We start from the raw sequence: 144,179 nt of genomic DNA on the forward strand, positions 1-144,179 counted from the left end.
GTTTTCTGTCAAAAAAATTACACGTAAAAGCAACAACTGAGTTATCGAGTTGACAGATAGCTAAGCGACTTTAAAATCACTAAAATCTCTTATAGTCTCGTTGATGATAGTAAAGGAATGCTGTAAGCTTTAGTGGATCTCCTATTTTACGATAAACCAGCAATGGGTTTCAGGACATAGTGATATTCTTGGCAGAGGAACTAGCCAGTAGAGGCACCACTCTACAAATTGATTCCGGAAAAAAGGGAGTTTATATGCCTCTGGCTTATTGTAGATACGAAATCGGTAAACATGTGTTAGATATAGCGGAGTCTAGCTAGAGACAATCCCTAGCTTGTTATACCAGCAAGCAAACGTGACATGAATGGAATATGGGCCTCACATGCTGACTATTAAAATTCAAAAGAAAGGACGTAATAACTTTAGGAGGAGTGTTAAGTGATCACTGCGTAATTGGAAGTCATTCCAAGAAAGTAGGAACACAATATAATAACAATTGTAGAAGCTTTCAGCAGATAGAAGAATAAGAGACTATAAACCACCTTCTAAACGAATGTAAGGCTCTAAATAGAAAAAAAAATCGTAACTAAGGACGAGGGTTTCTTAATGACATTTCGGAAGATGCACTTCATCAAAAGATGGGGTAGTTCAGAGAGGAGAGAATAGAGTGAGGGAATTTTAATCCCAGTTGTTTCACAATGGGCCTCTTAAAAGCCTAGGTGCGTCGTCAGAAAGCCACTTTATCTAAATACCTAGTAATGTAAATTGTTCAAATGACAAAAGAATATAAATTGTGACAAAATAGTATCCTGAAATTGTAAATAAAACGCAAATTGTTTAACTATTCATCAATATTTATTTTGTCACCTTCAAAGTAATCCCCAACAGATGTAATGCACTTATGCCAACGATTTTTCCAGTTGTCGAAACACTTTTCATAAGCACTTTTTGGGATGGCCTTTAGCTCCTTCAGCGATTTTTTTTTTCGTCTATCGACTGAAGACGGGTTCCATTGTGATGATGTTTGTTGATTTGTTTGCATGTCAAACTCATAGGCCCATGTCTTGTCGGCAGTTATAATGCTCTCCACGAATGTGGGAGCGAAATTCGCACGATAAGTCGTTTCCAAAAAGGGAGGGGTTTTTGTAACAAAAAAAAAACAAAGAAAGAGGCATGTCGTCAACGATCTCTCGATCATCTTTGAAGGCTTTGTACCACTCGTAGGCATTTGTTTTTGATAAAACTGAATCACTGTAAGCCTTTTCCAACATTCGCACACGAAATTTGGTTAGAAATACAAAACTTGAGACAAATTCTTTGTTCGATATTTTTACTCATTAAAAAATCGCAACGCACAACTGAGGTGTGCCGACTTATGTAAGCAGCTGCTGTAAACCATCTGTTTGACAGATCGGGCTCATATTTGGCACAGTAATTAAGGATAGTCCTACTAACTTAGCAAAATTTTTTTGCAATGTCATTTAGCCTGGGAATTTAATTAAAATTTCTGGGTGCTTTTTTGTTGCAATGTAAAAATTATTAATTTTTGAAATTTAAGCCCCAAAATCAATTCTAGTAAGAGTTAAATCAAATGATAGTCATATCAGCACTTTCTGTGGTTGGAGGCGCTGATAACCTTACTGCGTCATATACAAAATTTCTCCTAAAGGGCCATACTTGCAGCTGAGTTGTAGTTAACTGATAAACCATTTCGTTACTCAGCTGGGCCCTGATAAATACTATGTAAATATGAGTACTAAATTACTTTTCACAGGTCTTAGCTGAGCAAAATGATTGCTGCTCCATTGGCTTCAAGCAATGCGTTTTATTTTTTTCTCTCAACTGTAACTTTACACTTTGCTATCGCCGAAATACCAGATTGCGCTTTCGAGGACACAGTTAATATAACGGGGAATCAGATTTTACCCACAGGTTTCTACAACTATGAAGGTTTAGCGGTGCCGCCTCATTTGACTGGGTTTTACGAGCACATAGAGCTCTTCGGTGGTAAACGTGAGGTCGTGGCGAAGCATTTACGCGGTTGCGTGTGTCAACTCAAGCGTTGTGTGAAATTCTGCTGTCATCCCAGAGCCGATATGTATCGGTCGACGGAAACTTTGCGTGTGGAATGTGATGATCAGTTGAATGCAGAGCTTACATATTCGCCATATTTGAATATAACGTTGAATAACGGTAAACGCATTTCAATGCATGTGGTGGATGAGTTTGTGGTACAACAGGGGCTACCGTGTGATCTGGGATATATGCTAATGCCACATCTACGCAAAGAACATCAGTGGGAACTGTTTGAGGTAAGAAATAGAAAACCATATTTCTGAATAAAAAGTTGGTTGAAATTATTTGAAGGGGTATTGAAGAAGGATTAGTCGATTTTGAATAGGAATAAAACAAGCTGTGTGAGCTTAGACTCTAAAAACTCCAAGTGAGTAGTTGGCTCAAATTAAAAATACTTTCACTAATCTTTTGAGATCAAATGTCAAGTACCATGAAAAAGCTTCGTACGGTGGCCATCTTGTGTTTTGGGCTTGCGCCATATCTTTTATATTCAATCTCTTGAGTCACTTAGATATTGTAGGTGTGTAAGCTAAGCTTCGGAACACTGAAGAGTTGACTACTTCTGGAGTTTTAGTCCACTTTAATTCAAAGTTTCGAGTAGTCAACTATCTGAAGCTTCTTTGCCATTAAATCGAGGCGATCCAATTGAAGTTCCCTTTATGATCTATTGCTCTTCTTCTTCTTTACTTGCGTAAACAGAGCTTATGCGGTTATAGCCGAATTAACAACAGCGCGGAGACTGTTGTTTCTTTTTAATTCGGGTTTTTTTTACGCGGCAGGTACCAAATCTAGCGTGCAACCTTGTGGAGGGATGGTTCGCCTTCTCACTTTAGTTCGCCTTTAAACGGATGTTCTTTGGCCATCCAGGGGATACTTGTTCTAGGACCGGAAGTTTTGAGCTTCTGAAGCCATATTTAAACAAGCGTTTCTGGCCACTCCCAAGTAAATAGCGCTCAGAGAACTTTCTTCACTCGCGTGAAGTTCTACATATGACTCTAACCTCCATTATTACATTACTATAATCTCAACCAATGATATTAAGTTTGCCGGAATTTATAACACCCAGAAGGGAACTTCGGCAGCGATAAAACCCCTGGGCAAATTTTCTAGATTAGATCATTATCAAAATGAAGTTTTTCCATGGACACTTTTTTATTCGTGAAGTGTATTTTTGAATCAATGCAAACAAAGATAACGTTTTTTCTTGTTTTTCCAATGAAATATTACCCTTTGCTTACAGAATGGCTCGCTACTACGCTTTGGGGACCAACTGCTTATTTCTAGACGAGATTATTGCCTGACTGCATATCCTGTGGGCAATCATTTTGTACTAAATCCAATGAATTGTGATGCTGGACAGAAAAATTCTGCAAGCATAATGCTTAATACAATAAGTAAGATAGAGGACCAGAAAAAGAGAAGAAGAGAGAGAGAGAGAGAGAGTTCGAAAGAAAAAGAGAGAGAGAGTTCGAAAGAAAAAAACGACTTCTTGAAACTTCAAATAATTTTCTTAATTTCTTACTTTTTCAGTTATGTTGATTTCCCTGCCTTTTCTCTATGCTACCATTTTGATTTTTTGGCTGATTCCCGGACTACGGAACTTGCATACCAAATGCTTGATTTCTTATCTATTCTCGTTAGCTATTGGCAACACTATGATTATAGCCATTAATTTGAGAAAAACGGATTACGATAAAGCCATCTGTGCTGCTATGGGTGAGTCTGTTTCTTTTTTATTTGACGAATGGTTGAACTGTAACAAGATTGAACTTGGACTTGGACCAGATCGGAATGGACTTTTGGTAATGGTGGAAAATTTCCATCAAGTCACATGGAGTACACCGAGATACAATGCTGACCTTTAGAACGTGTTAAACAATTTCAAATCTCTCAGTTGTTCGGAGATGAGAGACCTTATACAATAACATTAAGATACATTCACTTGGATAAACCTTTAAATAGTGGGCGCATAATTTATTCATACAAGTAATATACATATATATTTGTGGTACTATGATGAAACTCCGCATCCAAGTGAAAGATCCGAAAACCCTCTACTTACCAAGCAAATCGGGCAACAAAGTGCATGTGCCTAAAAAATAAGTAGATCAGGACAACGGAAAATATGTATCACAAATGGGATACAGAAATAATGCTCAATTATTCTTCAATGGTCCTACATTGATATTTCTTTCTATATTAACAGGATTTATCACCTATTATTTCCTCTCGGCAGTCTTCTTCTGGCTTAATGTTATCTGTTTCGATATGTATCAGAATTTTCACGGCACCAAAGGGAGCATTCAGCATCTGTCTCAACGAAAACAGATTATCTACTACTCAGCCTACGCTTGGGGTATGCCGGCTGTGATGACCGCTATAACGGTTACTTTACAGTACTCCGACTTAACAGATGAGTTGAAGTCGGGCATTGGCGTTACACACTGTTGGTTGAAGAGTGAGTTGAAGCCATAATACAGATGTAGCTACGATACTTCATGGTTAATCAAGCTTTGATTTTCTGCAGGTAACGATTGGTCGGCGATGATGTATTTCCATGGACCTTGTCTCTTACTTATTGCCATCAATATTGTTATCTTTTCTGTGACTGTAAAGAAGATCTATTCCATACGCAAGGAAATAGACGTGTTAACTCAGAATGAAGATGGAATGAGTCGCTTGCGTTTACAACAGAACAAGTTCGTCTTCTACGGTTTATTGTTATCAAGATTTACTTTATATAATTTCCCAAATTGTATCACTTCTAGCGCTTGGCTCTTCTTTCGCTTATTCATTATAATGGGTATTAGTTGGCTGTTAGAGATAATCGCTTATATGGTCGATAACAAGAGTGATTATGCTATTATATTCAAAATAACGAATATCTATAACGGTTTTCAAGGATTAATCATATTTGTGTTATTGGTTATGAAGAAGAGGGGGCTCCTGCTCATAAAGAATGGTAAGTCAATTACAAAATTTTCTTTGCATTTTTTTATATACTCTGACGGGGTATGACAGAGTTGCATTGGATTCAGAAATTTTATTTAATCTCTATTTGTTGATATTTTGCAGCTGTTGTGGAAACCGCTTGGAAAGTGCAACGATGAGAGATTACAGATTATATAGATACTATAAAATTTTAATGACGTCGTTAATATAATTACTTATATACATATATAGACCTATATTAAAAAAATGTATTATACTTAAACTGCCTTTATTATTCTCAAAAATTACTTAAAGACAATTTTGCGAAAACAGGTTTATATAGTTTTCGAATTATTTTTTAAAAGGAGCAAGGTTGTTTATTATTTTTATTTTAAACATAAAGCTGGTATTGATCCAATTTTTCGGTGTACAACAAGTCGATTAAAAAGTTCTCGGACTACCATAATAATACAAATTTTTTTGTCGAAATTTGTTTTTTATTCAACATATGAAGTTCTCTTCATAGGTAATGATATAATGTGATAATAGCGGCCCTTCAACTTTTCGATACCATTTTTGTAGTACGATTTGTCCCTCGCTTGAAAAGAGGCCTTAGTTTAGACGATTCTCTTTTCATTCGACGAAAACTTCTTCATAGAGAGCATTCTTTTAAGATCTGAGAAGATGAAATTGTCTGGAGAATACGGTGGATGCGAAAGCAATTTGAAGACCAATTCATAGACTTTTGCAATCGTTTTCACTGACTTCAGGGTGAAATGATGGATACATGTTTCATTCGCTGTCACATGTCGTTGAAAAATTCGGGTTTATTACGATTAAATATCTCCAAACGCTGTTCCGAATCATCAACTCGACGTTGTTTTTGCACATAGCTTTCTTTTTTTCTTCTTTATTGGCGTAGACACCGCTTACAGGGATATAGTTGAGTTTACAACACACCTGGTCTTTCCAACGGAGTGCAGGTCTTCGTCTACTTTTCCAGGTGAATACTGCATCGAATACTCTCAGAACTAGAGTGTTTTCATTCATTCGGACGACATAACCTAGCCTGCGTAGCCGCTATGTCTTAATTCACTGAATTATGTCAATGTCGTTGTATAACTCATACAGCTCATCGTTTCATTGACTACGGTATACTCCCTTGCCAATGTGTCAAGCGATCAGAATCTTTCTCTCGAAAACTCGTAACGCCGACTCATCAAATCGTCTACACCTCTGCACCATGTAGCAGGACGGGAATGATGAGTGACTTTTAGAATTTGATCGTTGTTCGCCGAGAGAGGACTGTACTTCTCAATTGTCTACTCAGTCCGAAGTAGCGCCTGTTGCCAAAATTTATACTGCGTTGGATTTCGAGGCTGATCAAATTAATCTACGACTTCAAAGTGACAGCTGTCAGCTGTGGAGTCTCGCTTTTTGTAGATTGGGCAGAGCACATTTACCGTCTTTGGTGCTCATTTCATCATGTCTAAGCTTAGGATGCCAATACTTGATGACTGATTTTTCTAGGGCAGTGTCTGGAAACTCGTCAACAAGCCAAGCTTTTGCTTCAACTGTATTTTAGCTCCTCAAAAAGCAATATTCCATCAACATGCGAAATTCCTTTTGTTCCATTTGCTTTGCATCACTCAAAGTGATATAATTCACAAACTTATTAACGGGTTGGAGCTAGCTAAAAATCATATGGCGTCATCTACATACTATGTGTGGGGTGATCTGGTATATCTGCGGTATTTCGAACGGGAAGACATCTCAAATTTACCAAAAAGACAATTGATAACACTAACGTGTACCAAAGCTAATTAAGAGGCTGTGTTACGTAAAGTAAGAAGTAAGTAGAATGACCGAATACAGCAGTAGCGCCCAAAGCATAAGCAGAGGGTCTAAACAATACCATATTCAAGAAAACTTGTGTTAGGAAATATAGTATTAGCTGTGAAAACAAGGGATCTTATTATAAGGGTGGAGATTTTAAGATCTTATAAAGAGCATAGGTTTCATGTTTTTGGTGGCCAAGGCTCATGTGTTCCGGCATTGGCTACCACGAAGGATAGCATGAAAAAAAGTCCACTTTCTCTTATTGGCAGACCTGTAATGAAACTGTGAGAGCTAGCTGATGTGATGACCATCTCTTCTGATTTTCGCAAAGTAAAATCTACATAGGCCAAATACCTAAAAAGAAAGTACTTGTTGATTCGATGACAAAGAAAATTTAACCTGTTTCACGAAAAAAAATTCTCTAACATCTTGATTTGAACCTGGTTCAGGTCTTCGCCGTCCCACAGTCATATATGCAGATCGATTTGGGGCGTAATCTTTTTTCAAGCTGAAAACAGTTATTCGCCGGACAGATAGTGGAGTCATGAGGAGGTTATCACCGCCACGGAGACTTACTTTGCTGACCCCCAGAAGATGTACTGTGCAGAATGGAAGGAGAGTATCTTGATAAATAAATTACCTTTGATTTCGTTTTAGTGGAGATTTGTCATTTTTGAATATTATAATGAACTAAACTGATTAGAACTTTCATAAAACTGTGAATTTTTGTATAAAAAATTTAGTAGAGAGTTGCCATATTTTTCAAATCGGAAAGTATTCGAAACTTATATTGTAATTAAAGAATTTTTTTTTAATAACACTTCATTGAATTTGTGATATAATCTAATTACAATATTTATTGCAATTAGTTGGAATTAATTACATACATATATTGTGACAAAAAAGTACCCGGATATTGTAAATAAAGCGCAAAATATTTAATTTTTTGACAATATATATATTCAAAGTCAAAGCCTTCAAAGTAATCCCCTCCAAATATGATACAGTTATGTCAATGATTTTGACTGTACTCGAAACACTTTTCATAAGCACATGAGCCGAATCTGGTGAATACGGTGGTTGATCGATGCTATTCATTGCGTTTTTGGCTTTAAATTCGATCACAATCGTGGCTCGATGCGATGGTGCACTAACATCGAGTAAAATCCATGAATGGATCTTGCACAATTCCGGCCGTTTTTGACGGATGTTCGCATGCAAACGCCTCAATATGGCCAAATAAGACTGTTTACTGACCGTCCGTCCCTCCAGAAGAAATTCTTGATGCATCAAACCTCGAATATCGAAAAAAACAACAAACATCTCCTCGATTTTTGATCGACTTTGACGTGTTTTTTTGGTTTCGGTACGTTTTTTTCTCTTTATTCCGATGATTGTTGTTTTGGTTGCATGTTAAACTTATAAACCCATGTCTCGTCGGCAGTTATATTGCTCTGCATGAATGTGGGATCGGAATTCGCACAATCAAGCATGTTCAAAGAGACCTGTATACGTTACTGTTTTTGAAGAAAATTCAGTTTTATCGGAACGAGTCGAGCAAGGACGCATTTCATAGCCAAAATATCCAGCAATCTCTTGCCAGCACAAGGCATGTTTTCAACGTTTTATCGACCGTCTTGGAATGCTTTGTACCACTCATAGGCTTGTGGTTTTGATAAAATTGAATCACCGTAAGCCTTTGGCAACAATCGCAACAATTCTGCACACGAAATTTGGTTGGCAATGCAAAATTTGAGTCAAGTTCTTTGTTCGATATTTTTACTCATTATAAAAATCGCAACGCACTACTGAGGTGTGCCGACTTAAGCAACTGCTGTAAAAAAACTGGTTGACAGATCTCGCTCATATTTGACATAGTAATTAAGAACAGTCCTAGCAACTTAGCAAAAACATTTTTTCGAAATATCATTTACCCGTGGAATTTTATTAAAATTTTCGGGTGCTTTTTTGTCACAATGTGTGCACATAAACAAATTTGAGTTTTTCGATGTTATAAGAGCCTGTAAATAAACGAGTAATTTTAGTTTACTATAATACTCGTGCGGTTCAACAACAATACAATAGGAGCTCCAACGAAATTCTGCGGTTAAAAGTTGTTATTGCTGATTAATGTTTGTAAAAATAGTACTTAGTATTCATGTTGAAGTGACTAGTCAACAACTATTTCATAAAAAAGAAAATAAAAAACCAAAAAAAATATGTGTTATACAATAAAATCATAATACAAACTAGTATCATTCATTGATCTGGGAAGGAAAGACGAATCGATTTTCGGTGCAAGCAATCGCCTTAAGCTGGTTGTAATACTTATATGAACATTTCTTTGCTAGCCTCTGTATTTTTAGCTGATTTTATGCCGGAAATATCAGTCAATTTGTGAAACGTACTAAGGAAGTCAAGTGATATTGAATACGAATATTTTCCTGGCAAAAGTGTGATCTCCTTTGAAAATGGATAAAATCGGTTGAGTACTTTCCCTAACCAAATTTATCTAATATAATTGTGTCGTATACATCGATCAATATGTGAGAGAGGTGCCATAATATTCTGGATATAATGAGATGGTGAAAACTGTCTAATTATATATTCTTCTAACCCTCCATATAAAACAACATTTGTTTGGCATTCCGTCTCTACATTGTGTATCCAATACACTAAAACACATCATTGTCATGCCTGTGGTGTATAACGATCATGAAATTTTTAGACTTTAAAGCTTTGAACGCAATTTTCTTTTAAATATTAAGAAGTCCGATAGTCCGAAAGACCTATCAAAGTCTCTTAATAAGAACCTACTAAATTTCTGAGTGATTTCTGAGTACCTACATATCACCTGGTATTCTCATTATAATATTGCCAGACCGACTTTGTTACGACTTTGCTTTCGCCAATAATCCGATATTAGTAGATGAACTTATTTTTTCTGGTACGTGTCGCTTCAGCTGTGAGAAGTAGAATTCTCAAATATTGCATGATTTTTTGGAAAGTTTTGGAGCGCCAAAGTGAATACAGAGAAGTACCCTAGTCATCTCAATATTCAGAGGTGTGTTAATTTGTTTTCTCATACATTTTCGGAAGTACTACTGACCGTCAGAAGTCAACGGCTGAAGAAACCATAGATAATTTAATTAGAGCACTCTGCAAATGAGTGAGAAAACTTGTCAATAAGCAACAGCTTCGCAAAATATTTTTTTTTTTACTTTTCGTTCAGAGATCTGTAAGAAGAAAGTACTACAGAATTACTCATGGTCGTTCATTTCTTCGAAATATTCGCAGAGTTTCGAAGATTTTTATATAAAATAGTGATTAAGACAAGCCGAAGTTATTTGCTTTCACCTTATTATATATTTTTTAGAAATGAGAATCTGTTTCAGTTGGATAGCTTTGAATTCATTAGATTTTCGCTTCTTTCAGCTGATTTTTTTGATTTGATCTCTGAGCTGTAGGTTCTTTAGTTTCTTTTTATTTTTGGCCTCAACTCTTTTGCAATTTCAATCTGGAATATTTTTCTTCGTCGTTATGCTTTATTTTGCTCTTATTCTGCGAGGTCAGGCTCAGTATCGAGCGAGACTTTTTGAAACATCTGAGCTCCTAAGCTTGAACGAATTGCCTGGTCAAGGAGCTCGTGAAAGTTGGAGAGATATACATACATATGTATGTATCAACTATTATGATAAGAAAAATCGTAAAAAATTATTTATCGACAAATTATCTTTTCTCTCGTATCTTAAAGTGCAAAGCTATTTATATGTATTACTAGAAAAATAAACATATTTTAAGGTTTTAACTTTAACTGGCTAATTTGAGTGGACCTAATAACGCTACTTATGTATAAAGTTAATAAAATATATAACAACGAATTTCAGTGTGAAAATGCGATTTCGGCACTTCATCGTGTGTTTCGTAATATATTTATTGAATTGCCACGGAGCTTTATCGAATATACCGAATTGTGCCTTTGAAGATACTGTTAACATAACTGCTAGTCAAAAATTCCCAAATGGTACCTACTCCTACGGAGGTTTGTTAGTACCGCCGCATTTGATTGGTTACTATGAATACATAGAACTGTTCGGTGGTGAGCGCAAGCCCATGGAGCAGCATTTACGCGGCTGTGTATGCCAACTCAAGCGATGTATCAAATACTGTTGTGATCCACGCGCCAAGATGCGTCGTTTAGACGAAACCTCTCCAGCAAAATGTGAACCGACACTCATAAAGGGTATTAACTATTCACCATATTTAAATATAACGCTGCACAACGGTACTCAATGCGCAATGAATTGGCTGACTGAATTTGTGGTGCAAAGAGGGTTACCGTGCGAAAGTGGAGGAATGCTAGTTCCACATCTAAGTGATCTGGACCGATGGGAATTGTTTGAGGTAAATAAGTACATGAGTAAAATAAAATAAAAATATTATGTCTGAACTTTTGTATATTCCACAGAATGGCTCACAGTTGATTCCTGATCGCCCGTTAATTTCTCGACGAGATTATTGCCTGTATGCGTATCCAGTAAATGGTATAAATGTACTGAATCCAATGGATTGTTTTCCTGATACTGAAGAGAAACCACTAACAATAATAGCCAACACGATAAGTAAGTACCGTGTGAGTAAGATAGAGAGAATCTCTTCATGTAGGAGAGAGACAAAGAGAATCAAAGAAAAGCAGGAGATAAGTCTATAACTATATTCGTGCGGTTTTTATCAAAATTTGTACGTTTATTTTAAAAAAGTGTGTACAATTGTAACATTCAAGAATTGCCCGCCGGAGAGCTATAATCGTATACATATTTCCTATTTCCCAAAGAACCGCAGTATCTTGGCGGCTGAGTATGATTTAGCGATACCCGATCTGTCATGTGCCATACCGCAACTAGAGAGGGTATTCTCCACCGATATCGTTTTGAAATGGTAATCAGAAGGGCTAAGGTCTGGGCTATAAAATGGGTCATTTGGCAAAACTTTCCAGCCGCTGTTTTTTCTGAATAGTTTTAAATCCTTAAACTGAACGATCGGAATCTAGTGCTGGTATGGAAAACTTTTGCATTTGACAAGATATATTCAAGAAATTTGGTATAGATTATTTTTTAAGGCAACAACGTAATATCCGAAGAAATTGTTCAGATCGGTTAACTATAGCATAAAGCTGCCATACAATCTAAATGATCGGAATCAAATGCTGCATGGGAAACTTCCTCATTTGACGATATATCTTTAAAAAGCGAATTTGGTATGATTGTATTGTTCATTAGAAGGCTTGTAGATATCGGAAGAATGATTGTGAGATCTGAATTATTATCTTTGCATATAGTTACCATTCAGACCGATAGGACCGGATAAATTTCAGGGCTTGTATGGATAACTTTCAACATTTGACATTGTATCTTCACGAAATTTGACATTATATTACTGCACCAAGGTAACAGATAAAATCTCCGAAAAAAATGGTTACCAGATCGGATTACTACGGGCCATATAGATGGCATACAAACTGGACACATGCAGTTACTGGCGCTGCTTAGGCTGAAGGTATCAATTAGCTTCGCATGCATCCTGCTGCTTTTAAACGTTTTGAAATGGCTACTTAAGTGGCTCTCGAAGATTCTGAGATCTCTTCTTGTATTTGGCCACAATCTCCATCGTACAATGCTGTCAATTAATCAACTTCCAACTTTTTCGGTCGCTCAAGACGTACTTCGTCTTCCAAGCCAAAATCACCACTTTTAAATCGTGCAAACCACTTTCGGCAGCTGCACTCAACTAGAATATGTTCACCATAAACTTCCACAAAAAAAAAGATGACTTTGAACTGAGGCTTTCTTCGTATAAAAATAATGAAGAAGAACTCCCCATAAAAAAATCTACTCCACCACTAACAGTTTTGAAAAGAGAAAGTCTCTTCCTTGGTGGAACAGTGAACTCCAGAATTTGAGAACACAACTAAGGAAGGCTTTCAATGAGAGTTTAGAACCAAAATCTGGCAGCCATATAAAGACAGTATGAAAGAATACAAAAAGCAGTCAGGAAAGCTAAAAAAGGACTCATGGCGATCTTTCTTTCAGTACATCGATAGAAAGTTGCACTGAAGCTGCCAGGCTGAGTAAAATGTTATATCAAAGATCATAATTAATACTGCCTACATTAGGGGCGGAGAGGAAGTGATTGGACCTCCGCGGCAAAAAGAGTCTCTGGAGGTACTAATCACAACGCACTTCCCGGGAGTCAGCAAACACCTTCAACAAGGGTTCAACCAGAACCACCGCTGAACGCAGCTGACTATCGAAACCAAATAGTAGACAAAAGAAAAATCAAATACGCCATAAATAGCTTTGCGCCATATAAAGCGGCAGGTCCTGACGGGATTATGCCCATAATGCTGCAAAAACTGGTAGAACCAATAGTTCTAAGGCTAGAAAATATATACAAAGCTAGCATACAACTATCTTACATCCCAAGAAGTTGGAAAAGAAGCAAAGTTGTGTTCCTCCCAAAACTAGGCAGAAGAACACACGAGAATGCCAAGGATTTTAGACCTATAAGCCTTACCTCCTTTATGCTGAAGGTACTAGAAAGGCTAATAGATCTACACGTAAGAACAATAATGGCGGAGAAGTTATCGAAGTCCCAACATGCGTACATGAAGGGCCGATCAACCGAAACCGCCCTTCACGAGGTGATAAGTGTAATTGAAAAATCACTACATCACAAACAATACACCATGGCTGCATTTCTAGACATAGAGGGCGCCTTCAACAACAAAGAAGTAAATGCGATAATTAATTCTCTGGCACATGGTTGTATAGACGACACTGTGTGCAGATGGATACTATCGATGCTTGAGAATAGGAAGATTATAGCTTCAAACGGCGCGCAACACAAACAAGCTATGTGAGTAGAGGAACGCCTCAAAGGGGGTCCTCATTTCTATGGGTTGCAGCGCTGAACGAAATACTACTCCAACTAAACTGTGGAGGAGTGAAAGCAGTAGCGTATGCAGACGATATAGTGTTGTTGGTTTCAGGCATGTTTCCTTCAACAGTCAGCGAGATTATGGAAAGAGCACTTCGTAGGTTAAACCTATGGGCTAAAAACAATGGTCTAGGAGTTAACCCGAACAAAACAGAACTGATGCTATTCACTAGCAGAACCAAAATACCTCAGTTTCAACTTCCGGTACTAAACGGTACAACACTCACTCTATCCCCCACAGCTAAATACTTGGGGGTGGAGATTGACACCAAACTGTCCTGGAAAATAAATATAGAAAAAAGAATAAACAAAGCATACATGGCCTACTATACTTGTAAGAAAATCGTCAACAAATATTGGGGCCTCAAACCAAGTATAATCATGTGGATGTCTACTGCTGTCATAAGACCTATACTTACATATGGAGCTCTGGTATGGTGGCCAGCGCTAAACAAACAATACAATATTAGAAAATTAAATGGAATACAAAGAGCAGCATGTGCGGGTGTTACGGGTGCAATCAGGTCATGTCCGACTGATGCGCTCAATGTGATCCTGCATCAACTACCAATGGACATTTTTATTCACAAAACAGCAGCTATTGCGGCGATAAGAATAAAAGAATTGGGAGGTTGGAAACAGCAGAACTACGGACATAGTGTAATTTTAAAGAAGTTCACTATTAACAAATCAGACTACATTCTCCCAAAGCTGGATTTCAATAGACACTTCCAGGTGAGGATACCATCTAGACGAGAATGGAGAAGCGGTTCAATGGTAGAGGAAGATACCACCTCAATCTATACCGACGGGTCCAAAAAGGACTGTGGGTAGGCACGGGGTATTCTCCGCTGATCTAGGCATATCTCTCTCTATACGTCTACCGAACTCGGCTAGCATCTTCCAAGCAGAAGTACGAGGCATAGAAAAGCCTGCGAAGTTCGATTAGAAAACCAGCGGGAATATTCATAAAGCAACTATATTTACGGACAGCCAGGCGGCCCTCCTGGCATTGTCTTCACCATGACAAATTCCAGTACAGTTCTCAACTGCAAGAGCACGCAAAGCTCAATAAAGACAAGCTCCAGCTAAACTTGATCTGGGTTCCCGGCCACAGGAACATTTTCGGTAACGAAAAAGCGAAGACGAGGTGCCAAAGGCAGGAAGAGCTTTCCTCCAATGAATCAAGCGGAGGAGCTAATACCAAGCCCTAGGATCGATAAAAGGAGAGATCAATAGACAATTTCAGCAAATTGCAAACAACAGGTGGAAAAACATTACAAAATGCGTCATAACTAAACAATTATGGCCAACATATGACAGGAAAAGAACAAATGATTTATTAAATAGGTCAAGAAAAAGTATTTACAGAATAACAGCTACCACAACAGGGCACTGGCCATTTGGGGAACATGCGTCCAAGGACAAGGAAACAATCTTCCACTTTCTCTGCGAATGCCCAGCTCTAGCACAGATCCGACACAAAACACTCGGAATCCACCAAGCACCAAATCTTGAATGGATTTCCACCAAAAGCATATCGGACATAAGTAGTTTCATCGAAACCTCAAAATGGTTTGAGAGAGAAGGTGAAACGTAAGAGCAGATACAGGAGGTTCTACGAATCCATCTGATCCAAAAATGTATAATTACTTTAATCTGAGAAAATAACAGAATTCCAGAAATACTCTCTATGTCTACTTTCGTGCTTTCACAAAGTTTAATCTTTTTTGTCTGTTAATGTTGCTTATGAATGGCTTTTTACGGACATTACGACCATGGGAACCTGTATCATACAGCACTTGACGATTAGTTTGGGGATGGCAGGTTTTACTGGTCTCATTTTTAATTTCAGTACGCACTTTTGGAGCACTTTTCTTCAGATTAGCCTGTATCTTGTGTGTGATAATGTACCGATCCTTGGAATCAAATGTTTCTTGTCGTCCAGATCTTTCCTTATTTTTTGTATTGACCTCTTTTTTTTGTATTTTTTCTACTATTTTTTGGAATATTAGAATTACTTTTATTTATTAGTTTTCCAATTTGCCTCTGACTTTTGTTTTCTTTATATAGTTTTATAATAGCACCTTTCAAATTTTGTGATAGTTCCTTTGACGGGCGGCTCCATGATCAAAATGTAATTGCAATTAACGATGAAATTTAATGAAAACTTCGGAAAATTATTATTTTATAAAAAAAACAATACTTATTGCTTCAAAACGTATAAACACTGTGTATCAATCGAAACAATACTGAAATGGTAAACTGCATACTTATTTATGTGACATGATTTTCGCTTTTTACAGAGAAAATCTAACGGTTTTTAATAACGGAATATGTCAATGATATCAATTTGTCATATTCGTGAAGGCAATATTATAAGTAGTTGTTTTTGCAAAAAAAACACAAAATATATACTTTTATTTTGCAAATAATTTGACTTTTTACGCCAATATATAGTGCATACTATTTCTGTGGATACACTGTATGTATACATATATGTGTATATACGATTCTTTGTGGCTTCAATCAAGCTTGCAACGATTCCTATGCACCTGATAACTGGTCTGCGATGATTTATTTTGTGGAACTTGTCTCTGCCTTATCGTTTTCAACATTGTCCTCTTCTCGATTAATCCCGAAAAATGCAATTAATCTGGTTTAACGCTGCCGTCTGTCAATGCTATTACTTATCGTTTTCAACATTGTCCTCTTATCGTCTGCATTCGCAACAAAATAAGTTAGTCGATTTCGTTAATTTTGTTCCAGTTATGGTGAACTAAACTTTTTTATTTCGATTCTTTTAGTGTTTGGCTCTTCTTTCGCATGTTCACTATAATGGGTATTAGTTGGCTACTGGAGATCTTCGCCTATTTGGCAGGCGATAGAAAGGAGTACATCGTTATTTGTGCGATTATAAATGCATTCAACTCCGCCCAAGGATTAATTATATTTATAATATTGATTTTGACGAAGAAGAATATATCGGTCATGAAGAAAGGTAAGATAATATTGCAGAAATACTAGTCCAGTCACTATATACCCATATGTAGGCATGTTTAATACTCGTATAAGGTCTGGTAAAAATAAATCCTTTATTTCTCCAATAGATGGCTTTGGTATTTAGTAGCTCGTTGCCCGTTCTATAAGAATGATCAAGTTACGCTAAATGACTTTAGAAATATAAGATAAGATATGTAAGTGAGTTCAAAATTAGATTAGTGGTTATGGTCCTTATTACGTTTGATGTGGTCGTCATCAAAAGTAGAGTTTTTATACGAGGTAGTTTTTTTTCATTGATTCATGTATTCGCAATTTGGCTCCCACGCAATGCCGAATCACTCGTGCTCAGGGGCTACTTTTGATTGAATAAGCAATTGAAAAGTAAAAATGCTTTCTCAACAAACAAAGACCAAACAGTTCTACAAGTTCGTCATTATTCCAACCCTGCAATATGGTGCGGAGGCATGAGCAATGACGTCATCTGGATGATGATTTCAGTAGTGTTCGAGAGAAAGGTTTTACGGAACATTTGCACATTGAAAACGGCGAGTACCGTAGTCGATGGAACAATGAGCTGTACGAGATATACGACGATATTTACGAATCAAGAGTCAGCGCGGCTGCGCTTAAGCTTTAGATCATGTTGTCCGGATGGAAGAGAACACTTCAACTTTGAAGGTTTTCAATTCAGAAACCGCCGGTGGAAGCAGAGGAAAATGAAAACCTCCACTGCGTTGGAGTGATTAGGTAGAGAAAGACCTGGCTGCACTTGGTATCTCATACTGGCGCCACGAAAAGAAGAAACGATTGGCGGGCTTTTGTTAACTCAGTTTTAACTGCGTAAGCGGTAAAGAAGAATAAGAAGAGGACTTTTTTTGGATTAGAAATAATATTTCGAAATATGAAGACAAAGATTCACCACGCTCTATTGTCAAAAATTTCGAACTAAACATTACAAAAAAACCTAAAAAAAAATTTTGGTGTTTTAAATAAGACAGAGTCAAAAAGGAGCTCAATATATGAGGCTCACACGAGTTGACGAAAAAAATCTCAAGAACCGGACTTTGCAGCTGAATCGAAACAAAATCGATCAACTTCTCCTGGTGACGGTTATTGGTGATCAAAAGTAATCACAACTTCAGGTGAAAACGGTCGAGATCAAATCTCGGCGGGTTCGCACAAACAGTGGCCAAGCCATAATTGACGATCAGGAAGGTTTTTCTAAGTGTTTGGTAGGATTGTTAGGGAAACATCTACTATGAGCTGATCTCCTATGACCTCCTCCTACTCTTATTTCGGACCTGTACTGACAACAATTGGGTTGTCTAAAGGAAGCAATCGCCCATAAGTGGACAGTTTGGGTAAATAAGAGAAAAACGGTGTTTGAACAACACAACTCCAGCCTATACTCATCGAAATTGACTCGCCACAGGCTCTGGTACCTATTTATGTATCCGCGAATGTTTTCATGCATCCACCTTATACATAGTTCGTATCTGGTTCTAAGTGACTACCATCTTATTTTTCTATGGGTGAGGATTTTGCCGGTGCAAAATTCGCCGAAAGAAAAGCTTGTATAAATCGACTGTCACAGTTTTTTGCAAATAGTGAAGAGGGTCATTATGAACGCAAATATGCAAAACGGTGCATATTTGATCTAAATCGGATCATTCTAACTAGACTATACTAAATTTTCCAAGTAAAGCAAAAATTATGGATATTGTACTTTTGCGAATTTTTGGTTTGAATTCAAAAGTTTCAAACTAATGAGAATTTTTTTTTTTTAATTTATTGAAGTTTTATACATTCATGACATAATTTTTCGTTGTGGCTTTTTAATTTGACTTCAAAAAAGCCCATAAAATTCTTCTAGGTGGCATGCCAAGGGTTAAGTTTTGTTAAGAGTAAACTTCTGAAATAATATAGAAACTGCACTAGAAAAAATTCATTAATAAATGTATGTACTTTTGCTCAGAGAATTGCAATTGTCAGCTACGAAAGTAATAAATATCTTAATTTTTTATTTGTTGCATAGTGTCACTTCGAAAACCACTCTATTTGAAGTATTAATAAGTATTTATCTTTATTTTTCTTAGCCATAATTGCCAACTTTTCGAAACTGCGGTGCTGTCGACCAGTGTCTCCTAAGTAATACGGTATAATTATAATATTTGTTCGCTTGACGAAAAAACAACATAAGTTAAGAGAAACAAATAACGCAAATAAATATCGCAAGCTTAGTTTAGTAGTCAGTTACTGTGTTTTACTTATCAGGGCATTGTTCTTGGGTGGGCATATATGTATATATGTAGGTCAGTTCTGCCAATTTGTTGAGTAAAAACTGAGCATTTTGTATTCACGGAATGTTTGAGGAAAGCTACCAAGGTGACAGTACTTGATCGGCTGGTAGGGGTTATGTAACTTACATTGCATGAACGATTCATTTTATTAATACATATTAGATGTTCTCTACTGGGTCTCATTCACGTTTTCGCCAAACATTTACATTCACACTGTTTTCAAATCAAACTGTTTTAGAAGGCGTGGCAGTGAAGAAATGTTCGTTTTAATGTAGATAATTAGACCTTCCAGTTTAGCAAAAACAAACCAGCAGTGGCTTAAAACCAATAATCATCTTTAATAATTGGCCTCCTGAAAGCCCAGATTTAGTGAACATAACCTGTTGAGTTTCAATAAATCTTTTGTTCCGAATGATGAAGACTTTTGTAAAACAAAAAATAAATCATTCTGTAACAAAATTCTGTAGGTCGCCTATTTTATATAATGTACAGAGTGATCCAAGTAGAGGTACTTTTCTTATCAATAGCCCCTTTTTCGACAGGTCACACGTGAGTCTTGTCAAGATGACATGTTTGTTTTATTCAGTTTTGTTTGGCATTTCATCATGGAAAGTCTTACGCCTGAACAACATTTACAAATCGTTCAACTTTATTACGAAAATTCACTCAACGTATGGTTAACATAATTGACCTACTGAGCGTACTATTCGCAAGACCATCACCCATCTTGAGACGTATCCGCAGCCAACATTTGAAAGAGATAATCTTCAAAACATAAATACCAAAGAATGTTCTTTCGAATGATAATAAAAATTCGTCATTCAAATTTGAAGTTTCTGTAGGAAATGGATCACTCTTTACACTGTGAAACGAAAGTAGCTTTAATAAAAAGTTTTTTAAAATTTTATTTATAGAACGGTGTGATCTTGTAACAGAACTTATGGCAGAACTAAGTGGACGGAGCTCAATGATCTCGAAATCTATAGGATGTATATACGCACTGATTAACATATTTTCCTCTTACTTAAAAGTGTGGGTAAGCGTAGGGTTTGTCAAACTTGTAAGTGTAACAAGCCTAAGCTTTTAAATTTTTGTAATTACATAGGTGAAAACCCTGCCTGAAACCATTTAAGCCGAAGCTTTCTCCAGTGCCTGCAGTTTGGTGCTCAATTTCTAGTGTTTGGCCTCAGACATATTCTTAGTTTGCTGAGTTTGATTTTTAATAAGGTGGCAACTCTTGTCTTGTTTTTAATCAAATTTTCCTCAAAAATATTTCATAAATATCTGCTTTCTGAGTAATACCCCCTTTCATATGGTATATTGCTTCCAACAGTAAAACATTGTTGTTGCTTTCTTCGTATTTTTTTGATCAGAAAGCAGAGCTTGTATAAAAACAGTTGAGTGGTGATTTCGGCATGATATTGTATACAGAGAGCATTGAATGATATTTTATCGAAAATTAGAAAAGACGTGGCGTGAGATGAAGTTGCAGTTGAGGCACTATCAAATTTGACAGAATTTCTCTGAAAATAAATGTTTGAAACAAATCTTTCAAGTTCAGTGATTCATCTTTCTGCTGCTTAGCTGTCGCTGGGGAGTTTAGCCCAATGCTGCTTAAAGGGCGAGCGGACTTCAGTAAATCAAATTTTCGGTCATTTTTTACAATTAATCACCAATTGCGCCTATCTTAAGCTCTTGTAATCTCTGCATATTTTTTATGTCGTGATAAAGACTTTTTTTTTTATAACAAAAAATAAGATACCCTAAGCCGATCTAAACAATATATTCAGAGTAGTATTCCAATCAATTACAGGATTAGGCTTTAAGATTTCCATACATATGTACATATGTTTACTGGGTCTTACGTTGGTTGCATTAAACATCGACAACGAATGGACTTGCGAATAAAAGCTTCGGTGGTAGGTACTTACATATATGGACTTATATAAATATAATGCAGAGTAATTGAAAACCCCTAATCTGAGTCATTCTTGGGTGTGTAAACCAAAACAAATCCGTATAATATGTGTGGGAATAGCCGTTTTTGGAAATACGCCACTAACGCAAGAGACCATAGATTCATATTTTCCAAAGAGAAATTGCGCAGTGAAATCCAAAACCGATTAAATAGAAACTGTATTCGTTAACTCCTTTCCAAGTGGACGCATGTTGATTCTGAATTAGCTACGCCATTCTCAAAATCTTACATGGAATATTTTGCATGTGAAAGTGGTCGGATGCCGAGTTTTCTCATTCCGGACAAAAAGTGCAACTATGAGTCCACTTTACAGCATTCGTTGAAACTGTTGAAACGCCATCCGACCAGCAGTTTCAGCGGCTTTTCGAAAAAGTGGATCCATTGGTGGCTACCATAATCATAACAGGTGGAATTTCGTCTGCAAACCTAGCTCTGAAAAAGGTAAAAGACCGCCCTCATCGGCTGGAAAAGTATGGTAGGCTCACTGCTTCTGGATGATCGGTGTGATCTAATTAACGGTTACAGGGCGCTTCGTTGGTAAATGATTGGGTCGGTTCGACGCCAATTGCAAAAAATATGACTTAAATTTATGAAGAAAAAGCGTTTTTCTATTATGTCAACGCACCACTTACAACTTCCGCCGTCGTCAGGGTGAAATAGTTCGAAACAGATTTCGAACTGGAATCCAATCCCCCGTATGCTTCATATTTGGCTCGGTGAAATTTCGTTTCGTATCCAAGCTTAAAAAAGTTACTCACCAGGTAGAAATTTTATTCAAACCAGGGGGTTATCACTGTCACGAAAGTTGTTTTGCAGATCTTCTGTTGGAGTATCGCTAAGGCAAGTGTATCGAGCTATAGAATATTATGTTGGCAAATATATTATTAATCTTTATATACATACATATATAAATCTTCTGACCGTGTGTTTGTAGGTGAACTGCTCCTAAGCGGCTGGACCGATTTTGATGAAATTTTTTGTGTGTGTTTAAGGAGATTTGAGAATGGCTTAGATTCAAAATTTGGTCCACTGGAAAATGTTTTTTAAATTAATTTTTCATTTTTAATCAATTGATAATTTTGGACTGTTTGACGATAGATTGCGCTACCATCGCAGTATCCAATATTCAAACCTTAAATTGGCGTAAACGTGCAATAAACAAAACGATGCCAAAGTAAAAGGCGACATCTGTAGACAAGTTTTCATAACGTGGACAGAGTTGTTCGTTCTTAAGTAATAAATTGGGTGATTCAATACATCTATGGGTAGCTATAATATTTTTTTTCATACCTGCTAACTATTGGAGGGGGTATCTCGACAGGCAATTTAAAATTGCCAGAGAACTGGCATAACGGAAGTGTTGATAAAAAGGTGTATTAAAATTTGAGATATACAGAAATCTTTTCGAAGCATTGCAAGACTGATGCCATAACGTTGCCAGCCGATTTTTTGTCTTTCCACGCTTGAGAACCGTTTCTTAATATGCAGTCCACCAGGCTGACAATCGATTGGACTCGATTGATTTCACTGATGCGCAGCCCAAATTCAACAGTATTTCTACCCCAAAAACCAATTCTTTCTTAACGCACGAAATGCTTTTTGATTCAGTTTTGTTGCTTCACCAATAATGCGATTATTTCTTAACTAATACTTATAATCTAACTAATAGAAATCATATACGAGTAGATGGTATTAGTAGTACTACCTATGTATCAGCCACAGTAAGACATGGGCGGGTCCTCTAGTTATACTATAAGCTAATTGCTTATGTATGTAATGACCCGCCATAGTATATAATTATGTCACCGAAAAATAATTCTGAGAGAAAATAAAATTTCTAAAATTTTCTTAATAACCGAGTACAAAAAATTCTGCGGTTTTATGAGTATAATCTGGCAAAATATAAGTAGCTTAAGCGTAAAACAAAAGTCAGTACATATTTAGATTTGAGCTCATCAATAACAGCGATCGCACTAAAAGCACGGCGGTGTTACTTTAAACAAATTTATAAAATTATTTTCACGGTTAGTAAATGCAAATATTAAAAATTTTAATAGAAATTTTTAAAAATTGTAGTAGAAATAGAGGGTGTGTAGAAAATAATATAATCACAGAATTATTGGAGAAATTTTATCAAATAACAGTAAATTAATATAACTTTATGATAAAAGCATATACATACATATGTGTAAGTATGTAATACATGTATGTATATAACAGATATATAGTTATTATACTTTTCTGTACATAACATTGCTGGTTCCAGGAAACCACAAAATAAACAAGTAAGAAAGGCAAAAGCTCGAGTTTAACCGAACATTTTATACTCTTGCAACTTTCCATAGAAATACCTTAAGGCGTTAAACGTCAACCCGATTTAAGGATCGCAATCTAAGCATTTTTATGCAAGGGGTCTTCTATTTCGAAGTTCTTTACTTAAAAAAAACAAAAAAAAAAACACAGATACTTCGAATTTAACAACTTTTCTCCAAAAATGCATGAATTTGAGCGAAAACGTGGCCTAGTCCCAATATAACTAATAACAGGATTTTCGAATATCCGACTGACTTTACTATAAGATTGGTTTTACACCTTAAAGTATTTCCCTGGCTTTGATTCTTGCAAGTTGCAAGAGTATAAAATGTTCGGTTGCACCCGAACTTAGCCCTTTCTTACTTGTTAACTATATATTTTTCTGAACAGGGTTGCCATCTATATAAAAATATGAAGTTGATTTCATATAATATTAAAAATTTATTTTACTTTGTTATATTTATTGTACCAAAAAATTTAAATTTTTTTATGTATCATATCCTAGGATTGCCCTACAAACAGAAATTCTGCAATGGGTCCCAACTTTAATGTCCACATATGCCTTGCTTTATGCTTTGTGATTTATTTAATGGACTCACTCGATGCTTCATCGATTATTCCGAATTGCGCTTTTGAAGACACCGTTGACTTAACCGATAGCGAAAGATTTAGCAACGGTTCTTACCTCTATGAAGGTGTATTGGTGCCACCGCATTTGGTCGGCTCCTACGACTACATTGAACTGCACGACGGAGAACATCAAAAAGTGCCGAAACATCTGCGTGGTTGTGCGTGCCAAATTCAAAATTGCTTAAAGCTCTGCTGCAAGCGTGGGAAGACGTTGCAGAGGAATAGTGCTAAGGATCCATGGAAATGTGCGGAATCGTCTGAAGAATACGGATATACGCCTTATGTAAATATTACCTCGTCTAATGGTAGTGTGGTTTTAAAGAATGCGTTGAAAGACTTTTTGGTGCAGTCGGGATTACCATGTGATAATGGGTATATGCTTAACCCGTATAAGGATTCACGCGACGAATGGACCTTATATGAGGTAAAATAATATTATATTATTATCTATTTATGTAAACTATGGATTTAAGAAATTTGTGGAATTTTGTAGAATGGTATTTTGTTGCGCGAATACGATAATAAGAAGTTAACACGAGGAGAATATTGCATGTCTGGCCTTGAAATAGATGGTGTATCCCAGTTACAACCATATAACTGTCCCGTACCGTACTTGGAATCGTCGGAGACTCAAGCAAACACTATAGGTAAATAAATTGTAAACACACATTCTACTTATGTATAAATGATCAACGTGACGAGCTCAGTCGATTTAGCCTGTACCGGCCTGTTTCAACATAAGTTAAATGAAACAAAATGCAAATAAATATTGTAAGCTTAGTTATGGTGTTTTACTTGGCAGGGCATTGTTCTTTGGGTGGGCATATAGGTCAATTCTGCCTATTTGTTGACGACGATCACATGTCGAGTTTGTCGCATCCAACACGGCAACGCTGCCCAAGCCGCTCAGCAGCCATTCGCAGCAGTCGTGAAGTGCCTGGTTAGCGCAGCGATTCCGTATGGCCATTGCTTCTTCATTATCAGCGCGGAAAAATTCATGTGACTTGTAGGCTGTGGTTGCACAACGACGGTATTCGCCCAAATTGAAGACGCGCGTCGAAATGCCTATCCAATTCAAGTAACGCGCCAGTTTTTTCGAGATAAAAGTTTTACCACGAGCTGGTAAACCGACCATGGCAATGACATGCGGCGTAGTAACGTCGGTAATGGCGCGTTCACCTCGCACCGGAAATGGCTTAGTTAGTAAGGATGCTGAGGTGGTTGATGAGCAAGGTGATGTGGAGGCGGATGATGAATATGAATCGATAATAGATGGAGGCGGCGTGGGCGGCGGTGTTGGTGATGCAACCAAAAGTGGTTGTTTCGTCGTCTGCGTTTGGTCGTGTATATGTGCTTGAGTGTTAGTGCTAGGTGCGCTAGACTGAGCTTGTCTGTAAGAAGATGATGAAAATGTTGTCAATGTATCTGCTGTCAATGATAACGCAGTGGGGGACTGCGATGGTGCCGTCGCAGTCTTCGTCGTTGTTGACGAATTGTTGGTGTTTAATGAATCCAGTTCGTTTAATGATGATGATATAACTGGCGTTGATAATGACAATGAAGATGGTGATGGAGATGATGATGATGATGATGATGATATTGATGATTCTGATGATTCTGATGATACGATTACATTGATACGTTCAATAGTATTCATAAATAGTCCTTTTAAAATTCAAACTTAGACAATATTAATCAAAAAATATATTAAGTTCTCTATAAACCACTAGCTAACTTTTGCGGTCTACCACGTTGCGACAGTTACAATTATGGAATTTTAAGTATATAAATGTTGCCTAAAAAATTGATATTATTTTAAAATTTTCTTATTTTATCAATGTAGTCTGTATTTCGTTTCTAACGAAATTTGGTGGGTGGACGTTGTGAATATTTAAAGATGCTTTGGCCGGCCAGTGCGTAAAACACAAAATTTAACTACACCCTGTATTCTGTCTTTTTGCCTGCCTGCAGGCCGCTTGGCCAAGCCTATTGTATGTAGAGCAGTCTCGTCGTTCTTTTGTGTTGGCAGAAAGTCTGAAACAGTTTTCTCTATAAGTTTCACTGCTTTCGTTTCGTATTGAGTTCGGTTTGGTTCGACTTTTTACTTGTGCGATTTGCTTTTTTGTTACCACAGCATCACAGACGAATAAATCCAGTCACTGGCGCATCTTTGTCGGCACCACTGGTGGCGATACGCTGTACGACACGGCGTCAACAGAAGCATAAAGAGAAAAATGTTTACTTGAAATGTTGAGTAAAAACTGAGCATTTTCTATTCACGGAATGTTTAAGGAAAGCTGCTAAGGTGACAGTACGTGATCGGCTGGTAGGGGTTATGTAACTTACATTGCATGAACGATTCATTTTATTAATATTAGATGTTCTCTACTGGGTCTCATTCACGTCCTCACCAAACATTTATATTCACACTGTTTTCAAACCAGACTGCTTTAGAAGGCGTGGCAGTGAAGCAATGATCGTTTTAATGTAGATAATTAGACCTTCCAGCAAGGTAAAAACCAAGCAGCAGTGGCTTAAAAGCAATAATCCTATTTTTTTCCTAAGTGCGGATGATTGGCCGGTGAACAAAACCTGTTGAGTTTCAAAAAATCTTTGTTTCGAGCAACGTCGTCGATGGCCGGATCGTTTAAGGCCTTTTGTGAAAACAAAAGTAGATCTTGTAACAGAACTTATGGCAGAACTAAGTGGACGGAGCGCAATGAGCTCGAAATCTATAGGACTGTGCCCAAAAATAAATTGACATTTGAATAACTGCGCGCGTCGCAGGATTTAGAGAATTTTTTTTTTTTAGGTTGGTAGTACTGTCAGTCACATTTATGTAAAATTTCATGTCAAAATATTCATTAGTGTTTGAGATACGTGTCGTTTTGTGAGCTGCTAAAAGTGAGTTTTTCGTTTTTTGCGATTTCGAAATTTGTTGAGCAAAGAATTTGCATTAAATTTTGTTTACGGAATCAATTTTCTGCTGCGGATACGTTGAGGATGGTACAGAAAACCTTTGGTGATGAAACTATGTCTAAAAAAAATGTTTACAAGTGGTATAGTGAGTTCCAAGCCGGCCGTGAATGTGTCGAAGACGAAGAGCGTCCAGGGCGACCATCAACTTCAACCGACGAAGCTCACGTTCAACAAATCAAAGATTTGGTGTTGAAAAACCGTCGATTAACAATTAGAGACCTTGCTGATGAAGTTGGCATATCGAAAGGCTCAGTCAATACCATTTTGAAGGATGTTTTGAGGCACGTTAAATCTCGACTGGTACGGAAAATATTGAATTTTTTGGAAAAAAGGCGTCGCGTTGAAGTATGTGAAACGATGCTTTCCGACTACCAGGGTGTCATGAAACGCATTATAACTGGCGATGAGACTTGGATATATACTTACGACCCCGAAACAATCGATCAGTCCGGCGAATATCGTGACAAAAGAGAGCCGATACCAAAAAAATTGCGTCAAAGTCGCTCAAAAATCAAGGTCATGTTGACTGTTTTCTTCGATTATCGTGGTGTTGTGCATTATGAATTCCTTCCAACCGGTCAAACAGTCAACAGGGAATATTTTTTGAACGTTATGCGTCGTTTGCGTAACGCTATCCGCCTAAAAAGGCCGGAATTTTGAAAAGACAATTCTTGGTTTTTACACCACGATAATGCACCATCCCATAGTGCCCTCGTAATTCGTGATCATTTCGCCAAAAACTCAACCCATATCGTTCCGCAACCACCGTATTCACCTGATCTGGCGCCGTGCGACTTCTGGCTGTTCACCAAGCTCAAAAGACCGATCCGGGGACACCGTTTTTATACGATAGAAGAGATTCAAGCCGCAGCGAAGACGGAACTGAAGGCCATCCCGGAAAGTGACTACAACCAGTGTTTCGAAGATTGGAAAATCCGTTGGCATAAGTGCATTGCATCGGGAGGGGATTACTTAAGATTACTTAAGTACAATGTCACCTTATTTTTTGGGCACAGAGTATATACGCACTCATTAACATATATGAATTCCTCTTACTAAAAAGTGTGAGTAAGCGTAGGGTTTGTCAAACTTGCAAGTATAACAAGCCTAAGCTTTTAAATTTTTGTACTTAGGTGAAAACCCTGCCTGAAACCATTTAAGCCGAAGCTTTCTCCAGTGCCTGCAGTTTGGTGCTCAATTTCTAATATTTGGCCCCAGACATATTCTTAGTTTGCTGAGTTTGATTTTTAATAAGGTGGCAACTCTTGTCTTGTTTTTAATCAAATTTTCCTCAAAAATATTTCATAAATATCTGCCTTCTGAGTAATACCCCCTTTCATATGGTATATTGCTTCCAACAGTAAAACATTGTTGTTGCTTTCTTCGTATTTTTTTGATCAGAAAGCAGAGCTTGTACGAGTATAAGAACAGTTGAGTGGTGATTTGGTATGGTATTGTATACAGAGAGCATTGAATGATATGTTATCGAAAATTAGAAAAGACGTGGCGTGAGATGAAGTTGCAGTTGAGGCACTATCAAATTTGACAGAATTTCTCTGAAAATAAATGTGTGTTTGAAACAAATCTTTCAAGTTCAGTGATTCATCTTTCTGTTGCTGTAGCTGTTGCTGGGGAGTTTAACTCAATGCTGCTTCATATAAAACAAGGAAAAATGTTAAATTCTGTTGTACTGAAGCTATAATACACTTCACTGGTGCAATTTTTATACTCTTGCGGTATGTGGTCTGGTCTGATCAGTACATACCAAGCCAAATTTCGTGGGGATATTTTGTGAAATAAAAAGGTGTTCACTACAAAAAAAGAATTTGGAACGGCCAGTTTGTATGACAGTTATATTTTATAGCGATCCGATCTAAACAATATATTCAGAGATTGTAGCACCATATTGAAAAAATTCATGACAAATTTCGTAAAAATATCTTGCCAAAGGAAAAAGTTTTCCATACTATGTCTTGCCTTCGACCGATCAGTTTGTATGGCACCTTTATCCTGAAACAGTTCGATATCGGTGGTTCCGATATAAGAGCAGATTGTTAGATATCTCAAAAACTGAGGGACTTGTGCGCGTATCCATACTGTATGAATTAAAAGACAGGTATACATGGCTAAATAGACTCAGTGCCGCAAGCTGATCATTTATGCATACCTACAAAAAATGTATGGCTCTTCGAAGTCTTCTTTAAAATACCCTGTTAAAGTATAAATATTATGTACCTATTAAGGTATAGAGCCGATTCGTATGTGTCTTTTTTGATAAGTTTATTAGGTAGTTCGGACGAATGCTGCTCAGTCGACCGTTTTTAACTCGATCCATAACATTTACAATCGATATGACTGTTGTGGTAATGGAATTTGGATGCTACAAGATACTGGTTGCAAGGGGTCTTAAAGGTCGCTCTTTTAATTTTAACCACTCATGTTCCAAAGAGCACACTTTAAGGATTGTTAGTTGTCTTACAGCTTGTAAATTTTGCGCCAGTTAATATACAGGATTAGGTTAAGTTGGTATTGTAGGTCAGTGAACTACGCATAGACCAGTTTTGCTCCTTGGCGATACCAGGTGGAGTTCAGTTACTAGATCCATGAGGAGTTAGTCCTCCCTTAGGATGCGTGCACTTGAGACGAATTACAACAGACTCGTTGTCCTCACTATCGATACCTCTAAGAGTGTATACGGTGGGGAATCCAGATGCCTACAGCGTAGTCTTTTACCAATGGGGGACAAGTGCACAAGAGGTGATCCATTATTTTCCTGGTGCCTTGCTCCAGACATTTTCTTCAGTCTTCTCGATATGTCAGCCCCATTCTGTGGGCACTAGATAGTGATCAGATGGTATTCCGATCATATATATGTATACAGTATTAGGCTTTAGAATTTCCATACAGATGCTTCAAATGAACTTCGCAAATTGATAAAAATATGTACCTTAAAAAAATATATTTTTCCGAGATAAGCTTTTTAAACTAACATGCCAATATGCAAGTCGCTGCGCCAAGGTTTTATGAGTAATTTGAGGAAAGTCAATTCGGTTTACAGCCAGCCGACATACGGATTGAATAGAAACTATTTGAAAGATGTCTCGGTCGTACGTTGGACGATCTATACGTTGTAGATATAAAACATGATCAACGAATGGACTTGCGGATAAAAAATGCTGTGGTAGGTACTTATGTATATGTACTATATATAAATACATATATGTAGAGTAGTTGGAAACCCCTAAGTTGAGTCATTCTTGGGTTTGTAAACCAAAAAAAAAAATCGTGTATATGTGGCAATAACCGTTTTTGGAAACTGTTTTTTACGATATGTATACACACAAACGAGGACGGACTAACTCGTATTTGGTTTCACTGCTCGATGGCGCCACTTGTATACTCGTAGTACATTCTCTTAGAAACGGTTATGTCCATGGTTTTTAGAAAAATGAAAATATGACTAGATTCTTAAGTAAAGTCGATGCTGTAGCCTTAACTCTTTTTCGATGGCGGGGGTGGGGGGGGCTATCACTGTCACGAAAGTTGTTTTGCTGATCTTCTGCTGGAGTGTCGCTAAGGCAAGTGTATCGAGCTATGGAAGATTATGTTGGCAAATGAATCTCTAGTATATTATACGCTAATTACTTATTGAACCGCCATAGTATATAATTATGTCACCGAAAAATAATTCTGAGAGGGAAAATAAAATTTTTAAAATTTTCTTAATAACCGAGTGCAAAAAATTCTGCGGTTTTATGAGTATAATCTGGCAAAATATAGCTTAAGCGTAAAAACATAAGTCAGTAGATATTTAGATTTCAGCTCGTCAACAACGGCAATCGCACTAAAAGCGCGGCGGTGTGACTTTAATTAAATTTATAAAAATTATTTTCACGGTTAGTAAATGCAATTAAAAATATAAAGAAAAAAATTAAATTTAAAATTAAAATAAATAAAGAAAAATTTAGAAAATTATGCTAGAAACAGTGGGTGTGTTGAACATAAAAATAACTGAATTTTCTGATTAATGTTAGCATGTATGTACATATGTATATTACAGAAACCTAGTTATTATGTGTGGTAAGAAAGCAATTCTTTAGAATACATACAGCTCATTTCTTCTGAATAATTATAATCATACTCTTCTGTACATAACATTGCTGTTTCCAGGAAACCACAAAATAAACAAGTAAGAAAGGCATAAGTTCGGGTGTAACCGAACATTTTATACTCTTGCAACTTGCCAGGTAAATACCTTACGGCGCTAAACGTTAACCCGAATTTAGGATCGTAATCTAGGCATTTTTATGCAAAGGACGATCTGTTTCGAGGTTCCTTACTTAAAAAAAAAACATAGAATCTTCGAATTTAATAAGGAATGTTTATTAACATTCGAAACAACATTCTTTGGCATTTATTATTATGGAAGATGGTCCCTTTCAAAAGTTGGTTGCGGCCCCGTCTCAGATAGTCCATCAGTTGAGTCCAATTTTCGATGACTCGTTCGAGCATTTCGACTGGTAACTGGTGTATGACACACATGATGTCTTGCTCCAATGGCTGAATCGAAGCGGGATTGTCCGCATAGACTTTAGACTTCACATATCCCCACAAGAAAAAGTTTGACGGTGTGATATCACACGATCTTGGTGGTCAATAAACCGGTGCAAACGTGAGATTATCTGCTCACTGAAGTGTTCTCTCAATAAATCGATTGATTGATGCGATGTGTGTGAGGTGGCGCCGTCTTGTGGAAACCAAATGTCATTGAGATCACGAGCTTCAATTTCAGGCATTAAAATATCGGTTATAATGCCGCGATAGCAGTCGCCATTGACGGTTACGTTCTCACCGGCAATATTTTTGAAGAACTATGGAAGGATGATTCAACCGGCTGACAAACCCCACCAAACCGTTGTTTTTCTGGATTAAACGGCAGCTCTTGAAGCTCTTCAGAGTGCTCTTCGTCCCAAATACGGCAATTTTGCTTGTTTACATACCCCTTGAGACAGAAATGAGCTTCATCGCTGAACAAAATTTGGCTCGAAAAGGTCAGATCTTCTTGGAACTTTCATAGAGCGAAGCGATGTCACTTCTTGCACAAGCTGAATTGGTCCGCTTTCAATTTAAAATATCAATGTAAAATGCGCCAAGTCGTTCCATACGTCAGTTCGACTTGCTGCAAACGGCGCCGAATCGACTCTAAACGGTCTTCGCTGCGGCTTCTACATTTTCTTAACTGCTCGCTAGACGTGGTTCATTCGGTCGAATATAATAGAATAATGAATGCTGGGTCTCAAGTTGGGTGATGGTGCTGTGAATAGTATACTCACATCGTTATATCTCATACATCGGCCGCCATATTTGGCATAAGTTTGTTTAGCGTAACGAAATAATTATATGAAACACTACGATATATAGGGATATGAGTCATATAACATATTTTCGGCATTAAGCCATAGTATATCCAATATTGTACGTACAGATAATTTTAACGAAAGCTTGAAGATCTTATATTGGGTGTATAGGAGATAGTGGTAACTCGATTTTATTTATTTTTTGCCAAAAATAAAATGCTCCCAAGGTTTCATCAGAATTCCTCACATACAATCATCAATAAATGGAGTGAAGTCAGATAAATGTTTGAAAATTCTGATATTAGTTATGTAGAGGCTAGGAAAAGTTTTCGCCCAATTTTATCCATTTCAGGCACAAAGGAACAGCGCTATGAGTAAAACACGCTCTCTCATTTTAATTCAGATAACTCACATATTGGCCGATATATCCGGTGCGGCCTTATACCAGGTATAAAGGGGCTCAGGGAAGTATTAACCGTTTCAAACCATTATTGATATACAGTATTGCTGTTGTCAGGAAAGGACTCTGTCTGAATTTCAATTGTATATCTCACACATTAATTATATATTTTTCTGTAAAGGGTTGCCATCTATACAAAAATATGAAGTTGATTTCACATAATATTAAGAATTTATTTTACTTTGTTATATTTATTGTTCCAAAAAATTTTAATTTTTTTTATGTATCATATCCTAGGATTGCCCTACAAACAGAAATTCTGCAATGGGTACCAACTTTAATGTCCACATATGCCTTGCTTTATGCTTTGTGATTTATTTAATGAACTCACTCGATGCTACATCGATTAATCCGAATTGCGCTTTTGAAGACACCGTTAACTTAACCGAAAGCGAAAGATTAAGCAACGGTTCTTACCTCTATGAAGGTGTACTGGTGCCACCGCATTTGGTCGGCTCCTACGACTACATTGAACTGCACGACGGAGAACATCAAAAAGTGCCGAGACATCCACGTGGTTGTGCGTGCCAAATTAAAAATTGCTTAAAGCTCTGCTGCAAGCGTGGGAAGACGTTGCAGAAGATTAGTGCTAAGGATCCATGGGAATGTGCGGAATCGTCTGAATATACGCCTTATGTAAATATTACCTCGTCTAATGGTAGTGTGGTTTTAAAGAATGCGTTGAAAGACTTTTTGGTGCAGTCGGGATTACCATGTCAAGGGTATGTGCTAAACTCGTATAAAGATTCAGACGACAATTGGACCTTATACGAGGTAAAATAATATTATATAATTATCTATTTATGTAAACTATGGATTTAAAAAAATTGTGGAATTTTGTAGAATGGTATTTTGTGGCGTGAAATCGATAAAAAGAAGTTAACCCGAAGAGAATATTGCATGTATGCCCTGAATATAGATGGTGTATCTCAGTTACAGCCATATAACTGTCCCATACCGATCGAGGGAACGTCGGAGATTAAAGTAAACACTACAGGTAAATAAATTCTAAACACACATACTACTTATGTATAAATGATCAGCGTGACGAGCTCAGTCGATTTAGTCACATCGGCCTATTCGTCCGTCTGTATCTATATGAATTAGTCCATCAGTTTTTGCGACATCGATCTGATCTGTGTTTCTCATTAAGGATCTGCTCATTTGTATGATCGGATAAAAAGAGTAAAGAGCCGCACTACAAATAGATCGATCGGACTTAAGTCCTTGTATAAAAAACTTGAGGAAGTTTCAGCGGAACCACTCCGACATATTCGGTTTAAGGGTTCGCTGAAGTCTAATGCAGCGTCTGTTTACCAGAGGTGCGGCTGCAAGCGGCCGTCGGTTTTGAAACAAATAGCGAGCCACTTGTATGTGTGTGTGCAAATGTGTCGAAAAGTTTATTAACACTCGTTTAGCGTGGTTGTGCGGTTTGGGACCGGTCAAGTAGAAACCACTCTCAATGAAAAAGAAACAACAGCCTCAGCTGGTTGATGTCCTTGTAAAAGTAAAGACTGACATCACCGCCGTCCAAGAAATATGATGGACGGTCTGCATATAAAGGAGCGCAAATTTGGTGTGGGATTTGTAACACTGATTTACCCACGCGCGACGGAAGAGAAGGATGATATGACCAAAGATACCTTCTATGAGCGCTTGGAGCGCAACTATGAGAGATTCCATTGTCCGACTATGTTGAGTTTCGAATTGCAATTACCCGTATGAAGAGCAACAAAGCGGCAGGGGCCGACGGATTACCGGCTGAGCTTTTCAAATATGGCGGCGAAAAACTAGCAAGGTGCATGCAACAGCTTCTTTGCAAGATTTGGGCCGGATGATCTGCGCTAATTATCGCCTCCCTAATATCGCATATAAGGACTTATCGAGCATAGTATCGACCAGGTTTTCGCTATGCGCCAAATCTTGGAAAACACTCGTGAAAGAAAAATTAACACACACTACCTCTTCGTTGATTCTAAAGAACCTTTCGACAGCACGAAAATCAACCAGAGAACTTAAAACTGTTTTAAGTTCTCTGATTAAGATAGTTTTAAAAAACGAAATTTCCTGAAAACTCTGTAACGAAAATCAAGCTTTTAAAATCCACAAAATACATGAGTCAAATGATAATTTTTTGTCGGCACCCAAAAGACCTTGTCTAGAGTTATTTAGTTCGAGCTCCAAAAGAATTTGAAGTCTCATCTATTTCTGAGCTAAAGGTTGGAACATTTTAGTGCGGTGCGCTATTTATTCAATGTTTTAAAAAACACGACTCTTACTGAGATAGAATGAAAGTACTCAAAGTACTTGAGAGCAATCCATTTCCAACAGTCTTTATTTAGAGAGATCAATATGTATGAAAGTAGTAAACCCACTACTTGAAATAAAGGCGAATTTCAGTGCCCAGATCATGGAGATAACTTGAGCACAAATCGGGTAGCACAGTCTATTACATTATTATTATTTTTTTCTTTCATTTTTCTTATAATTATTTTATTAAATTTCTTCCACACAGTGATGTTTGTTTCCTTGCCATTTTTATTGCTAACCATACTGATCTATTGCGCCATACCGGAACTATATAAAAATCTATACAGCAAATGCTTGATTTGCTATCTATTGGCGCTGGCAATTGCGAGTACGATGATTATTGTGGTCAATTTGGGAACGAAGTATTACAGTACCCCTGCATGTACTGTAATTGGTGAGTGTGTTTGAATAAATTTGATTTAATTTTTCAATTTACTTCCATTCCAACATATTTATATACATACGTTGCTTGTGTAATAGGTGCAGTCGCTTATTACTTTTACCTGGGCGCTTTCTTCTGGCTCAATACCATTTGTTACGATATTTGGGCCACATTTTCTGGACGCCTCACCGTTGCGTCACAGCAAGCGACACGTACACATTTTCGCAACTACTCACTCTACGCTTGGGGAGTGCCATTGTTGATGACTATTGTGACCATGACATTACAGTATTCCAAGATAGATAAAAGTTACAAATCTGGTATCGGTGATACCCATTGTTGGCTGAAAAGTAAGACAATTCATATTGAAATAATGGATTTCATTTAAATCAATATTTCATTTTTTCTTACTTCCAGCCAATGATTGGTCAGCTATGATGTACTTTCATGGACCCTGTTTATTGCTCATCGCCGTTAATACAGTGATGTTTTGTTTAACTGTATACAAGATCTATAGCGATAGCCAAGAAATTAAGGGCGTCTCACGGAGCATGAACTGCACAACGCACAGGAAATCACATGAGCATAGGTGAGTTGTTTGGTCCGATATACTATAAATGAGAAAATACACTATTATACGCTATTATACGCTATTCTCTCTTCTAGTGCTTGGCTATTCTTGCGTTTGTTTATTGCAATGGGTGTCAGTTGGATTTTGGAAATGTTGGGTTATATAATAGGACCAAATCCGTTTTTCCAGGTGGCCGATTTCTTCAACGCATCCCAAGGCTTGCTTATATTCACGCTCTTTATTTTGAAGAAATCCACACTGGTGCTAATTAAAAAAAGGTAATGTTATATTGTGCATCGTTTTTTTTAATTTTTGGTTTGCAAAGTAACAGGATGCGACTCTGATTCCGACAACTTCAATTGACGGTTCTAATTCAATTCTATCATTCGCACGTCGAGTCGAAGTAGCCGAAATGAAACCGAGCTTTTTATTCGGCCATGAACTGCCCACTCGGCAGCACATTTCAAATGTTTTTATACTCTCGCAACAATGTTGCTAACGAGAGTATTATAGTTTTGTTCACATAACGGTTGTTTGTAAGTCCTAAAACTAAAAGAGTCAGATATAGGGTTATAGATATATACCAAAGTGATCAGGGCGACGAGTAGAGTCGAAATCCGGATGTCTGTCTGTCCGTCCGTCTGTCCGTCCGTCCGTGCAAGCTGTAACTTGAGTAAAAATTGAGATATCATGATGAAACTTGGTACACGTATTCCTTGGCTCCATAAGAAGGTTAAGTTCGAAGATGGGCCAAATCGACCCACTGCCACGCCCACAAAATGGCGGAAACCGAAAACCTATAAAGTGTCATAACTAAGCCATAAATAAAGATATTAAAGTGAAATTTGGCACAAGGGATCGCATTAGGGAGGGGCATATTTGGACCCAATTGTTTTGGAAAAGTGGGCGTGGCCCCGCCCCTACTAAGTTTTTTGTACGTATCTCGGAAACTACTATAGCTATGTCAACCAAACTCTACAGAGTGCCGTTTTTTAAGGCATTTCCATATACAGTTCAAAAATGCAGAAGAAATCGGATAATAACCACGCCCACCTCCCATACAAAGCAGTTATGTTGAAAATCACTAAAAGTGCGTTAACCGACTAACAAAAAAACGCCGAAACACTAAATTTTACGGAAGAAGTGGCAGAAGGAAGCTGCATCCAGGCTTTTTTTAAAATTGAAAATGGGCGTGGCGTCGCCCACTTATGGACCAAGAACCATATCTCACGAGCTACTAGACTGATTTCAATGAAATTCAGTATGTAATATTTCCCTAATATATTGATGACATGTACGAAATATGGGTGAAATCGGTTCACAACCACGCCTTCTTCCAATATAAAGCTATTTTGAATTCCATCTGATGCCTTCTCTGTATAATAGGAGTATAAACATTAGGAACCAATGATGATAGCGGAATAAAACTTTACAAAAATACGGTATTTGAAAAATATTTAAATGACGAATAATGAAATCTCGATTATCACTTTACCATGCGAGAGTATAAAATGTTCGGTGACACCCGAACTTAGCCCTTCCTTACTTGTTTTTTTTGCGTTCCTAAAACAACAGTATTTTAGTGTTTTCGACGAACGACGCTAGATGAGGCATAGCGCATGAAATTCACTAATCTTGCGCCTGTAAGATTTTAAGCTAGTTTAAATTTATCTCTCTAATATCGGTCGGGTTGATAGCAATATCCATCTGTTTGTTTCGTTAAAGTAAGATCACGTTATGCCAATAACCAACTCTGCATACATGTATCTTTCTCTCAAGCTAGGTTTCTATCTACTCGTATATTTTCGGAATCTCTCACAATAGAGATCAGCCCATTTTCTATCTTTATCTTAATCTACGGCTATATTTCTTTCTCTTATCTTACTATACTATTCTCAATTTTTATCTCAATTATTATCGTTATTCCTGTCCTTTATCACTATTTGTATTTCCATAATATCTATATCCTTCTCTTTATCCATTTCTACTTCTTTTTCTATCTGTTATATTATCTATAGATTTAAATCTGCCGTTAAATATATTATATATCCATTCAAATTTTAATCCTTTAAACACATTTCTGTTTTTTTACACATCTCTAAATGCCCTCTCCAGCTATCCGCTATCATTCCTGACCAGTATTAATCATATTAAACTTGCGGACCTGAATTTTAGATTTTCAATAAATTAATAAAGTTTTATAACATTTTTGCAAACCCTGCTAGATAAACATTTTAAAACCCTCATCCTAGTCAATATTGGGTTGCTAAAATTTTGCAAATGATTTGAAAAAATTCTCAAAGTAATATCTGTCGAGGCCTCAAAGATCATTAGAGTCGGTTTCGCAAGATTATAACTTACTATACTTTCATCTGATGGATAATATATAGACTTTTCTTGTATTTAATTTTATAATATTTATTTGTTGAAACATTTTAACATTTCTCTTTATTAGCATAACAACATCGGAATGCAAGATGATCATGTGCCTAAGACGAAAATTCAACCAATCGCCCGGTCTCAATTAGAAAAAATCAAACACATTTTTTAAATATACATATGCCATAAAGTATTCGTAATAATTATTGTCTCAAAACGATATTTGTTTTTGAAATAAATGAAGCTTTAAAACATTTTACCATATTTGTATAGAGTTGGTTTCTGCGTTAAGTAATATGATCTTTACCTGTTACGAGGAAGTCGTCACGAATGTACTAAAGACGATCGAACTCGAAAGATTGTAGTATTTACTTCGAAGGATATATAAGATTATCACCAGCTCATACGACAAATTACAATCCAGCAACTATGCTGAAGAAACCCTTATGTTTAAAGGAAAAATATTAAGGTTCGTTTTACTGGAATTTACATGAGTCTTTCCGATAAAGATCAAAACCTAACAGAGTACATATCTTTATGTTGTCTTGAAGTCGACAATAATTTTAGGCTACATATCTAGGGTAAAATCATTCTTAACAGTCACACAAAAAGTAACGGGTAATCCAAGTAATTTTTCTTTCCATGAAGACTTACGTTCACCAGTCGTTCATCTTTATTACGAAAATTCACGTTCTGTAAAGAATGTGTTTCGCGTGCTTCGCTCAACTTACGGTCAACATAATCGGCCTACTTGAGACCAAGCATTCATTTCATTCAGAACTCAAGCTGCTCGACCTACCCAAGCGACATAGTTTCGCTATAGGGGCTCTTGAAAAGTTCCAAGAAGATCCAAATTTTGTTCAGTGAGGTCCATTTCTGGCTCAATAGGTATGTAAACAAGCAAAATTGCACACTTGGGATGAAGAGCAACCTGAATAGATTCAAGATCTGTCATTGCATCCAGAAAAAATAACGGTTTGGTATGGTTTGTGGATCTATAACCGTAAATGGCGGTCATTATCGCGTCATCACAATCGACTATGAAATTGAAGCTCATGATCTCGGCGACATTTGGATTCAACATGACGGCGCCACTTCCTACACACCGCATTAGTCAATGGATTTATTGAGTGAACCCTTTGATGAGCAGACGATTTCACGTTTTGGGCCGACCGATTGGCCATAAAGATCGTGCGATATCACACCGTTAGACTTTTTTCCTGTGGGTTGTGTAAAGTCTAAAGTCTATGCGGACAATCCCGCTTCGATTCAAGACTTGGGGCAAAGCATCATGCGTGTTATTCGTCAGTTACCTGTCGAAATGCTCGAATGAGTCGTCGAAAATTGGACTCATCTGAGACGTAGGCGCGGCCAACAATTGAATGAGATAATCTTCAAAAAATAAAGGCCAAATAATATTCATTCGAATAATAATAAATATATGTATAATAGATTACTCTTTAGTTGAAAGATAAGTTTTCGTTAAAATAATATCAGTGATTTTGACAAAGTATTGCTAAGAAATCATGAACGGTACGAATTAAAACATCACACTGGTCTGATGGTCCAATTACAATCCCGATAAATGGATTCATTCAAGTGCCGAAGAGTTGAAGACCATTTTTTGCCAACTGATAAGTATCTTGGACTAAAGGCTAGTAATGCGTTAGAAAAGGAAGTAACTTTTACGTCTCTATCGCTATGGATAATAGGTTCGGTTGTTCTCAGTTCGGAGCTTTATCTACCTAGAAATACACCAATATTAAGAACGACTAAGAATTAGGTGTTGTTTTTACAGACCACCTTTTAGATAGTGAAATGCTCAAAACTTGCAGAATTACTGCATATAGACAAAGCTTCAATTCCTATTGATCAGTTAGAGTCTACTTTTGCCAAGACAGAAATTGCCAATTCAAGGTTAAAGAGATTTCTTTAGCTGGCCTCCGACCTCCAAGCACTGTATTCAATGGTTCAAACGTCAAAAAACGTTTGGACCGTGTTTACATGTTCTTCACCACAGTACGAAATATTGCTGCACTTCGAAAGTGCTGGTTGCCTCTCTTCCTGGATAACAGGATTTTCATCATTAAACAAAGCGAAAGGATCTGAACTTGGCAGAAATGCCCATACAAATGGCGGATGTTGAAGAACTCTTAGCACAAATACAAGTTTTTTTGACCATTCAGATGTTGAATTAATGGATCAAAGCCCAAATAGTGACTTTGGCAATGAATTTGAACTGATCCTGGAAATCCAAAAATAAATAGAGAGAACAAATAATGGTCATAGGCTCTTATATTTTAGGATCTAGAACATTTTCCTTTTCAATTAATTGTTTGTGATTTCAAATCTCTAAACACAAGTGGTCTCAATAGCTGTGTCACCGTGATACTCTTGAATATTTAATTCAATTTTATTGCAGTTCCCGAATAAAACAAAAACCAAACACTGCTGCGCCTCAAACGCTGCTTCGCCGCTTTTGCTTTGCTTTTCACCACTACACAACTGTAACTCACCACAAACGCGGCGAATGATTTGCAATCACACAATTAACCCAGCAACCGCCAACTCTGCACAAAAGCAATATTGCCAAGCATGATAACGACTTAGGGCAATTCATAGCACATAGTTAGCGTTGACCAGCAGCGAGCGTTGATGAGCGCACGGAAGCACTAGGCAATGACACGATGTCGCTCCATCACAATGGGCACTCATCGTTGGGAATTTTAGTGGCCTCCAATTGATAGTGACTTTGTTGGACGCTTCAGTTCACTACGAAACGTTGATGTGCGCGGTTGTTGGCGCGATTGACAAGCAAGAACAAAAGCAAAGCGGTGAAATTATAATAACAAAACGTAAAGACGTTCAAATTGCGCGAGAAACCGGTTGAATAAACGCCTATCATTTGCACTAAAATACCGGCTGCTTATTTGCAAGTGTGTAATTAGTGAAGACGAGTGATAAAAGTGGAAAAATAAAGAAATAAAAAACAACAAAAATAAAGGTAGTCAGAGTGGAGCACATATTTGTAAATCTTAAATTTCATTTCGGGATTTTTTAATTGCTCAATGGTGACATTTTTTGAATACAACTTTGAATGTTGCAAGGAGAAAATTATAAAAAAAAAAAGTAAATAAACATTATGTGATATAAAAATATAATTAAAAACCAAAATAAATTAAATATTTCGAAAAGCAAATTATTACCTTTACAATTAAAAATTAAAAAAATAAAATGTGTAATCAAAATTTATAAAAAAATATTAAATTTAAAAATTATTTAAAAAACATTAAATTGAATTAATAATTTTTTTTAATTTTAAAATCTAATCAGAATTAAATTAAACTCATATTTATGATAAACATACTTAAATAATTTAAATAAAGTTTTAATAAATTTTTAAAATTATTTGAAAAGAAATTAAATTCAAATTTATTAATAAAAATCATGTAAAAATCTTAAAAAAAAACATAGAACAGTTTCGAAAATAATTAAAAGGAAAATTAAATTAAAATGTTGAAAAAAATGTATTATTTAAAATTAATTTGAAAACATTAATTAAATTAAAAAGTGTCATTAAAAACATGAAATAATTTTGTAAATTTTATTAAAAAAGATCTTAAATAAATTTATTAATAAGAATTTGTAATTTTTCCTTTTCCGATCTTTAAAAATTAATTAGAAAAAAAAATAAATTTATATTTATTGATAAAAAATGTTTACAAACTTTAACAAATTTAAAAAAATTTAAAAATATTAATTGAAAAAAAATTAAATCTAAAAATTTTTGATAAAAGATAAAAAGATATAAAAAAATTAAAAACAAAAATTGAGTATAAATTAAAAAAATGATTTTAAAAGAAAATATTAAACTTGATTATTAAAAATAAATTAAAAAAAACATTTTGAAATAAATAATAATTTTTTTAAAATTAATTTAAAATGTATTATTCAAAACATATAAAAAATTCTATATTTTAAAATAGAATTATAAAAAAATAAACAAATAATTTAAAAACAAAAATAAAAAAAAATAAAATAAATATAAAAAAATAATATTTTATTTTTTTTGACAAAAATTCTATATACATACATATGTATGTATTAAAACAAAAATACAAAAAAATTAAATTTTTTGAAAATAAATTAAAGTAAAATAAATTATAATAAATACATATGTACTTGAAAAAAATTAATTAATTTTAATAACAAAAAAAAATAAAATGTATATATGTATGTATATAAAAAATTCAAATAAAACGTTTATTGATGTAAAATAAATTTAAAATAAATAAAAAAATTGTTAATTAAAAAAATTTATTAAGTAGAAATTAAAATTAATTTTAAAAAACTTTGTTTTTAAATTTTGTTAATTCTAGAAACTGATAAAAATAAAATTATAAATTAATGAGAGATTTATAAAAGACGTACATATGCATAATTCACATAAATTTAAACAATTAAATGTAAAAATTAATTTAAAATACATTCTTATAATATATAAAAAAACTAAAAAAATTAATAATTAATATTATTGAAAAGAAAATTAAATTTAAATGTGTAAAAAAAAATTGATTAATGGATTTAAAATCGTAACTACAAAAAAATAACTAAAGTGAAAAGAAATTAAAATTTATTGAGAAGAATACAAAAAATAAAAATATTAATTATATAATAAAAATTACTTGAAAACAAAATTAAATTAATATCTATTAATAAAAAATTAAAAATATATACATATATTAAAAATTTATAAATAGACACAATAAAAAATTAAATATATTTTTTTAAATTATTTTTTCTGAATAAATAATCCAAATTTTAATTTGCTATGCACAAAAAACATTTTTATCAATTGTGCCCCATTCGTATATACATTATGTAAGCAAATCAAAATAATTGGCACATTCAATGCTTGTGGGTTAAAATAATTCGATTTCTTTCACTTGTTATAACAATAACAACAACAAACAAGTATAAATAACAAACAGCGCGGAAGTTAGGCAAATAAAAATTAATAATTTGATCCGCAGCACAAGCAATGGCAAAGCCAAACCATATATACATACATACAAACACACATACATACCTACATACCTACATATATGTATGTATATACCTTATGTACCGACGCACAGCCACACAAAATTTTGTTTGACAAATAGTGACCACACACGCTCCGCGCACACCTCCGCCTAAACGTCAATGATTGTTAAGTACTTACAAACGTGCATATGTACATATGTATGTACAATATTTGCAATACATATGCATTTACTTAAGGCAAATACGTGCACATTTTATATACAAAACACTGCTTAAGCACATACCGACATCCAAAAAAACCTAAAGACAAAAACAAAAAAAATCGTGTTTGCACCTGGATGACACATACTTGGCTTGGCTTAATTGTATAATTGTTGTTTTCATTGTATTTGTTGTTTTTGAGTAGTGTTTTCACGGTTGTTATTAAAGGCCTGATCGCTCCGTTCGAAGTTGAAGTAAACAAAATAAAGTTGTCGCATTCAAAAGCACAAAAAAAGAAGGTGAAGAAGTTTACTAAAGCGAAAGATAAAGAAAAGCACATAAACATACATACATATATACGAAAATAAATATATTTAAGATAACGATCGAGTGCTGCAAAATAGAAATAATGAAAAGTTAAAAGGCTAAACGAAGATAACACCAAGTACAGCGAGCGGAAAAAGTTTGTGTACGCAAACAAACCGGGAGAGAGACAGGGCTGAAGGGTACTACAGGTAAGTGCAAAATTGAACTTCGCAAGAAAATTTCACAAAGCAACAGCAACAGCCATGCTGATAACAATAAGGTCAGTGAATGCATAGTAAATAAACGTGGTAGCCAGTTCTGGAAGGCGTGAGAAAGGCGCTACGGTAGCTTTGAAAAACTATTTTGGGATATGAAAAAAGTTGTTGAAAGTTTGAGATATGTATTTGTATGGAAATAATAATAATTTCTGTCAATAACATTCTATTTTTGCTTCATTTTTTTTAATGGAATTTAAACTCAATTACTACCATCATATTGGCTCTCTATATTGAATTCGATCATCAGTCAGCTTGAATTGCAGCTACCTGTATGTACATATATGTCATAGTGATTCAATCTGAAACATTTTTTTGGATAGTAATCTATAGTATATCAAATTTTGTGAAGATATCTTCTAAAACAAAACGTTTTCCGTACAAAAATTGGATCTTCAACGGTTAGCTACATATGTATGCTATAGTAGTCCGATATAAACAATACATTGGTACATGGTAAAATTACTTTGAACAATAATCCATGCCGTATTTCGTGAAATAAAATAGTTCCATACAGGCACCTGAGTTTGATCCATAAGTTTGTATGGAAGCTATATCCTATAGTGGTAAGAAAAGGACTTGTCCCAAATTTCAGATCGACATCTCCATCCATTGTGTCTAATTTTCGATGACTCGTTCGCGTATTTCGACTGGTAACTGGCGAATGGTACGCGTGATGTTTCGCTTCTAGGTCTGAATCGAAGCGGGATTGTCGGCATAGAGTTTAGACTTTACATATCCCCACAGGAAAAAGTCTAACGGTGTGATTTCATACGATCTTGGTGGCTAATTGACTGGGCCAAAACATGAAATTATCTCCACACCGATGAATTCTCTCAATAAACCCATTGATTGATGCGATGTGTTGGAAGTGGCGCCGTTTTGTTGAAACCAAATGTCGCCGAGATCACGATTTCACATTAGAAGGTGCTAAATTTTCGAAAATCAATGACATACGATATTCGAAAAACGTCTTCTTGAAGTCGCTTTCACAAGGTTAAAGATTAAGCAGGGATGATACGAAAGAACTTTTTAGGTCAAGATTGGATGATGGCACCGCTGAAATTTCGATGAAAACTCGAGTTCTTCTTCTGCAAGGTTGTGGTGGTTTGAGAGAGTGTTTTTCTAATAACGGTTCATCTTTGTGACAGGCTTTGTGCCTAAAATTGTAATAATCGGGCTAAACTGCCATCAACCCCATATACGAACATAGCACTATATGAACATGAAGGTATTTTCCTGTTTTTGATCCTTGGAAGTTGCAAGAATATGAAATGTACAGTTGCGATATACTCGAACTTAGCTCTTTCATACTGGTTTTGCTTTGAAGTGGTTCCTTGTTTCTTATACTAATTAAAATTAATTAAGTCTAAAGTCTATGCGGACAATTTCGCGATTCAGGTCTTGAAGCAAAACACGCGTTGTCATTCGGCTGTTACCAGTCGAAATGCTCGAACGAGTCATCGAAAATTGGACTCAACTCATGGACTATCTGAGACGTAGACGCGGCCAACATTTCAGATTAAAATTTGAAGAGACAATCTTCAAAGAATAAGTGCCAAAGAATGTTCCTTCGAATGATAAGAAACATTCCCCATTGAATTCGGAGTTTTTTCTTTAGAAAAGTAGGAAACCTCGAAATTGATCACCCTATAACATGATAACTGAATGTGTTTAAAAATTTCCGAAATAATTTTTTTTTTCTAAAATATTTCAGTTTCAAAATCTGCTAATGCTTTTATTTACTTTTCCGAATTATTTAATTTTTTTGCAGCAAATAAGTTCTCTCATTTTATTAGTTTTATTAGTTAATGTTTATCCGGCGTAATGGAAACAAAACTTTTTACTTAATTTATTTGTTGTTGTTGATGTTAAGTAATAGAATAAAAAATCAGCGGTGAACGTGAACAGACCGTACGTGTTTCTAATTGAAATTTCGCTACTCTTTGCAATAAGGAACTGCGGTGTTTCTATTTTACAGTGACTTGGCATTAAAATGTGAACAATAAACAATGGAAGAAGAGAGAAATAAATACAGTTTTAGACAATATAAATAACAAATATTTATTTCTTAGTGAAAATAGTTTAAAAATATATTTATATAGCGCTGAGTCAAAGAATAATACACTAAATGGACTTTAGTAAAAGTATAAACATAATTTTTTTTGTTTACGAATTTAGAATTAATTTCTGGTATAATATTTGAACACTTGAAAATATCTTATACAACTTAGAAGCTAATAAAAATGCATGAAATTATTCTCCAGAAAAACTACGCCTTAAATTTAATTAAAGAATCAAAGAAATTTAATTTTATATTCCAATTTTATGCCAACATACTGCAGCTATTCGTGCATCAAGTTCACTTATCGGAATACTATATAGTCACGCAAATAATAAAAATGCAACCCTACTATACATATGTTTGCGTTGATTTGCCTGTATCATGTCTGTTGGTTTTCGTTTCATTTAATTAAATTAATTCACGTTCTTCCCCTGGATTCTACTTTGTGAGGCAAAAGCGCAACCGGTGGGTCCACTTTTTACAAACCGTAATTATTACTTTTGATTGCAGTTCGATTGCATTTTTTCCTAACCGATTAAATAAGGTATTTGTATGCAAAATTATGCATTTCACGCGAAGTTCATTGGAAAAGAGAGAAAAATTATTGCAAGCATCAATAAATTCTATTTTTAAATTTTACTTTATGAGCATTGTGGCACCTTTATTTCAAATAATTAGAATAATCACCTACCAAATGAAACCTGTTGAGTGAGGAGAGGCGATAAATTCACTGATAATTCATTTCGTAGAACAAGATTACATCATTTCCATGAAATTGGAATATATTATAAATAAAATAACAATGATTTTATGCTTAAAATACTCCTTTTTGTTAAATTTTTTCACTTATAATTTTTAGCAAATATTCTCCGAAGATTCTATGTCATTCGAGATTTATCATGAAAACAAAACGAGTCTCTTTAATGACTGATTTAGTGCTTTGGAAATAATTATGTTATATAAACTAAACTATCATTTTACAACTAATCAAACTAAATATAACTTTGCTAAAGCTTCCAGAGAAAGTCTCTGGAAACATTTACTTATCTCGACTTTACTTTTAAAATTGTGAAAGTGTGGTTTGTAATATACGAGCATCTTGAAGTCCTGAAAAATATTTTAACCCACTAGTAACTTTTACTTCAAAAATTGTTTAAAAATAAGTTTAACAAGTAAATAAGGACTAAATTGCAAATCAAGAAATCTCACAGATTGGCCACTATATCAGGTATAAAATAAAACGGATGTTTGAAAATCGGAATTTTAGGTATATGATGACTAAGGAAAGTATTGCCTTATTTTATACGTTTTAGATAAGAGAGATTCGAAAGAGATTTATTTTTGAATTTCATTATTTACCGATAAATGCGGTATAAATTTGACCAGAAGTTCCATAATATTGATAGATATGTGGGGACTGTGAAAATGACTATCCAATTTTGGTGCAAGCGTATGCTGTTATCAGAAAAACATTCTCATCATATTTTAATATTGACCGATATTTTCGGTAAAAAAAACAGGCATATGCACTGAGTTCCACATATTTGGTGTCTGGTTGCTTAAAAACTTATACTCCGATTCGACAGTTTTTGGGCATAAGAAGAAGTGCCTTCAAAGCTTTTTTTTTTGCTTAGTTTCATTTTGATAGCTTCAGTCATGTCTGATTTATATACTGTAAAGAGAAAGAATCAAATGAATTTTAAAATTGAGTTGTACGGGATGTAGGCGTGGTAGTAGCCCGATTTCACTCATTTTCACACTATAACATAGGAATGTCAGAAGAATATCACCAAGTTTGGTGGAAATCGCTTAAGTAGTTTCTAAGATAAGCATGTGTAGGAGTTAGCGTTGCCCCGAAATTTAAATGTTTGGGGCGTCAGAGAGTTATCGCATTTTTAGTAAGTTTAGGGGTTACGTGGGTTTTGAAATTTCAAAAAATCGTTGTTTTTTAAAAACTATGATATGCTTAGGATATGTTCCCAAAATTCAATGGAATCGCAATAGGAATAAAGAAGGTATAATCTTTGGAAGAGCGTCCCGTCAGGCTAAATCGGTCAGCTACTTCAATTGATTGTAATTTTCTCGAAACATCATTTCTAAGCGCAGCGATCTTATTGAAATTTCTCCCAGTTCTTCTAAGTAGGATTACGAGGTCATCATTGATAGAAGGATATTTTTTTCGATTACAACTAATTTTTTCAAAACAATTTGTGGTAAAAATGAGACATTTTGTTTTTCTTTTATCAAATTCTTTGATTTATCAGGATCTATGCTCGTCTATTAACCAATGAAATGTTGATTTCACTTTCAAAGTGTATATGTATATACATTCGAAACACGTTTAAGTAGAACAAAAATAAGTTTTTTGAAAGTAACTATTGGATATAACTTCTTATGATCATTCAAAATGGAGAACTTGTGTGAATTATCTGATGCCTCTAGGATACAAGACTAGTTTTTCAGCTTACTTTCTCAGACCATTTGGCAAATTTTATTGTTACCGGAAGTTTATCACTCAGCAATTGGCATGCCTACCCTTGATGTAGATTACGATATAGTGAAGGTGCTATACATACCTTGACAAAATCTAGATTTTCTCAGCGCAGTATCGAGAAATAAATTCAGACACTTAGAAAATTCAGTTAGTCGGCTCGGTTCGTTTAGTTCAGATTAAAAACCTTTAAAGATCTTTTAAAGGTTGAATTTAGGTTAAAAATCTTTAAAGACTTTTTTATAGTTTTATATTCTTCAATTAGAGAATATCGATTAGTTAAAATCTATATTGGCAGGAACTCTCTTATTTCGTCACCTTAAGGGCGTTACGATGAGTATAACGATTGCTTTAACTACAAAAAAAATATTCTAGCTGTTAAGGACTCTCTAGGAGCTAATCTAGACAAAAAGAGTGCACTCTGAAGTTCTAACACGATGCCTCAAACAATACGATTCGAAATAATATACCATAATAGGGTTTGTAACCGGCAATGACCAAAATAATTTTAGGAAGACAGCAATTTTATATAGATAGCAACTTACTTAAATTTGAGAAGGAATTATAGGTGGACTGTTGGAAACAGAAATTACAAAAATTTACTGTTTTCTGACTTAGTGTTTGATCTGAGGCTTTTTGTATCAATATAGTTTAGGAACACTTAACAGTGACTGTTATCTGACCACTTTAACAATATACTTGTATTAATTTGATCCGAAATGTAGGCAACGTTTATTAACATTCACTTATGAGAGAAGTTTTCAGATCTAAAATATATGCCACCTAAAATTCTGTTAATACATATTCAGAAAAATTTTATTAATTTCTCTTCGAGATCTACATAAATATGTTGTGACAAAAAGTACCCGGAAACTCCAAATAAAACGCAAGATATTTAATTTTTCATCAATATTTACTATTTTGTCGTCTTCAAAGTAATCCTCACCAGATGTAATAACTTATGCCAACGATTTTTCTAGTCCTCGAAACTCTTTTCATAAGCACTTTTTGGGTGGCCTTCAGCTTCTTCAGCGAATTTTGTTTTATCTCTTCGATCGACTGAAAACGGGTTCCACAGAGCGACAATTTCGGTTTGAAGAACAAGAAAAAAATCACACAGAGCCAAATCTGGTGAATCACGCGTTTTTGGCTTTAAATTCAGTCACAATCGGAACAAGTCGAGCAAGAACGCGTTCCATACCGAAAATACCCACCAAAATCATTCGATCGGACTTGCGAGATATCGAGCTCTCTTGCGATCTCTTTAACACTTGCTTGACAATTTTCAAGCGCCATATCCTTTACTTTTTTTAATATTTTCAACAGTTGAAGAGGTCGTAGGTTGTCCATAACGATGCATGTCTTCAACGATCTCTCGACCGTCTTTCAATGCTTTCTACCACTCGTAGGCTTGTGTTTTTGATAAAACTGAATTACCGTAGGTCTTTTTCGACATTCGCAACGATTCCGCACACGAAATTTTGTTAGAAATACAAAATTTGAGACAAATTCTTTGTCCCATATTTTTATCAATTTTAAAAATCGATACACACTACTGCGGTGTACCGACTTAAGCAGATGCTGTAAACAAACTGGTTGACTGATCGTCCTTATATTTGGCATAGTAATTAGAAGAGTTCTACCAACTTAGAAAAATATGAAAAATATTAAAAAAAATGTTAGGAAAATATTTTTTGGAATATTAGTTACCCTGAAAATTTAATTATAATTTTCGGGTGCTTTTTGTCACACTATATAATGGTTTATTTAAAAAAATGAGCAACGTGGTATTGTTTTGTAACATACATATATATTTTCGCTCCCACTGATTCCTCCCCGTAACACATTCCACCAACCTAGTTTTCAAAGGCCTTGTTGAAGTTTTCTGATGTCATCTCTCGCGTGGCTTGCTCGATATTCGCCTTAAGACACTGAATCATTAACAGATGTTTCGCAGTCTACAAAAACAAACAACAAACTGAGCTAACGAATTTTATATTAATAATTTGTAACCAAATTTTTTGAACACTTCTTCGAAATGTTTGAAATAATTACAATTAAAATGAAACATTATTCATCATTTATTTGCACTACAAATACCATATACATGCATATGTATAAGTGCTTATATACATATGTATGTATGTATATATTATACATATGGAAAAACATTCCAGATAAACAATAGCATTCCAGCCGATCTTCGTAAATATTGTTGAAAAGTAGCAAAATCAGCGAAATTATAAATAAAATCCAACGCACGTTGGCTCACCGTTTCGGTGGATTTCGGTGGAGGCAAATCGAATGCTATCGCTTTAAATTAGACCTTTTCTATTTACTAATTGCAGCTAAACTGAGTGTCAAAAGTTAAATTGCGAGTTTGCACCACGCGGATTTGTGCGTGTGTGGGTGTGTGTACCTGCTGATTTACCGTACATTTTGCCATGAATCTCTCAATAAGCAATTAGCCCATACACAACCGTTTAGTTGGGTGCACATCTGCATGTTTGTATGTATGCTTGAATGCGTGTGTTTGTATGTATTGTAGATTTCAAGGTGAAAGCACAAATGAGCAGTCACAGTGGAGTGCAAATATTTCGGGGAAAACAATGCAGCTGTGATTGCTTATAATAGTGTGGGATTTAAATTTGTGTAAAATGTGAGTACGTACATATGTATGTATGTATGTGTTTGAGTGGGCAAAATATCGTATACCACTAACAATGGCAATTTGGAGCAATTGTACTGTATTTAAAACTGTTTATTGAAAAAGAGATGTAAAATTTTGTTTATTTGTGTTTTTTTTTAATTTTTTATTACAAAAAACATTGTTCTTTTAAATTGTTGTAAAAATTCAAAAAAAAAGAAAAAAATTTATTCTTTGCATGTTTCAACTCCATACAAAAAGTTTAAATGAATATTTTACATACATTTTTTTGGAGCTACAACTTTCTAGTTTTCAAACTGGCTGCACTTGTAACTCGAAGACAAATCAACCGATCGTTTTGATTTTTTTCCACATATTTCGTATATCGTGCGAAAAGACACTTCTCCAGCCTGATGAATGGCAGTGAAAGCATAACACCCGGAGATGGTGAACCCGCTTCCCGAATCGATGACGATGGAATAGATGTTCCATTGCCTGACTATGGTGAGTTTCGAACAGCAATTACCCGCCTGCAGAACAACAAAGTGGCAGGGACCGATGGATTGCCGGTCGAGGTATTCAAATACGGCGGCGAAGAACTGACAAGATCCATCTAACAGCTCCTCTGATCGGATGAAAGCATATTCGACGATTGGAACCTAAATGTGCTCAGCTCAATCCATAAAAAGGGAGACACCACAATCTGTGCCAATTACTGTGGGATAAGCTTCATTAATATCGCAGATTATGTCTTATTGAGCGTAGTGTGTGGAAGACTAAGGTCCACCAAAACTGACTTGACCTTATCAGTGTGGCTTTACACTTGGAAAATCAACAACCGACCAGATATTCTTCATGAGCCAAATCTTCCAAAAGACTCTTGAAAGAAAGATCGACACACAGCACCTTCACGTCCACTTTGAAACCGCCTTCGAGAGCATGCAAAATAATTGCATCTATGACGGTATGGCTGAACTTGGTATCCCTGCAAAGCTAATACGGCTTTGTAAGCTGACGTTGAGTAACACCAAAAGCTCCATCAGCATTTGGAAGGACCTCTTCGAGTCGTTCGATACCAAGCGAGGCTTCAAACAAGGAAGCTTCTATCGTGAAATTTCTTTAATCTATTGATGAGAGAAATAATACGAGCTGCCGAGTTAAATAGAGGAGTTACAATCTTCTATAACAGTATGTAGTTGTTGGCGTACGCCGATGATATTATTTTCACTGGCCATAGTAATCGCGCCGTTGGTGCTGCTTTCTCCAGACTGGATAAGGAAGCAAAGCAAATGTGGTAGTGAACGAGGGTAAGACGAAATATGTCCTGTCATCAAACTAACAGTCCTCGCATGCGCGACTTGGCTCGCAGATCACTGTTAATAGTCATAACTTCGAAGTCGTAGATAATTTCGTCTAACTTAAAACCTGTTGATGCTGGATGCCAACAATAATATCAGTTTAGAAATCCAACGCAGAATGACTCTTGTCAACAGTTGCTACTTTGGGCTAAGTAGGCAATTGAAAAGTTAAGTTCTCTCTCGTCGAACAAAGACCAAACTCTACAAGCTCCTCATCCTTCCCGTCATGATATATGTTCGAACTTCAGATATGTCAATTTAGCTTATCCGCTAAGAAGTTGAAGATGGTGTGAAAGTAAAACCAGTATAAATGACACAATATGTGAATTGCCAGGTAAATTTCGCTGGGTAATTTGCGAAAGTATAATGATTTGACAACTACACCTCCACACCTCCTGGCAGTGACATCATTAAGAGTTTCATTTTAATAATTTCAGCAAATCACTTCCAACTGTTACGTCTTTAAACCAAAATAAATCAACTAATTCGCCATATAATGTATACCCCTCTTCCAAACGGGGCTTTTATATGAACAAAAATATAAAAAAATGCGCGAAACAACATTAAAGAAAACACAATAGTAAAATCAAAGAAACAGCGAACAAACAAAAAGCATTACAAGTCTCATTATTAGTCTAACATACACCCATAAGTGCTTGAAGTGGCAGCCGCAAACGCCTGGTCCACGAGCTATTCGCACTGATCACGAGAGCTGCCGTTGGCTAACGCAAATTGTGTGCGGCCACCTGTGATCACACTGCACTGAGCACTTCAACACCTTCACCCTCGCACACTTGTGCATAATGGCGCGCCGAAATGCCCGCGGTATTGATCACTGATGATCGATCAACGCTGAGGTTGGTGCTTTGTGATATCACCCATTTGGCCGAAGTGATTTAGCTATTTCGCATGCACAAGAGACGCAGTAGTCTGACAACCCGTCCGATCGATCGGCAGACTCTTCAGCCAACTACTGTGAACTGAAGAGAGTGTATAGTTCATGTGGGTATGGTTATGGGTATGGGTGTGTCTGTTCGAGATCGCGCTGTTCATGCAGCATAATTGATTTGTTTATACTTCGCAATTCGCTCAAATTCTTCGAAGGCAATGCAATGTGTTGAAAAATTAAACAAAAACATATAAAAACGTAATGAGCTTCTAATTGTAGGTACTGAATGGACCGATAAATAATATTGCTGGTTTAGTAATTCAACAATTTTGTTGAATTGGCTTTGAAATATATTTTTCCAGTGAATTTATTTTATTAGTTTTGGAGAATGAATTTTCAGAAAAATATTTTTTTAAGAGATTTACTATAAAAAAATCCTTTGTCCAAAGTTTGTGCAAACTGTCTGAATCAGCGAGCATTCGGTATTAGAAAATTTAGTATTTTCTCTATGGTAGATGTATTTATGGTGTACACCCACCAAACGATTTATATGAGTCCCAATAAAACTAAGAACGAACCGTAACCAAAACAATCGAAAGCTGTGGTTTGAGCAACACAGTTACCGACTTCCATCCCTAATATGCCATTTTTCCTTAAATTGTTTAATATCATAGCTGTAAGTTTACCTATTACTCGGTTTTTCTGTGAGCTTTGTGAGGGAGTGTATATTGCACTTATTTATTAAGCACGCCCTTTATTCGTTTTGGCGTTGAAAACTGTAACGTTTTCAGGTAGTTTGGGCTAATGCTATTCTTTTACACATACTCAATAACTTTTCTTAAGGGGTCCGTCCCGGTGGTCTAGAATTTTCAAAAAATCGACTTTTTTTGTTTGTTAGTTCGAAAGTATAGTCCTTTAAGAATATACTGTAAAGGATATATTTGGAAGGATATTCACATTATTTTAGCTTCTACAGCCGTTTTAGCAGGTAGCGCGCGGTCGAGAGGTTCAATGAATGGATGCTTTGTACGTCATTTATGTATCTCAAAACTACTTTTTTCGACGTGCCGTTGATGAAAAAAAAAATATCCATCCGAATCACTTGAAATTTTAATATGGTGTTTATAAGATCAATATCTATCGCTGGGACTACGATCAAATTTTAATTTTATGAACTTCGATTTTTTTCGATCTAAAACTGGTCAAAAAATAGCAGTTTTCAGAATCTGAACTTCAAAAGCGCGAAATTTTTTTAATTTTCAATTTTTTTGGTTATAGTCCCAGCGATAGCTGTACTCTTACTGATTAATAATTTATTTGGTTTTTATGTTTCAGATGTTCGGAAGAGTCAAAATCAACAACAGCACCGCGAGTCATTTTTTAAGATAGCTTTTTTTGGACGCCATTTTTAATAGCTATTGTTAAAAAAATTTTTTATTTAACAAAAAAAATATTTTTGTCGTTTTCATACATAAGTGTATAAATAAACTGCAAAAATTTTAAATTGATTACTCTTTTTTTAACCCTTAAAAAAATCCAGAAAACACCCTTAATTTGAGGGTTCTAGACCACCGGGGCCCCTTAAGTCATTCAGTGTTTTAAGGTATTTTTCCCTGACTTTGCGCTTTACGCTAGACCACACATTTTCAGTAATGTTCAGGTCTGAGCTGTTTGCTGACCAATCCAAGGACTTCATCCACATTTCATTTTTAAATTTGATTATCTGAAATATCAAACACAATATAAATATCAATAAAAATCATTTGAAAATGCTTAGAATCATCTAAAGGTCTTGAAAACATGTGTCTAACTTACACAAGTTGCTCGATGGCAAAGCGCGGAATCGTTTTGAAATTATACTTACATCCTGTTTGACTGCCCATAACTCCCCTTTTGTGGGAATAACTCCTTTCAAAATATTTTTTTTGTATTTTTTCCGCATTCAAAGAACTCTCTTATAACCGTTGCCCAGATCATTATGCATGGAGAAGGCTTTACTGTGCTTAACACACATTCATCTGAAAAGCGCTCTCTATTTCTCCGTCCTACCCTCTGGGCACCATCAGCTCTGATTGATTAGAGGGAAAATTTTCACTTATTCTAAATCTATCTTAACATTTGAGCTTTTGTTGGAATAACACCATAGCATATTAAACAGAGTCATAGGGAAAAAATCGAGGCATCATAAATATACCGAACAAAGCTAGAGAAGAAATTAAATTTTGTCACAAAACTTTTCTAAAGAAAAATATCTAGAAAGGGCCTGATATGCATTAAAAGAGCGGTTGTGCGAATACACTGCAGCGTGATGTGCGAATACACTTACCTAATTGCACATATTCAGTCGGGCTTTCATATACTTATACTATGTAAGTATAGATGTGTATGAAAGAATATATATGTATGTCCTTACGTACATATGTATATCGATCTGATATATGTACATATATACGAACTTTTTACGTCACCATAAGGTTTAAAAAAGAGCTCATTTAGCGTTCTTTGTTTGTCTTGTACTACATTTGAAGCTAGTGTTAAATAAAAAATATATTCGACAAACACACACACACTCAAAAACTCACAAATATAACAAACGGAAAGAAATGATGACTACGGTTGCACCGAGGCTAGAATACCCTTCACAATTAAAACAGTTTCCACGAAAGAATTGATTTTTGATTATTCAGTTTGTAAGGTAGCTTGTATATGTATACTAAAGTGGTCTGATATCGCGGGTATCGACACGAATGAGTTGCTTGTTGGGTAGAAAAGGACATTTACTACATTTTTTAACTATATCTCAAAAACTAAGAGACTAGTTCGCTTATATTCAGACACACGTACATGCCAAAATCGATCATTTATACATAGTCACGCTGATCATTTATATATATATTTTTATATGATCTCATACGTTTCCTTCTTACAAACTTCGTGGCATACTTAATTTACACTGTGCAGGGTATAAAAATTGTTAAATTGTCCATTTTCTACCCCCAACATAAGTGCACAACAGCTGTACGGCGTATATTGGCTAATAAGTATTATTGGGTCGTGCCACATTAGTGAAGTGCTAAGTTATCACACATTATATTAGACGCCTGGGATTGGCAACAATCAAACACATCATAATTTTATGGTTGTGTGTGTGTAAATATTGACACCGCCACTAAGCGTAAATTACCTAATCAGTCTAATGTGGCTAGTATTTCCCGTTATCAGTGTCCATTTGGCACCAATTAATGTATGAAGTACTTCACAGACACCCTGTGGTACTTAAGTATGATTTTGTATTTATATTGAATTGATATCTATAAATACACTTATATTACACAAACTGTATGTATATAATATTTGACCATTATAGTTAGTACTAGAGAATAAGCATGGCGGGAAAAATGTCGAGCTATACACAAATATATATATAAATACTATATATGTATATAATAACATATAAGTACTTATACTTAGAAATATTAACGGATTTTTATTTTCGATTAGATACTAGCGATATGGATGTCAGAAGGAACTATTCAGCGCAAATCAGGGTTTATATTTAGCTACTCTTACTGAGAAAATATCGCTCAAATCCTAATTATCATACTTATGTTAAGAAGTAAACCCTGTGGATTTTTTTCTCATATGTTGTTTTTATTATGTCAAATTCAATGTCATTTAATTGAGAATTGTTTATCAACGACTGTCATTAAATTTGACATATTGAAAATCGCTTGTGATAAGCTACATAAATGTGGATGCTTAAAGTTTTTCTTCTTGAATTTAAAGTATGACTTTATTTTATACTTCCCGAAAATGTATAAAAACCATTGAAATCGTAGCGGAATTTAGGTTTACATCAGTGGTCGGCATGAGAGGATCAGTCACTGTGTTGGTGAGCACGAAAAAAAGTAGCCCAGTGAGAAATTGGAATTAAAATTAAGCAAATTTTATAATTAATTAAGAGTATAATGAAAATTAACAAAACGTCTTTTAAAGATATATTCCCTATTATCTTTAAAAGACTTGGAACATAAAAGGCATTGCATGGCTTCAAAGCCATTTAGAATCATAAAATATTTCTCGCAGGGCATATTTGGTTTTGCGCTATAGTCTTGCGTGATGTTAATTCGTTGCTGGCTCGACAACGACTGAACGATAGAGCGTAAGCGTACGTGTGAAGTTAGTTTGCAAAATTTTGCTATGAAATGCCGACCACTGGTTTACATGTAGACGTTTGTTAAACCGAGGGAAATTTGACAACAATTTTGACAATCCAGCGAAACATAGCCATATTCTTTATATTTGATTCTAATATCGGTTCTAGTTTCTTAAAAATTGTTTCTTGGTGAATTTGATATATGGGTACTATGAAATGACCAAAAACTGACATTTTATGCCAAAAAACTATTGTTTCATAATAATTTTTTTTTTACCCAAAACGAAATAGTCATTGGCTATCGACTCAGACCAGATTTTATCTATTTATTTCTACCATAAAAAAAAAGAGTTTCATTGATTACTGGTTCTAAGCAGGCGGCGTCACATGTCTGAAGTTTGATACCAAAAAGCAGTATTATTTCATATAAATCTTAAAATTTTACTCTCCTTGACTTTTAGTGGAGTTATTTGAAAAGCAATCCAAGCCTCAGGCTAATGACGTGCTCAAAAAACATTTGTGTGGAACTCATAGCTATGTCAAACGGATGTTCAAAAAATTTATGTAAACGTAATAAAAAGGAGAAAACTTTTCTGTGATCAAGAATGTTGGCCACTCGGTCATTATTTTGTTAACAAAATCTACTAAGTATTTTACGAAGATATAATTCAAGCAATCTGAAATCTCACAAAACCGTGAAATAGAGTAAATTACACTATACGACAAACACATTTTTTTCTGGCTACAGGACCAAATCGATGTTTTTCCATTTTTCGAAGTGAGGCGCTGAAACCAAAATATTTGCTTCCGGGTTTGAAATTAGCGCTAGTTAGTCAGTTCTTTGGAAATATGTAAATATTATTTTTGTCGTTGAACTCAATTTTATCGCGGTCACCGCTTAAGCGTTTATATCCGTTTAGTAGGTTACGTCCAATAATTAATAATAAAGCTTCCAATAAGTTCAGTTAATAACTTCCAATCTCATTTTTATCTCAATTTAGGAGACTAAGTTCGAAAAACGGTGAAATTACTCTTTTACTTGCGACTGAATTAGTCGTAAAAAATGAGTTCGTCCACTATGCAGCCCACTGCTGCACAATCCTATCAAAAAAATTTGCAGAAAAAATAGATTCCCTTGCAAAAAAATTATAATAAAAAACCCTAAAAATTAAAATTTGATAACAGCGCCTCCTAGCGCAATTTATCAATAACAAATATAAAAAAAAACAAGTAGTGAAGGCTAAATTCGGGTACAACAGAACATTTTATACTCTTGCAGGAATTAAAGCCATGGAAATAACTTAAGATGTAAAATTTCAAAAAGAGGATCGGAATCAAAGCAGTTTTTTATATACATATTAGGGTATTTTTTTTTTGTTTTTTTTTGAACTATTAATTATTTTCAATCCCATCACGAAATTTCCTTGGAAATACCCTAAAAAAATTCCCTGAAAATTGTATCCCTTAATATTAACATTAAAAACTGGACCAAGGCATGTAAAAATTGTCCATGATGGTATGTAATAAAAAATCTATGAAAATTCCATGCAGCCTTACTTAAAAAGCTGAATATCTCGAGAAGTATTAATGATAGCGATTTTGACCTCGAACCTTTTTTGTAGCAAATAAAATTTCCTACAAGTTTGTCCTGAACATTTTTTCTGTAGCTCTTGTCATTTACGAGATACATATATACAAAAAAAACGGGAATTTCGTGGAAAAATCAGGTTTAGAGCCCCGTACTGCCTCGACGGTGTGAGTTACGACTTTGTTGCACTGGGCACTTTTGTAGAGTGAACAAATTTGAAAAATATGCGTCTAAAGTCAAAGCGATGCCATAAAACACTTCTGATCTGTAGGAATTTAAAGATAAACAAGTAAGGAATGGCTAAGTTCGGGTGTCACCGACCATTTTATACTCTCGCACGATAAAGTGATAATAGAAATTTCATTATCCGTCATTTACATATTTTTCAAATACCGTATTTGTGCAAAGTTTTATTCCGCTATCATCATTGGTTCCTAATGTGTATATTATACAGAGAAGGCATCAGATGGAATTCAAAATAGCGTTATATTGGAAGAAGGCGTGGTTGTGAACCGATTTCACCCATATTTTGTACATGTCATCAGGGTGTTAAGAAAATATTATATACCGAATTTCATTGAAATCGGTCTAGTAGTTCCTGAGATATGGTTTTTAGTCCATAAGTGGGCGACGCCACGCCCATTTTCAATTTTTAAAAAAAGCCTGGGTGCAGCTTCCTTCTGCCATTTCTTCCGTAAAATTTAGTGTTTCTGACGTTTTTTGTTAGTCCGTTAACGCACTTTTAGTGATTTTCAACATAACCTTTGTATGGGAGGTGGGCGTGGTTATTATCCGATTTCTTCCATTTTTTAAATGTATATGGAAATGCCTGAATGAAACGACTCTATAGAGTTTGGTTGACAGAGCTATAGTAGTTTTCGAGATATGTACAAAAAACTTAGTAGGGGGCGGGGCCACGCCCACTTTTTCAAAACAAATTACGTCCAAATATGTCCCTCCCTAATGCGATCCTTTGTGCCAAATTTCACTTTAATATCTTTATTTATGGCTTAGTTATGACACTTTATAGGTTTTCGGTTTTCGCCATATTGTGGGCGTGGCAGTGGGCCGATTTTGCCCATCTTCGAACTTAACCTTCTTATGGAGCGAAGAAATACGTGTACCAAGTTTCATAATGATATCTCAATTTTTACTCATGTTACAGCTTGTACGGACGAACGGACGGACGGACGGACAGACAGACATCCGGATTTCAACTCTACTCGTCACCCTGATCACTTTGGTATACATAACCCTATATCTGACTTTTTTTAGTTTTAGGACTTACAAACAACCGTTATGTGAACAAAACTATAATACTCTCCTTAGCAACTTTGCTGCGAGAGTATAAAAATCACGATTGTAGTGTATTTTCTATGGAAAATGTTTACATACCTTGGTCCAGTTCTTAATGTTAATATTAAGGGCAAAGTGAGCCGGATGTTCGAAAATCCTGATATTAGTTATAGTAGTTTTCGCCCAATTATATTTATTTTAGGCACAAAGAAACATGAGTAAAAGACGCTTTGTAAGTGACACAACTCAAATATTGGCCGATGTTAACATTTTTGATACACAGATACTCGGATACTATTGTCAGGAAAAGATTCTCTCTGAATTTCATATTTTCGATCAAAACTCAACTGTAGATACTGGAGCCCACGTTTCCGCTATTTGGGGGCTTGAACAGTTTTGGTTGGACTTGGAAAATTTTTAGTAAAAAGGAATTATTAGTGCAAATTTTTATCCCATTATATTAATTATTTCTTGATTTGAACACTGGAAAGTGAAAGAAAGAAATTTAAATCTGTGTTATATGGGAAATAGGCGCGGTTGCAGTCCGATTTCATTCATTTTCACAGTTGCTTAGGAATATGAGAAGAGTATCACGTACTAAATTTAATCGAAATCGGTCTGTCGAGTTCCAAGATATGTGATTTCACTAAAAAGTGGGCAGTGCCACGCCCATCGTTCAATTTTTATCCCGCTTCCCATAAAGCCTTCTTTACCGAAGGTAAATTTTAACGTCTCTGGCGTACTTCGTTCTTGGTTTATCACGCATTTAGTAGTTTTTAACCGCACCGTTATATGGAGAGTGAGCGTGATCACCTTCCGATTTCATACATTTTCACACTGCTGATTAGAGTTCTTATAAATTTTGTTGTTGTAGCGTTAGTGGTTTAGGATGATAGTTACATATGTACATTAAACTTATTAGAGGGCGAAGCTACTCCCACTTTTTATCTATTAACTATTAATTTTGTACCAATAGGTTGCAAGAGTATAACAATATTAGTTCTATATTATCATCTTCAGGAAGACTGACATAATTTTGGAAGATTATAATTCAAGTATATATGATTAGCACCCCTTAATTTCAAAGAAAACTACCAGATCTATGGACAAATATTATTTCTGGATTTTTTTTTTGTTATCCCGATGATTTGACGTAAGCTTTCATTTATTTTTGGTTTTATAGATCCGAACCCTTGAACTTCAAGTTTTTCCACATTTCAGTTGTAGAATCAAAAATTATATATAGAGTCGTAAATAATCATAGCAAATCAAAAATAACAACAAAAATCGAAGCATCTGCTTCCACTGGGCCTCTATAGCTATTTGCCTGAAAGCAGTTCAGCTACGATGTTGTTGTTGTTATTGTACAATAGCATCATCAGCTACCGTAAACACTCCAGCCACACTTTGAACTTGAGTGTGCTATTTTAGCAGCCAATTTGTGGCTAAAAAAACAACAAAAGCAAACATTCTTCACCTCCGAAACGTAAACAAAACCTATCTATGTACATATGTATGTATATTGGAGCATTGTTCTGTTGCTTAAAAAAATATTTGAGGCGAGTTATTGCTTCGCTTGAGTGTTTTGTATTTATATTTCATTTTTTTAGTTTTATTGCTTTTAATTTTTTGCGATTTCAATTTCTCGTGTTAAGCATTTAATTGGCAATTTGTTGATCGTTGATCGTTTGAATGGCCATTCGTGCCAACAGCCAGCCAGCACGCCTAGAAATAGGCCAAACACTTGAAGTACGCTTGGCCATTGGCCGCTTTCAAACAGCTAAAACTACAACAAAAACTACAGCAAGACAACAACAAGAACAAAACAACAATAATAAGGTGGGAAGATTTATCGTGAAATCGCTAAAAAACAAAACGCCAACGCGAAGAGCTAACGGCAATGCCAAATACTGTGAGCGGCTAATAAAGCTGCTGGCGCATAACGTGTGAATGTGTGTACATGTGCAGGTACAAATGTTTATAGATACATATGTGTGTGCGTGCTTATTTGTACGCATTTAAATTTTATTTGCCAAATCAACAGAGATGAAGCGGCTTGTTTGTATTATTTCGAGATTTATGTGTTTATATGTTTGTGCGTATGAAGTGTACATACTCACACATAAACACACATGCAAGTGTATATTTATGTATAAATAAAAAGCCTCTCATACTCACATTAACGGCAATTTAATTGTTTAATCGTTGGGGTTTCCCCAAGTGTGCAATAAATATGCTTGAGTGAGCTGTAAAAGAAGGTGACATAATTGCAGAGTCGCATATGGATGTGTGTATGTATGTACTCATAAATAAAATATACATACATATGTATCCGCAATTAAAATGTGAATATTATCAGCTCTCAATGGAGAAGCAGTGGGACTTTTCTCCCGAAGTTACTTCTAGCAAAAATTAATTGGTCATTAACATCTATTTTTGGAAGACACATCTACACACCACACTTTCTTATGTAACGTACTCTTATACATGACACACATACCCAAATAAACCACACACATATATTTATATTTATTGTTTGTATACCCTATCCAAATACATACTATGTAAGTATGTACTTATGTCAATCGAATTTCCAAATTTACACAGTCTATAAATAGCCCATTTATTTTTTCCGAGCAGAGCATGTGTGGTTCTGACTTCACTCGAGGCATGAGCGACCATATTTATTTAGCAACAACAGTTCGTTGCAAAATTATTTTACAACAAACAATGAATGTTATAACAACACATAATATACAAACATATTTATATACGAAACAAATATCAATATTGACGCTCTTTCACTCTCATTTCATATTTACTTACATACATATGTACATAAAAGTATTGCTAACACTTTCCAGTGAAAATGTCATCAGAGTTCGAAAGAAATACACATAAGAAATAAAATACTAAACAGCCGAAAACGCTCTACTTGCAACGTGGCGGGTGAAGCCTCCGTTCTAAGCCAGTTAAAGACGAACGGTTTGAGTAGCGGAGCTGGCTAGAGATTCATAGACCGTAGTGCACCAATGATTTTATGTTGTTGTTGTTGTTTTAACGGTTATCAATCCCCGCTAGGGGAATGGCGGTCAGTATTTGTCGGAAGTCAGTTGCGTTCGAAGTCCGGTGGGCATACTGTACGACGTCGTCGACGTAGTCAAGGAAGGACCATTTGATGTTCCTAGGAAGCGGTTCCGCTCCAAGCAGATGCCTGCAAGGGTGATTTCTACGAAAACATCCCAGCAGGAACTGCTTGGAGAACAGTTCACTATGCTCCTTAACTGAGAGCATAAGCGTCTCACTGTGTAAGTGTTCGATAGCAGACATCAAAAGGCATCCCATCGTGTTCCGGAGTGCAGTATTTTGGCAGGTCTGGAGTTTCCTCATCTGCGTACCACTATATCCAGGCAACCATATAGGTGTTGCGTAGTCGAGGACCGGCCGACCGATTGCCTTATATGTATGTTGCCAACAAGGTTTCTTTGTCTTTTACCCATGTGCTGCCGGCTAGCGACTTGAGGAATTTGTTGCGGCTCTCTACCCTGGCGATAATCGCGGTCGTATGGGGAGTGAAGGAGTATAGACTATCGAAGGTTACACCTAAAATCTTAGGGTTATTGGTCATCGCCATCGACTGCAATATTAACTTCAAGTCCATACTCCTTTGTCCAGTTCGTAAAAATGGTCGCTGGAAAGATTTCGCCATGTCCGTTTGTCAGTATATAGGCGAACTGTACTTCAGTTTGTGATCTGGGTATTTTTAAAGATTTCAATTCAATTTCGGCCGACATTTGCATATACCTCTTCCAATCCAACCCATAATTCGATCAAACCTTCTGATAAGATGTCCACTGTCTGGACCCTTATTATTAACCCACGATCCAAATATCACATAGTGTTAACCAAGGTCAAGAGAACGATCTGTTTAGTTTCCATAATTAAGTTATTTTATATTTGACAGTATGATTATCTAGAATTTAGAAAATGGATGATTTTGACTACTACGAAATCGTTTTTGAATTTTCATTCAATTTCGTTATCATAAGTATATTTTAAAGATTATCATTATATTCCTTGAGGTAGTCCAAAAGTTGGATAATTTCTGAAAAGTCTTTACATTTGTTATTTGTATTGACAGTTAGTTTCCAATAACAATATACATATTTATATACACGGAGATCCCAGCGGGATTGGCTCCGTACAGAAAAAGCGTAACTATCGGACGAGGCCTTCTTGATCACATTTCACAAGTAGCACAGATAAAGCTTTTTGCACAGATGAACTTCTTGGGTGGTTCAAAGAGGAGACAACAAAGTGAGGGGATTTTAGTCCCGGTGGTATTACAATGGGCTTCCTAAGGGCCTAGCTGCGTCGCCATACAGACCCTGTATTTACCTTCCTTCCTCTTCCATGGCTTTCAAAGGCAATAATTTATAGTCATAAAAAGATAAGCGGCGGATTATTAGAAAGCAAAACGAATTTATGAAAAAGAGGTCCACCATTGATGCACTAAACAATATCATTGATACTGTGAAAGGCGCAATAAGTGGCAAGTTATGGAGAGACAGAACAAAAAAAAATTATCAACCTTGGTGTGATGACTGCCTCCAACTCAGCAAAGTGGGCAAAAGTAATCAAGGCTCTGTATGCCTTTCGCTTTCGTCAATATGTTATGAAAATTATAATGAGTTATTTTGAAAACAGGCGACTATTATTCGATACTCATCAAGACACCAGGAGCTACTCTATTTCGAGTGGAGTACAACAAGGCTTGGTTCTAGGCCTTCTTCTATGGAACATAATGTGTGATGGAGTGCTGACGAAACACCAAACCCAAGCTGTTAAATTAATTGCAAATGCAGACGACCTTTATGTGGTAGCAGTGGCTAAACCCCTAGATGAATCGCAGTGCACAGGCTGTCGGCACCAAAAGTTATCAGTGCTTTTCGAACAATATCAAGCGATACTACTGGAGCCATGGTGATGAATACGAGCGGGTATACAAGTCATCACAGTGGTCTACAGGAGCCAAAAGAGAAGAGTTAGTCTAAAGCTTAACGATATGGTAGCAGCGGTGGCAAACCTCACTCAAAGTAAGTTGGACCCACCGACTGATACCTGACATCCATTCGTGAATAGACAGGCGGTGTGGGGACCTTTTTGGGGGGATTTGCGCTTAACCCATTTACTAATTGAACATGAGTGCTTTAGAAGCTACCTGTACAGACGCACGACATTAGTCGGAATTGACCGATGTGTTCGGAGTACTTTGAAGACTCTGAGCATGTATTCTTTAACACCATCGCTTTTAAGTAAAATAACTTAAAACTACACTCGGTTGTACTTTTACGGTGGAAAATCGGACGGCACTCATGTGTCAGTCCACTGAGAACTGGAAAGCTATTAGCGAAGTGGGAGCCTTAATCATGACAAAACTGAGACATTTAGCGCCCGTGCCACGAGTTCCGTGGGAGAACCTGCAGTTGGGAGTAGATTAGGTTTATCGGATTGAAGTTCCGCACTCCCGGCACTGGAGGCTTTCATACTTAAAGCACAACAACCTACATATAAACAGCAACTTTACAAAACAATTGCATCTTTTACATCAAGTAATTCCCTTTGATTCAGTTGAAGAAAACCTTCTAACAAAAAGCTTGGAGGTTCGACTATTTCCCGAAATTGTGAATGAACTGAATGTCCTCCAAGAACTTCTTTTTTTAATACCATTAGAATACTTCTCGTGGGAATATATGAGATCACAGGTCTTTAGCAATAAACCAAACGCTCTTGAAGCTTTAGAAGTCAATATTCATGACTTACGATTTGATTTAGTGGAAAGGATACTCGAAAATTGGCTTCATCGAATTCGTTCCTGTCGAGGCTAATGATATCATATCATCGATTTGTAAGCACGATTTCAATTTGCTTACCGGAAATCTTACAATATTATAAATAATCCTTTTCTTTTTAGACTTTTCGAAGTGATTTTCCACGAAGTGGAATAATAAGTATACTTTCTTCAATTTGACATTTACGGCGGAAAAGGTTATGTAAACCCAGAATGATCTGTTCTTGGCATTCATTAGAATCAAACGACTATATTCATATAAATATATATAAATTTTATTGCACTCATAACACTCTGTGCGCCTTCGCCCATTTTGTATTTGCTATTCTAACGCTTCAATAAATAATTGTTAAATATATGATTTGAAATTGCTTTCCAATGACAGATTAACGATCATCTCTTCACACAAAGTTGCGAATTTGATTATTTACGTCGGCGTTCTTCACGATTTCAATTGCGATTTCTAAATTGTTTCTAACTTTTCGATCATTTAAAGGCGGACTGCTGCCAATCAAGCACCAAGTATTGTTTAATTTCAGCCATCTATCATTAGTATTCTTGGTGTTTGTTGCTGTGGAACAATAGCAATTGTGATGGGCGACTAGTAATGAATGTTTTTCACGAACATTTATACACATTTTGAGAAGGTAAATATTTTTTTCTTTTTTTTTTGGAGTAAAAAGCGCATGCGACCGGTGGGTCTTTGGTGATAAAAAAACAAATAACAAAAAAGGGAAACGAAAAACATTTCATAAAAATACATAAAACTTTAATGCTTTTTAATAAATACCTAGGACGTGTGCGAAGTGAGTTTCAGTGCAGAATTTTGATAAGGCTATAAACAATAATAATAATAACAACAGTCTCTGGCGAAGCTGAAGTGTGCGTAATGGGTGCGGAAGTTTAGAAATAGCCAAAACACTGATAAATTAAATGTTGTTGTCAGTTGAATGAATGACGCGTGCAAATGGAGCGAAACACGCTTCGAAAGTAATAAAAATAACAAAATTGCAAATCAATAAACAAAATTTAAGAAATACATAAATAAATTTAAACACTGAAAGAATTAATTATAAAAATAAATAAACTACAAAAAAAGACTAAAGAATGAAAAAAATAGTAAAATATTATAAAAAAATTAAATTAAAAAAAGGAAATAATATAAATTGAAACAGAAATTAAAAAAAAACGAGCTAAAAAACTAAAAATAAAATTATAAAAATTATAAAAATTAAACTTAAAAATATAAATTAAAAAAATTAAAAATATAAAAAATAATTAAAAAAATTAAAAAAAATTTAAAAATTAAAAAAAAATTTAAAAAAGTATAAAATCAAAAAAGGCACATCGGGACATGAAAGGAAGAACTAATTTCGAGTATAACCGAGCATTTCATACTCTTGCAACTTGTAAGGATTAAAATGAGGGAAGTACCTTCAGGTACCTAAGGTCTAATTACAAATATGCAGCGTTATAAGAAAAACACGCTCTCTCAATTTTATTAAGATAACTCAGATATTGATACCCATTTATGCGGTATTCCCGGAAGTTCGGTAACCTTAATACAATATAAGGTATATGGGAGCTATTGATTTGATCCAATCCATTTGTAGCACACGGACATACCACTATCAGAAAAGAATTCTCTCTGAATTTCCATTATAAATCTGACACATTGATCAATATTTTCGGTAAAAGTCAACATAGGTACCGGGGTCCACATATCAAGGTATCAAGAGGCTTGAACAGTTTTTGCTGGATTTGGACAATTTTCGGTCATAAGGAGGCATAGTCTAATGACATTATTCGAGAAAAGTTTTATACCGTTATATTAGTTATTTCTTGATGTGTACACTAGAATGGAAAAATTGATGGATGGAAGAGAAGAAAATGGAATTTAAAATTGTGCTACATGGGAAGTAGGCATGGTTGCAGTCCGACTTCTTCCATTTTCACACAGTAAAAATTACAGGAAAATGTCACCTACCATTAAATCGGTAGGGCGGGTCTCGAGATATGTATGTGTTTTCAACTAAAAGTGTTGCATCATCATTTTTTCACACCGGCTACCATAAAGCCCTCTCACACCATCTCGGATATCTCTGGCGTATTTAATTAATAATTTATTGCGCTTTTACTCGTCATTAATAGTACCGTTATATGGGGAGGAAACGGGGTTCTCATCCGATTTCATTTTAACACTGTCGATAGGGGTTCTCATAATATTTGTGCAAGGGAAATTTGGCTGTTGTAGCTTTAGTGGTTTAGGCAATATGCACATTAAACATATTAGAGGGAGGGACCACGACCACTTTTTCAAAATTTTTTATCCACAGATGCCCCTGGCTACTGCGATCCCCTGTGCCAAATTACAGTTTTATATCTTAATTTAGTGCTTAGTTATGACACTTTATAGGTTGTCGGTTAATGGTGATTTGTGGGCGTGGCAGTGATCTGATTTTTCTCATCTACGAACCCACAATTTTTTTTGCCAGAGAACGCGTTTACAAAGTATTATCAAGATATCTCAGTTTTTACTCAAGTTACAGCTTGCATGGACGGACGGAAAGTCACCCGGATTGGAACTCACCTCGTCATCCTTATCATTTATATAACACTATATCTATCTCCTTTCGTTTAGTTTTAGGTAATAAATACACATTGTGTGTTTTTTTTAAGAAATCAGTCACTCTTATTGGAATACCATGTATGAGGCGCTTATTTGCATACTTACTCAAACATATACAAACACGCCAATTTTACACACCCACTTTTACCGGCAACGCCATTTATTGCGTACATTCAGTCTCAGAATGCTTGGTGCGGCATAAGTGACAACATTGTTGTTGTTGCTGTGATCGCTGATGACACTTCGCAATTGTTTGTGAAAATGTCATTTGACTTTTAATGTGACATATGGAAATCAGTGAATCAGCCAATCCAAATAATTAATATGTAACGACGTGCGCGCAGTACTCGTTTCTTGTTTAACACATACATACATACATTCATACACATACATATACTTGTATTATAATACAATACGATATATATGTACATATATATAAATATTCAAATTCGCTAATACACTGTTTAGCGTTTCCGAAGCTCAATGCTCGCACTTCAAAGTCTAAATTTGCAAACTAACAACTTTTAGCGAGTGATTTTATGTGTTTGTTGTTGTGGGCAAAGCGTGAAAAAATTGACTTTAGTTGTAAAATTATTTTGCGCAAATATTTTAGACAATTGTTTGTCAACGAAGCTAAGCAAATGAATTCTTCAAGTAAATACTCGCTTAATTTACATGCAAATTGCTTGGGAAGAACACTTAAATAATGCCTGAACAGGTTGTTAATGACTTGTTCGCATGAAAGGGTGGTTCTATGCTGCAATTTACTTGTCGAGCTTGTGTTAATTAGCTGAAAATATGAGCTTTTTTGTGATATTTATGGTTTCTCTATGTGTTTTTAATAGATATTTCAAAAAGGTATACAGCCTTCCTTTTCCTTTCCTACATTAACTGCAAGCCTTTCCAAGCCTGTTTAGTTTGGACTCCATATTGCTCAATAAAATTGCACTTTTTAATGTAATTGAATAAGGTGGCAGCCCAACTCAAAAATATTTTAAAATGTAAAACTTTTTTTCAAATTGAATAAGGTGGCAACCCCACTCAAAAATACTTTCCAACGCAAGACTTTTTATTTTAATTTTACTAGATGTAAATATTGCAAAACTTTTTTTCAAATTGAATAATGTGGCAACCCCACTCAAAAATATTTTCCAACGCAAGACTTTTTATTTTAATTTTACTAGATGTAAATATTGCAACAATTTCTAAAATTGAAAAATACGTGATTTTTTGTGATATTTATAGTTTTCTCTTTGCGTTTTAATAAATATTGCAAATAGGTGGAAGCCTTCCCTTTTTCTACATTAACTGCAAGCCTTTCCAAATCTGTTTAATTTGATGTCCATATATGTAGTTAATAAAATTGCATTTTTTTATTTAATTGAATATGGTGGCAGCACTAATAAAAAAAAAATTTAAGTAAGACTTTTATTTTTATTAATTGAATAAGGTACGCTTAAAAATATTTTTAAGTGTAAGACTTTTTATTTTATTTATTTATAATAAGGTGGCAACCCTACTAAAAATATTTGATTCTATTTTTATTTGATGTAAATATTGCAAAAATGTCTTTACTTTATGATTTTTATTGACGTACAATTTTATCCAGGTGGCATTACGAAAATATTTGCAAAATATGATATTCTCTGACTTTCATTAAAATACTCACATATTGACCGATAATGGACTTAACTTATTTCATCGAAATATTATTACATACTTTGGAGAAATTATAATTTGTAAGAAAACGAATTAAAATAAAAAGAAAGGAATTAATAAAAAAAAATTAATTGAAATAACATTTGGAGGTTACAAATTTTTTAATAAAAAATATTTACTTTTGTTGGTAAAACAATATAATTTCATCAAATTAAATGACTTTAATGTTATTTAATTATTATTTGTTCGAAAAATTACTTTATTTTGCTTTAAATAATTTTTTGTAAATAAAATTTTAGGTGGCAACATTCTTAGTAACAATTTTATCTGCAATCCTCTTCAAAGATCTTAGTTTAATACCTATATTGTGTTATGACATTTATTAGAAAAAAAAATTTGTTATAAAAAACATTAGGTGGCAACTCTGCTCAAATACTTTTCTTTCATAAGCTTTTGCTTTACTTTATTTTAATAAAATATAGCAATGATTTGCTTATTTCATTAATTTTTATTTGCTTTATATTTTAAAACAGGTGGTAACATTGTTACAAAACATTTTCAAACGTAATTTTTCGAAAATTTCTATTTAATAATCGTATGGCAGAAAGATATGTATTCTTCGTGCTGACTTGTTTTTACTTGATATTTTCATACAGGTGGTTTAAAAAAGGTCTAAACGTCGATGTTTCATAAACCCGCTTAATTAAAACCCACACTTTAACACTAAAAAAATCACAAAACTGTTATTTATACTCGATTTAATATTTAACACAAAATATCATAATTAACTAAATAAACGTGTTAACGTACCACATCTAGTACTACTTCTAATCAGTTGAAGCATGTAATTTTGCGGCGGCCATAAAAATTGGGCGATTGGCTAATATAGAGATATATCATACCCACTTTGTCTATAATTACGGACGAGCCTACAAAAATATTTATGTATGAACGGGGGCAAGACAAAATATCTGCTGTCATCAAACAGTCAGTCATCACATGACTTAACTTTGAAGTCGTAGATAATTTCGTCTATCTTGGAACCAGCATTAACACCCACCAATCCAACGCTGAATCACTCTTGCCCACATGTACTACTTTGGACTGAGTAGGCAAATGATAAGTAAAGTTCTTTCCCGGCGAACCCTACTAGTCCCTCATCGATCCCGTCCTGCTATATTATGCTACGGCATGGACAATGACATCATCTAATGTGTCGTCCTTAGGAGTGTTCCAGAAAAAGGTTCTGCGGAAGATTTACGGTCCTTTGGGCAATGGCAACGGCGAATACCGCATTCGATGGAACGATGAGCTGTACGAGATATTCGACAACATCGACATAGTTCAGCGAATTAAAAAACAGCGGCTACGCTGGCTAGGTCATGTTGTCCAGATGGAAGAGAATACTCCATCTTTCAAGGTTCTCGATGCGGCACCCGCCGGTCAAAGCAGAGGAATATGATGATCTGCACTCCGTTGGAGAGGTCAGGCGGAGAAAAACCTGGCTGAACTTAGTATCTCGAATTGCCGCCAAATAACGAAAAGAAGAAACGATTGGCGCGCTGTTGTTAACTCGGTTATAACCGCGTAAGCGATGTCTACGCCAGTAAAGAAGAAAAGAAGATGTGGTCTATAGCATGCCTTAAACTGAATTTTTTAACCGAACGCTTTTAAAATCTATTATCGCTTATATTCGCTGGAGTTATATTCTGGAGAGTTTACTTATTTTTGATTCATTTGAAAAGTATCCCTTAGTGCAGGTGTCTTTTTATCACCCAATTATAGCACTTTATATGTGCCGTTCGGATACTATTGTTAGTACATGCGAACTTGGTAATGAGCCGATCCGAGAATAAAAATCACTTGTGATCATTTGTTTAGGGAGAGATGAGTTTGAGTGTATGCCTGAACTTGTTTTGTGAGGAAATATTACAAAATTCGATTTGTTAAAAGATTTTAAGCGTGTGTTTATTTTAAGTAATACAATAATAAAATTTTGGAAATTCTTGGGGGCGTACGGACAATGTGTCTGCAGTCAAGCAGTCAGCCACTCACACAACCATAAAATAGCCACATTTCAACAGAGCGCCTGTAAAATGTTTACATGAAATTATATAAATTTCCACAAATAGTTTATTTAAACGGCGCATTGGCGAAAAGATTATTAAATAAAAATCGATTTTCGCTATAAAATGATTTTCATGAAAGCGAACGTCCGGGAAATTTATATGCATTCATATATACATACACACACATAAATATAAACACAAGTGATTTTAAGTACTTTTTATGCAAAAATATTGTTTATGAATTTTTTAATCGCCTACCGATAGCGAAAAATGCTCGATTAAGCGCCTCGTTCTTTTCCGGCATTAATTTCGGGTGCATGCAAATATATACATATGCATGTGTTAGTATATAGTCATTTAACACAGTGGCATCTTTTGTTTGAATTTCGTTTTTGAATATTCAAATTTTGATAGCAACTCAGCACATAAAATAGCTGATGCTATTGCTGATAAAAAAAAAACGAAGTGAAATGCGTCAGCGCTTCCCAAACGCGCAAATGCAAACACACGCGCGAGTTCACGCCTACGCTTGACATGCGGAGTACGCGCTCACAATTAACGCAGTTACATAATTGAATGAATTATCAATATTATTGCAAACAAATTAATCACAAACAGCAGGCGGGCAAATAATTTTTTTCTATTTGTTTGTTATTCTGTGGGCAAATCCCATAAAATATGAGCGGGCGTTGACGATTTAAGCGTCAAAAGAAAGGCATATAATATATAGCCAAATGTAGCTTGCATACATAATTATAATATATGTATGTATACTATTTACTTATGTTGGTTATTACAGGCATTTCAAGTGAATTCGGAAATAACTGGTCGTATAAGAACTAGTTTTGGAACTACTTTGTAACTAGTGGAAAAAATTAGTTTTAGGAAAAAATATTTTTAAAATTGTAAAAAAAAAAATTTTTTTAAATTGTAGAAAAAAATATTTTTAAAAAATTTTAAGAAAAAAATATTTTTTAACAATTTAGGATTCAAAAAAAAAATTAAAATTTTATGAAAAATATTTTTAAAATATTTTACGAAAAAATATTTTAAAATATTTTACGAAAAATATTTTGAAAAATTTTAAGAAAAAAATATTTTTTAAAAATTTTAAGAAAAAAATTTTAAATATTATGAAAAATACTTTTAAATAATATTTAATATTTTTAAATATTTTTATAGAAAAATATACATTTTTGAAAAATATTTTTAAAAGTTAAAAAAAAATTTTAAGAAAAAAATACAAAAATTAATAAAATATGTTTTGAAAAATGTTTTTAAAATATTTAATGAAAAATATTTAAAAAAATTAAAATAAAAATATTTCTAAAAAATTTGAAGAAAAATATTTTCAAGAAGTTTTACGCTGAAAATTAAAAAAAAAAATCACATAATACGTAATAACGTAACCTCCAAAAATGATTGCTTTTGCTCAAAGTAAACCTTAAGGGGTTATTTTCAACTGCGTTTCGAAGAAATTTTTAAAAAGTGCGCTTGTTGTGACTTTTTTATTTTATTTTAAAGAGCCATTTTTTTGAAAAAAAAAAAATTTTTTAAATGTGGATTTCCAAAATATTATGTATAACATAAGGTAGTATTTGTTTTTGAAAATTTTGAATTTGCTTTTTCTCGTAGCCGATCTGGGGACCTCGAAAAAGGTGTGTGTGGCAGAAAGCAAGATTTTCAGCTTAAAATTATTATTATTATCATATATAGTATACTATGTATTGTGTACCGGGTTTTTCAATAGCGATGATGTGATTTTTAAGTGTCGTTTTGTCCACTTTATAATATCTCACGATCCATAATTTTTTTTTTCATTGTATTCGGTAAAGTCGAGCGTACATTTTCTTTACATAATGTTCAAGTACCAATATAATGAAAATATTGCTGTCGTTCAGGCAATTGTTGCTGAATTCCGCGTAGATTCCCTGTAGATTCCAAGACGTTCTTAAGAATTGGTACGGTCTCAAGCCAAAACCTGGCCGATTCTGAGAAAGGGTTTGAGCTTGCATCCGTATTAAATAATTCTCACTCAAGAACTGAAGCCATGGAACACGTCGTGAATTTGCTGATTTTTCTTTAGAATAATTTGAAAACGATCGAGATTTTTTAAGCTTTTCTACGATGAGGCTCGCCTGACTGCTGCGGCAAATAAACAAAACTGTCGATTCTGTTGCGAAGAAAAATTATTAATGAACAACCCTTACATTGACCTAAATTGACAATTTGGTGTGGTTTTTGATCTGCTGGAATAATCAGTTTGTACTTCTTTCGAGATGAAGCTTGTGCCATCGTTACTGTCAATGGAGAGAGATATAGATCAGTGGTAACCATCTTTTTATAGCGGCAATTACATAGAAGAAGTTGATCTTGACGATATCTGGTTTCAACAAGAAGAGGCTACGTGCCACGCAGCACGTCCCACAATATTAATATTCGATTATATCAAAGAATTGTGACATTGAATGGCCTCCAAAAAGCTGTGTTTTAACACCATTAGACTATTTCTTTTGCGGTTATTTGAAGTCATTGGTGTTTAGCAATAAAGCATATTATCTGATTGTCAATATTGAAAGCGCTATTCATAACATACTACTGGATTTAGTGGGGAACAGTACTCGAAAATTGGGTTCATCGAATACGTTCCTTTAAAAGAAGTCGCGCAGGCTACTTTAATAATGTTATATTCAGAACATAGTTGTATCGGTTGTACTTCACATTAAATCCAAAAACATTTGAGTTCCTTTAACAAGTAGTGAAAAGAAATCATATCACTCTTATTGGAAAACTTTGTATATGCCTGACTAACTAACATAAACGGTATGAAGATGACTGATGATCATCACCATACCATATAGAGAGCTAGAAGAAGGTGCAGACCGAATTTTGAATAAAAGTTATCACATGTGTCCTATTTAAGTTTCATATCCTTATTCAAGAGGCACAACTACATCTTGATTTTTTGACCGTACGTTATTACAAGGACAATATTTTGTGGTCGAAAATGTTGATCAAACTGACATTATATTGACAATAGACGAGGTTTTGACCCTATGAAGCGTTCCTTATAAGATCACTACAAACTTGTCGACAAGTTTTGAAGAGTGTCACCTAAAATAAGACATTGTTATATGTATAAACTCTCATGTGCTATAATACGATTTTTGCCGATTCATGCCAAATATAAGTAAAGCTAAGCAAATTACTCTTCCAAATATGCCTGGTAATGAACCTACGTAAATAAAACCCGTTACTATACATAAATATAGCAACAATTTGTATCTGTATATATAAATGCGATTATCAATTATCTTATCAGTAATTAGTGCCAAGCGGTGAGCTAATGATTCGTGGGCTTCAAAGCTAATCAAAGCATTTAGTCAAGCTAATAAACGGCTAATAAGTATTTTCGCACCACGCAGTAACTATGCTAGAGTATATACTTATGTGTGTACCTATATATTCATATGTATGTATATATAGATCGACATTCTAAGCACTTACTTTTACATATGAATTGTGAAAATTTAGCGCTAACTTTCATAGCTTTCTGAGTTGGTTATTTTAAGGAAATATTATAATTAAAGCTGTATTAAACAAATGTATGGCATATGAATTAAATAAATATCGTTTTCTGGCAATTTTTCAAGGAATTTTTTAATCAGTTATTATTATTATTTTTAATGTGTGATATTAGAAACATTGCACTTAAATTCGTAGAAATTGTTTGCCTCACAAGTCTTATGCCAAAATATGCAACCATTCGTTCTTATATAACTCTTTAAAAAATATTATTACGTTGACACTAGTTTTAAAAAAATAATTTCAAAAAACTTGTTCAAATATCACTTTCTTTGGAATTTTCATCAATTGGTATGTTATGCTATAAAATCGGTGAAGGGTAACCTTTTGACACTTCCAAAGCCAGAAATTAATGATTCAAGAAGCTGAATTGATCAAGTTATTATGTAAATACTCTCCATTAATTAAAAAATAATAATTATAAAAAAATTTCTAAAAAAATATATATATATGTATGTATATATGTAAATAAATAAATATAAATTTTTTTATAATTTATTCTGGCATATACAACTTTATAATTTTTTATTTTTTATAAATATATAGTTGTATTACACCGTGAAAAGTGAATTTGTTGAATTTCCTCCAATGAAGTGTCTCCAATTTATTATCAAGTAATCAATCGCCGCGCCAAAATGTAGGCAACATTTATGGCATCAATTTTAGGTATACAGATTTTATGTATAATAAGCTAGTATTGACAATTAGCATACATTTTGGGTTAGCCTACGAGTGTTTACCAAAAAACAAAATGATACTTAAAAAATAGTTATTGAATTACATACATATTAGACTAGTGCAGAAGCCTTTGAAAATGATATAAAAAAGAAAGAAATTCATAAGTTGAAACCCATCGGAATCGAAAGATAAATTAACACTAAGGACAAAATACTTTTACGGGAGATCCGTTAAGATTAAAACTATTTGAAAAAAATGTTGCGAAATTTTAATTTTTAGTAAAAATTTCTGCCAAAATCCAATTTTTAGTTTTTTTTCCTTCGTCCAAGTTCTAAATTACGGTTTAGACTAAAACACGCATTTTTTCAACTTTAGATGATCCTGCAAGTAGTTGTCCTGCCAACGCGGTCGCATGTTTTTTATGAGGGGTCACCGGAAATGGCGTCGCAATGGTCGAGTTAAAAATATTTTTTAACAAAAATTTCAGAATTTTTTTGTTAATAGTGTTATTTTGTAACAATAAAAATTTTTAATAAAATAACACTATTAACAAAGATATTCTGAAATTTTTGTTAAAAAATATTTTTAACTCGGCCATTGCGACGTCATTTCCGGAGACCCCGAAAAAAGAAAAAAATATTGAAAAAAAAACAGCTTATTACGATTTTCGGTAAAACTAAGCGTCCCTTAAAAAACGGCTTACTATTACGATTTTCGGTAAAACTAAGCGTCCTATAGAAGAAAAGTTATGTGGCAATGGTGTAGGTAAGGAATCGATTTACAACTTTTTTATGTGGACACTTTTTACATAACCTCAATATCAATATGAATCTTCAAATAACCTTGTGTTTGAGTTTTTTATATAAATATGGATACAGTGTATTCGGAACATAAGTCTGCAAGTTTACTCCAAATTACATGAAATGATAACAATTGTTGCACAAAATAAAAATAAATCTAATTTTGATTTTGAAAAATCGATTGCACGGACTTACATACATACATATATCAAGTTCTGAATATAACATCATTCAAATTATTTTTTTTTATTGGAACGAATTCGATGAACCCAATTTTCGAGTACTTTTTCCACTAAATCAAATCGTATGTCATGAATAGCACGCTCAATATTGACTTCTAAAACTTGAAGAAAGTATGGTTTATTTCCAAAGACCAATGACTTTAAATAACCCCACAAGAAGTAGTCAAATCTCCAAACGTTGCTCGCAATAATTGAGTTGTTGCACGTACCGTGTGGCACGTAGCCCCATCTTTTTGGAACCAGATGTTGTTAAGATCAACGTCTTTCAATTACGGCCATAAAAAGTTTGTTATCATCGTTCAATGTCGCTCTCTATTGACAGGCTTTTCGGAAGAAGTACGGACCGATGATTCCAGCAGACCAAAACCCACACCAAACTATCAATTTATGTGAATGTAAAGGTTGTTCGTGAAAAACTTGTAAATTTTCTTCGCATCAGAATCAATAGTTTTGTTTATTTATCGCATCGCTAAGATGAAAGAGATGGTTCATGGAATTATCCCTATAAGTTCGGAGAGCTTCCTTTTGTGACCTCTTTCCTAAAATTTTTCTACACTTTTTCATCTCGCTTTTAGCCCTCCCTTACTTGTTTCAAGGATTCTTCTCAGTCACTGCATTCATTTCTTTGAGGATAATTTTTCTGTTTGTTTTACGTTGCCACCTATTTCTTAATAATTATACGTTTATCCTATTTTAACAGAATTTATTTGTATTTTGATTCCTCAGAGTAATAAGCCCACTGAGAAATAAAAACGAATGAACAGTATTTTTACCCATTTGTTGCGCCTTACAATTCATCTTGATAACAGTTTAAGATTAATTTCAAAAGCACTTTTGGGAATGAACTTAATTCTTCGTTATGAAGCGTCGGTGTTATGACCCTGACAATATGCGGAGAAATTTATTTTACGTGTGGGCAAATACGCAATGACAAATTACATTGAAATTGCATACCTACTTATATATGTAAGCATACCCAGTAGGAAAAAAATAGGCTCTTGGTATTTTCTAAATTTTTTCACTTTTTTTACGGTGTTGCCATATTATGATTATTTTTTAATATCAAAATAATAACACTGTATTTTTTTAAAATTGAAAATTAAAATTAATCATCTTACTGTGGCGTTCGTTGTCTTCCGCTAGGTGGTGCTGTTATCTAAATATTACTAAAATTGTATTTATGTTATTGGTAGCATTGAAGTTACGTAGGTAGTCTTATATATTTTGGGGTTTAGGAACCCTAGTGTTGCAATCTGGAAACTCACAATTTTGTAGTAAAGTTTGACATTTTTGATGGTATGCATACTCAGAACGTTTTGACATACGAGAGCTATTTGTGTTGTTTACAGTTACTTAAGATATTCTTCTGAAACAAAAAATGGAATTAAATCGCGAACATATTCACGCGATTACTCTACTATCTACTACTCTATGTCTACTATTTTATAACTTTCGGCGTAAATAAACGCATCAAGATAGATCTATACTACGTTCTGGACAGAAACATGGTAAAGAAAACCCGATTGTACATAAGATTCCTATTGGCACTCGATTGAAGAGACAGTAGAAACAACTACCAACTAGTCCATGTCTGGTGGCGGCATATGCCCACAGGACAAGGCTGAGGCCACAGAGTCTGTTGAAATTCCCGTTTAGCGCAGGCAGCCTAAAGGATGACTATTCCTCATGGACCTAGTAAGTGAACTCCATCTGCTATCGCAAAAGATGAAAACTGGTCGATGCGTGTCTCATTAGCCTACCAGACTAACCTAACCAAACCTAACTCATTAAGAGACTCCAAGGCGCATTTCGGGAAGGTCGTCCAAAATCAGTAGTTGTTCCGGAAACTATTGATGTTGTGCGCAAACTGAAATTGCAAGATTGTCATGTGACCTATCGTGAGATTGAAACAACTAAGGGCATTTATGAGACTAACATATATTCAATATTGTATAGATATTTGACAATACAAATATTTGTTCCAGAAATGTTAACAAAATATTATGCGGTGCTTCGAAACACGTCTATGGCATCGTGACATTACGCGTCACATGGATTTGCACGTATGAGCCCTCAAGTGAAGCGTCGACCGAGTGCTGTATGGGTGTTTTCTGATAAGTCGAATCCAACAAAAGTAGTTCACGCACGAACCACTTGCAAGCAAATGGTTGTAGTCCTGACTTGGCACCGAAAGACTTCGTTTTTGTTTTGGAGCTACCTCAAACAGAGTGACAAACTCTCAAGCGTGAACTAAACTCTATAGATCTCCCTACAGATTACGAGGATTAAATGCACAGTTCTATGAAAATAAAATCAAGTTTATCAGTGTGCCTCCCTGATATAATGGAACCATTAACTTACAGCTAATGATAATCAAATGTTCGTACTCAAAATCTGTGTAAAGAAACACTTCAAAAGATTGAAGAAATATTTCTGACTCTTTTGACACATATATATTCTTCTAATGTTTCCCCGAATTATTCTCTAACATTTAAAATTTAGATAATTAGATCTTCATCTTATCAGTCCATACATATATTTAGCAATGAACGTCATAAAAGAATCTCATCAAATTTGACCATTCAAATTACCTGCGAAATACGTTCCTGATCAAAGACAAGGTTGCCAACACTTATTCAAACTTTCCACAGTTTTTATAAGCCTCAGGTGGGCCTTCAGCACCTTCAGTGAATTTTGGTTGTACGATTTCGACTTATTTTTGGAACGCCAATCGCTAAATTGTTGAATTGTTTCGACGTTATATTCATAAACCCACGTCTCATCACCTGTAGTACCTAATGTGCCTGACGATGCCGTTTTTCAAAAGATTCAGATGTTTTGTTACGAATTTAACATAGACACGCTTCAAACCCAAAACATTAGCCAAACATTCACCAAAACATTCACCAAAACATTAGCCAAAACATTGACTAAAATATTAACCAAAATATGTTGAGTCGATACATTAGAGTTGTGGAGTTCCTCTGCTATCTCTCTGTTGCCAATAGGACGGTTTTCAAACACTGTTTCCTAAACTTGTTAGATGTTTCCATTATCGTTTATAACAGATGAGGATGGATGACGCGCATGAGGCAAATTTTCAGTAACTTCATGACCTTCGCTGAATGTTTTATACTCAATTGCTTGTCATCGTGATAAAGTAGACTGCCCAAAACACTTCTGTAGCAATTTTGACTATTTCATAATTATAATATCATTGGAAATGCAAAATGTCTAACAAACTCGTTGTTGTTTACATTTCCCCAAGCACAACAGAATGACCCGAAAAACCAACACTGCATTACTTATAACAAGTTCAAGCGCCAACAATTTCCAACAAGGTAGTCAGTAGAACTCTATGTCTGCCGGCTTTCCTGTGTTTGCCACTAAGTATTTAGGTAAGTGCGGCGCCCTACCATACGACCGTGTACACAACTTAGTAACAAACACCACCCTAAGGAATAGATAAGTTGACGAGCAATTTCCCCTTCAAAATAAATGAAACGATGACACAATTCCAACAACATAAAGAAGATATATTGCGTTGAATTATGACCAACAGGCAACTAATTTGCATAAACAAAGAAGAGTCCAGCGAAGCAACAGGTGAAATTACACTAATATATTTGATCATAATTTAATAAACACCGTTAAACTTAGCGACGCTTATAGTTGCCGTAAAACTTATTGTGTACTTAAGCGCTCTAATGACACTTGCGTCAAGTTACTACAAGTTCAATACAAATAATTATGGAAATTTATGAATATTCTGTTGGTCTTATTCACACATGTAATCAATTACTGACGCACATTATATTGACATTCGATGCGGTTTAATGACAGGCGTTAAAGGTCCTTGTGCCTTGGAGTAAGTTTACGATAAGCTGAACGTCAATAATCGAATGACATTTGACAAATTACTTATGGGCTTAGTTGACTAATATTTAAGTGTATTGACATACCATTATCGGAGTGAGTATTCATAACATATTATGGAATGCAGGTGGAGACTTTAGCAAAGCAATTTGATGGACGACTTTCTTGGTTGTTACATTGCTTGTGGAAATATGACGCATGCAAAGATTATTCGTACTCATTAAATGTCCTTCGTTAAGTGGAATCCTCACACTTGGTGGGCCATTGGTCAAAATTTCAGGAAAATTTCTTATATGAAGTTCCGTGCTGAAAAATTCTAGACTTATAAGATCACAAAGCACTTGAAAGTTCCTAATCTCACTCAATCTCGCAAAGTTTTGATAAAAGCTACGTGAAACCTTACTCAACTTTACGTCGAATCTCCGCTTTCTGTAGTACCAAACTTCGTTGTTTATTGTTCAACCCAAGGAAAATCTTCAAATAATCCCTAAAGTGATAATATTTTAGGCCGACACTCAAAAATTTGCGGAAGAATGCAGTTTGATTGTTCAGCTTTTTAAAAAAAAAGTTTGAAGGAACTTGGAAGCCATACATTCAGTCATCCTAGTCATCCTGAGAATTGGAATCGATATTTGTTGTCCTAACGAATTTGTGATAGACTCAAAATGGTGAGGATTGGGTGATCCTTAGAAATTGTTTGTTGTTAAAACGGTCCAAGTGTAATTACAGTGATTTCCGTGTCGGGATTAGCCTCAACGCTTATTGAATCAACCTAACCAAAGGATAGATTGAAATATTTTACACTCTACTTTTCATCATTATATCTATATAGACTATATACATACATATTTTCGTATATCTCTCAATCTTACAGTAATAAATACAGAGTTGGTATAACAGATTTTTTGTTTAACAGAAATGTTTGACCGCAAATAGCTTTCTCCAACATGAACCTTTAGAAAGTTTGCCAGTTTCCTCTTTATGCAGGTTTGCATATACATATGTATTTGATCAGATATTATCCTATTTTAAACGGTAAAAAGCTTTCTCTAACATGACATTTCTGAAAGGTCTCATGCCCAATCTTTTTGGGGATCGATCTCATCTCATCTCTTATCTTTTGGTATGGGTTTGTAGATCAATATATTTTACTAGATGGCGTTGTTCAGTATTTTCTAACAAGAATCTTTTACAAGTTTTAGTATGCAATTCATGCTATCTCATCCCTCTTCCCTTAGGATACATATGTAGACCCAAAAATTATCTGTAGTCTGAAGCAAAAGCTTTCTTTACTTCACGTATTTTATCGTTGCCAAGTACTTAATGAACCCAACTCAACATTCGTTCAAGTTTTTCGACATATTCTTATGTAGTTAGTAAAGTGCATGTATGTATGAAGAAAAAATCAAGTAATTCAGCAAAATGATGCAACGGCATGTATGTATGTACATTCATTTTTTTTTTAATTGGTAAAACTTTTACCGAGACGTTTCAATTGATGAAACAAGTTTATGACGATGATTGCCTATCCCGTAGCAGAGTGCACGAGTGGTTTCAACGTTGTCAAAGTGCTCGTGAGGACATAAATGACGATCAATATGTGAGCCAATCAAAATCCGTGATCACCGGAAATTCCATCGAAACTGTGAGTGAATTCATCAAAAATCAGACGAAATCATCATTGAAATTCATGGAAATGGAATTGAACATCTCCAAGACATCGATTTATCTCATTTTGACCGAACATTTGGGCTTACGAAAGGTGTGGCACGGTTTGTTCCGCACAAAATGACTGACGACCAAAACTTGCTCAGAATCCAAGATTCGAAGGACATCTTGTAACCGATTATTTTACCAAAAATCACATTTTAACCATTAACCACCCCCGTATTCACCTGATATGACACCGTGCGACTTCTTTCTTTTCGGAAAAATGCATTTGCCCATGAAAGGAAAGTGGCAGACGTAGAGGCCATTCAAAAGGCTTTCACCGGCATGCTGGCGACCATACCGGCTAACGAGCTAAAACACTCGTTTGAAATGCTTTTGGACGGTGCAAAAAGCTGTATTGAAGCAGAAGGAGACTAGATTGAATAAAATAAATTGATTTTGTCGAAAGAACCATTTGTTCTATTTTGTTTTAAGTCCTGTTTACATTCGAACACACCTTGCATTTTTTGAATTTACACAAAATTTTTGTCAAACTAAGTCTAGCTAACTACTATAACTAAGTTTTATTGTGTTAAAAATCATATTATTTTAAGCATACTTATGCTCTTCTGAATCATCCTACATACAAATACCGTTATTAGCTGCTCAATATCTTCAAGAGAGCTTATGTTTATCAGACATACAGAAGTCTTCTCACACCATAAGGGGCAAATATGTATATAGTATAATCGTCAACAAAGCAATAAAACAGTAAATAATTTTATTTTCGAAAGCGGTTATCAAAGATTGCTAGAAAGCTTTGTCTTTTAATCAATGCTTCTTTCACACAAAAGTAGATCACAACCATAGCAATGTGTTTTTTGTTTTATTTTTTTGTTATCTTACATTGAAGTGGTTTATGAAAGTATAATTATTATGTGAGGTTTCTTTGTTTGGCAATCCATTGTCAAGTTTCTCAATTCACACATGACACGCTCAACCCAACTGACCGCAAGATAAGACTTTCAAATGATAATGCGCTGGCTTTGAAGCTACTTTCTTACGTTAAACTACAAAAACTGTTTATGAATTGTGACAAAAAAAAGTTCTCAGAACAAAGAATTTTTTATTATATTTGATCTGGACGACATTTGCCTTCTTCAGCTGATGAAAATATTAAAAAAAAGTGTAGGATATGGTGGTCTGCCACGTGCTAGAGAAATGGTAAGAGAGCTCGACATGTCTCGCGAGTCCATTGGAATGATTTTGGTGAATATTTCGGCTATGAAATGCGTTCTTGCTCGACTCGTTCTAATAAAGCTGATTTTTTTCAAAAAGCGTACTGTAAACAGGTCTCTTTGGACAGGCTTGTTCATATGAATTCCCAACCCAGATTCATGAATAGCATTATAACTGCCGAGGAGACATGGGTTTATGAGTTTGAAATACTAACGAGTCAACAATCAACAGAATGGAGGCTAAAAAACGGGAAGAAAGCCGATCAAAAATCACGGTGATGTTCATTATTTTTTGATAATCGTAGTTTGGTGCATCGTGAATTTGTTCCGAAGGGACAAACGGTCAATAAAGAGTTTTATTTGGCCGTATTGAGGCGTTTGCGAAAGAATATCCGTCGAAAATGGCCGGAATCGTGGAAGAACAATTCATGGATTTTGTACGACGATAACTAAGCTTTTAGTTTCCAAAAAAGTCTCACCTTCTTCTTGGAATTTTGAAAGTCCCTTACTATCCCTTATTGCAAAAAGTTAGACAACCAATAGGTATCAAAAACATATTCGCCATCCCAGCCCTAGTATAATGTTCATAATACCGAGTGGTCTCTAACAACTGCAGTTCTTGTGGATCCCAGCTTCTTCGATAGTAAGATTTTGCAAAATATGTGTGATTTCAAATGTGAATTATTTATGGACTTATCACCTTGGGCTTTCTTCAGCCCGTATTTTGCATTAGAGAGCGATCTAGACGAGTAACGACCGATCGCTTTCTATATTACCTAGATGGCCAAATTGCTAATAAAAAGAAAGAACAAGAACATTTAGTCGACAGTTTTTACTTATGACAACAGCTTGGTTGAGACACTTGAGTATCAAAGGTCGATATTTAACTGAATCCCTGATGTGGTTATGCCGTATATACTATACTATACTATATAGTATCTCCATTTCGTGAAAATCATCGAAGACCTCAAAGGTTCCATGTCCTAAGTCATTAAGTTTTAATAAATACGGAAAACGGAAACAGTTTGGCAAATACATTTTCGATTATAAGTTCTTTCCAACCGAGGTTAAAATGTCTATACCGAAACTTTCGCTACTAAAAGGGTAGCAATTTCATAAGCACAAAAATATATTGAAGCAGGGATAGCCGTCGAGCCATTTACTTCCAGATAACTGTCCGTCCAGACTTCTTAAGATAACTGCACTTTAGATATTATATTTCGAGCTCTTTCTCAGGGACGATTTCTATGTATTGTATTCTATAAATCCGTTTTCGATTAGTGGTATGAAAAAAGCTCTAAAAGCTCCAGGAAAAGATTAAAAAAGAAATATTAGAAATATTCGGTCTCCTGTGCACAATAATGGGATCCAAATTACTCTCTTCTAAACATAAAATATCTTCAAATAATACTATATATGTTTGTTTATCTCATAATATGGGAAATAATTTTTCGTTCTCTACTTTGCAGCCTTCCACAGGAACCAGTCCAAATACAATGTCACAAATACACACACAAACGCTTCTGCGCAGATTGCCACTGCGGTTCGTCTATATCGGCTTGGCGCTTGCCATTTGCCTACCCCCCCTAGTGAGCGCCTACAACGAGAACTTGCATCAACGCGATGGCATACATGTGCCTTGTAGCTTCTTCGATACGGTCAACGTGACGGGTGATCCGCATTTCCCTAACGGTTCATATCTACACGATGGCACTATGATACCTTCACAGCTGATCGGCAAATATGACTATATTTACACGGATCTCGTGCGGCGTGTCGAAGTGGAGTCACATGTGCGAGCTTGCATTTGTAAACTGAAGCCGTGCATCAATATCTGTTGTCCTTGGGGCGCCAGCTATAGTACCAATGAGAGCGCTTGCGTCAACAATACCGACTATGCGTGGCCCCAGCCGCTGTTGAATGTGACTATGCCGGATGAAACATTGAAGGCGATGAATATTTTCACTGAATTTGCTGTGCAGAGTTTTCGACCATGTGAATTTATGTTCTCACTGCAACCGGAGCTCGGCTCTTTCGACGATTGGAAGCTGTTCGAGGTGAGTGGTATTGGATGAAATTGAAATCGATGATATTGAAGTCATATGTGGGTGGTATTATCAAGAAATTAGTATAAGTTCCAAATAGTGACTCCTTTCTAACTGAAGATTGGTTTTAATAGAAAGCTCTTCTAGCAAATTGTGCTACACACCATGACGAGAGATACTATACACTTCGAAGGAGTTTAAGGATTACGATGAAAATATGAATATCTGTTTTTTCTCAATGTCTGTTGGCCACGGTTACGGTCACGGGAACTTCTTAGGTTAATCTCGTAATAAGCAGCTGTAAACCAAACTTGATAAATGTACTTTATCTCGGAGTAAAACAGCAAGAGCGCTGGTGTCGGAACTATGTTGAGCTCTCAAAACTGGTTACCGGTACTGTTAGTTGACTTATTTCTGACTATCACTCCGTTGCCCTCGGAGACAAAATCTACCGGCGATGGTTTTCTTGGTTTTCTGAGAAAAAATATTTAGGTTTTGGAGTTACTTAAAATAATTGTGACTCGTATATATGTATATGCCCGTCTCAAAACTTTCTGTATGGTTTCTAGTCCACCTTAGATTTCGAAATTATTTATGGAATCAAGTTAGGTAAGATGAAGTTAATTTGGTAGGCCGATGAGTCACGCATAGACCATTTGGTCCTTTACGTTAGCAGATGGAGTTCAGTTGCTAAATCCAAGAGGAGTAGTCATCCTTTAAGATGCTTGCGCTTGGCGAGAATTTTAACAGACTCTGCAACCTCACTATCGATAGCTACTCCAATGTATCATATCGCGCGAACCCCTGATGCTTACAGCGTAATCTTGTCAATGCGGGACAAGTGCACAAGAGATGCTCCATTGTTTCCTGGTGTCTTGTACCAGACATTTCCTGCAGTCTTCTCGTTCTGTCAACCCCATATTGCAGGCGTGTGTTGCCACCAAACAGTCCCCAGTTAGGTCTTATTTATGAAACTAAATATCAGTGTTTTCTTCAACATTTCTTCACAGAATGGCACACTACTGCGCGTGTTCGACATGGTCTACCTCACCAAGAGCGAATTCTGTTTCCATCCAACGGTGGCGAATGACACTATAGACACCATGTACATCATCAATCCGGCTAATTGCAACTATGACTCGGATTACAGCACCATCAAAACAATAAATGCTTATGGTAAGCTCATCTTAAGAAAAAAATTGTACTTAAACTTCACACTCTAAATTCTCTCCGTCTCTTTACCATACAAACAGCCATGTTGTTTTCCATACCGTTCATGATACTCACCATTGTCGTTTACCTGAGCATACCAGAGCTACGCAATCAACACGGCAAATCGTTGGTTTGCTATCTGATCGGACTCATCATTGGTTACTCGTTGCTGGCGATGAGTTCGCTGCAATTGGATGCATATTCCAGTCTGGCATTCTGCAAATCGCTCGGTTATGTCGCCTATTACTTCTTTATGGCTGCCTTCTTTTGGCTTAGTGTTATCAGCTTCGATTTATGGCATAACTTCCGTGGGACGCGGGGCATCAATCGTTTTCAGGAGAAGAAACGTTTTCTCGTCTATTCGCTGTATGCTTGGGGCATACCGGTGCCCTTCTTGATCTTCACGTGGTATGCGCAGGAGATTGCTGCTATACCGCATTATTGGAAGCCCGGTATTGGCGGTGGCGAATATTGTTGGCTGGACAGTAAGTATTTGTCGTTATTATGCGCTTAAAATTGAGTTAACCCTTTTCCTATTCTTTAAGTGCGCACCTGGTCAGCGATGATTTACTTCTTTGGTCCAATCGTTCTCATAATTATGGCTAACAGCATAATGTTCGTCTTGACGGCCATGAAGATACACAAGGTCCAACGTGAAATGGCGCGTATAATGGCACGCGAGGATAGCACCAAGAACTTACGCACCGAAAAGGATAAGTGAGTAGTGTTTTGAGTATTAAGATGGAACCATTGTAAATTTAACGGCGGCTTGAAGTTTCGAGTTATTTGACACAGATATTTGCATGGTAAAACCTTCTCTGAAATACTTTCTGAACTCTCGAAAGTTTAAGGAAGTGACCTCATAACAGACTTCCGAGTCAGAAGTCAAAGATAAAGTTGCTTCCAAAATTACATATTTCTGCCACATGATTGAGGAGTATATAAAGGCTGGATTGTGACTTGACAGAAGACAAACCAAAGCAAAATTCCCCGAGTAGAAAGATACGACATGAAAATAAATATTTGATAAGATAATGAAGACAGTTGCAAGGAAGGACTTATAAAATAATCGGCCGATGGAATTGTCTTACTACTACAAATACCTAAAAGCCAATGTTCTTAAACTAGGAACCATGCAACTGGGACCCGTTCTTCGAGTGATGTAGACCACTTCTGTGAAACTAAATCAACACGGTGTAATTTTTTTAGCCTGAGTACCACATAGATATGATGGGTCTGTAACTATATTTATAGCATACATTTTTCTCATTCTTTTGTAAATTTTATGGCTTCTTTACTCAAAGAACTGCGACGGCTTGGCGGCCAAAAACGAATCGAGTCAATTTTTGTTACCCCGTTTAGATGTGAATCGTACTCAAATGAGGGCAATCCGGGTCGACCGGAACAAGTGGTAGTTGGAAAGGGACAAACTTTGGGCTATAAGGTGGGTGAGGAAAAACTTCTCAACCGCTGTTTTCCAAATTGGTTTTAGCTGGTTTTGCAACATAAGGCCGAGTACAATGCATTCTGGTGTTTTCGAGCCGTTAGTCTACTACTGGTTAGGGCTGTCCCACAGGAGTAGGTTGAGCGATTCCACGCTCCACTCCGCCTTACTGTCGAGAGCAACTCTAAACTTCTTTGTAAAGTTGACCCTCTTCATAGCGCCGTCCCTTGGAAGAAGGGCCAGTGGCGTGTCTTCCTCTAAGACCTTCATTTGTTGAGGCGATATTATCTTCCGTTTGCCAAAACCCTCTGATGCCATGTTCCGCTCCATAAGTGATAATAGGCCTTACGATCATGGTATACAGCTACCTGATGACACCTAGCTTTCATCCTCAAGAAATGCCGGCTAAGAGTCGGCGTGTCTTGGTGGCTCTGTTAGGAGCCTCAAGTACGGAAATAATCTTCGCTTTGTCAAAGAGACGACGGTTGCTTTTGACGGTTTGATATTTAACCAACTATTACTTCTATGTTTTAGGAAAATCTTGTCAACTGGACTTGGTACATCCAATATTTACTCCGAGAGGTTTTATATCCTAAACTAATTATTTTTATTTCACTTCCGCAGATTCGGTCTCTTTCTGCGCTTATTCATGGTCATGGGCGTGACATGGTCTATGGAGATCTTCTCGTATTTTGTTGGCGCCGATAGAGGTTGGGCCAAGATCTTCTACATTTCGGACATCTGCAATGCCATACAAGGTTTCCTCATATTCATGTTGTTTGTCATGAAGAAGAAGGTCAAGCATTTGATAACAAATCGGTAAGTTAACCACGTTGCTAATTTATAACTGTATATTTAATGCAAAAGCAAATTGTCTTGTCCCCCAAAAACAAAAGCAAAAAAAATATTTTGCTTATCATTTCGATTTGAATTTATCTAATGTTTCGTTTTGTTTTGTTTTGTAAATTCGTAAATTCGCTCATGAAACGCTCATCAACAAACTCAAATTCATCTACAAAAACTCATAAACACTCGACGAAAAAAATAAAAAATAAATAATTTTGTAAAATTTTATGACAACAAAGCACGGTGCGCATACGCAGTTACCGTCAAACCGAGTCGACGACTGTTGGCGGCGGCAGCATTTCAATGCGTCGGCGCTTTCAAAATGTCTCCCTGCACATAAGACAGTTAATTGTGATACGAAGCGCTTTCAATCCGCCGTCCACACGAAATCACAGCAGCAACAACACAAGTAATCGCTTCACGCATTCGCACACGGTGTAATTTGTCAAGGGAAATTGCAAATTTTCGACATTCGCATATCATTCCGTAAAGTTTTGAACTAGCCCGGTGGGTAAAAATCAACAAAAAAAGCGAAAAAGTCAAATGTGCTCGTGATTTTGAATGTAAATATGTGTATTAATTTAGGAGAACTCTATGTCGTCTTTTTGAGGTTATGTGCAACCGTGTTGAACTAAAAACAAATTAACCTACAGCGTCTCAAGCTGCGATTACTTAATAATTATCTATCATAACGCTAATTGCTGCAAACATATTCGAATTTGTGTTATCAAAATTGTAGGTGACAGTTCGGATTTCATCGAAGAGGATTCAAATTGAACACAAGAAGCTTTTTCGATCTATATTTCGTCATAAGGAACCGTAATTCACTAGTAACGCCCGAAATGTTTGATTTCCGCTAGTTCATTCTCTGCATTTTTTAGCACTTATACTTTTTAATATCTTAAAAATGAACTTTCCTAAACTAAAAATACGAGAAATGCGCATATATTGTACTCAGCGGCATCTAGCGTACTTTATTTAAGGCTAAGCCGACGCCACTTAAAAACTAACTCTGAAACAATGAGCATTTTACTGAAATTTTCCTTCTTCTTTTTTAGCAACATAGCCTTGGGTGGTCTATTGCTTCCGTCACTATCTTCCTCCAGGTTTCCCGATCTGCTACTAAGCACCTTCAGTTTGACAAGCTTATCTCGTTGAGGTCATCGATCATTGTATCTACCTATACTTTTCTTGGTCTGCCCTTAGATAACGCATTTGGTTGTTTCTAGAAGGCCTTTTCACGTTTTTTTTTTGTTTTTGATTTGGCATTATTTTCCCAAGCCCAAGTCAGCGTATTCACTAGGTTTCTATCAAAATTTTTACGGTTTTTCCAATATGAATATAGACCCTGTCAAGAAAGTATCGGGATTTCCTCATTTCCCTCTCTCATCTCCCGCTTATATGGAAGACAGGTAAGGTAAGGTTGTACCAACCCAGAAAAAAAAATTTACCTGTCTTTCATATAAGCGGAAGTTTTAAATGAAGAATTTCCGATACTTTCTGGACAGGGTGTACATATAAATCCAATCTAAAGAAATAAAGTGTTGAAGGGGAAACAAGGTATTGCAGATCGGAACGATAAAGTGATTGGACCATAAATTTTTCTTTAGATTTTCCTACCAAAAGATGATGTGTGGTGCACGTTAGTCACCTTCATCGTCCAGACTTCACAACCGTATGTTAGGATCGATGCAGGAATGCATTAAGATCCCACCACCTTTTCTTGACCTTTACATTTACATCTAATCGAAAGTTCGAGATCTAACCCCTTTGAGTATTTATACCCTGAACAGTGAGCCAATAAGTTTGTCGTATCACCCACCAGGAAACGTTGGAGACCCTATGAAGTGTATATATGTATGTATATATGAGCTGAGTTTATTTAACCAAGTCCGCTGATCAGTTGGCCGCACCGCCAACATTGAACTACTATAGAACATACCTGCCATACTAACTGATCGAACCAACTCAAGTTTTCATGTCGAAGTTGTTTGACAAGCTAAGTTCAGGAAATCCGGTACAGATTATTTGAAGAAATATCGACCGACGATTCCGCCGTCCCACAAACCACACCAAACCGTTGTTTTTGCTGGATGAAATGACAGCTCTTGAATTTCTTGAGGTTGCTTTTCCTTCCAAACAAGTAATTTTGCTTGTTTCTCACCTATTGAGCCAGAATTGGGCCTCATCGCTGAGAAATTTTTAATTCCAAAATGTCGGATCTTCTTGGAACTTTTTTAAAGCCCACAGAGTGAAGCGCTGTCGCTTGGGAAGAACCAGCGGTTTTAGTTCTCATACAAGCAGCATTTTGTACGCTTCCAATTTAAGATTTCGACGTAAAATGCGGCAAGTCGTTCCATATGTCAGTTGCGGCTGTTATATTTTCTTCACTGCATGCTGGACGTGGCCTATTCGGTCGAATATTATCTAATAAGGAATGCTAGGTCTCAAGATGGTGTAGGCGAGTTACAAACTGATGCAAAAGAGTCTTTGTCTAGCCAGTGCTGGAGAGATAGAAAATATCATTGCTTTCATCTTTCCTTAAGCCTTTCTTCGACATTTCATCTCACAAAACCGACTGAGTCGACCTTTATGACACTCTATATACATACATATGTAGTTTTTAAAGCAACTTAGGCAGGTTAGATAACCGTTGTACAACCTGATATTTATCTTTTTAGAAAAATTAGTACCTTCCTAGCCATTTTATTCTATAACCAAGGACACTTATGATCTTTCATTATCGCTAAGTAATTATTGCTTTCCACAGTTATCACAGATATTGACCTTATTGGGTACACATTTCGGTGCTTCGAGGTTGCGTAATAAGTTTAAAATCTATCTAGAACTCGACTATTTACTTTAAGTACTATACAAAATTTAGAAAAACGAAAAATCCCAGTGACGGCACTCTTGCTTGTCCATTATTACGCGCAAACACGGTATAAGGAAAAGCTTCGCTTAAAGGACTCGCTTGCTACGCGCTCAGCTGTGGTGCTTTGGTGATGTCATGCGCCACGCTCTTATATAATGCAACGCTTTTGAAAAAAAAATAATTATTGCCTACCATAAAATTTCGCTCATTTGTACAAAGTTTCACATTACAGCTATGTATTATTGAAATTTTTATATAACATAATTCATCAACATACATACTTACATACATATACAATACATTTGTACATATGCGTAAACAATATGCCAACAAAAATACAGATTTACAATATAAAATAAAGAACTTATATTTCAGATTATTTGAAAAACTTTACTCTAGCGCGGGCGATTACCTTTAAGTATTGTAAATATTTTTTGTCTACTTTTTTTAACACAAAAATCCCGGAGAATTAACAAAAATTAAAAAAAAAACTATTTATATAATTTTTTTACTGTAATGCATTTACCCCTCTGCCCCCTCATCAAAATTTTAATTTCATCGTACTGTTACACTTACAATTTTCCGTTATTTTCTAAATTTCTCTTTTATGTATTCCGTTAGAATGAGTGTAGTAACTAATACCAAAAGCGACAGCAAGCAGGTCGCAGTGATCAACATAGCGCCGCCACAATAACAAAGGCTCGCACCCAACCACTACTGCTACTGCTGCTGCTGCTGAGCTAAATGCTACACATACAGCGGCGGCCACAAGCATAGAAACACACATAACAAAACAAGAAAATATAAAATAACTTAAAATGTTGCTACCTGCTACCTGTTGCCTGCCATTTGTTTCCCGCCATGCATTTCTCACCTGCCTCCTGCAAAATTAAACCAAAAAACAAAAAAAAAAAAATCCTAGCATTGTTTACTTACATTAAATTGGCTTATGAATATGCTAAAGACTGTATCTACTCATGTTATAACTGTAAACTGTGTAACCAGTAGTCAAATACGCCATGTACAAAACAAAATTCAAAAAAGCAAACAAATTTATAACGTTACTTACTCGCTACTCGTCATTACTAGTGACGCGCCAAAACAAGCGAATATGTCAAACAATAATTTATAATTGATTTCTCGAAAGCCTACTCAAGCGCCGGCCGCCGGGTACGAGCCACACGAACTCCACCAGCTCAACGAATTCCGATCATAATCAAAATCCCGATAAATATGCAATGAAAATGAAGTCGTCACAGGCGCTGCGTGGCAGTGAACGCTTCTAGCGAAGAGGTAAATACAGCCATCAATAGTAACGGCATTTGGTTTTGAGCAATTTGAGTAGACACTCGCATAGATTATAGCAAGGTACAAGGTGTTTAACACACACGTAGATAGATACAATATTATATTCTAGTTATTAACCCTTTTTAGCACTTATGCACACAAAGTAACTAAACAGTTAGTTAAATTCAACATACTAATAACAGGTTATTATTTTTGTTCTTTATACACGATTTGGAGAGTCTTATTATATCTACTATATATACCACGATGATATTAGAATTATAAAATTTTACGGTAATCAAATTATTTGACAGCTCAGGTATATGTACTATAGGAACTCGTCGGATTTTAAGACTCGTTGTAGTATAATATCGAATGAGAGAAGTGAGCAACAATCTCTACATCACGAAGTCGTTCGAGGCAACGAATACCAATTAAAAAACGATAACGACAGTAGTAACCGGCTCATACAAAGTACGACAGTAAAGCCTCAACAGCGAGTTGGCGTTTGAGACAACGAATACTCTTACAACACCAACGAGTTGAGAGGGCATATATGTAAACTGCAAATACTAAACACCGATTTTCAATTAACAACTAAGATTATTGACCGTGTCTTTACCTCCGATGCGTGGTTTTGAATTATCGAATATCAATTATCAGCGATAACAAAAATATCAACGAGTCGTTTAAACGAGATAGAGAAAAGTTATTACAAACAATTTAACGAATCGTTTATAAGAGAAACATAGAACGAATTTCAAATAAGATCGTTAATATTACATGATCTGATCAAATTTGAACCGGACTGAAAAAAAACAACCATTTCAACCATGGAACGGATAAAAAGTAAGATCGTTAATATTACATCATCTGATCATATTTGACCAGGACTGACAAAAAAAAAACAGACATTTAACCATTTTTAATACTAATCTTTATATGGCCTTCGAAATAATTTAATAATTAATAATGTAAAAAGCCTTAATTGGGGTGGCCTTCAGTGTCTTCATTGCACTTTGGCTTCTTCTGTTTTTGCTCAATTTTGTACCGCCATTTGCCAGATTGTTACACAATTTCGACACAATACATACTTATTTACATCTGCTCATCAGAAATTATGCATTTGATCCAGTATCACTTTTGCGACCCCAACTCGACGTCGTTTCGCAAAAGTTTCAGGTCTTGTGGTACGAATCCAGCATAGAAAGGCTTTATACTCAAAACATTAACCAAAATGTGTTGGGTCGATCCATAAGTGATGTTGAGATCATCCATCTGATGCCAATACGATGAATTTTGAAGCACTGTTTCTTTAACTTACTCGATGTTATCATCATTAAAAGAGAGGATGACCAACTGGCGTGAGGCAAGTTTTTGGTGACTTGACGAACTTCACTGAATGCTTTGTGCCACTCAAATATCTGCGTTTGAATTAGAGCCTCCAAAACACTTCTATAGCACTTTCAATGATTCTATAGCCCTTATTATATTACAGATACTTATGTCGTAGTTAAATTCTTATTTCCATGGTAAAAATCGCCTCTTTGCGTCATAAAGCAATACCTACCAGACACATACCATATAGGAATCAAACTTCATACATAAAAATAGGTTGTACTAATTTAGGATTTCTTATCATTGATTCTGTTATTTAGCGCAGTTTACCTGCCTCAGTCCGGGTCAAATTTGATCAAATGTCATGCCGATTTAAACAAAAATTTTATATATAAGGAATATAGCTAGTATATAATATTTTTTATAAACCATAACCCAGCTTCTTTTATATACACATAAAATAATTTTCAAAAGATTTAATTGCACAACAATTTGAGGCACAAAAATGAATGTTTATAAAACCTGGAAACCAGTTCTTGACAGAAATGTCTACTTTTTTAAGTATATCCAAATTAAACGTCCTTAAATCTACATACATATATAGACATCAAAGATTAGGAGAGCATATGTAGGTATCACTACGACAGGTTAATTTCACATAGCACCAGGGATAGATAGATAATTTAGTCTAAGAAATCGTATGACCTAACATCAATGGATGAAGGATTATGTTTTAACTTCAAAGTGCTGATATATTCTTCTAAAACTTCAGCATGAAGTATGAAGGATAGTGCTTTTAGGAAGAGAAGAAATTACAAGGTCAAATTAACGTAAGAACTTGACCACCAGAATCATCATATGTTCGTGAATTGGGCTGAGCAAGAACTGCAAAATGATCCGGATTTTCATCGAAAAATCATCTTCAGAGATGAGGCTCATTTCTGGCTGAATGGCTTCGTCAATAAGCAAAATATTCGTTATTAGTAAGGCAGCAATCCACACGTACTCCATGAGTTACCTTTGCATTCCGAAAAAATTACGGTTTGGTGCGGTTTATGAGCCGTCGGTATGAATGATATGGATCTTGGCAATATGTGGTTCCAACAGGATGGCGCCACAAGCCACACAGCGCATGTCACAATCGATTTATTAAAAACCAAGGAAAAGCTTTACGTGGACGAAGAAATTTTAAAATTTGAATAATTTGAAGTTATTAGTCCGTGATAATTTTTATCGAAACCTGAAAAGTGCTTTAATGGTAAGATATAAAAAAATTAAAGAAAGAACACCTACCAATTGAGTATGGTGAGCATAAATAAAAGCGTAAAAGTGAGACTACAAGAAATAAATATATAAAAAAATACAATAAAAATAAAATTTTATTTATAGACTACTAAAACAGTGCTACTTTATTAAGTATTATTTATATTTTCAAGAGATAATCGCTAAAAGGCATGTGAAATAATTTTGAGCACAGCAAATAGAGACTTTAGCTACAAATATAAATTTATGTACACAAATATGCAATGGTTATTAGTGCTTTAGACTATTTGACACCCCGAAATATTAAAAATATCTGACACACGCAGCGGCGAGCAATCAATTAAAAGTGAATTGTAAAAGCTTGGCATGCCATAAAATGTTGCGTATACGCCCACGCGCACAAAATCACTTAAATTTAAATATATTTTTGTAGTTCATACATTCATATACTTGTATGTATGTTATGTATGTTTGTATTTGTAGTATATATGTTGCATGTGTAGCTTTGAAATTCGGTTGCTTAATGGTTATATGTCTAGCTTTCTTATATGTCTATGTGTGTTTATGTGTTAATAAAACGAAAATACTAAAGTGAAATAAATTAATTACAAATAATTTTTCTTCAATTTTCATTGCCGAAAACAGCTATTCGTCTACACGTGACAGCTGCAACCAGCGCCAGAGCCAATACTCAACGAAGACAACGTCCAGCAGTGTTGGCAATTTAACGCTCTCGGCTGCTGGTCCCGCTGAGAGGCCGCTAATGATGCCAACCGAACGGACGACAAGTTTGAGAAATTAAATTGCAAAAATAAAATGAAATGATGAGAATTAAGTGAATTAAACGAAGTGGATTAAAGTGAGTTAAAATGGAAAAGGGAAGAAGGGAAATGAAATAGTTAAAAAAAAAATTAATTCATCAAATTAAAAAATACATTAAAGCTTGATTTGAATATTGAGAGCGGCGCAAAATTGTTATGAGCATGAGCGAGAGGCAAGGGAGCAAATGTTAAAGCACAAAAAACTGCAGAGGTGAAGTGTAGAAAAGCGAAAAAAATCACTGGCAGCCGCAAAACAAAAAAATGAAGAAAAAAATCATAAATCATAAATCACATTTAGCACGAAAATGAGCAAGAGACGTAGATTTTAAGTTATTAAGCATAGCACTTAACTACTTTTAATAGCAACTTACATATTTATGTATGAAAAAAGAAAAAAAAATTTGTTAGCGTGTCATATTTTTGTTGTACCATATGTATTTAAGTAATTCACTTAATAATTTAGTTAGCTTTAAATAATAATTATGAAAATTAGCGAGTTAGCAACGAGCCATATAAAATATTTAGAACACATAAAAGACATACATAAATACTGTTATGTATATAAGGGCATATACACACGCACATACGTAAACGAAATATGAAATAATAAATCACTAACTGTACTTAAAATATAAAACTGCGAGTTTACGTTTAAAAAATCTTAGATGGCAAAGAATGCGAAAGGGCACAGTGGTGGCTAAATGAAACTTACAAAATTGAAAACTTTTTTCAAGTTTATAAAAAAAAAAATTATTAAAAAATATGAAAATAAAAAATTAATTATCTATTTTTATTTTTCGAAAAAGAAATGTTAATAAAAAAAGTAAATCTCACAGTAGTGGCTAAATGAAAATTTCAAAGATAAAAAATGGTTTTAAGTTGAAAAAAATTATATTTTTCATAATAAAAATTAAAAAAAATTATTAAATATTTTTAATTTTCGAAAAATTATTTTAATAAAAAAGTATGGATCACAGTGGTGGCTAAATGGAATTTTCATAGACAAAAAATGGTTTTAGGTTTCTTAAAAAAATTTTTTGAGGAAAAATTTAATAAAAAAAACAATAATAAATTATTTTTAATTTTCGAAAAAATATTTTAATAAAAAAAGTAAATCTCACAGTGGTGGCTAAATGAAAATTTCAAAGATAAAAAATGGTCTTAAGTTGCAAAAAAATTATATTTTTGATAATAAAAATTTAAAAAAAAAAATTATTAAATATTTTTAATTTTCGAAAAATTATTTTATTAAAAAAGTATGGATCACAGAGATGGATAATGAATATTTCAAAGATAAAAAATGGTTTTAAGTTTCTAAAAAAAAAATATAATAAAGTTTAGTTAATTAATTATTTAAAATTTTCAAAAAAATTATTTTAATAAAAAAAGTTCACAGTGGTTGCTAAATGACAGTTACAAAAAACATGGTTTTAAGTTACAAAAAAAATTCTAATCGAATATATATTAATAAAAAATTACATAATTATTTTTATTTTTCAAAACAATTATTTAAAAAAATAAAGTTCATAGTGGTGGCTAAATGGAAATTTCAAATATAAAAAGGGCTTTAAGTTTCTTAAAAAATGTTTCTGAGCAAAAATTTAATAAAAAAACAATAATAAAATATATTTTTCGAAAAATATTTTAATAAAAAAGTAAAAAATTTAATATTTTCAAAAGTCGAAATTTTTTTTTTTTAAATTATATATCTATTATCAAAAAAACTTTTTTTTTATGAAAAATTAACCAAAAGTATTAATTCTTATTTCTTGTTGGACATTTTTATTTTCATATTTATTTAAAAAATTTACATTTGAATAAAAAAATATAGTGTAGTAAGACTTTTGGAAGAATTTTTTGAATATTTGCACAAAATCACCTCATAAAAGTAGAAAACCTAAATCTATGAAATATTAATTTAATAAATATACCGTTATTTTACTAAAATTTGTCGATTGAAAGTTTTTTAAAAATAAATTCTTTACTGTTAGCTTTCCGAACTCGAAAAACATCGATATAGATCCGGGTAGATAAACTTTGCAAATCAGAAATATATAATAGCAGGATAAAACCCATTGGAAATTAAGGGAAAAATAAATTACGGATCTGAGGTCGACAAATGGCTCCATGGTGTGGTTGAATTTTTAAGGGTTAAGCATGATTTATCTCGATTTCCGACAAAACGACGAGTCCTTTAGGAAAGAGTCATATGCCAATGTTGTAGGTAATGAAAAGGTCTATAACTTTTGTATGTTGACTTTTGTCACATAACCTCAAAATTTTTGTAAAAAACTCAAATAACCAAGTTTTTGAACTTTTTGTTTTAAATTTGTCGGAAAAAATTTTTTCTCTCTTGAAATTAGTGGTAATTTAACTTCTTATGTTCCAAACATACTATTTTCAATCAAAAAATCCCACGTTAAAATATACTTTGTATCAGTCTAATATTTGTATCGTTAAGTAACTATTTTTTAATATACAATGTATCATGTAAGGCAACTGGCGAATAATTGTTACTGACTAGTAGCCATAGGAGTTTTAGTAGCAGTAAGATTTACTCACCCAAATGTGTATGACAATTTTGTTTTCATTTATGACACACTGTGCAAAAAAGAATTCAACAATCTTTCGAAGCAGTCTTACCTGGAAAAGAGAAGAGAAAGATAAAATAAATTAAAAACACTTATAAATGTAAAGTACTACAAATTACAGTAAAGGAAAAGCATATCGTCACCTAAAATGCAAAATAACGTAACATCACTTTTTATAAGTTTACAGGCGAGGAAAAGCGATATAATAGAAACCACTTATACTCAAAGAAAATTTGAGTTTTGGTTATAAACTGGTTATCTATTGGTTATATATTGGTTATACAATGGTTATATATTGGTTATCACACACTCATATTGGAAAAAGTTTCAGTTTTGGTTATAAAGTGGTTATATGTATGTTGGTTATGATATCTGACAGCGATTTTCGAATTTTTTTTTAAGGAAACGTTGTTTTTCATTTTAGGTGGCGATATATGACCATATATGTATACTTAAGAATGTATATAAGTATTGACATATGTATTTCTAGTTATGTGGTATGTGCCTTTTAAAATATAAATGTAGAAAAAAAACTAATTCATATGAAGTAATAATCGTTAAATTGTATTTAATTACACTCCATATAAATCTTTATGTGCTTATGTGTATGCGCATGCGCAGTCATAGTTATGTAAGAAAATATTGATGATCTTTTGCCATGCTTTATGCACTTCTATTATAATTAATAATATTATAAAATTATGTACATTTTGTTATTATTTTTTTCATTATTAATTCACATATCTTTTAATTTTTATCTATTTAATTAATTAATTGCATAAGTTTTAACTTTTTAAGTATGAACTGTTAATTATTATAAATATTTTCGATTTGAATAAAAGTGTAAATAAAACACGAGAGAAATAATGATTAATGAAACATTTACTGTTTGCGCTTTTAGCCGAATTGATGTGGTAGCTTGGTCGAAACTGAGTCGAAGAACAATGCCGAAATTTTCATAATTGGAGAAGTGTTACAGATATGGGCACAAAACGATCTGAATCGAACTTCGACTAGTATTTTACCATGTTCATTCTATTTTACTCGGGAAGAAATGAAATCGATAAAAAAAAATGTTACTTATAGCCTTAATAACTATAATATATGTATAATGTTCCTTAGGCTAGAATACAAGTATATTAACGTCTTCGTCTTCTCTTCGTCGATTTCAAAGCTGCTTTTGACAGCACGAAAAGGAGCTGCCTTTATACCGTGATGTCTGAATTTGTTATCCCCAAAAAACTTATACGGCTGTGTAAACTGACGTTAAGCAATACCATAAAGTTCGATATCAAATTGGGTTTCAGACAAGACGGCTTCTTCAATAGACTGCTGAAGAAAATAATTAGACCTGCAGAGCTGAATCGAGAAAGCACAAACTTTTATAAGAGTGTACAGCCACTGGCTTACGCCGATGAAATTGATATCATTGGTCTCAACATCGGCGCCGTTAGTTCTGCTTTCTCCTGACTGGATAGGGAAAAGAAACAAATGGGTCAAACAAAAAGCCGTCGCACTCACGACTTGGCTCTTACGTCACTGTTGACAGTTATAACTTTTAAGCAATAACACCAACAACAAAAGGCCAGTGGTATTCTGCGTTGGACTTCGAGGCTTACAATCAGGTGCTACTTCGGACTGAGTAAGCAATTGAGAAGTAAAGTCCTCTCTCGACGAGCAAAGACGAATGCCGAATTCGATGCAACAATGAGCTGTTCGAGATAAACGATGACATTGATATAGTTCAGCGAATTAAGAGACATCTGCTACGCTGGCTAGGTCATGACGTCTGAATAGATGAAAATAATCAAGCTCTGAGAGTAGTCGACGCAGAACTCGTCGAGGGAAGCAGAGAAAGGAATTCTCCATTATCTCTAGACCACTGTGTATTCAAGCAGAGGTAGCTCGCCGCTGACAGTGCGATCAAGACATGTCATGCAGTGTTTAACCTCTTTATCAGTAGAAACAAGCGCTGCGAGAAGATACCCTTACTCCGATTTCATGACATTTGAAATGAGTCAGTTCTTCGCTATTTTCTTGCGCTCTCGCGTTGAGTCTCCGGACCTCTCGTGAAATCGATCAGCGCTGGTTAAAACTGAAACTTGTGCGGCTACGAGATCGTGCTGGCCCAGAGTGGAACGCTAGAGGTCTTCTGAACTCTGATTCTATGCAGCGAGAAAGGTAAAATGGAATGATCTAGACACTTTCTTCACTGCAATCCAGCTTTTGTTAGACTGAGGTTGTAAAAATTCGGTAGACACCCCTTCAGCAAAACTCCAAAGTGGCTAAGATTAAAATTAACTGTTTAAACTAATTTGTGGTGGGCTCAAAGCACTCAAAGCTTTGATATATAAAAGTGAAATGATTCATATCTATGAGTATTAAGACTCAAAACGATCCATCGTTCACAACTGTGCCAGTGGGAACCTCCGTTACCTTTAGGGCGAGGATCTGTCCTACGAGCTAACCGAACCTAAAATTTTATCTATAAAGGAGAATTTTTCCGTTATTTCTGTTGACTCCAAGATTAAGATCAACGTCTGTCCTTAACATAATTGCTCTGAGAGTGATGTATTGTTAGCTTATATTGAAGACGTTGACTGTTGTTTTGACCATTTTCTCACTTTGTGAAGTTTTTTTAACTTAAAATCAAGATTATCATGCGTTTTTAACATAACTGCACTGAAAATGATGACTTAAGAGCTTAAACTGAAGGAATCGACAGATATTTTTTACCACTTTCTCAGTGTAGGAAGATGTTAATTATTTCTAAGCTCAAAAATCTTCATTATTTTTCTTTGGAAGCAACTTTTACCATAAATATCAACTTGTTGGGAAAGTCGGATTATAATTTTAGCCTAAATAAACTTTTCTTAAGAATCAATCAGTGGTGAAGAGACAGCTTTTAGACCAAAAGCAATTATTATAGTGTCATAACCCTTACGGCTCCCGTATAATCTCAGTTTCCGCAAAATTACACGAGGTCCGAACTTTATAGTAATTGCTGAAGGTAGGTAAAGGTTGGAAAGCTTGCCACAAACCGCAGAAATATGGAGTCAATTTTGATATTGAAGAGTTCAAATATATGGCTTAAACATTAATCTTGAAGAGTTTTCCCAATCATTTTTCAAATATTTTGTATACACCAAGAGCTTTCAAAGCTCCACTGGTGCGGTCATTTTCAACAAGCAAGCGTTATTTTCAGGAGAAGTGCATGGTTGGTATTGCTCTGAAAAGATTTGACAATTTCCTTAGTAAAGTAATGTGTACGCCATCACTTTATTTTAAGTTTTCGAAGGAGCTTTTGCAAGCTTTTGATTTGTGACTCCACTAAACCGACAACAAGCTTTTTACTGCTTCAAGCTATTTTCCAAAATTTTAGAATCTTTCTTTACTTTTTTGCAAATTGTTGTTGGCTTATGAAGGCCAAGGTATCTAGCGAGCGTGTACTGTAGTCGAGCGCGCATACTGACACACAAACACGCACTCAACGAAATGTGAGCGCGCGTGTGTGCCATTACTTAGAATGAGCATTTGTGAGCGGTTGTTGGCTTGTCGCTAGCGCAAATGCTGGCAGTTTGTTTTGATTTCTGGACCGCTTTGGACGTGTGTATCTGTCCAACGAATGTCTAGCTAGTGCTGGTGGCTGGCAGACGACGACGACGAGCGCGCGCGACGGGTACAAGCGAGAACGTGTGTAGTTGTGTGTCTAGTGATTGTGTGGCGGCGGTGAACGTGCTGGCGACGAATGAAGAAAGAGCGTGTGCAACAAGTCACCAAAAATGCTTCAATGAAAAAAATCAACAAGTAATACCAATTTTAATTACTAAAAAAAGCAAAGAATTTAGAAAAAAAAATACGTCACAACGTGACGTCACCGGCGCGCTAGTCGAAATAAAAGCTAGCGATTGGCAAATTAAAAATTGTTTGTGCACTAAACATTCAACATTCGGCGAGTCGTTAATTACTACCACATCACCTTTGTGTGGAATTATTAAAATTTTCCTTTTCGTTTCGTACCAAAACGCCCGGGTGTGAGTCTACCGCGCATTGCATTGAAACAAATCACCGTTGCTAATTAATAATAACACAATGTTTAACGCATTCAACTTGAAATCGCAACTTTTGTCTGTGCTGTTGTGGCTGCTGTTGCCTTTCTTTATGAGCGTACGTCCGCTAGCGGCAGCGACACCCACTTACCCCTGCCCCTACGCGCAAACGGTGAACATAAGCGACGGTCTGCGTCTCAAAGATGGCTCCTATTCGTATGCTGGCCTCCTCATACCGGCGAATATGACCGCGCAATACAACTTTAAGGTGGTCGATGGCATACTCTCGAATGCGCCATCGCATACGCGCGGCTGCGCTTGCCTCCAACGGCCTTGCATTACCTTCTGCTGCCCGCCGGGTCAGTTGTTCGACGAATACAAGCACGCCTGCCTGCCACATGCGTCAACGCTGAGCGCGCAACAGCAAAGCGCGCAGTACACGCACATCGAAGTGTCCGATGTCAATGGCAGTCTTAAGGTGGTCAATATCAGTGATATGTTTGTGATGCGCTTCGAGGCGGGCTGCAGTCGCAAGTATATTGATAAAAGCGATGCGAGCTTCTGGAAGTGGGATCTATATGCGGTAAGGAAGTTTTGATTGTGTTAAGGAAATTTGGAAAAATAAAATTAATAAATTGGAAAATTAATGCGTGAAAATCGAAAGTTGAGCGATGTGATGTCAATAGTTGTGTTGGCGATGTGATATCACAACCATAATAAAGTTTGGCAAATTGATCTAAACAGCTTTTCATAACTCGTTGTTGACAAATATGAACGAATAAAATAATAATGCGATGTCAAGTCATGGAACAGTCAATACATAGAATACAACTGTGTTCGTGATGTGCTATCACAACTATATTAAAGGTTGGCAAAATAAACTAAAGCTAAACTGAAGTATTTGTGACAAAAAAAAACTAAAATTTTCATACAAAGTAATGATGTGATATCAAATCATGAGTTGGTCAATTTATAATCAATTACATATTTATATTTAAATTTTCTTCTAAACAAAATTTAATACACACTTCTTATTAAATCATAACCATACAATTTACTTTACTTGGAAGTGATGGTATTTGCTGATTCGATATCACATTTGTGTTGAAGTTCGACAATATTAACAGCCCAAATCGATAATATTAAAAAATTAAAAAAAAAAAGATTAAAAGATAAAGTGATGATGTGATATCATCATACAATAAATTCTAGCTAAGCCATTCAAAAAGCCCCAAAAATTCGCTTTCTAATAAATCATAAAACTCGTCATATGTTATTTTTGAACTGATAGCTATTGATGATGTGATATCACTTAATAACAACATGTGATATATTTCTTTAATGTGATGAAAAGCAATAACAACCTTCCTCCCTTCCTGGAAACTAAAATATATCATGTGATCTGATGTCAATTTCAAAGTGAATATGTGAAAACAACGCGATTTATAACAAAGTGTGTCATATGTGATGTCACCATATGATGTATACAATATATTTTTTTATTTTAATGTAAGAAAAAATAGTTTTTAGAATTTTATAAAATGAAAATATATCATATGATGTCATGTCACATAATATTACAATGATGTGATATCAGTTCCTTTAATTGCGGCTTTAAGAGTGCGCAGCGAAAGTAAAGTAGTTTTCAGATAACTATAAAATAATGATCCAATATCAAAATAAAGACTTCTACAGTATTGTATACACATTATGGTCTCATGTTGAGGTGATGTCGTTATTAGTTATTAGTGATTATTATAGAAACTTGTGATTCACTTATAATGGAAACACTTAAAAAGTTTCAAAGTAAAAGGTGAAAAGTTTTAGAGCATACTATTTATAAAAAAGCGGGACATTTATTTTCAGTTGATATCACTTCATTATCAATATTACGTGTGATGCAATATAAATAAGTTTTTTAATTTAGAAAATGTGTAAACGTAAATAAATTAACTAATATGTAAGAAAAAATGTGGGTGAGCAAAATGTTTATTAAAAATATTGGATTCAAAAATAATTTTGAAATTAAAGAATTCCGAATAAGAGTTGCATGTGATATGGTGTGGTGATGACTAAAATAGTCTTCATTTGAACAAGTACAAGTACAAACTAAAAAATTCATATTTATTAATAAGTGGTGATGTGATGTCACTTGATCGGTCTATCTGTTTGTAAGTGACTAAATCGTCACAACGTCGCAAAAATTAAGCTAAAGAAGTAGTTTTTTTACAATAATATCATATGATGTGATATCACTCAACGAGCTAGTGATGTGATGTTTGTATGTGATTTATATTATCGCAGTATTTTTTCAAACAATCACAAATAAAATCATTAAAAAATATATATGTATGTTAGTTACAATTACGAATAATATAATGAGTAGTATATGAAGTGATGATGTGCTGTCGCATCGAACGATGTGATATGAAAACTTCGTTGCTGAAATAACGTTGCTTTTAAACTAGAAATGCTATTTACGTTGAAGTGATATGATCAGATAGAAGATAAAAAAAACATTGTTAAAGATAAAACTAATTTGCTGCTTGGCATCACTGCGATGTTATATTTCTTGAAAACTGTTTATCTTACAGTGCAATCTTATGTCACACAAAAAATATGATGTGATAACACATAAATTCTGTACAGCACATTTCTAGTAGAAAAATTAAAATTTTGTAAAAAATATTCAAATTTGCTAACTGTGATGGTGCGATGTGAAATGATGTGATATCACTACTAGATTGTTCCTAGTTTTTGTAAGAAATTAAGCAGCTGTACTCACAAACTTATGTACAAAATTCAAAATATATTTGTAAAAAGTGTTATATTTCATATAGATGACCGATACCAAGCATCTGAAAAATAATCAAGTGATAATCACAAAATCATATTTCACCTCCAAATTTACCCTTTCAGAATGGCTCACTCTCCAGCTTAGGTCGCATTTGGGATACAGATCAGTACTGCCTAACGCCTTTGGAACACAAGAAAGTCTGGAGCTTGGTGCCACTCACATGCGAACGCTCGGCACATGGCTTCCGTCTTTGGATTTATGCGATCTGTAGGTTTGCTTACTCGTTAATTTCGTTTCTTTATTCATTATTGCTTCACTTGTGTGCCTAGGCTTATTTATGGCTATACTGATTTACGCCTTCATACTGCTCACGTTGGTCTCGATTAAGGCGGTGCGCAATGGAGGTTATGGTGAATCGCTCATCTTTCATCTGGCCTCCACAATTATTGGTTTATCGGCGCTGACATATCTGGCGTTCCGTTCACGCTTAGAGCTCTCTGAAACTGCCTGTCGTAATATTGGTAAGTATGACTGCGCGCTATGACTAACATAGAAATGTTGTCGATAACACTTTGTCTTGCAGGTTTCATTGCTTATGTCTTTCTGATATTCTCTTTTTTCCTGCTGACCATCATAAGCTGGAATTTTTGGTACAACTTCAAGACGCGACGCTTGAGCAGCTGGAAGCGCAAGCTAATCTACATGTTCGCCTTCGGTTTGGCGGTGGGTTTAAGATTCCTGCTGAAATTCATACAAGACTCCGATATTTACCAGCCGCTGAAGCCCGGCATTGGCGATGCTTTTTGTTGGTTTGATGGTATGAAAGGCACTTGAAGCTTCTTAAATAATTGTTTTTAATAACTATTTGTTGTTTCTCATTCCACTAGTTCGCTTGTGGGGTATTCTCTTGTACTTCTACGTACCGATCTTGATTTGTTTGGCGTTCAGCATGTTGCTTTATCTAAAGACCTATTTACTGATTTGGAATTTGCCCGAAGACGTCATAAATGTGGCTGGTTACGACATCAAGTTGATAAAAGCGCAGTGAGTATTTTAAAGAACTGTTTAAGGAAGGGCAATGAAATAGTGGTGATTAGCGCTTTGTTGGTTGCCGCTGCTTTTTTATCAACGATAAATATTATAGAAGTAGTTTTGATAAGACTGTTCCAAAAATATTCGGGTCCACGTAGTGGTCACAGTTAATTAATTCGAAGAGTCGAGTCTACAGTCGATATCGCTAATGTAGGATAAGTAACTGAGAGAGCTTTTAAAATCTTAAACGATTTCTTAAGACACTTAACTAAAATTATGGCCAGACAGCGCTTTTGACTATGATATTGACAAGTGGCAAATTAAAGAACGAAGTAAGATAAAAAAACTGAGGATATTGAGGCTTTCATATTCACTGATAAGATCAATCAGTTTGTTGACGGTGGGCTTCAGTCTTTCACACACTACGCTTGATAAGACCTTATATGCGATGAGGCATGCTTTTATCCGACCATAACTTGCAAAGAAGCTGATGCATGCACCTTGACAGTTCTTCGCCGTCGCATTTGAATAGCTTGGCCGGAATTCATCGGTTCTGCCGCATTTACTGCCGTTGTTCTTAAGTCGCGTAATTGCTTTTCGAACCTCATCATAGTCAGGCAATGGAACATCTGTTCCACCGTCATCGATTGGGAAATCTGGTTCGCCATGTCCAGATATTACACTTTCACTACCGCTCAGCAGGTTGGAGAAGTGAACATCAGCTACTAGATCACCATTTTGGGTCCTAAAAGAGCATGCTCCATTCTAGAAACCTTCCTGCATATTCGTCTCACTTCGCCCTTCAACCCTCGGTATCTATCTCAATCCACTGATTTGGGTTCGATTGAGCATTGTGAAGAAGGCTGTGCAGATGAACGTAAGGTGCTTGAAATGCTGTCCCACAGTTCGTTTATACTGAGTTGCTGATAAGTGACCTCAGAAACCTGGAGTGCAAGTCGAGTAGAAAACCGTTTCGTTGTCGGCTGTGATAGTACCTTCCCTGTGTTTGTTGACGTGGCCGTGCTTTGCTGTGCAGAGGCGGACGCGTATCTTCGCTACAACAAGATAGTGGTCCAAGTCGATGTAAAGTTCTCGGAGCGTACGCACGTAAAGAACCCTGAAGATATGTCGTCCAGCTATTACAAAACGATGGATTTGGTTTCGAACTTTTCGATCCGGTGACAGCCAAGCAGCTTGATGATTTTTTTTGTGCGGGAATCTAGTACTGCAGACAACTATATTTCCAGACTCTGCATATGTAATATGTCGGATTGGCTCCGCTAAAGCTTCTTCTCGTCAAGAACCCAGAAGATATGTCGTTCACATATTACAAAACAATGAATTTGGTTTCAAACTTTTCGATCCCGTGACAGCAAAGCAGCTTCATGATTTTTTTTGTGCTGGAATCTAGTACTGCAGACTTATTTCGACACTCTGTATATGTAAAATGTCGGATTGGCTCCGCTGAAGCATCCTCTCTTTTAGCCGTGACCCCTGGCTTCACACGGATTGGCTACTGCATCTTACACAAGGAGTATAACTATAGTCCATAAACCCGGATATGCCTTAGAGAAAAATATGATGAACTTTCCTCCAAAATCCGAAGTTACTTATATGGAGTAAGCATTACAGACGTTCTATAGCGGTCTTTTTCCAACACTTGGCTTGTTAAGTGGCTTTAGGCATAATTTCTTCAAGATATAATCGCTTCTCTCATCGGTTGGGTTATAAGTTCAAAACGAACCGACGCTTGGATCTATATATTCAATATAATCTAAGAAAACTTGTGAAAATATACGGATTATAGTCCGTTCCAAAAAAATATAGAGAAAATAGTTATTTTTACACCTTGAACCTATTAAGTTTGCTTTAAGGAAAACGTTGAATACCCTATAAAGTATATAAATAACTGATTGGCTATACGAGCCGAGTCGATTTAGCCAGCTTCGTCTATCTGTTCGTTTGTATATACGTGAACGAAGCTCTCAGTTTTTGAGTTTTGATAGTTGCCATTCAAACTGTCGGATCCGATTCGGAGTAAAGACACTTTTATAATCTTTATGCTATAAAAAATGCACCTGTGTAGGGTATTACAGCTTTGGATCTGCCGAAGTTAAAGTTTTTTCTTGTTTTACGAGTATTGTGCCATAACCATATATCTTCCTTCTTTCTAGTTTCTTTGCATTCTTTGGTTATCTTCTGGGCGTCACTTGTGTTTGGCTACGCGAACTCTTTGTCTATTTGACATTCCGTTGGCGTGGACAATATTATATAATCGACTTCATAACGGGAGTTTGCGTATTCGGCCTGTCCGTGGCGGGACTTATATTTCTCTTATACAAAAATCCTTTGGTGCGAGCCTGGTGGCATGTTAATGTGTAAGTATGCTAAATAAACATTATATATATTGATATATGTAATACATATGTATATAAATATATGAAACGCCTGTGGAAAAGATATAGCTTTAGCATATAATTATTTAGGACATTTTACTTGCCTTACAGAGCGGAGGAGAGAACGGAAAACGGCGTCTACTTAACGCAAATTTATCACACGGAGCAAGAGAGAACCGATAAACTCAAAGGTGAAGTTAAAATTTTTTGATAACACATCTATTCTGATACTGATTTTAAAATTTTTTCTCCACAGAGGGCTACAAGCACGAGATCAAAGAGGAAGATCTCGCCTTAAAATAAGCCATGCCTATAAACATTAGCAATGAAAATCATTCGACTGAAGTGAGCTTAGTTACTTGTGAAATTTATTTGAATCCATGACTTATATTAAAAATATTTTTTTTCTAAAGAAATAAAAAAAATATTTCAAGAAATTTTAAATAAATATTTTAATGTAAAAAAATATATGCATTAAAGGCATTTTAAGGACATTTTAATGTATCTTAGAATACCCAATAAATTACAAACACTATCATACAATGTTGGTGGGACTATCACGCAATATGTACATATGTATGTTCATAGATTATTAAAAAATTGTCAATTATATTTTATAAACTTAATATATAATTCCTCGAAAATTTTGTAAATTTGAATAATATTGCAAAGAATATACATACATATATTTATAAAAAAAAAAAGTTTAAATAATTATTTTTCTAAAACATCGATTTTTTTCAATTTCGACGACAATAAAAGTAAATATCGAAAAAAATCGATATGTTATCGATAAATATACATCATAAAAAGAAATTTGTTACACTTAACGCACTGAGTAGTAAATCTCTTTTATACTGTCATCAAATTACCGTTTATAGTTTTTGTGAGATTAGAAAAATTTATCGATATCTTAATTCAAGAATGTTAATAGCGATAAAATTTCAATTACGCGTAATGGTATTGATCAACGATACTGACCAATTGTTTAGATCCGATAATATCGATAACATTCCATATTTCGATAAATATTTTATCGATAAAAAAACAATTTGTTAACCTAACTTACTGAGTAATTTTAATAACGCTTTCATTCTGTAATAAAATTAAAGTGTTTGTTAGAAAGATGAGAAAATTTATCGATATCTTAATTCGGATATATACAAGAATGTTTATAATAATAAAATTTCAATTACGCACAATCTTGCTGAAAAATAGCTAACAATTTTTAATATCTGATAATATCGAAAACATTCGATATATCAACAAATATTTTTATCGATAAATATCGATATGGAAATTTAAAATTTTTATACTGTAGCAACATTTTGGCAAAGAATTTAATAGTATTATTCACCAAACGGTTCGTTGAAGACTGAGATAAAAAAGAGTATATGTTTAATATATGTATATATATGTGTGTATATACGTACATATATGTAAGCTCATTGCCACGCCCACAAAATGCGGTTAATCGAAAATCGATAAAATGCCATAATTAAGCCACAAATTATATAAAACACGAAATTGAGGCCAGGGATTGCAGCAGGGGGTGGCATATGTGGGCTGACATTTTTATAAAACGTACGTGTCCTCGCCTTCTAATATGTTTGATGTGTATATCTCACAAATCACTAAAGCTATTTTAACCAAATTTTGCTCGAGATAAATCTTGTGGGCACGTCTTTCGATAGTGTGGATATAGGTGTAATTGGATGATGGGCATGTAACGATTATGTTGAAAATTTACAAAAAACAAAGCAGCAACAACGCAATCGGAACAAAATCATAGATAAATAATAACTTTAAGGTACAACTCTAAATTTTCGACATCGGTCCATAACTTCCCAAGATTCTAGGCACAGAATATGTAGACCACAGTGCTTACAGCTGAATTTTTACCCAAAATATCAATATAAGAGATACAGCTGTTGAAATTTTGAATCAGGACAATAAAATTATTTTCAATGTCCTAAGCATATACAGAATTTTAAAACTATTTCCAATGTTACATGCAAAGGAAAAACCTTAAGAACTTCAACAGAAATATACCGCTGAATTATTACCATCGCCCGAAGAGACCCAAAAAAGAGTTCCACTGACATTCTAAATTGAAAAACTGAAGACCAATATAATGTCCAAATATCCAAGAAAACAACTTCCCGTCGTCTGGTCGAATTTGGACTTCACGGTAGGGCAGCACGCAGGAAACCATTGCTGACTAAAATTCAAAGTAAACAACGCGTAGACTTTTCCATCTCTTATTGATATTGGATAACACATCAATGGCAGTATGTTGTTTGGAGCGAGGTAAACAAAGTTAAGCGCATAGATCCTGATGGTCAAAGGTGTGTTCGCCGACCAATCTGTCAAGAATTTGATCCTCGCTTTGTATCCCGCTTAGTGAAGCTTGGTGGAGGATCAATCATGAAATTTTTTTCCTTGGATGGTGTAGGTCCGCTCGATACGATTGATGTAATTTTAAAAAAGGAAAAATACGTCGGCATTCTAAAAAATGTCATTCTAACATGGACTAAGCAGGAATTTGCCTGTTATATGGGAATTCCAAAAAAAAAATAACAATACAAAGCATACGGGAAAGTTGACACAAAGATTTTTTGTTGAAAATTCCATGAATGCTTTAGAGTGGCCTAAAGAGAACACATCTGGGTTGATGTCTAAAAAGCTGAAGGTACCAAAAATATCACAAATATGGATGTAATTTTTAATGAAATTAAGACGACTTGGCAAGCAACACTACATAGTGGTGCGCTGTCAGAGCTTTATAACGTCAATTCGCAATCGATGTGAAGTAGTATTAAGGGCGTATTCTGGTCTAGAAGCATGAATTTCAGGTAATTTTTAAAGTGTCGTAAAAAAGGCAATTAATATTTTTACTATCCATTTTTTTATTATTTACTAATTTTAGAAGAGTACAAAAAAAACTTAAAAACAAAAAGAAGTAAAAAATTTCAAAAATTATGAGCTGACGAAGTGGGGGGTCTCTAAAAATTTCCACTTGACCATACCCATGATTTCAACCCTCCTAGTTATCTGAAACAAAAAAAATAGATTATTAATCTAGAATAATGTCGCAATGGCCGGAACTACGGAAAAGCGGCGACTGCCGGAAAAAAAGTTTGGATCACTTTTTCTGACTATTTCGAATTTTTAAAAAATAATAAAAATAAAAATTTGGGGATGAGGCTAGTTCCAACCATAGACAAGCCTATAAAGAAGACTCTTTAAAAATTTCAAGTAAATCGGTCCAGTAGAACCTGAGAAATCGTGGGTATCGTTTCGAAAAAGTCAGTTTTGAGAAAAACGCGTAGTCTTTTGTTCGATTAGTTCCGGCCGAACCAGTTCGGATGCCGGGTCAGAAAAATGCCTATATCTCCGAAAATAATTTGAATTTTGAAAAATCTTCTAGTACACATATTCACATACACATATATATGGTTAAACTTTGAAAATATAAAAAAAGATTCTTTTAAATTTCTAGACCAGAATACGCCCTTAAAGTAAAAGGGTTAGGTAACAAAATACTACCTGAAAGTAAGCAATTTTTTTTTAATAACAGTACTTTTTGCTTGTAAAATATTTTCGTTTCTAATTAGCTGTCGCACTCAAATCGTTGATTCTACACATTTTTGTTAAAATTTTCAAAAAAAAAATAATTTTTTATTAAAATTTTTACTATCAGAGTTTAAGTTTAACGTAAGTTTTAATAAAATGAGTGAAAAAGCAGTAAAAATACGTGATTTATTGGAAAACAGCATCATTTACTTCAAACTATGTACATATGTATGTACCATTTCTAACTAGCTGTCAACAGCTGTATATAATTAATTGAAATTCGGAAGTAATCCTTTTCTGATGATAATATGACCGGATGTCAAAAATCGGTCAAATCGGGTCAATACTTCCGCTAATATAAACATTTTCGAACTAACGGTTGAGTTAGCTTATCAAATCAGGTTAATGCTCTTCATAGCGTCCTAATACAAAGATTTTGGAACTTTCGTCAGTATATAAGCTACCTTAGCAAAATTATGTGAACGTATAAAACTAGATATCGTAAAGAGCGATATCGAAGTTCCCTACTTTTTTAAAGCAAAAACACAGAAACTTCGAATTTAATGGGGAATGTTTATTAATATTCAAAACAATATTCTTTGGTATGTAGTTTTTGAAGATTATCTTTTTCAAATGTTGGTCGCGGCTCCCAGATGATCCATTCGTTGAATCCAATTTCCGATGACTCGTTCGAACATTTCGATTGGTAACTGGCAAATGACAAGCGTGATGTTTTGCTCCAAGGCCTAAAACGAAACAGGATTCTTCGCATGGACCTTAGACTTTACACAACCCACAAGAAAAAGTCTAACATCAAATAGTTGGTTATTATGGCACCATAACGGTCGCCATTGTCGATGATTCCACCGGCCCACAAACCACACCAAAGCGTTTGTTTTTCTGGATGAAATGCCAGCTCTTGAATCTCTTCAGATTACTCCTTACATACCCGTTAAGCTAGAAATGGGCTTCAATGCTGAACAAAATTTGGCTCGAAAACGTAGAATTTTCTTGGAACTTTTTAAGAGCTCATAGAGCGATGCGATGTTGCTTGGCTGGGTCGAGCGGCTTCAGTTTTTGCACAAGCTTTATTTTGTACGCTTTCAATTTAAGATATCGATGTAAAATGCGCCAAGTCGTTCCATACGTCAGTCCGGGTTGGTGCGAACGTCGCCGAATCGATTCTTCACGGTCTTTTAGCTTAATAACGGAAAAATGTGAAATCGGTACGCGAGAAGTTAATGTATTGAGTTCAGATCTGCTTTAAGCCCAAATAGACCCAATATAGAGATCACCGACTTTCCACCAGACATCAATGTTGGTGAAAATGTATGATACTTTATTCACAACAATTTTGAATTGATAACCTCCTCTTTTTTTCCCCCGAAAAACTCAATGTAATCACAAAATGCCAATACCGTTTAATGCCATAACCCATTGTAGGTCAGTTTTCTATAGTAACCATTCGACAAACACTGCCACAGAACAGTTGGTGAATGCCTCCCGCGAGTCCTGTGAGTACATTAGTGGAGCGCGCCAAGGCGGGAGAGTGTCAACTGGCCAAGCAAACAGACAAGCAAATAAGCATGCGGATATGCGATAAAATTATACATAAATAAATAAATATGATGGCACGCGGACAATTAAATGAAGCGCTTGAAACAAAAGGACAACTGAAGAGTGGCATTATTTGTAGGTCTGAGGGCATGTGTGTATGTGTGGTGGCACTAAAAGGTACTTGCATCGCTACACTATGGGAAATTAAAGCGGAGGAAGCAAAGAGTTGCACGTTACCCATTCATATACACTTTACTAATTGTGGCCTGTAGGAAATTTAATAAAAATTACCAAAAAAAATATTATTTATAATTTTAATGAAATTTTCTTTTTAAATTTATTTTGATGCCACTTTCCAGCGGTGCGCGTTGTATACAGTTACATTTGCATGTAAGTTTGTTTATTTGCTCAGCTGCCATATATAATGTGCCTTATGAAAATGGGAGTCCATTTACCTGCTGTGCCGCATCAACGGCATGACAGCCGCCAAGCAGCACATAGCACGCACAAGCACCGCCATAGACAATCGAAAAAATAGATACGTATGCTCACACAAATCGGCGCAATTTTATAAACAAATGTATTTATGGATGTTGTGTCCGAAAGAAATATACATGCCGTTGGTACATATACACAATTGGATATTTCGCGTATCTTCACCTGTGTGCCCTGTAGGAAATATTTCGCAAACAATAAATGAATAAAAAGCAAGAAAAAATGTGTGCTTATCTTGTAACCTCAAAAGATTTTTTATGGAGATCTTTACCTTGACTTGTATCGTTCAGTTTGTATAGCAGCTATATTTTATAGTGGTCCGATCTGAACAATACACCCGGAGATTATACCGTTGCCTTGAAGAGTAATCTTTCCTAAATTTCGTTAAGATATCTTCTTAAATAAAAAAGTTATCCATACAGGAACTTGATTTGGATCGGTCAGTTTGTACGACAGCTATATCCACTAGGGAACCAATATTGGTGGTTCCGAAAAATAAGCCACTTCCAGGAGAGAAAAGTGCGTTAGCAAATTTCAAGATCGTTATATCAAAAACTGAGGTACCAGTAGGGATGACAAAATTAATTATTCATGTAAGGAACTCACTCGTTAATAATAATTTTAGCAACGGCTCAAGTAGCATTAAAAATGTTGCCTACATTTCGGTGGGCTAATAAACAGCTTGGTTGATATATAAAACAACAGATTGGATTTTAAGAAAAGTTATGTACTAAGATACTTTTATTATTTTATACTAAATATTTTTGAGGTTGGCCACAAAAGACCTGCTTCTAAAAGAAGGTAACTGTGAAAAGAACTAAAAGCTACGGGTATATGTTTCACATATATAACAGGTCGCTTGAAAAGTCCCCGGCTTATCATAGACATTTTTTTGGCAAAATTAATTTTATTTATTCAACATAGTTCCCTTCAAGGGTGATACACTGATTATAGCGATTAACTTTTCGATACCATTTTTGTAGTACGATTTGTTTCTTTGCTTCAAAACAGTCCTCAGTTTCGGCAATCACCTTATCATTCGATGATAATTTCTTCACAGCGAGCATTCTTTTGAAATCTGAGAACAGGAAATAGTTGCTGGAGCCATATAAAACTCGGAATTATAAGGCTTAAACATGTCCAAACACTGCTCTGAATCATTAGTCCTCACTTAGACACGGTCAAAGCTATATAACAAACGATCGCCGATAGTACGATTTGTTTCTTTGCTTCAAAACAGTCCTCAGTTTCGGCAATCACCTTATCATTCGATGATAATTTCTTCACAGCGAGCATTCTTTTGAAATCTGAGAACAGGAAATAGTTGCTGGAGCCATATACAACTCGAATTTATAAGGCTTAAACATGTCCAAACACTGCTCAGAATCATTAGTCCTCACTTAGACACGGTCAAAGCTATATAACAAACGTTCGAGTGGCAAACTGTTGAAATGCTGAACTTTAAAAGTGTCTCTCACTCGAGTAGGATCGATTTGGAAAAAAAAATTAAAATTCATTGGCCCACTTCCCTTATCATTTCATTGAGTTTCAGATAACTCACATGTTGGCTGATATATGCGGTATAAAGTCACCCGAAAGTTCGAAAGTCACAATGTTATTCTTTATTGTATGTCATTATGTATGGAACTTATTTTGCATGGCCACTACGGCACGATTGCAGAAGTTCAGACGCTGAACCCGTTTTTCGAAGGTTTTCAAGCATAAATCGCCCGATACTGCTGCAATTTCATGTTGGATTCATACGAAGCCCAACAATCGTCGCTGGTTTGTTGGCATAGACCATAGACTTCACCTAGCCCCACAGGAAATAGTCCAACGGCGTCAAATCGCTCGACCGAGACGTCCAATCGACTGGGCCATTTCGTGAGATAGCACTTTAACCAAACTTGGTTTTCAATAAATCGAGTGTGACATTGGCTGTGTGGCTTGGCCAAGTCCATATCATCCAATTCGGACAAAAAATATCCGGTTATCATTGTGCGGTAAGGATTCCCATTCACAGTAACGTGCCGATTTGATGATCATGGAAGAAGTAAAGCCTAATGACGCCGCCGGCCCATAAGCGCACCAAACCGTACTTTTTTCGAGATGCAATGGTGACTAACGGAGTATGTATGAATTTACATCCACAGGAATAAAGAATTTCACTGATATCCCAAATCGTTTTTGTTTAACTTAAAAAAATTTTTGTAGCGCTCTTATTGAAAACTCTGCTCTTATTGACTCTGACTCCGAATTTCCGTAGTAAATTTTAATAATTTCTACTCATTGTTGGATCGTATATATTTCCATGATGAAATGGCAAACCTCACTGAAGAGAAATGTCAAAAGAGCAGGAAAAAATATAGCGTCGTTTGCTGTCCCTATCGGTCTACTTTTGTAGCGACCCTATTGGAAAACCAATTATTACCAGAAAGGAATTCTTGAAATTCTGAACTTCAATTATATATATATCTTACATATTGGCCGATATTTTTGGTCAAAAGACAACTATAGGTACTAAGGTCCACATATTCGGTACTTACATAAGAAGTTGAGCAGTTTCGGTTCGATTTTGACCATTTGAACCAAATCGCTGGAGCAGGTTCTGAGATATGTGATTTCACCTGAAGGTGGCCGGTGCCACGCTCACCGTCCAATTTTGACCCCGACTCATTTAAAGCATTTCCATATAATTTCGAGGGTAAAATTAAATCTCTCTGGTATGTAGTTATTGATTTATAGCGCTTTTAGTAGCTTTTAAGGGTACCGTTATATGGAGAGTGGGTGGGGTTATTATCCAATTTTATTTATTTTGACATTGTGCGTAGAAGTTCTTATAGTATTTGCTGTAGGCGTATTTGGTTTAGGAGATATATAGATTAGACTTATTATAGGGCGAGGACACGCCCACTTTTTCAAAATTTTCCTCCCACGAATGCTCCTTGCCACGGTTAATGGCGTTTTGTGAGCGTGGCAGTGGTCCGATTACGCCCATCTACGAACTCGTGTTTTTTTACCAAGGAATACGTCTAAGTTCATGAAGATGTCTTAATTTTTACTCTAATTACAGCTTGCACGGACGGACAGACAGTCGCCCGTATTTCGTTTGATTTTTTCATCGAATTTCATTGTTTGCTATTACCCAGCACGACTTTCAAACCAACATCTTATAAAGGTAAATTTGCTCATAATTTCAATGATAACCTAAAATGCTATATTCCATATAGAGCAGGTCTCCTCAGAAAATGCTCCTTAACTCATAAGTCTTTAATTTTTTCCAAGAAAAATGCTTACTCATCATCCCATCTGTCAATGGGTAAATGCCCTGTCTTGCTGATCAATCAAATGCGTTTTATGAGTTTCGGCCAGGTGAGTGCCTTTCACGTCTGCTATATAATCGTAACTTAAACAAGTGGACAACGAACTCATCCTCCAATGAGTCATGGGCGCATGCAGAGCGTGAACTCGCTCGCTTTATGTACAAAAGTACCTGCAAACAACAATGCCGCCGCCCACAACATGCCACACGCCTTTCCGACAGGGTCGGCTGTGCTCGTTAAAAACGCGCAAGGTGTGTGTGGGCAACCGCCGACTAGCGGTCATGCCATTGGACTACTGCTCGACAGCAGTTGAGCGCGAGCACGCGGTTCGAGTGGACATTGGCACGGGCAATTGAAGGATTAAGCAGCGCAAAGGCCAAAGCAATTAGCGGTAGCAAAGCCGAACCGGCACTTTACAACTTACAAACACACATATACATATATACACACATACATACATATATACATACATACACGCATACTTATATGAAACTGCTTTTTACACTAATCTTTCCGGCAAAGGTGTGAAGTGCTGGAATGCAAGTGTCGCGGGCTAAGCGCTTCCTTAAAGCGGCGCAGTGAATAACGTCATCGTTGCCGTTATACCGTTATACATATGTGGGATATCTCATAGGCGTTGAATGCAGTCATCAACACACAATCAGTGATCTGTTGAGCGCCCAGAGCGCTGCTCGAATTCATTTGCGCTATATTTTCTGCATTTTTTTTTTGTTTTTTTTTTGGGGAGGCTTTGTTTGTTGTTGTGAATTTTTGAACAGCGCATAAGACGCCCACGGGTTCTTGGTACGCTTTCTGGAGAATATCGCAGCACTTGTGTTGTAGGAATTGAATGGCGCGGTCGTCTAAACACAATTTTCGCCGACTCGAAATAGCCTACGCGATAGCGAACAACAACAACAAAGATTTATGTATCATTTCAGTGCGTCGGCATGCAGGCACATGTGTGTGTGTGAAAGTGTCTGCCTGTGTTTATGAAATATAAAACAAACAGAATTTGTGAAACAATAAACAATTCCAATAAAAAGGTGATAAAAGAAATAAAAAAAATTAAATTGAAAATATATATGTATATGTATGTATATTGAAAAAATAATAAAAAAAAACAATTTTCAACAAATTGTTAATTGAAAATTTAACGGAAATATAACAATTATGGTACTAATGTGATAGAAAACATTAAAAAAAATTTCAAAAATTTTTCGCTTGAAAAAAAAGTTAAATGTGAAACAATTCTAATTAAGAAGTTAAATAAAAAATTAAAAAAAAAATAGAAATGGAATATACAAAAATCTAAAAAAAAATTTTAATTTGAAATTTAACGGTAAAAAGTAAAAGTTTAAACCTTTTTATTTGGAAAGCAAAACATAAATTGTGAAACAATAAACAATTTCAAACAAAAAATATTGAGAAAATAAATAAATAAAAATTTTTAATTGGAAAATTAATTGAAAAAATTTTAAAAACAAATAACAACAGAAAATAAAACAAATATTTGTAAAGTAGTTGATTGGAACAACCGAAAAAAAATTAAAAAAAACTGTTATTTGGAAAAACCTTATAAAAATGTAAGAAAATATTTTTGAAAAAAAAAATATTTCAAAAAATTTCAAAAATATGTAATGGAAAAAACGATTATGCAATTTATTGAAAAAATAAAATTTGGATAAGTCTAAAAAAATTAAAAAAAAAAAATATAAATAAAAAATTTGGAAAAAATATTAAAAAAAAATTTCAAAAATAGGGACTGGGAAAAAAGGATTGAAAAAAATATTTATTGGTCAAAAATAACTTAAAATTGTATTAAAACAATAATAATAATAAGCAATTTTTTAATTGTAAAAGCAAAAAAACAAAAAATTAAATAAAAAAGCGAAAAGTTAAAAAATGTTTAAATGAAAAAGAAAAAAAAAATAGTTGAGAATTCAGAAACAAAAATAAAAATGATTGAAAAAAATAATAAAAACATTTAATTGAACAAGTAAAACGAATTAAATTTTACAAAACAATTTTAATTGCAAACACATCACACAATTTAAAAAAAATTTCAAAATTATTAATAAAAATCCTTAAAACATAAAAAAATAATAATAAAACATTTTTAATTGAAAAAGCAAAAAAAAAGTTTTAATTTAAAGAAAGGCCTTGATTGAAAACATAATAAAAAAAATTAATTGAGAAAAAACTAAAAGTTTTAATTAAACAGTAAAAAAAAAATATTGAAAAAAATTATTAATAAAAAAATTTAAATTGAAAAGGCAAAAAAATTAATAATTTATAAAAAAATTTTAATTAGAAACACATTAAAAAATTTCGGAAAAAAATTTCAAAATATTAATAAAAATTCCTAAAACATGTCTGCGCAACGACATCAAGGCGTCAGCCAAATGTGCGCGCCAACATTAGTGAAAGCAATTAAAGATGTTCGTGCTGATGTGGCAACAAGACAATATTCATGGTCACTAATAGCCGCTTTCGTCATAATTATTAGCAGTTGTTGTTGTTGTAGCAGCGTAACAGCAGCTGCCAGTAGTGCTGCGGCGGATACGAGATATCATTGTGCCTTCATCGATACAATTAATGTGACGGGTATAGCCTGGGCGTATGAGCAATCTAATGCGACGGCGGGGTTGAATAGCACAAGCAACAACAACACCAACAACAACGACAACACAAATAACAAAAATTACATTGTTAGTAGTAATAACAGCAGTGCCAGCAGTAACAAAATTTTTACCGACAACAACAACAATATTAGTGACAGCAGCAACAATAACAACAACAACATTATTGCCAGCAAAAACAGTAGTGACACAGATATCCATAACAACAACAATATAACCGCTATCAATATCAATAACAACAACAACAACATTACCAACAACAACAGCATCAACGACAACAACAACGACAATGCTGCCTTACTAAGAAGTCTCGGCATCACCCACATACCACCCGAGCTAGTTGCCGCCTACACTTTCATCATCAAAGATGGCATACGCGTGCCGGTGGAGCGTCACATGCGCGCCTGCATTTGTAAGCTGAAACCCTGCATTCGCTTCTGTTGCGCCGAGGGCCACTACTATGATACGCTGAGTAAATCATGCGTTTCCATTGCCAGCGTAATCGATGCTGATATGGTGAATGCTACGCAACAGCAACAACAACAACAGCAACCACACAGTCTTGCGTTCGCGCTGACGGGCATGGATCATCACGAGGTGGCGGTGCGGCACAGCAACGGCAGCACACGCTTGGTGCGTACCGCGCATCACTTCAATGTAAATATTGGTGTGCCGTGCGCGCGAATGCGTTACGTTCACCGAGACAATCAACTGGTGCATTGGACGCTATTCGAGGTAAAGTTTATTGACATGTCGCACTTGATTTCTTGCAAACAATTCTATATACTTAAAGTTACTCAATCAATGCACTTGCTGGTTTAAGAAAAATCATAATTCGGGATATTTTTGCTCATGAAATGATGAGCCCATTCTTATTAACCAAGTATTCGGTCGTCAACAGAAGTTCTTCAATGCTCGTTCAGCATGGAAAATTTATTAATAGAATATTGCCTACACTTAGGCTGTTTACAAATTTTTAGCCAAGACAAATACATTAGCCAAGATATATACCGAAACCAACACAAAATTGTTTGTTGTCTTGGATAACAACCTGCGCCAAATTTGATATCTGGATATCTGGTCAAATAAAAAAGTTTTCCATACAAGCACTTGATTCCGATCGTTAAGTTTGATGACAGGTGCATGTTATAGTGGTTTGATATCGGCCGGTCTGACAAATGCGCAGCTTTTCATTGACAAAATTACGATTCAGATCGATATCAGAGAGAGTGAGGGACTGCTTCGTAAAAGGGAACTTCTGATCTGGAGAATTCGGAGGATGCAAAGCCTAATTCATCATTGTTTTCACTGATTTGTAAAACGATACATGGCTTGGTTGTGCAGCTCTTTCTTTTTTCTTCAATAACGCTATGTAATAGTCGCTGTTGATGGTGCCTACTTTTTCGAGGCAGTCAATAAAAAATATTCCATGCGAATACTAAAATACAGACGCCATAATCTTGCTAGCCGACTGTTGGGTTTTTCCGCTTTGGAGCGGGTTCATCGTTTGCAGTCCACAAGGATGACTGTCGATTAGACTTCGGAGTAAACTGATGCAGCAATGTTTCATCTATTGTCACATATCGACGCTAAAATTCGGGTTTATTGCGCTTGAACATCTCCAAACACTGTTCTGAATTATCAACTCGTCGTTGTGTGCGTTCGAAAGTGAGCTTGCGCGGCACCCATTTTGCACAGAGTTTGATATCTTTAGAGTTCCTACTATCTCGAACAACTTCACTGTACGGTTATCCAAAGTAATTCTGTGTACTTTTTTGATGTTTTCGTCGCTAACAACCTCTTTTGGGCGACCACTGCATACACAGATTTCGGAGATTTCACCACGTCTAAACTTAGCATGCGAACTTTTGATAGCTGATTTTGCTGAAGCGGCGTCCGGAAACTCGCCACCAAGCCAATTTTTTGTTTCAACTGAATTTTTTTCTTTCAAAACGCAATATTTTATCAACGCACGAAATTTCTTTAAAAAAACAGAACAAATGTTTTTTTCAGCAAAATCAATTTATTTTATTCAATAGTCTCCCTCTGCTTCAATACAGTTTTTTGCACGGTCCAAAAGCATGTCAAACGAGTATTTTAGCTCGTTGGCCGGTATGGCCGTCAGTATGCCGGTGCAACCCTTTGGAATGGCCTCTACGTCTGCATAACGCTTTCCTTTCATGGGCAAATGCACTTTTCCGAAAAGGAAGAAGTCGCACGGTGTCACATCAGGTGAATACGGGGAGTGGTTATTGGTTAAATTGTGATCTTTGATCAAATAAACCTCTTTAATGATGCCCTTCGAATGTTGGATTCTGAGCAATTTTTGGTCGTCAGTCAATTTGTGCTGAACAAACCGTGCACATACCTTTCTTTAGCCCAAATGTTCGGTCAAAATGCGATAAATCCATGTTTTGGAGATGTTCAATTCCATTTCTATGAATTTCAATGATGATTTCGGCTGATTTTTTATGAATCCACGCACAGTTTTGATGGAATTTCTGATGAAACGGATTTTGATTGGCTCACATGTTGATCGTCATTTATGTCCTCACGACCACTTTGAAAACGTTGAAACCGCTCGTGCACTCTGCTACGGGATAGGCAATCATCGCCATAAACTTGTTTCATCAATTGAAACGTTTTGGTAAAAGTTTTACCATTTTTAAAACAAAATTTAATGTTGGCTCTTTGTTCGAAGCACCGATAACACAAACATACTGACACTTAAAACGCAATAACTTCACTTCCAATCCATGAAATGTCATGAAATTCTCATTGGACAATCGATAAAGATAGCAGTTTCTAACGCACCAGTCGATATATAGATGGCGCCAATGGATTTATTGAGTGATATCACACCGTTAGTCCTTTTTCTGTGGAGATATGTACATAAAGTTTAAAGACTATGCGGACAATCCCATTCGATTCAGGCCTTGGTGCAAAACATCACGCGTGTCATTCGCCAGTTACCAGTCGAAATGCTTGAACGAGTCGTCGAAAATTGAACTCAACTGATGGACCATCTGAGACGTAGCCACGATAAACATTTCCCCATTAAATTTGAAGTTTTTGTGTTTTTTCTTTTAAAAAAAAGTAAATAACCTCGAAATGGATCACTTTATATTAAGTCCAGCAGAAGATAACGAACAAATTTAGTTGAAATTTAACGAGTTGTTCCTGAGATATTTTAAATAACTGTTAGAAACTCTCATGACTAAATCCTTTTATTATTTTTCCTTCCAGAATGGTTCCATTGCCCATCGAAATTACTTATTTTCGAACTATTATTGTTATACACCGCACCAATTGGACAATATTACATGGGAGTGGCAACCATTGGCTTGTGTACCCAAGAAATTGCCCTTCGTTCTGACAACCAAAGAGTGGACCTATGCAATTTGTAAGTGAAAATTCCATTCACATTATTGTATAATTGAAAATGTTGATGTTGTTAGAACAATAGAAAATGAAAATGTACCAAGTTTTATTTCCACAAATATCGTGTAAAGTTCTGTCTAAATGCCGACATCCCAATGTAGCTTTTGTTAATGTAAAAAAAATTGATAAACAAGTAAGGAAGGGCTAAGTTCGGGTGTCACCGAACATTTTATACTCTCGCATGGTAAAGTGATAATCGAGATTTCATTATACGTCATTTACATATTTTTCAAATACCGTATTTTTGTAAAGTTTTATTCCGCTATCATTGGTTCCTAATGTATATACTCGTATTATACAAAGATGGCATCAGATGGAATTCAAAATAGCGTTATATTGGAAGAAGGCGCGGTTGTGAACCGATTTCACCCATATTTCGTACATGTCATCAGGGTGTTAAGAAAATATTATATACCGAATTTCATTGAAATCGGTCTAGTAGTTCCTGAGATATGGTTTTTGATCCATAAGTGGGCGAGGCCACGCCCATTTTAAATTTTAAAAAAAGCCTGGGTGCAGCTTCCTTCTGCAATTTCTTCCGTAAAACTTAGTGTTTCTGACGTTTTTTGTTAGTCGGTTAACGCACTTTTAGTGATTTTCAACATAACCTTTGTATGGGAGGTGGGCGTGGTTATTATCCGATTTCTTCCATTTTTGAACTGTATATGGAAATGCCTGAAGAAAACGACTTTTTAGAGTTTGGTTGACATAGCTATAGTAGTTTCCGAGATATGTACAAAATCTTAGTAGGGGCCGGGGTCACGCCCACTTTTCCAAAAAAATTGGGTCCAAATATGCCCCTTTCTAATGCGATCCTTTGTGCCAAATTTCACTTTAATATCTTTATTTATGGCTTAGTTATGACTCTTTATAAGTTTTCGGTTTCCGCCATTTTGTGGGCGTGGCAGTAGGCCGATTTTGCCCATCTTCGAACTTAACCTTCTTATGGAGCCAAGGAATACGTGTACAAAGTTTCATTATGATATCTCAATTTTTACTCAAGTTACAGCTTGCACGGACAGACGGACAGACGGACGGACGGACAGACAGACATCCGGATTTCGACTCTACTCGTCACCCTGATCACTTTGGTAAATATAACCCTATATCTGACTCTTTTAGTTTTAGGACTTACAAACAACCGTTATGTGAACAAAACTATAATACTCTCCTTAGCAACATTGTTGCGATAGTATAAAAATTTGTCGGAAAGCATCGGGACCTATACTACAAATAAGTAAAGGACTTGATATACATATATTCTTCAAATGATCATATACTGTTGTAGTTAGGTAAAACTTCGATCAATTCTTTCATCGATATGCTGCTGCAATAGTCTAATATATCACTTAAGAAGGCGGCAGAAATCTAGGGAGTTAGACAAATTTTCCGAGGTTGTACATAATTCTTTTTCGGGAAGAAAGATTTTAAATTCAGTCGTAAAATTTATCACCACTATCGGCTGAAGGCCTCGTAGCCAGTGCTGCGTTTATGTATTTATATAATAAAACTCTTTTTTGTTATATGAATTATTATAAATAAATAAATAAATTATCACCACTATAAAAAACAAAAACCGAAAATAGACAATTTGAAAATTTGTTGTTGGTAAGATAGTATAAAACACCTACAAGGTTGTCACCTGTTCAGAAAATATAAGATAATGATATGGGCTTCAAAGTAAAGAGGCGGGCGAAATTATTAATTTTAATTTATACTTCAAAATCTATATCGTCCTACTGAAAGTAATACCCCTTGGCACCAATACACTTTTTCCAATCCTCGAAAAATTTGATAAAATCAATATCGAATATCGAAACAGACTCCAATGCATAAAGCATTTCACTCTTAATGCCTTCAATTCACTCAAAAGGATTCCCCGGAGCGGTCGTTTGAGTTTACTGAATAGCCAGAAGTCACAAGGAGCTAAATCAGGCGAATACGGTGGTTGTAGCATGATATTGGTTGAAATTTTGGCGAAAAACTCACGAAGAATCAATGCAGTATGCGGCGGTGCTTTCTCGTGGTGCAAAAACCAAGATCTGTCAGCCTGAAATTCCATCTCTTTTTACGAATAACTTCGCGCGAATGACGCATAACACTCAAATAGTATTCCTTAGTGACAGTTTGGCTGGTCCGAAGGAATTCTGAGTACACCACACCTCCAGAATCGAAAAAAATGTCAACAAAACCATAATTTTTAACTCTTAGACGTGTTTTTTTTTGTCTTCGGCTCGTATTTGTCTCGATATTCGGCTGATTGATCGTTTGTTTGCGGGTCGTAAGCATAGATCCAAGACTTCTCACCAGTAATAATACGTTTCATGACAACCTGGCAGTCGGAAAGCATTGTTTCATAGACGATAACTCGAGGCTGTTTTTAAAAAAAATTTAATGATTTTGGAACAAATCGTGCTTTCACTTTTCTTAGGCCCAAATAGTCTTTCAAAATGGTTTTCACTAAGCCTTTCGATATTCCTAAGATGCCAGCAAGATCTCTGATTGTTATTTGTCGATTCTCAAGCATCAATTCCATGATTTCAATGACGTGTTGATCATTAGTTGATGGTGATGGCCTTCCTGGACGTGGTTCATGGTCGACGCGATCTCGACCATCTTTGAATACTTTGTACCAATTAAAAACACTTGCTCGCGACAAATAATTATTACCGAAGGCTTTTCCAACATTCCGAAAGTTTCGGCACCAAAAATTGGATTTCTCACACAACATTTAAGGAAAGTTTTTTGTTGAATAATTTCACTCATCGTAAAAATCGCCAAATGCACCTTATGTATTTCAGAAAGACAAGCATATACTAAGCACTAATGATTATTTTGTTGAATGATATTTGACAAGATGTCACTGACAGTTATACCAACCTAGAAAAAAAACATTTCGACGCATGGATGTTCGGGCGAAATTTGAATTAAAAAGTCTTACTATTTTTTGCCCACAGTAGTATGTGATGGGGAAAATATTTATTCGATTTAAGACGTCGTCGGCCAAGTCTCCAGCATTTGTAATGAATTTACATATGTCCTATGTACATACTTATATGTATGTAAATATTGTCTGATGCTTAGCTGACGGCTATTAAAGTAATACGCCCACCAGCGTTTATGGGTACGTCCTCGCTGAGGCGAACCGCGCACTATTGGCACTCATGATTAAAATATTTAAAAAAATGCTTTTAGTTTTTTATTGACGATTTCTGCCAAAAATAACTCATTTCAATAAGATATTCATAAAAGAAAATTCCATAACTATTTTTAGAGCTTAAAAAATTATATTTAGTTGGAGGCGACTTCTGTATTTTATATATAAATATGTATGTATGTTGGTATGTGCGTATGTTCCATTTGGTTTGCGCACACAATCATACATATTTTCCAGCCACGTGTGAATTTGCAATTATTTTCCTTTTTTAGTTAGCGCTACAATATTTTATCGCTAATTATACGCACACACATGCGTACTAAATGTGGATGTGTGTGTGTGTGTGAGTATTTTCATTTAATAATTGCAAGTAGCGCGTCCATTTGCTAACCGTTATTTGCTGTTGATCCAACAAATTGCATTTTGCTCAAAGCACAGATAGAAATAACTACAGCAAATCGATTTGCCACAAATTCGAACAACTGATTAAATGTAAACAAAGTTTATTGATTTTGGTTTTGGAAGAAAACACACAAATTTCATATGCCAAAGTAAGCAACGGACCGTGTGAGTTTTCTCATAATTTATTGCGCGCCATGTGAATGTTTGTAGGTATATATGTATGTACATACATACATACATATGTATGTGTGTTGGTATTTGGCGTGGAGTGTGAGCGGTATTGATTTGTAGTTAAATGGGCGTAATGTGCTATTAATTGCACATTAAGGTGGTGCGAAATAAATGAAATATTAATTGTATAGTATATATGTACATACATACATATGTATGTGAGCATAGTGTAGCAGCTGATTTTGTAGTTTCCAAGCGGTTTGCATAATGAAGTTTTAGAAGATGGTAACCCTAAAATATGTATGTATGTACATATGTACATATGCATTCAAAATATTTTTATTTGCAAACATTTTTCTCGCAAAAATTTAGTATTTGAGTACAATAACTGCAAACAACTTATTTTATTTTAAACAGGTGGCAACTCCAAAAAAAAATTTGTTTTGAAGCAATTGGAAATTGATTCTGAAATTACAGTCCTTTTCTAATGATTGATTAATTTTGTCAAATTACCAACCCTAACTTGAAAAAACGTATTTCAACATTTCTCTTTAACACCAAATACAACAAACCTGCTTCTCAATATAATTTTTTTTTATAATATTTGATAATGCAAAGTGTTTTTATTTATTTTAGATAGGTGACAACTCTATTACAATAATTATTTTAATATTTTTTAATAAAAAAAATTTCTACTTTATATCCATTTCCGGAATATTTACTTATGTTGCGCAAAGTGGCAGCCCTAACGGAAAAACTTATATCTCGTGACTCTTTTAACACCAAATACAATGTAATGCTGTTTCAATATCAACATTTTTTATACTGTTTGACGGCTAAAAACATTTTTAGTTTTTGAAAAAGGTGGCAGCTCTATGCAAAACTTTATTTTAGTAATTTTCAGCAAAGAAATCATTCTAACTTATACCCAACTCCACATTATCTACTTTGTTTGCTAAAATTGGCAATTTTTTAATTATGTTGCGCTATGTGGCAACCCTAACGGAAAAAACTTATATCTCCTGACTCTTTTAACACCAAATACAATGTAATGCTTTTTCAATATCAACATTCTTCATATTGCTTGACGATTAAAAGTATTTTCAGTTTTTGAAAAAGGTGGCAGCTCTGTGCAAAACTTTATTTTAGTATTTTTCAGTTAAAAAGTCGTTCTAATTTATACCCATCTCTCAATTATCTACTTTTGTTGTAAAAATTTGCAATTACTTACTTATGTTGCGCAAAGCGGCAACCCTAACTGATAAGAACGTGTTCCAACAAAATTTTTTTTTTGAAACTTAATACAACGCCAACCCTTCTCATTTTCAACATCATCAACATTTCTTACGATGTTATGCGGTGCAAAGCATTTATATTTATTGAAACAGGTGGCAACCCTAAGAAAATATCTATTTTAATATTTATCAATTAAGTGGTCGCCCAAACTTACACCCACCTCCCAATTACATACTTATGTTGCTAAAATTGGCAACCCTAATTGAAAAGAACCAGTAAAGTTCCCTCATGGGAAGATTGAAACAAAGCAACTAAACCTTAAAAAAATATTTTTTCTGTAGGCATCGCAATTAAAGTGTTAAGAAGATTTCTGCATAGAACATAACTTTCATCTTGACTTACTCAAAAGAGCAGAGAGTTTAATCTCCATAGAGGCAAAAAAGGAAGACATGTGTTCTGTTATTTACGTGTAAGAGATCTCAGATGAGAACTCCTTTAGATCTCAGTACTTGTAATGTAGCGAAAGCAGATAGTATAGCTTTAAGGTTCATGAAACCCCTTTGAACTTTCTCCGGTAGTACCAAAACCAAAATACCCTACAAGAACTTAATTTTCATTTGTATGGCAGCTTTACTATATGCTATGGTGATTCAATCTCCACAAGTTGTACGGATATTGTAGCATTGGCTTGGGTAGTAGGCCATGCCAAATTTCGTCAATATATCTCGTCAAATACAAGGACATGATTTAGATCGTTCATTTTTTTTTTAACTGAGGACTAGTTCGCGACGAATGGGCGCACGGACAAACGGACATGCTATCTCGACTCAGTTCGCCCTCCTCATCATTTATATACACATTTTATAGTGTCTCCGACGCCCACACAGCTCCAATGTTTTTCATAACTTAACTTCAGCAAAGGCGATTCGACAAAATGGGGAGACTTATACTTATAATAGATCCAATTAAAATTCGTGATTTAATAGGCACAAATCTTTATAATCGCCTGGAATCGCTTTCAGTGCCTCCAGCGAATTTTGTGTTTTCGTTTTCGGCTTCCACTCATTTTTGGAGCACTATTCGTTCGATTACCAGACAGTTTCGAGGTTATAGTCCTGACAGACGGTAGCGTTAATCCGAGTTAACTGCGCACTTAATCAGATCCAAATTTGTAGGTGACAGACGGCAGCTATGCAAGTTTTAAACTCTCGTAAACGGCTAATTGTCATTTTAAAATACTATTTTCAATAAAAATGGATAGTAGATAATCATTGCGGTTGTTAGCCGAACAATTTTTACAAAACCATTTTTTATTACAAAAACATATCAATGCGTTATTTTTAAAACTGCATCATAATATAAAACTTCTTGTTTTATTATTGAAAATTTGAAAAACAGCTGTCAGAGAAGCTTGTTTTTCATTCACAACAGATTAAAATTTAGTATTTTTAACTGTGTTGCCAACGAAAATGCAGCTAACTTTCTAAAATTTTGAGGAGTTAGCAATGGAGTTATCTTCATTGACTCCTGAATTAATCCGGACTAATGCAGTCTAACATTTATATGCATCATACCCATTAACCAAATGTGTGGAGTCGTTTCATAAGAGATGTTGTGATCCTCTGCTTTCTCTGTGATGCTAACATGAAGCTTTTCAAAGCCTGCTTCTTTAATATTATCGATGCATTCGTCATTGAGAGAGGTGATAGACTTTCGATGTCTTCACGATCTTCACTGAATGCTTTAAGCCACTCAAGTATTTGAGTTCGTGATAAAATAGACTCTCTAAAACAAGTCTGGCCTTAATTTTCTGTTAGACTAAATTTTTTTAATGGATCACCCTAACATGAGAGTATTTGCCAAAAAATAATTTCAAATATGTAAATATTGAAAATCACATAATTCTGTACAAAATCGAAAATTTCAAAGTGGGAAGATACAGTTAGGCTTTTATCTAGATATCTACAGGTTTATTTATAATTCAAAACAAGCCCGTGATTAATGTTTCTATAGAAAAGCGTTAACAGTATTTAATTTTTATGTTTCCGTTAACATAACAAACATGTGTTTAGACTAGCCGCTAATTTATACGATTTGACTCGCCCACAGGTTTAATACTGGCTGTCATCTGCATGTTTATCATTCTCTTCATCTACCTATTCGCCAGCAATCTACGCAACACATTCTACGGCGTTGCCATCAAGGTCTACACGCTGTGCATTATCTTCGGTTATTCGATAATGGCGCATCTGACGCTCACCGATCCTGCAGAGTTTATGCCGTGGACTTGCATCAATTTGCGTAAGTTTGTTTTGGCTTTTCCACACTTTTTTCTTGTCTTCCTTTGTTTTAATATTAGTAAATTTTTCGCTCTTTTGCAGCCGCCTGTGTGATCATTTACATGGTGTTATCCTTCTATATACTGAGCTTGATCAGTTTCAACTTTTATATGCATTTCCATGATATTATCATGTCGCGTCTAATGTTTTGGATTATATTCTTTCCGATCGCCCTTTTGACGATCGGTTGGTCGATATTCGCGGCAAACAATGACTATGATGGAAGGGCCATATTTGGCGGCGGCGACACCTGTTGGTTCGATCGTAAGTTGCCTTATGCCTGTTTGTTTCGTATCTTAATTTCTTATCGAGTATTAGTTTATGTTTTTCCTCAATGTCGTTTCTTCCAACTTTTTTTCAGCTCGCAACTGGTCCATCATGGTCTACTATTATGCGCCCATTTTCATCGCTTGTGTTGTCTGCATATTTTTCTATATACTAACCTTGATCCGTATCAGTGAAGGACAGGACTATAATTTTCGTAAGGCTACGGGAACACTAGACGAGAATCGGTATTTATAAATTGATTCATTTTCATTTCAAACCGCTTGCATTTTAATCTCTTTATACTTTTACTACCCATCCTCACAGCTTTAAATCGTTCTTTAAGTTCTTCAGCTATACCTTCATCGTCTTTTTGGTCTGTGTCACTTCGTTCGCCATCAATTACTATCGCGAAGATCCCACGCACATCAACTATGCCGTCTGTTTGTTCATCATTTTCCATGGCTTTGGCGCATTGTACGCTTTGATTGGACAAAATCAGGAGGTTCAAAACTTTCTGCGACGCATCGAGGACGATGTGTAAGTTGAACGGTATTTTTTTAGTGATAGATTGAATTGAGATAGAATTGTATTACTACTTTATTAACTGTGATTGGTGTTCTCCAAGATGCAAATGATATTGTAAGGTAATTAGAGCGGTAAGCTCGAAACTAGTGGCTTCACCTATAATGCAGTGTCACGGGAGGTTTTATCTTACTAAAAAATATTATTAAATATGATATTATTAAATATTTTTTCAATTTGAAACTATTTTACAACAACAATTCTATTATAAATATATATCTTTTGCAGCAGCAGCGATGACGATGAGATGACGGACAGCGCCGTGCCCATGTCGGGCTTCTAAGCATTTCGTTTCGACTTTTGCTCAAGATCAGTCGGATCGGCTCGGTTTGCGCAACTGATTATTATAGTTTTTGTTATTGTTTGAGTATAAATAAGTTGTTTTGAGTCGTGTATGTACAAAATATATGTATGTTGTAATCTATAAATGTACTTATATAAAATAATAAAGCGTATAGTTCTTATTTAGTTATTATAAAAATATATTGGAGTGATTTTATGCACCAATATTATAGGATACTTTCTTCTGCAGTAGCTTTTTTTCTTCGCCCAAAATAACTTTCCATATCCCAGCAATCCATGAAGAACACAATACTATTAGTTCGAGATATTTGAGACGAACAACCACAGCACCATGATCGACTGCTTAAGGTGTTTAGGATTTTGTCTAGGTTTACCACAGCATCATCATTCTCTGCTTAAGGTCGCTAGGATTTCTTTAAGGTCTACCACAGCACCATCATAAGGTCTCTAGAATTTCTTTTATGTAGGTCTACCTCAGCACTATTATCGTCTGCTTAAGGTCTCTAGGCTTACTGTTAGGTCTACCACAGCACCATTATCGACTACTTAAGGTTTCTAGGATTTCTGTTAGGTCTACCACAGCACCATTATTGACTGCTTAAGGTCTCTAGGTTTTGTTTTTAATTATAACCTCCCCCAAAAGCTATAAATAATCTTACAGAGAGTGGAGCAGACGCTTAAAGATTCATCTATGGAAACTTTCTTTTCTTATTCTCTGGATATATTGGCAGACCAGCTTAGCTTTCCATTATTCCGAAAGCCTTCTGTTGGTGTTCTGGTCTGTCGTCTATGAAAACTGAAAATCAGATCTCTAAAAGTCAGTGGCATAGCGACAACTTCGGGTGCCCGGAGCCAAGGATGTTCTGCCGCCCCCCTTTATCTACCTACCTACAAGTTTCATGAGGTGGTTCGAACAAAAGTGAATTTTTACAAAATATCTTCGATATTAAGTATATAAAATTTAGGAACTAGAAGCCACGCAAATTCTGAAAGAAAAACGAAGAACAAATTGGATTTTCGCCAGAAAAAGTTTTATTATACATTTCTTCAATGGGACTGGAAGCCTACAAGACGTTAGCGACAGCTTTAAGAATACAACTCACTACCTGTATCAGTTGCATCAAGTGAAAGATCTTTTAGCAAACTTAAATTGATCAAATCTTACTTGAGATCGACCATGAGTCAGAGTAGACTGTGCAATCTTGCGATTCTCTCAATAGAATGTGAAACTGCTTCAACTTTAAAACAATGATATGATATGTGATGTGAGCGATCAAAGCTAGAAAAGTGCATATTTAAGTTCTATCACTAGTTTTAAGAAATATATAAGCCAAAAGATATAAGACAAATTCAAAGGCTGAAGAGTATTCGAGTAAAAATTAATATTTTTCATTTTTATTCAGATTATTACATTGTGTGTACAACTCTTTATCTTTTATAATAAATTTTGTAAAAAAAATGTTGAAGTATTTTTCTGAATATTAAAAAAAAAACAGGCGAAGATCGTTTTTCCGCCCCCAAGACGGTGCACCCGGGACGACGGCCCTCTTCCCCCCCCTAGCTACGCCACTGCTAAAAGTCTACCTCCTATCTAATCGCATTTCTCATCTAATCGCCATTTATTGTGTAGTGACCTTTCTTGACTACAAATATATTTTTGTGAGTTATTATCTTTTATTAAGCTCAAGATACTTTCCATCACATCATTGACTTTTCTCGGACTCTTGCAATTTTTTCCAATCCAACTACATAACCATTTTTGTATGCTTGTCTTAGCAAAGACACGAACCATATTAAACACTTGCGGGGTTTTACGGCAGATGTCGCCACTGTATGTCAGTAAACTGTTCTCTTTTTTGTTTGTATTAAGGTCTCTGATGTTTTGAAAATTCTGTTCCTAACGACTTTTCGAGAAAATATATATGTATGTATGTATATAACCACGTGGATTCGTAATGAAATAGGAGCAAGATATTTTAATAGATTTACTGGTTGCTGGTTTTATAGTCTGTGCAAAGGCGAGATACTTAATCTCGCCATTCAACAATGCACGAGTCAGTAATTAAAGTCATGATCATCTGAAAACTACACGGCCTAACACATACATTTGTATGGTAGATACATATGTACATCAATCATTCATGCATATTGAGGTATGAGAAAGCTCTGCGCAAAGTGGGTGCTGCGCAATGCGGGCCAAAAACAACGACGAGGTGATGATTCAGCTGATGATTCGGTTTGGAGATGGTCAAGCATCGGTTTTTGCATCGATATGTGACAATGGATGAGACATGGGCTCATAATTTCACTCTGAAGTCTAATCGGCAGGCATCCGAGAACCTGCTCCACGGCCGGCGTTATTGGACCGTTTGAAGAACGAAATCGCCTAAAAACGACCGCACTTGAAGAAGAAGAAAATGCTGTTTCACCAAATTATTGAAAACGATGACAAAAATCCATGAATGGGCTTTCGAATTGCTTCCACATCCATCTAATTATCCAGATATGATACCCCAGCGACTATTTTCTGTTCTGAGATTTCAAAAGAATGTTCCCTGGGAAGAAATTTTCGTCGAATGAAATGGATGATCGTCGAAACTGAGACCTGTTTTGAAGCAAAGGTCCAATCGTACTACGTGTACCACCCTTGAAGGAATCTACGTTCAATAAAAAAACGAATTTTGCCAAAAACATGTGTTTGACTATGGGGTGCCGAGGACTTTTCAATTGACTTCTTACATGAGAAGAGATCATCTCTCCCTCTCTCGTTTTGATTTCTCACACTAAGCAACATTGGAAGTAGGTATCATTAATATAGTTATAAAACCGGTAATAATGGTACTAAAACTGATGGAAATCGTTGAATCAAATATTGAACTTTTTGGAGTCCTCGACGCTATTTTTTCTATTTTATGCTTATGCTAACCGATAGTGTGCTCAATTACGGCATATACTATATATGCTAAGTATCCAGTTGCAGCTCCTGATATGAAACTAAATAGCTCAACAATGCTTCTTGTGGAACTAACTTGAAGTATTCAGACGGCCTTAACTTATAAGAGTCCGAGCACGAAGTTATGGGGAATGTATTTATGGACGATTGGCCATTTCAGTTACGCCTCTTAGCCATCCTAAGGAACTCCAAAGAAAACTGCTGTTTTGAAAAAGTCTTAAAGTCCTTCTAAGATTCTAAATTAGTAGTTAGAAAAACGTCGAGTTGAAAAACTCTATTGAAGTTTAAATAATATAAAGATGCCTCAACGAATGGAACTTCCCTTAATTTTATATATATTTCGACTATATGGAGGAATTAGGAGACAAATGAGGATGTTATGGGTGGGATATTAAACTTTCGACTACAATACTGTAGGCGTGTCGTGACCTTGACATGAGCTATACCGACTCACTTCAGAACCTAACTTAATTATAGATTATCTAAGGAAGTATAATACGCATCTTAGATCTTGAAGGTTACAGCCTTCTTTAGACTTGAACTGTTATGCCTGATATACCCGTATTTCTGCCGGATACAGAATGGAGAAAAAATTATGAATCGATTTATGTCCAAAGCTTCAGCTGTTTTAGAACTGCACTTGTTTACAGATTTACTGATGAAGGAACAGGTTTCAGCTGATATCTCCAAGGTCACAATCATCTACAAAATGATTTTTTTTTTCGACACAGATGGGGTACCAGACCTCTAAGTCACAGGTCTTAGCTGAGACCTCCAAGGTCACAACCTTCTACAAAATTATTTTTTTTTATTCATAGATTTGGTACCAGACCTTTAAGCTTAGAACCTTTTCTCGCAGAAAAACAAAACAAATTTTCATCAAACAGCTTCAGCACCAGACCATTTAATATCTATCATATACATACATAAAAAGCAGCATAAAGTGATAAAAATCTAACTTTAATTTAAAAACTGCACCGTTCACAAGCTCTAATCTAATGCATTTGAGTTCGTCGCATTGCCAACGAAACGAAATCACCCGCAGCGCCAGCCAAACGACCGAGCGACAGCATCAATGGCAGGCATAATTTCAAATCAAAGAATCGTCAGTGGCATCAGTTGCAGCAGTTTCGCCATAGACGACACTAATACCATGCGCTGGCAACAACAACAACAACAACACCAACAATACTAACTTCAACATCGCAGTCGCCGACGACAATCGTTGACTGCAGTGACAGTTTGATTGGAAAGAGTGGTTGAGCGGCATTGATGTGCGTGCGCATACACAAACCTGCGACCAAAGTAGACGCGTCTAACTGCAGCCTCAACCCCCAACTATATACTAGCATAGCGTCTTCTATGTATGCAAGTGGTGTGTTGTAGTGGTGAATTCATTTGACATCAAAGGTCATTGCTCTCTCTTGTGTTCGCTGGCATCTGACTGCTGGCTGCTGCTTTATGGCCTTCGATTGGTCGCGACGCAGCTTGCCGAGCTCCAGCACGAGTTTGGCTGCAACACTCGAATGCTTCAGGTAACGACGCGCTCACTTGGACTCGTTTAAGGATACTTTTATATGTATGCATATATGTATTTTTGGATGTGTATAATGTATATGTATATATGCGCTTCTCATGTGGTGGAATGTCGATGATTTCGTTCGCTTTCATGCAGTTAACCTCTCGTGAGCGCGCATTTTGGACCTGCCGCAAGAATAAAGTCAGTTTTGTACATTATTGTAGCATAGATGAATGTAACAGTAGCGCAGCATACCAATATGACAACAATAAAAACAACAATGTTGTCATCTGACCACTCCTTGCAATCCACCATCGGCATTGTTATGAAGCTCACCGCTGAAATTGCTCGGCATGTGCGAAGCGAAACTCAAACAGTGCACGGGGAGAGCATAGCGGACGTGGAGGGCTTGAAAGGGCAGTGCACAACTCAAAAGCACGGACTTGACTATGTGTGTTTGCTGAGAGTTTTAGTGGAGCTCAAACGCTCTGTGTAAAGCTCCTTTTGTGGTTTGACGTGCAAATGCCAGCGCGAGACCGCAAAATACCAACATACTTTTGAGCGTAAAATGTTTGAAATCTTCTCTGCAGGAAAACTTGATTAATGTTGAATGTCCTTATGTATCTATGATCTTGAAATTTGACAGGAATATGGATTTAGCATTCCCAAGTCAAAGAGTTTGTAGACACTTTATGTTCCATTGCTTGTATTCGAGACACATCCAATAAAGTAAGAGAGCCAGGCTTTTGTTACCACCAAGAAGACTTGGAAGACTTGAGAACTAAGAAACCGACACAGCTTTGGGAATATTGAAGCCCTGGTACTTTTGTTTAGTAGAAACATTCCAGAAGGCAGCACTCGAACTAACTTCGATATCATTATTAGAGAGATGTAATTGTTGGTAGAAAACTTGGTTTCATCAAAACAAACACACACCACCACAGATTGCTTCACCTATTCTTTCCTCTCAGCAGTATTAGACAAAGTCTATTTAGCAGTATGTCTCTCATAATCAGGAATGGTCTCTCAGCAGTATTATACAAATTTTATTTAGCGGCATTTCTCTTATAATCAGATGTGGTCTTTAAATGGAATAGATTTTTGGTAGACGAACCAACTAGGGGAACTTGAGTTGTGGCTTAGTGTAATTGGCTACCAAACCTTCAAGAGCATTTTTGTCGAAACGCCGATTTCGGAGGCGAAATTTTGGCTAGTCCTTCGAGCATTACATTTATACATCCTATTGGGACAGCTTAGAAGGCCTTTCCGCTATGTTACTATCGAGATGTTTCAGCTGCAGTCTTGCGAAGGCTGTACTATGGAGGAAAGTGTCTGGATGTTTTCATTTCACCCTTCTCCATACAATGTTCACAACACAAGATTTTTAGCTTTACCACAAGAATGCTTATTGGTCCGAATTCAGAAGAAGGAAAGGATCTCGCAATAGCACAGGTGCTGGTCGTCTAGCGACTTCTTCCATCCACAGCGACTTCTCCGCATCCATAACACCAATACCTTAGCAAAGTAAAACGAGTAGCCTTTACGACGCAGCGATTGAAGTTTGTTTTTTAGGAATACAGTTGAAGGAGGAGTATATTTCCATGTTCGGACCAGCTTCCCTGAGCCTTTAGAACCATTGCAGACGAAGAGCTCGAATTGCCGCGAGAAACGGGAGCGACCCTTGCGCAACTTCGTTCTGAATACTTAGGCAGGTTAAGCTCCTACTTATCCAGAGTAGACCTCGACATATACGATATATGTTGTGTATGCAATGAGTCTCCGCATGACACTGGCCACCTCTTTGCATTTCCCACCAACCCCACTCATCTGACACCCCTCACCCTTTGGTCCGACCCCGTCGAAACAGTACGTTTCTTTGGCCTTCTGTTGGATGACGTCGACGACAACTTAGATAAACCTTACCATCCTAACGGGGACTATAATATATATAAAATATAATAACAAATTTTTTGGGTTTTCGGAATTCAGATTCTGTTGATTCCAGCGTGAAAACGCCTTTTTTTAAATACTAAGTGGGCTCCCGGCATCAGTCACCATCAGGCAGTCTTCCCTTCATAAATATATATGTACATATATATATAATTGAAGCTCCTGCACTTCTGCCTGCTGCTTGTCGCTACGTCAAACCGTCAACGAATACGCCACCATAAGCCAATTTGGTAATTTGCACAAAGTACAGTTAAATTTGCTCGGTAGTCGGTAAAATATCAATAACGATGCAACGGCGCCATTTTGTTTAGTGCCCTAAACTACTGGGTATGCAGCAGCTAATAGTAAGCGCATAAGCGTACACAGGCTGAGCATAACTGTAAGCAGTATATAAGTATATATAAGCAGTATATATGTAGAAATTTGTATACATACATATATGGATGCAGTGTAGTTGGAGCTTATTTGTAGGAAAAAACTAGCACAAAATGGCACTCGCTTTTACGATAGCACTTAAGCAGTCTGAGTATACAACAGCAAATAGTAAATGTATGTAGGTATATACATATGTATGTACAAATGCATATAGTATGTGTGCGAAAAACTAACACTCATTCATCATACTTGCCATTTGAATACATGTGAGTACTTATTTACAGCTTTAAGGCTGTTTGTATATATAAATATATGCAGCTTCCAAAATTGTACATATGTACAAATATATATATATGTATGTATATACATATATGTAATATAGTATGTCTCATAGCGCTTCTTTGCAATAGCAAGCATCTCGAAAGTCACATGGACACACTCAACTCTATAAAACATACATACATATGTATGTATATATAGGCAGTGGTAGTGACGAGCTGAGTCCATTTAGTCATGTCTGTCTTTTTGTATATAAGTGAACTAGTCTCTCAATTTTTGAGCTATCGAAAATAATTTTACACACGTTTTTTTGTCACCAAGAAGGTACTTATTTGTCGTAACCACCGATATCGAAGCACTAGAACATATACATAGCTGCCATACAAACTGACCGATCCAAACCAAGTTTTTGTATGGAAAAGTTTTTTATTTGTCAAGATATCGTCACGAAATTTAGCAGAAATTATAGTTCAAAGCAGCGGTACATTTTGCGAGTATATTATTCCGATCGGACGACTGTAGCATATAGCTGCCATACAAACTGACCGATCAAAATTAAGTTTTTGTATGGAAAACTTTTTTGCTTGGCAATATATCTTAACGAAATTCGGCACGATTTATTATCCAAAGCAAAAGCATAATATCTGAAGAAATTGTTCAGATCGGACCACTATAGCATATAGCTGCCATACAAACTGAACGTTTAAAATCAAGTTCTTGTAGGAACAACTTCTTTATTTGCCAAGATAATTTCACAAAAAGTGACAACAATTATTTTCCAAAGCAACGCTGTAATCTCCACAAATAGTTTTTTAGATCAGACCACTATAGCATATAGCTGCCATACAAACTGGCCGTTCGAAATCGAAATAAAAATAGTTTTATGCCCTTTATGCTGCAAAAAACACACCTGAGAAGGGTATTAAAGCTTCATTGCAGCCATAGTTAACGCATTTCTTCTTATATATACATAAATACATACATGCATATATGTTTGGCGTAGAATAAAAATGCTTCACAGGTGCACCACGTCGTATGAGTATTCTACTTCTTCATTGTATGCGTCGAACGCGCCCATTTTCTATGCTCTGCAATGTCGCTTGGCGCGCGCTGCTGTTTGCTGGCAATGCAACGTAAAGCAAATACATGCCATATAGTCAAATAGTATATAATATAGAAGTGTGTGTGTGCGTGTATGTGTGCGTTGCATAAAAATCAATAAAGCGTAGTAAAAATGCGCGCACTCGTAGTAATGGAAACTGGAAGGCAACAACAAATAACGCGCGCAATGCGCTACTTGCAGTACATTATATATATGTATATATAATTATATGTATATAGAGTATACATAGCGTTTACATAAGCTTATGTGCAGCGCGTTGCGTCGTGCGCACTGGAAATATGCGCGAGGTAGGACATGTTTGGCGCTAATTTTGTCCTTATTTTATTGTGAGTTAAGTTGGCGCACGAGCGCACTAACACACACATGCATACATACATAAACATATACACCGCTACAATGCAAAATGCTTTGTGTATACAATTTTATATGCCATAAATGTTAATGGTTGCATGTGTGTATGTGTGTGTGTGTAACGGGAATATTTGCTTTTTAGATTGCAGCATAAACTAGGCGCACATATGTATGTGTGAATGGGAGTGTGTGTGTGCCCGCATATATGTGTTATGCAACACTATAAATGTACGCGCTGCGCTCCTTTTTCACGGGTCTATTGCAACTTTTGCTTTCCAATACCATAACGGTAAAGCGTTCACACGCACACACACACACAAATACATAAATATTTATGTGCCGTGCATTGTATATGCATAGCTTGCGGACATTTTTCATAAAACCTTGATTAGCCTGAAATCATATACCCTACACACACACATAAACCCATACAAATATAAACGAAATTCTCCTGTTGTATATGAAATTGTGTTTATGTGGCCATTTTCGTGGTGTTGCATGCATTTTCGACATAATTTTTTAGGTCATATGGACACAATGAACGAGTGAAAATTGCGCGAAACACAAGAGAAATGGGCGTGGCACAGGATTAACATTAAATTTTCTTGCGGTTTTTTTTTTAATTTGAAGGTATATTCAAGAAAACCGTATAAAATAGAATTATTCGTCCCAGACAGTGGCCAAGCCGGCATTAACGGTCAGGAAGGTTTTGCTATGTGTTTAGTGGGATTGGAAGAGAATCATCCATTATGAGTTGCCCTCATATGGCCAGACTCTTAATGCTACCATCTACTGCCACACACTTCGTTGATGACTCGACAGAAGCTACGGGAGCTCGGATGGGAGGTTTTATCGCATCCACCATATAGCCCGGACATAGCGCCAAGTGATTACCATTAGCGAATGTCGTTGTTGGTGTAAAGTTGAACTAAAAAGAGGCTTGTGAAATGTGGCTGTGCGAGTTCTTCGAAAATAAGGAGGGAGGCTTCTACGAGGGGGTTATTATGAAGTTGATTTCTAGATGGAAAGAGATTATCGAACGA

The 144,179-nt window shown here is 35.4% G+C and overlaps 6 protein-coding genes across 14 annotated transcripts; all 6 read left to right on the forward strand.

Annotated features, from left to right (window-relative positions):
* The first annotated feature begins 1,790 nt into the window (after positions 1–1,790).
* LOC120777087 (G-protein coupled receptor Mth2-like) lies at positions 1,791–5,186 on the forward strand. The gene is made up of 7 exons (XM_040108220.1): positions 1,791–2,312; positions 3,317–3,470; positions 3,607–3,792; positions 4,283–4,534; positions 4,604–4,775; positions 4,845–5,038; positions 5,152–5,186. The coding sequence occupies exons 1-7, from the start codon at positions 1,791–1,793 to the stop codon at positions 5,184–5,186; spliced, it is 1,515 nt and encodes a 504-aa protein (XP_039964154.1).
* A 5,554-nt stretch (positions 5,187–10,740) lies between these two features.
* On the forward strand, positions 10,741–11,788 carry LOC120777088 (G-protein coupled receptor Mth2-like). Its single transcript, XM_040108222.1, has 3 exons — positions 10,741–11,250; positions 11,315–11,468; positions 11,607–11,788. Exons 1-3 carry the CDS (start codon positions 10,741–10,743, stop codon positions 11,786–11,788), a joined length of 846 nt encoding a protein of 281 aa, XP_039964156.1.
* An 11,297-nt stretch (positions 11,789–23,085) lies between these two features.
* Positions 23,086–38,659, forward strand: LOC120778808 (probable G-protein coupled receptor Mth-like 3). The gene is made up of 8 exons (XM_040110812.1): positions 23,086–23,147; positions 23,942–24,490; positions 33,706–33,859; positions 35,378–35,566; positions 35,653–35,904; positions 35,972–36,143; positions 36,221–36,403; positions 38,581–38,659. Exons 2-8 carry the CDS (start codon positions 23,969–23,971, stop codon positions 38,651–38,653), a joined length of 1,545 nt encoding a protein of 514 aa, XP_039966746.1. The 5' UTR covers positions 23,086–23,147; positions 23,942–23,968; the 3' UTR covers positions 38,654–38,659.
* Positions 38,660–41,249: 2,590 nt separating this feature from the next.
* LOC120776851 (G-protein coupled receptor Mth2-like) lies at positions 41,250–98,771 on the forward strand. 7 transcript variants are annotated; one of them, XM_040107891.1, is made up of 9 exons: positions 41,252–41,508; positions 43,957–44,266; positions 86,569–87,156; positions 88,155–88,320; positions 88,398–88,841; positions 88,902–89,073; positions 90,425–90,619; positions 94,669–94,814; positions 98,055–98,139. In XM_040107891.1, exons 3-8 carry the CDS (start codon positions 86,596–86,598, stop codon positions 94,805–94,807), a joined length of 1,677 nt encoding a protein of 558 aa, XP_039963825.1. In that variant the 5' UTR covers positions 41,252–41,508; positions 43,957–44,266; positions 86,569–86,595; the 3' UTR covers positions 94,808–94,814; positions 98,055–98,139. The 7 variants fall into 7 exon arrangements, with proteins under 7 accessions (XP_039963827.1, XP_039963825.1, XP_039963821.1 ...); XM_040107893.1 differs by lacking the exons at positions 94,669–94,814; positions 98,055–98,139 and adding an exon at positions 90,886–93,944 and having other exon boundaries at positions 41,250–41,508; XM_040107887.1 differs by lacking the exon at positions 94,669–94,814 and having other exon boundaries at positions 98,055–98,771.
* Positions 98,772–104,431: 5,660 nt separating this feature from the next.
* On the forward strand, positions 104,432–111,477 carry LOC120777493 (probable G-protein coupled receptor Mth-like 9). Of its 2 annotated transcripts, none has more exons than XM_040108836.1 (8): positions 104,432–105,453; positions 107,790–107,934; positions 107,997–108,188; positions 108,251–108,484; positions 108,555–108,711; positions 110,874–111,077; positions 111,186–111,286; positions 111,352–111,477. In XM_040108836.1, exons 1-8 carry the CDS (start codon positions 104,914–104,916, stop codon positions 111,396–111,398), a joined length of 1,620 nt encoding a protein of 539 aa, XP_039964770.1. In that variant the 5' UTR covers positions 104,432–104,913; the 3' UTR covers positions 111,399–111,477. The 2 variants fall into 2 exon arrangements, with proteins under 2 accessions (XP_039964770.1, XP_039964771.1); XM_040108837.1 differs by having other exon boundaries at positions 111,207–111,286.
* Positions 111,478–122,342: 10,865 nt separating this feature from the next.
* Positions 122,343–134,745, forward strand: LOC120778551 (probable G-protein coupled receptor Mth-like 8). Of its 2 annotated transcripts, none has more exons than XM_040110400.1 (7): positions 122,343–123,423; positions 125,935–126,091; positions 133,205–133,396; positions 133,477–133,698; positions 133,796–133,946; positions 134,026–134,238; positions 134,512–134,745. In XM_040110400.1, the coding sequence occupies exons 1-7, from the start codon at positions 122,419–122,421 to the stop codon at positions 134,564–134,566; spliced, it is 1,995 nt and encodes a 664-aa protein (XP_039966334.1). In that variant the 5' UTR covers positions 122,343–122,418; the 3' UTR covers positions 134,567–134,745. The 2 variants fall into 2 exon arrangements, with proteins under 2 accessions (XP_039966334.1, XP_039966335.1); XM_040110401.1 differs by having other exon boundaries at positions 134,515–134,745.
* The last annotated feature ends 9,434 nt before the right edge of the window (positions 134,746–144,179 follow it).

The sequence above is a fragment of the Bactrocera tryoni genome, chromosome 5, assembly GCF_016617805.1.
Source record: "Bactrocera tryoni isolate S06 chromosome 5, CSIRO_BtryS06_freeze2, whole genome shotgun sequence".
Taxonomy (NCBI): Eukaryota; Metazoa; Arthropoda; class Insecta; order Diptera; family Tephritidae; genus Bactrocera; species Bactrocera tryoni.

Bases quoted from the DNA above. Each gene is read 5' to 3' on its own strand.
- LOC120777087 (XM_040108220.1), top strand. From the start codon at position 1,791: ATGATTGCTGCTCCATTGGCTTCAAGCAATGCGTTTTATTTTTTTCTC. The intron at 4,535-4,603 runs GTGAGTTGAAGC...GATTTTCTGCAG, and splicing joins TACACACTGTTGGTTGAAGA to GTAACGATTGGTCGGCGATG. The intron at 5,039-5,151 runs GTAAGTCAATTA...GATATTTTGCAG, and splicing joins GCTCCTGCTCATAAAGAATG to CTGTTGTGGAAACCGCTTGG.
- LOC120777088 (XM_040108222.1), top strand. From the start codon at position 10,741: ATGCGATTTCGGCACTTCATCGTGTGTTTCGTAATATATTTATTGAAT. The intron at 11,251-11,314 runs GTAAATAAGTAC...TATATTCCACAG, and splicing joins ACCGATGGGAATTGTTTGAG to AATGGCTCACAGTTGATTCC. The intron at 11,469-11,606 runs GTAAGTACCGTG...ATTTTAAAAAAG, and splicing joins AATAATAGCCAACACGATAA to TGTGTACAATTGTAACATTC.
- LOC120778808 (XM_040110812.1), top strand. From the start codon at position 23,969: ATGGGTCCCAACTTTAATGTCCACATATGCCTTGCTTTATGCTTTGTG. The intron at 24,491-33,705 runs GTAAAATAATAT...GGAATTTTGTAG, and splicing joins ACGAATGGACCTTATATGAG to AATGGTATTTTGTGGCGTGA. The intron at 36,144-36,220 runs GTGAGTTGTTTG...TCTCTCTTCTAG, and splicing joins AGGAAATCACATGAGCATAG to TGCTTGGCTATTCTTGCGTT.
- LOC120776851 (XM_040107893.1), top strand. From the start codon at position 86,596: ATGTCACAAATACACACACAAACGCTTCTGCGCAGATTGCCACTGCGG. The intron at 89,074-90,424 runs GTGAGTAGTGTT...TCACTTCCGCAG, and splicing joins TTACGCACCGAAAAGGATAA to ATTCGGTCTCTTTCTGCGCT. The intron at 90,620-90,885 runs GTAAGTTAACCA...ATGACAACAAAG, and splicing joins AAGCATTTGATAACAAATCG to CACGGTGCGCATACGCAGTT.
- LOC120777493 (XM_040108836.1), top strand. From the start codon at position 104,914: ATGTTTAACGCATTCAACTTGAAATCGCAACTTTTGTCTGTGCTGTTG. The intron at 108,712-110,873 runs GTGAGTATTTTA...CCTTCTTTCTAG, and splicing joins ATCAAGTTGATAAAAGCGCA to TTTCTTTGCATTCTTTGGTT. The intron at 111,078-111,185 runs GTAAGTATGCTA...ATAATTATTTAG, and splicing joins GCCTGGTGGCATGTTAATGT to GACATTTTACTTGCCTTACA.
- LOC120778551 (XM_040110400.1), top strand. From the start codon at position 122,419: ATGTCTGCGCAACGACATCAAGGCGTCAGCCAAATGTGCGCGCCAACA. The intron at 123,424-125,934 runs GTAAAGTTTATT...TTTTCCTTCCAG, and splicing joins TGCATTGGACGCTATTCGAG to AATGGTTCCATTGCCCATCG. The intron at 134,239-134,511 runs GTAAGTTGAACG...TATCTTTTGCAG, and splicing joins CGACGCATCGAGGACGATGT to CAGCAGCGATGACGATGAGA.